General features: G+C 38.6%; 1 protein-coding gene across 2 annotated transcripts; it reads left to right on the top strand.

The window, feature by feature from the left end:
* Nucleotides 1–27642: 27642 nt before the first annotated feature.
* Nucleotides 27643–141292, top strand: LOC136876167 (regulator of microtubule dynamics protein 1). Of its 2 annotated transcripts, none has more exons than XM_067149899.2 (7): nt 27643–27782; nt 81027–81134; nt 98085–98336; nt 105036–105091; nt 129420–129557; nt 138010–138124; nt 138214–141292. In XM_067149899.2, exons 1-7 carry the CDS (start codon nt 27687–27689, stop codon nt 138256–138258), a joined length of 810 nt encoding a protein of 269 aa, XP_067006000.2. In that variant the 5' UTR covers nt 27643–27686; the 3' UTR covers nt 138259–141292. The 2 variants fall into 2 exon arrangements, with proteins under 2 accessions (XP_067006000.2, XP_067005992.2); XM_067149891.2 differs by having other exon boundaries at nt 81027–81221.
* Nucleotides 141293–144179: the final 2887 nt, after the last annotated feature.

Genomic DNA, 144179 nt, shown 5'->3' with positions numbered 1-144179 from the left:
CATGACGCTCATGATTAAAACCTGGTAAAGAAAATTCGATTTGTGCTGTGAACCACGTTTCCTGTAATACAAGAATATGCACTAAAGTTGCATTAATAATTAATTGGAGTTCGTATTTTTTATTAAGAACGTTCCTGGCACTCCATTGCAATATACTTATCGTGAAAGTTTAAAATGTCAAACAGACGGTCTCGTAACTGATATACGATGTGGATTATAGATGTTTTCTCTCCTAAAACTTGTATTAGAAGTAAAATTATGTTTTTGATTTCTTTTTGAAGGTGATGTACACTATGAATAATCTTGTTATACACTCTCGCTATTGACTGTACAGTATAAAAAGGAGAAAACTCCCTGCTGTACATTCGTAGATCACGTACTAAATGGGATTACACACGGTGCAAATGGAAGCAGGAGTGTATGATCTGTTGTTAAACAAATGAATTACAAAGGTTTACAAAATCAATATAGCGTCATCAATGAACCGATTTATAATATTTATTTTAGCGGGTGTGGACTCCAGTTAAAAGCAGAAAACGCTGGTTTGGAAGGGAATTTTCAAACGCATTGGAAGACTTAAAATTATGCAGCTTGGGAAGGAATATGCAGTGCATTGGAAAAATAAATGATTAAGATCTCCAACTTGATCGCCACATATGCAGTAGGGGAGATGTGCAATTCGGAAACGGTATTTATATTGAGATGTAAGGGCATGATTGAATCTTAATCGTATGATGTTAGTGATATGTCCTCGCGAATATGAACCCTTCAGATACCATGTTTTAAGTGGGATATGTGGTTGTAGTTGATAATAGTTTATAATAGTAGTTTACTTTAATACGTGCAGATTGGCACCACGCTTGTGTTTGTATCGCTCCGTGTCTTTTGTCTATTGATAATGATCAAATGTAGTATCACGTCCGTTCGAGTTTGGCTCCGGGATGAAATGTGCTAGATTCGACGTGATATATGCAAAACCGTTGGGATAACGCTTTTGTGAATTGTTCGGAGCTTCGTATGTCGGCCCACGTGCTGGCTTTAAATGGAACTATGTATCTGGTGACGTCACAACAGAAAATAACAGACGAACTCTTGCCCAAAAATATCGTGTTCAGCAATTTGTGTGCTTCTATTGACTTTGTCCGGTGACATACATCTGAACCCAAGACACCAGCATATCAGCGGTATGAATTTCTTCTACCAAAATGTAGGACTTAAAAGTTGGTTAAATGATTCTGTTGGTGATAATGAACTGTTGTCTACTTATTACTGTGTGTTTCGTCAAGATAGGCATCAGGTCCATAGTAGCAAAGTGAAAGTGGGAGGGATTATGATTGCTGTGAAATCTGCTCTAAGGCCTGTTCCCCGGCCAGAGCTGGCGGGAGACTGGGAGTGTCTCGTGGACAAGGCCACCCCAACAACAGGAAGGTCCGCGTTTGTAGTGTGGTGCTACCTGCCACCGGACGAAGTGACTGCTAGGATAAGTAATCTTCGAGCAACACTGTCCAACGTCACAGCTGTTTTAAACCCGCATGATATCCTTGTAGTTTGCGGAGACTTTAACATCAGTCATTTGGCTTGGAATCCCAGTCCCGTTAGAAAACAAAGATGTGCGGAAGTCTTCTTACCTCTTGAAATAGTCAGTGAATTCGGACTCAAGCAAATATGAGACTTCCTAACAAGAAACGAGAACTTCATGGACCAGGTTCTAATCTCGGACCAATACTGTGGACACTTGGACTGCTTTAAGACGGAGAAAGTCCCATCCGACCATCGAGCTATAGAATTCACTCTATATTTACCGCGAGTCATGCACCCCGTACCGCAGAGGAAGTTTATGTTCACATGTACTAAGGCCGATTTTCCTCAAATGAGAGATCTCCTTTCGTTGTTTTCCTGGAATTTAATCGACGACTCCCCTTCCGTCGATCAGGCGTTAACCCTCTTCTACGACATCCTTCGCGCTGAAATAAAAGACACTGTACCGTCCCGGATAGTTAGCACGCGCAAGTACCCATGCCGGTACGACTCTGAGGTAATAGATAAATTAAAAGGAAAGGAGAGGGCAAGAAGGAAGTTTAAAAACGAGCCATAGTATTGATTAAGTCAATTCTCGACCATACGCAGTGAATTTAAGCGTCTTCAGCTCAAAAAATACAGAAAATATATTTCGATGGAATCGAAATTAGCTGCCAAACCGAAGTGTTTCTGGAATTTTTTAAACAACAAACGAAGGCCATCTCGCCTGCCATCTACTATGCTTCAGGACGGGAACGAATTACAGGACAAGAGGAGCATCTTGGACAGTTTTGCAGATGCCTTTGAAAAGTATCACTCACCTGCCGCACACTGAAATCTATCCACTTCATCCGTGTGTGATATAGGCCTAACTTCAATAGTGACATCTCCAGCAGCGATATCCTCAATTCTTGCATCTTTGTATACTTCCAAATCATGTGGTCCAGATGACATACCCGCAATAGTATTGAAATAATGTGCATCTGAGCTAGGTAGGCCACTTAGCATCATAATAAATATGTCATTCTCGTCAGGGAATTTTCCGTGAGAGTGGAGGAAAGGTTACGTCATACCAGTGTTCAAGAAAGGAGACAAAATTTTGTTTGATAACTATAGACCTGTTGTGTTATTGTCCCTGGCCTCAAATGTGGCAGAGAAGATCGTGTATAAGAGATGATACACTTCAGTTTCACAGTATATTGGTTGAATAGGGACAGTTTTTCACTTTTTGCTTAGTAAATTTTGAAGGAATTGGTTAACTTTAATGGGCTATTTTTTTTAAAAAAAGGAACTCGCGTGTTTATATTTTATACTTAGAGAAAATTCGCCTGTAGTTGTAGAATCGTATATATTATTTTAAAGGGCTGTCCCTATTCACCCCAGTGATGGGGTCAATAGGGACACTCGATATTTTAAATGGATTTCCCTATTCTAACCGTTGTTTTGATTGATTTGGACGCAGTATATGTTTATAAATAACCTTTAATGTACAATGTATTTATTAAGGGTGCAGAATTTACATGTTTGGCACAACAAACAAACAGAAATCTTTACAATTCACTGAAAATATATCTTCCCTTTCTTACAACCAGTGGCTTCAGAATTTTGTCACATGTGTCTGCTCAAACTTAAACTCATCAGTTACATTTGGGAACAGATAAATACCAGACACTTTTGTAGACTGTCTGAGAAATGTTCCTAGGAAATTTCGTCCTTGGTTTATCACTTTCAGTACCTTTCCTACAAAGACCATTTCCACTCCTCCATCATATAAAAACTTCACTTTCACCCAGCTTCCTTCCCCTATTCCTTGTTCTGCAACATGTCAGAATACATTTTCCCAATTCCTCCTTGAAATCATGTGATATAATTGTCTGCTCACCTTTCTTCTTCATAGACACTACGGCTCCATCTGTGTTAGCAACATATCTTTGTCAAGCAGATTTTGAAATGTTGAATTTCTCCACTGCTGAAAGTATTAGCATGCCACTTTTCACCTTCAAATTGCCTTCTCCACTATTTCAGCATCCACAGGTAAATGAATTTTTGAATGAGGGTCTCTCTTATACTTTCTTCCCATTGTCCCTATTCACCCTTACAAGTCTCAAAAAAGATTAAATAATACACAGTTTAGTCATAGTAATCTTCTAGAAACCTCATAAATAGTTCAAAGAATATCGCCGAATGTAATAATAATCCTAACACACCGTTTCAGCCTCTGAAATTAGCTCACCAACTAAAGTTTTCCTGAACCAAAAAATTGGCGCCAAAACATTAGCTGCCTTCCAGGCTGGCCACTCTGACAAAAATTGGTTTTTGTATAATTCCTTAGAATTTCTGAAAAGGTAAAAGAATGAAGAACACTTCAATTTCCCTTAAATGAAAAAATATCTTTAGTTGACATTTTGAAGTATAAATTATTATTGTTTCTTTTTTGTCCCTATTCACCCTATTTTACGTGTTGTGTTATTGATCCTGGCCTCAAATGTGGCAGAGAGGATCGTGTATAAGAGATGGTACACTTTAGTTTCACAGTATATTAATATAGCGCACCACGGTTTTGTACAGAAACGCTCTACCATGTCCAATATGTCAGTGTATTTCAATTTGATTTTGGAAACTCTGGATAGGAGGCAGCAAGTAGATGTTGTTTACACGGACTTCTCCAAAGCCTTTCATTCAGTTCAACATGATGCCCTACTCATCAAATTGTCAGCATATGGGATTTTGGAGTCGATTAGAATCTATCTCAGTAATAGGGTTTGCGTAGTAAAAGCTGATAGTACTATGTCAAAGCCGTATTAATTACATCAGGTGTCCCCGAGGCTCTTTACTGGGCCCTCTTTTCTTTGTCATATTTATAAATGATATAACATCAGTTATACAACACTGTAATTGCCTTCTCTGTGCTGGCGATCTAAAGATCTTTAAGGAGGTTCAATAGTGAGTTGGACTGTAAATTGCTACAGTCTGACTTAAACCTCCTCAGTAACTGGTGTAAAAAGTGGCTGCTTGGTTTGAATACTTCAAAATGCAACGCAATTACATTTTCACGTAAGTTGGAACCTGTAAGTTACCCTTACAATTTATGCAATTTCCAAATAGCTCGCGTGAACGAAATAAATTATCTTGGTGTGACACTTTCAAACTGCTACGGTCTTTCCTTCGAGAAACATTTAGACAAGATTTCTAGGGAAGTGTTTAAATTACTTGGCTTTCTGAAGAGAAACTGTGCCGAATTTGTTTCTCCTAGAACTTCAATAACTTTGTTATGCACTCTAATCAGGCCATCGTTAGAATACCGTTGCGAGGTGTGGCTACCTTTTCAGCAGTATTTAATACAAAACTCGGAAAGAGTCAAATAAGGTTCATGAAATGGATCTGGTACAAGGGTTTGGGTATTTCTTTCTCTCTCTCTCTCTCTCTCTCTCTCTCTCTCTCTCTTCATCCGATTACGAGTATTTTTATGAGACTATGAGCATGAGAACATTGCAATCACGCCGCAGATGTTCCAATGCCCACTTTCTTTATAAGTGTCTGGCGAATAGAGTGGATTGCTCAACATTACTGGAACTGATTTCATTATATTTTCCTCGTCGCAATACTAGGCAAAGGCATATTTTTCATCTGCCTAAATTGAGAACTGTGGCCCGGACTAACTCATGGCTTGTGAGGGCACTAACATCACTGAATGAGATGGGTGAATCAGTGGACCTTTTTCACTCACCCCCGTCTGAAATCAGACGTGCCCTAATGACCTCATGAATGCAAGGTCCTATCTGTAAGATATGTAAATATGTAAATGTTACCGGTACTAGATGTAATTTAATAATGTAAATGATTTAAGGAGATTTATTTTAAGGTGTTGTAAATATGCATATAAAGGTCTCTAGATTTAGTTAGAACTTGGTTATTATTTTAGGAAATGTGTGTTATTTATTTAAGGTGTATTTGTAGTATATTATGGTTTATTGAATAATCTCTAATTGGGAAACAACATGTTGATGATAAATAAATCTATTCTATTCTATTCTATTCTATTCTATTCTATTCTATTCTATTCTATTCTATTCTATTCTTCTTGCCAAGTAAGGTATATGGTCTCTTTGATACGAGAATAGAAATCGAGAGGGGTGACCTGTAGACGGCTTGCCTCTTTGGCAGCAAAATCTGCTTGTTCGTTTCCTATTATATCTGAATGTTCGAGAATCCATATCAACGTTAGATATTCTCCGGATGTTCGAGTTGATACAGAAGATATTTGACATTATATAAGTACCAGTCTGAGGAGGGTGCGAATGATGACAAGGATTGTAGAACGCTTTGAGCATCGGTGTAAATGGTTACTTTTAAAATAATGTTGTTTAGTATAAATTAAGGCTTGAAGTATTGCGAACAATTCAACAGAATAAATTTAAAATTAGTCGGTAGATGACAGCGTTCAATTGCACAGGTGTTTGAAACGTAGAAAGTGGCTGCAACACACTGGGAAGTTTTCGAGCCGTCAGTATAGATATCTACACCACGGGAAGAAAGGGGTATTCGCAATTTTTATTGTGCTGTGTGAAGAACTGAACTAGATGTGGGTGCTGAAAAATAAGATTTTGAGAATATTATAATATAAGAAATAAAATGTAAACTTGCAAAAAACAATAATACATGGGAAGTGTAGGGGTCTTCATTAACGATCCTCGGTACCTATGCAGGGTTTTATAAGCATAGTGTATTGCAGGGGCTCGTCCGTAGCGAGCACATTATAATACTCCTGTAGAAGTTGTAGAAGTTGTAAATTTGAATTCGAAAGGGCGAATCGTTTAAGAATATATTCCTTGGTGAGCATTTGTCGTCGAATCGAAAGTGGAAATTCGCCTTATTCTATCAGGCCCCTGGTCTGACAGCTCTGCACTCTGACCGTCCAAGCAAGTAGAGGAGGATAGGCCGCGGCTCTGCCGTGACAGTACGCCTCTTCGTTCGGGTGATGGAGAGGGGCCGGGGGTAGTCTTAAGGGCCTGGGCGAGTTGACCGTGCGATTAGGGGCGCGCGGCTGTGAGCTTGCATCCGGCAGATAGTGGGTTAGATCCTACTGTCGTCAGCCCTGAAGATGGTTTCCCGTGGTTTCCCATTCTCCTGAATTAAGGCGAGTACTTGGACATTTCCTAGTACAGGCCACGGCAGCCAACCCTCTCACCTTCTCCGAACATATCCTTCCCCTCATCACATCTCCCTGGCCCGAGAGACGGCGTTCCCGTCTAGGAGGCCCGCCGTCCCCTTCAGGGTCGGAATGAAAACGTTTTAGTAGTAGTAGTAGTAGAAAATGAGGAAGGTTGGCGGATGCAGAGTGATCCTCAGCTCACAAGGGGCCACGACTGGCCCCTGGTCTGACAGCTCTGCACTCTGACCGTCCAAGCAAGTAGAGGAGGGTAGGCCGCGGCTCTGCCGTGAGAGTACGCCTCTTCGTTCGGGTGATGGAGAGGGGCTGGTCTACACCGACGGCTGTCCTGATAATGGTTTTCTGTGGTTTTCTATTCTACTGAACTAACGCGAATGCCGGGACAATTCATAGTATAAGCCACGGCCGCCAAACCCCTCACATTCTCCGAACAATTCCTTCACCGTAACATATCTCCCTGCCAGAGAGAGACTGTTAACGCCTAGGAGGCTCGCCATCCCCTTCAGGGACGGAATGAAAATATTGTAGTAGTGTTAAATAAGGAAGGGACTCTTCATCGACTACAGAGACTCTAGCGACAGTCTTTACCTCAACATGAGTCTTTACGTCCATGAACAGCCGCACGCCAAACTCCAACACGACTATTTATATTCGTTTAAAATTGCCTAGACAGGTGGCTGAGTGGCGCTCGAGGTGAGGTTTCACATCAGGAGGCGTACTATTAATTCAGCTAAAAGTATCTGCTGCTCAAAGCTCACCTAGAGGACAGTCGAGGTTCCTGCATTCACTGCCAGAAGTCTGTCCTCATAGTCAAGAGCGGTGAAGAGGAGCATCATGTACCATTAAGCAGTTAAAGCCACCAGCGACACCTGCACCACCAATACATCGACGACTTCTGTTGCATCAGCCGCTCTCAACACTGCCATGAAAGCCTACCACGCGGCCATTTTATCCTCCTTCGCAGATCCCAACCACCAGGCGAGATTTCCACCACGAGTTCCATCGCCAACGTGGGGCACCAACAGACTTCAGTATAAAAGGTCCGCCCAACTCCCCCTCCCCCTCCACAGAAGATGCACAACCATTCCGTCGCTTGGCCGTCAGACAGACAGATACTTAGCAGGTCAATCTGGTCGATCTCTAAACCTCCCTTTGGAAACTGCATCTAACCCACTCTTCCTCATACCAGCGATTCATCATTCATTTTCATTCATTCATTCATTCATTCATTCATTCATTCATTCATTCATTCATTCATTCATTCATTCATTCATTCATTCATTGAATCAATCAATCAATCAATCAATCAATCAAACAATCAATCAGTATTTAGGGCAGTCGCCCAGGTGGCAGAATCCCTATCTGTTATTTTCCTAGCCTTTTCTTAAATCATTCAAAGAAATTGGAAATATTCGAAAATCTCCCTTGGTAAGTTATCCCAATACCTAACTCCCCTTCCCATAAAGGAATATTTGGCCCAATTTGACCTCTTGAATTCCAATCTTATCTTCATGTTTTGATCGTTCCTACTTTTAAATGGGGCCGTTGACCTTCGATGTTAGGCCCCTTAAAACAAAAGCATCAATATCACCTACTTTTAAAGACACCACCGACGCTTATTCGTTTACTAATGTCATTCCACGCATCCCTCCACTGACAGCTCGGAACATACCACTTAATCGAACAGCTCGTTTCCTTTCTCTCGAGTCTTCCCAGCCCAAACTTTGCAACATTTTCGTAACGCTACTCTTATGTCGTAAATCAACCAGAACAAATCGATCTGCATTTCATTGGATTTTTCCAGTTCTTCAATCAAGTAATTCTGGTGAGGGTTCCATACACTGGAACCGTACTCTATTTGGGGTCTTACCAGAGACTAATGTGCCCTCTCCTTTACATATTTACTACAACCCCTAAACACCCTTATAACCATGTGCAGAGCTATGCACCCTTTATAAACAATCCCATTTATGTGATTACCCCAAAATAGATCTTTCCTTATATTAACATCTAGGTACTTACAACGATCCCCACAAGGAACCTTCACCCCATCAACGCAGTCATTAAAACTGAGTGGAATTTTCCTATTTGTGAAACTCACAACATGACTTTTAACCCCATTTATCATCATAACCATTGCCTGCTGCCCATCTCACAACATTATCGAGGTCATTTTGTAGTTGCTCATAAACTTGTAATTTATTTATTACTCAATACAGAATAGCATCATCTGCAGAAACCCTTATCTCTGATTCCACTCTTTTCCTCATATCATGTATATATACAGTATAAGAAAACATAAAATTCCAATAATACTGCCTTGCGGAATTCCCCTCTTAGTTATTAGAGGGTCAGATAAAACTTCACCTACTCTAATACTTTGATATCTATTTTCTAGAAATATAGCAACCCATTCAGTCCCTCTTTTGTCCAGTTGCACTCATTTTTACCAGTAGTCTCTTATGACTCACTCTATCAAATACTTTAGACCGGTCAATCGCGATACAGTCAGTTTGACCTCCTGAATCCAATATATCTGCTACATCTTGCTGGAATTCAACAAGTGAGCTCCAATGGAATAACATATCCTAAATCCGAACTGCCTTCTATCGAACCAGTTATTAAATTCTCAAACATGTCTAATTAGGTGCACACAGTCCTCTCAACAATTCACGCTGTCTACAGACCCCAACAACTTGTACCAAATTATATCTCCTTGAATACTCAATTCAGCAATTCCGTTCCCAACGCAACAAGGTTTCCTCTCACCATGAGTTTAAGAAATTGCAGACATACGGTCAAGTATCAACGGCGTTAACATCACGTTGAATGGAGACCTCGCCGACCAAATGCTCACTCTGCTCAAGTTGGTCCTGCACCTCCCTAAAAGGCTTCTATCTCAAATAGCCCTCAAGATGCTACCCCCTGTCAAACAGGCATAGCATCCTCAGCTGTGTGGTGTGGTATAGATCCAGTTATTGCCGAGGAAGAAATCATCACCGAATAGAACTCCATAGGTATAGCAGGTAGTAAATCCTTCCGAATACGGAACGCATCAGGCCCAACTTAGTGATAATTCTACTGCCCACCACCGCAGATCTCGACAGGGTGTTGGCTACGGTTGTGCCCATCTTCCGACGCCACTAAAAAGTTGAACCACCACGTGGTGTGAAAATGGGAAACCACGGAAACCATCTTCAGTGCTGTCGACAGTAGGGTTCGAACCCACTATATACCCATTGCAAGCTTACAGCTGCGCGCTCCTATCTCACTCAGTTTACGTAATATTATTATATATTTCAGTCACTGAAAACCTACAACCTATTTTCCGGTCAGTGACCGGGTTAGGGATGGAATGAATGAGGCCCCATCTTGCAGCGAGGATAGGAATTGTGCCTGCTACCGAAGACTGTCGCATTACTCTGAGGCAATGATTAATGACTGACAGATGAAATTATAGTGGAGAGTGTTGCTGGAATGAAAGATGGCAGGGAAAACCAGAGTACCCGGAGAAAAACCTGTACCGCCTCCGCTTTGTTCCGCACAAATCTCACATGGAGTGACCGGGATTTGAACCACGGAACGCAGCGGTGAGAGCCCGGCGCGTTGCCGCCTGAGCTACGGAGGCTACACATATTTATGTCACTATGTGTTCCAAATTAAAATGTAAACAATGTAAAACTGTTTATTTAAATGAAAATTCTTCATTATTGTCAGCGTAATTGCGCGAGTTACATCGAAGTTCAGCTTATCACGTAGTGTCGTGCGCGATCGGTGTCTGGATTAGCGTGAAATCGCATGCGAGCACTCGATTCCGCGGGACGTAACAAACCCTTCTGGCTCTCCACAGCAACTGAGTGATTATGAGCGAGCAGGGGAACACTAGAAGTTCAAACTACTCTGCTACCTCTTCTTCGTGATAACACTACAATAGTTCATTTTTGCAGTTAATGTTTAACAGTCTAATATTATTGTTAAAGACCTGAGGGTAATAAGTTGTAATTTTATCATATTTAGTTTTTACATAGTATTCCCGGCGACTCATTGCTGTTGTTTGTGGGACCCTTATAGCAACACACTTGCTACAATTTCCAAGCCAGTTTTCTGCAAAACACGAATGACAACCTTTATCAAAGCTTTCAAGTTTCTCAGTGGGTACAATGGCTCTGCAGATAAAGTAAGCAACAGGTTGCTTCCATAATATTATGGTTGCTTCCATTTTTTCTGAGGAGACCTCTAACCATGAACACCAAGGTATGATCAGCAAATCTGTTAGTACCTTCTGGGTGTCCATAGTCTTTGTACCCATCAATTTAATCCAAAGTCGCATTCTAATGAAGTCCAGCAAACAAAGAATCTTCATCAAAATGATGGACCAAATTTTTTATCACTAGCCTACTCACAGTTCTGATTCGAAATTCTAACTCTTTGAAGAAAGCCTTGCCAATGTCTGTAGGAAATGGAAAGGAATTGAGCATTTCTGTAATGGTTCAACAGTATCACTATTGGCAATAGTAGTAGAAACAGCAATACTACAAGTGGTATTAACAGTGGTAGAAGTAGCAGTAATAAAAGGAGGAGTGAAGGCGGTGGGAGCAGCAGCAGCAGCAGCAGCAGCAGCAACAGCAGAACTCATAGCAGCTGAAGGTCTTGACCGAGGTCCAGACTCATCATCGAAGCACATCTATATGGGCGGGGAATCACTATGTAAGTTATGGATTTTTCCCCTACTACAGTGAATGCAGGGTATTGATTTTCTAATCTCATTACATCATCATTCATTCATAAACATATATGGTTATTATGGTCCTCCTACTGTTCTTACGGTAGAAAAAACGGGAGTTAGATTACATTGAGCACATTGTCCACCTAAATTCCTTAAGCACTTGACTATATTGAGGAATATTAAAGAACTGATTTTGCTCTGTTCATGTTTAAAAGTAAAAATTTCATAATGTTCCGTAGGGTATTGAAATGTATCACAATGAAATTATAAACAAGGTAGTTCAATCTATTCAATAAAAATAAATACGAAATATAGTGTTACATTCTTATTTAATTATAAGCGGGAGTGGTACCGGTTTCGACCCCAATCCGGGTCATCATCAGCCGAATAAAACGCAAAAAACAAAGCATAGGTAAGAAAGAAATTAAAGATCAAGTCCCCACAAAAACAGCTGAAGAGGCAAAATAAAACAACGGGGATAGGTACTGTAAAATTCAGAAGAAGTAGAAGGTAAGTCACTTAAAAGAAGCAAGACGCAATCTTCTGAACAGCAGCATAGCACAGGCAAAATTCGGCATTGTCTCATAATGTTTACGAGAAGCGGAGAAGAGTTAAATGAGCCAGCTTGCATACACTATCAGGCGCGAAGTCACAACACAATCCAACAAATGTGAAGATCTAAAATCGTGCAGAAGCCGAAGACGAGTAGCTCAATTGAATTAAATTGCCAGCTCCCGAAGATCAGCGTGACATATTCAACGTCAGGCACTGTGCTTTCAAACGCCGACTGAACTGATGAATAGCTTAATGATCCAGTATTTGCCTCGGTCGCGAAAATGTACATATAATTATATATATATATATATATATATAAAATACAATTCAATATAATTGAAATATGTGACTAGGTTCTTGTAGATTTTTAGAACAGTTGACGTAAAAACAATTGTGAAGAGAAAAATGGTAAAAAGCGCAATACTGGAAACAAATGAAAAACGTGTATGCACAGTGCGCTATTTCTTGAAGATAAAAATTCAGGACGAAAGTCAGCGCAAGGCATGAGTTTAAATTTGAATGTGAAGACCCAAAATGCAGGTGGCAATATAGTATATTAGTATACCGTTCAATTCGGAGTTTTTTTTAGGGGAGAGGTGAAAAGAAAAGATAGGATAAGTTAGTAAAGGAAGAGGATTTGTAGATAAGAGATTAAAAGGATTTGAATTTAAATGATGAAGGGAAAGGATAAGATAGGGAAATAAAGGAGGCGTAGTTTAGGGTTGGTTAGGAGGGTGCGTTATTGGAGGTAGAAAATGTGGGTAGGAACTTTGTAAGGCATGGAATTTTTATTTGGGGTTTAGAAATTTAGAATTTTGAGAAGAAGAATTAGGAAGTCAAATAGGATATTGGGCTTTGCAGAAATATCGTGCTATGCGGCTGTTCAAAAGATTGCGCCTTGCTTTTTTAAGTGACTTACCTTCTACTTCTTCTGAATTTTACAATGCCTATTCCCGTTGTTTTATTTTTCCTCTTCAACTTCTTTTGTAGGGACTTGATCCTTAATTTCTTTCTTACCTATGCATTGTTTTTTGTGTTTTATTCGGCAGATGATGAGCCGGATTGGGGTCGAAACCGGTACCGCTTCCGCTTATAATTACACTGACTGACAGAGCAAATGCAACACCAAGAAGGAGTGGTCAGAACTTTATGCCAATTGCAGGGTAGACTGACGTCACTGAGGTATGCTCATGATGTGAAATGCGCCGCTGTGCTGCGCACGTAGCGAACGATAAATGGGACACGGCGATGGCGAATGGCCCACTTCGTACCGTGATTTCTCAGCCGACAGTCATTGTAAAACGTGTTGTCGTGTGCCACAGGACACGTGTATAGCTAAGAATGCCAGACCGCCGTCAACGGAGGCATTTCCAGCAGACAGACGACTTTACGGGGGGTATGGTGATCGGGCTGAGAAGGGCAGGTTGGTCGCTTCGTCAAATCGCAGCCGATACCCATAGGGATGTGTCCACGGTGCAGCGCCTGTGGCAAAGATGGTTGGCGCAGGGACATGTGGCACGTGCGAGGGGTCCAGGCGCAGCCCGAGTGACGTCAGCACGCGAGGATCGGCGCATCCGCCGCCAAGCGGTGGCAGCCCCGCACGCCACGTCAACCGCCATTCTTCAGCATGTGCAAGACACCCTGGCTGTTCCAATATCGACCAGAACAATTTTCCGTCGATTGGCTGAAGGAGGCCTGCACTCCCGGCGTCCGCTCAGAAGACTACCATTGACTCCACAGCATAGACGTGCACGCCTGACATGGTGCCGGGCTAGAACGACTTGGATGAGGGAATGGCGGAACGTCGTGTTCTCCGATGAGTCACGCTTCTGTTCTGTCAGTGATAGTCACCGCAGACGAGTGTGGCGTCGGCGTGGAGAAAGGTCAAATCCGGCAGTAACTGTGGAGCGCCCTACCGCTAGACAACGCGGCATCATGGTTTGGGGCGCTATTGCGTATGATTCCACGTCACCTCTAGTGCGTATTCAAGGCACGTTAAATGCCCTCCGCTACGTGCAGCATGTGCTGCGGCCGGTGGCACTCCCGTACCTTCAGGGGCTGCCCAATGCTCTGTTTCAGCAGGATAATGCCCGCCCACACACTGCTCGCTTCTCCCAACAGGCTCTACGAGTTGTACAAATGCTTCCGTGGCCAGCGTACTCTCCGGATCTCTCACCAATCGAACACCTGTGGGATCTCATTGGACGCCGTTTGCAAACTCTGCCCCAGCCTCGTACGGACGACCAACTGTGGCAAATGGTTGACAGAGAATGGAGAACCATCCCTCAGGACACCATCCGCACTCTTATTGACTCTGTACCTCGACGTATTTCTGCGTGCATCGCCGCTCGCGGTGGTCCTACATCCTACTGAGTCGATGCCGTGCGCATTGTGTAACCTGCATATCGGTTTGAAATAAACATCAATTATTCGTCCGTGCCGTCTCTGTTTTTTCCCCAACTTTCATCAATTTCGAACCACTCCTTCTTGGTGTTGCATTTGCTCTGTCAGTCAGTGTAAATAGGAGTGTAACACTACATTTCGTATTTATTTGTATTGAATATGTTGAACTACCTTATTTATTATTTCAATTTCATTCTGTTCTTGTTTGGTTGAAATTAATGAAGAAAATCTTACTGTTATTGCAAATTTTATATTCACTGACTCCAAAAGTAGATCCCTACAAGCTGAAAGGAACATGGACACAAATTTAAAAAGGTACATTCAAATGTTCGGATTGTCAGCTACACTCTGCCTCTAAAAGATGTACAAATTTCAACTTACTAGGTAAAGCAAGACTAGGTATGACGGGCATTACAGCAACTTTCATTACGAGAAGCGAGGTTCAACCTCGTCTGCCACTGATGAATTTACCACAATTACCTCTGGAGAGTAATTTGAAATGAACCACAGAAAAATTTGATAGGTCACAGTACTGTGAACATTAATAATGTTAATAATGATAAAAATTTCTTCTGTCTGGGACAGTATCTTTGATAGAGGCCCTGGATAGCTGGAGCGGCGAAAATGTCTCGAACACATAGTGCGCTTCCTCAGCTGCTTTGAAGTACCTACGGCGACCTTCAGATTCCCACAATGTCCAGTTACTTTTTCAAATATCATGTCTAGGAACAGGGAAATGGTGAAATAAGATAAGATTCCCTGCTGCTGGATCTCTTCCCTATCGGTGTATATCCCACAAATTTGGTACATTCCATGCATGGTCTGAGGTATGAAAAGAAATAGAAGAAAATAATACAGGGCACTGTCGTCAATTTATATCTTTACTGCTAATTTCAATACCATCAAAACGATAGTGGCTTATCAGAAATAATATAACATTTCATCAACTGAATTTAATAAAATTAATTAAGAGCTTATTTCAGCCGAAAGGCCATAACGTGACATAAATATGTATGATACACATGTTATTGTTATTAATAACTACCACCACGCAAAAAACTTTTAACAAATATATGTTTGGGAACAGAAGCAGCTTTCAATCATCAACTTAATAACGTAAACTCCTGTGGCCTAGTGTCCCTTTAAGAGGACTCTGTTTAAAAATAGAATCAAATATCCCGCAAAAATGTATTTTAAACAATAAACTAAATAGAACATTCAGCAGGCCGAAAAATTGGTGTTATAATTTATTGTAATTTAATTTACATTGGTGTTATATGCTTATCATTTTCTGGCCTCAGGAGGTTAATAAAATAAGAATAATAAGGAATGTTTACCTCAAATATCTTCTACTCCCTAAAACAAGAAATTCCTTTCAGAATTTCACTGAAAAACACCCGAAGGGCAAGAAAACGAAAATAAAGAAGAACATAAACAAAGATGACAAAGTAGACTGGTCTCACACGTGGTCATCAAAACATTAATTACGAATATATTTCAGCCGAAAGGTCATAACGTGACATAAATATGTATGACACACATGCCATTATTATTACTAACATACTCGCATATAGTGAAATTGAAATTAAAAACGGTTTGGCAAGTTCAAAACACATAATGCCAAGGCGTTGAGTTGCAATTCTTCTTCTTCTTGGTTAGTTTTTGGACATCGTCATAAAACGTTACGTCCAGTCACTGGTTTGAGGGTTAAGTATTGTCTAGGAGAGGTGCCAACTTAAAAAAAATTAGATACACTACAGAAGGGAAGGTGTCACTGTTTAAGGGAGCTAATTCACCGCGGGTAATGATAAAACTTAGGAAAGTACACATTTATTTAGGATATCTTATCAGGACAGAACACAAAAACACTGGGACACAAGGTTCTAAATCGCCACGTCGGTGTGATCCGCCACGATAACTTACTACAAACGAACTAGACCGGACCACAAATAAGGAATGGGATGTTAATGTAGATATCTGAATTGACACGAGAGGGTTACAAGTGAATATTACATGCAAGTAAAAACTTGGTGATTAATTCTACAATGCGAACTGTCTCATGGTACACCAAACACGAAACATTTAATGGCAGTTTGTAGCCCGCGGTAATAAGGTTAGAGAGGAACTCACGTCTTTGATATTCATATGTCTAGCATTGGAAGAATATGTGGTTATACTGCCAAGTGCCTGTCCACATGGACATATATATTTCTGTCAATAATATTGAGGCGATATAGATGTTCAGGCGTACATACACGATTTAAACGGATCCGTATAATTGCAGTAATATGACGGTGGGTGTATTTTCCAAAAGCGAACCACGGTTTATTAGGAATGTCAGGCATAAGAGTGAATAAGTGCTTACCTTTCGTCTGTGATGTTCGGCGCCATTCTGCATTCCACTGCTCTTTGATGAAGTGACGACAGTGTTCCCATAAGTCTGTGTGAGGAACTGCGATGTAGTATTCTAATCCTGTACCCATTGCTGCCTCGTTTGCTGGTGTATCTACTTTGATGTTTTCCTGGATTCCAGAATGGCCCGGGATCCACCCGAAGAGTGCTTTAACATTACGGAGGGACAAGTCATAACTTAATTTGCGTAAATTCTGAATATACCAATTATTTGTATGTTCGGGATTGTGTAAGGCCAGCAAAGTGCTTAAGGAATCAGTATAGATTAGAGCTTTAATATTCAGGAATATTTTATATACAATAAAACCTGGGGGACTGTGAATATTTCGGCCGTGAAAGAAGAAGCTATGTGTGGTAGAGTGTAATTTTTTCCACAGCCAGTTGTGGCGAGTAAAAAGCAACGCCTACACCAGTTGGAGATAGATGCTTTGAACCATCCGTGTAGAAAGTAATGTGCTGCTCGTGATTAATTAAAACAACGTGAAATAGGCTGTTCGTGACGTAACTAGTTTTTCGTAGTATTTATTGAAGGACGATCTTCGAATATAGTATGAAGAATGTCGGGTTTAATTGTACTAGCTCAAAAACACTCTCAATCGAGTAAGCAGTGAGGACGGATATGCTGAGTGCGTGCTGAAGTATGGGGATAGCGCTAGAGCTCTATCGAGCGAGGATTGAGAGTTGGCTATGCAGGAGGAAGAAGAAAACGGACTTGTGCAACAGGATGAAGGGTCAGGAAGTAGGGGTACTTGCAGGCTGCTGGTGGCGGTGGTGCTATCAGCGCTGCTCATAATAGGTGGAGTGGAGTTAAACCCAGGGCCATGCCCAATTGGTGCCCTAGGGTGGGAAGAGATAGAAGAAGCGGTGAAGGAAGCGTGTCAGATAGACCAACTGAAGGAGATGATACGTAACCATTCCAAGGAGCTAAAGGAATTGATTGCGACAGTGCGTAAAAAAGAGGTGGACGAGCTGAAGGAGAAGGTGGGGGAGAAATGAGGCAGAGATGGAGTAAATGCGATTGAAAGTCCAGGTGCTGGAGGGGAAGGTGGCGAAACTGAAGAGAGAAATGGCTGATGGGATCCAAGTACGAATGAGGAAAAACATTTTTATATACGGAGTGGAAGAAACAGCGAAAGAAGATAAGGTGGCTTTAGTTTATAAGACAGTGAACTTGATAAGGGACAGAATGAAGATAAATTTTAGTGAAGTAGATATTGATGAGGCACAGATAGTGGGAAGAGTGAAAGGTGGAGTTGGGAGACCAATTAAGCTTAAGCTACCCAGATGGCGGACATTATCCTAAAGAACGCGGGGAATTTAAAGGAAGAGAAGGTATGGTTGAGACAGGACATAGGTAGTGAAGCGAGCAGAGGGTTGAAAGTGCTAAGAAGACACATGTGGCGTGCGAGGAAAGAAGGTTTGAGAGCGTTCATTAGGGGAGACAAGTTGATGGTGGGAAACGGCCGCTGGGTAAGAGAATGGTCAATAGAAAGGCTGTAACATATGGACCAAAATTATTTACAAACGATTACAGAAAAGAGAGCGATAGGAGCGACAAGAGAAGAGGAGAGCTCGGTGGTGGATCAGGGTGAAACGGCGGTCGGCGAGAGGGGGAGCGAGGACCAGCGTTAAGAAAGAAGAGGAGGCAAGAGTGAAGATGGACGGGGAGAAGGAGAAGACGATCAGGGAGTGGAGCATGACGTCATCAGTCATGCACCACCTGGAAGTGCTGGAGTGGAACAGGCGGCAAGTACCCGGAGAGAGGTAACGACCAGGACTAGAAGTGTAAGTCTGAAAGATCTATGGGCTAAGATAAATAAAGGGCAGGAGGAGAGGGGGGACAAAGAGTCTGTAAGGGCGGTTAAGAAGGGAGAGAACAGAGAGGATACAGAAGGTCTTCGTAGAACTAGAAGTAAGTTATACATCGCTGCCGAGATAAATAAAAATAAGGGAGATAAGGATGGGCAGGGGAGGGTAGTAGGAAGCTAGGGTGGAAGATATGCGTGATAAATATTGAAGGGGTGGGAATTAAGTTGGGGAGCGAAGAGGTTTGCAAGATGGTGGAATGTTTTGATATAGTGGCCCTCCTAGAGACATGGTTAAAAGAAGGGACAAATTTAACCTGGAAGGGGTTCGTTATAAGGAATAAAACGAAGATAAAGCGGAGAAAGAAGGGGAGAACTTCGGGCGTAATTTCATTATTAGTTAAAGAAGACCTAAGTGATCAAGTCATAGACATAGAAAATGAGTTTGAAGAGGTATTATGAGTTAGGTTTAAAATGGGGGTGGGTGGAAAGAAGGAATGCGTGTTTGAGTTTTATATACAACCCTCCAAGGGGATCAATATATGCGAATGATTACTTCTTCGATGGCCTGATAGAGGGAATTAATATTATTAGTGGAAAGTACGAAGAGCATGGACTGATTTGGTTAGGGGGGTTAAATGCAAGAATAGGGAGCTCTTGTCCAGAGTATGGATAAGTAAGGAGAGTAAAGTTGGGAGTTAGGAAGAGTGAAGATAAAGTGAGAAACTTTTACGGTCAGAAGTTGTTAGAAGTATGCGGGGCGTGTGAATTGTATATTCTAAATGGGTGGTGGCAGGGTGATAAGGAAGGGAAAATGACTTACATTACATACGAAGGAGGTGGGGTTATTGATCTGATTATCAGTTCGGATGATATGGCGGACAGAACTAACAGGATGGGAGTGGTGGATTGACTGGAATCCCACCACTCCCCGGTATATATAATCGTAAATAGGGATGGGGTGCAGAAGAGAAGAGTTCAGGAAGAGAAAGGAGTGTGGGAGGTCGCAGAGTTCCTAAGTATATCTGGTCAAAGGAGGGGAGAGCGAAGTTATGCAAATATCTGGAGGAGGATGAGTTCCAGATCATCAGGGTGGGGATTGAGGCAGCAGTGAAAGGTAATAATATTGACAGAGCTGTAGAGCTTTTGGAGTATCCGGGGAAGAAAATAGCTGAGGAGAAATCATACAGGAATAAGAATAGAGAAGTGGGAGGGATTTGGTTCGATAAGGAATGTAAGGAAAAAGGAAGGCAGTGCTGAGAGCGTTGGCTGAGTTCAGGAAGCATGGTGAGAGGGGATTAAAGGAAAAATTTTGCAGGATGAAGAAAGACTTCAAGAATATGATAGGAGAGAAGAAAAAAGTTTGGCAGGAGGCTCAAACGGAAGCTTTAAATAGAGAGTGCAAGAACAGGGAAGGAGAAAAGGTGTGGCCGAGGGTAAAAAAATAAACAGGGGGATGAGTAGAGTGACGAAACCGAAAATCGGCTATGGAACATGGGTAGAGTACTTCCAGGAATTATTAGGAAAACAGGAAGGGTGGGGTAAGGTCGACGGAGGTGATAAAATAGATGGAGGGCTAGAGAGGGGCTGCCAAGAGCTGGAAAAGAGAATAACAGGTGAGGAGGTGAGGGTTGTGATAAAAAATTTGAAGACCAGGACTGCGGGTGGGGAAAGTGGGATAACTAATGTGTATTTTAAGGAAGTAGAAAAAAATAAGCAGATGATAGAGTGTCTGGTAACATTCTTCAACAAGTTATTTGAGGGAGCGAAATTCCCTAAAGAATGGCAGAAGGGGTTTATATGTCCACTTTATAAAACTAAAGGGGACGGGACTAATCCGAGTAATTATAGAGGTATAACCCTGCTGGACTCCCTGAGTAAGGTGTACACAGGTATTCTAGCAAATAGACTGAGGAAGTGGACTGAGGATTACTCAATTATAGCGTATTTTCAAAATGGATTTAGGAAGGGGAGGATGATGGCGGATAATTTAATGATCGTGAGAACCATAATTGATAAATATGTAAAAAAAAAAGCAGGAGCCAAAGTACTGTATTTATTGCCACAATCGACTTCCAGCAGGTGTTTGATACAGTGAGCAGGGAGGCCCTGTTTGAAAGTTTGGAGAGGGTTGGGGTGGGAGAGAAGATGAGAAGAGCGATCAGACGTATATACGAGAAAGTCTATTGTAGCATCAGGGTCGAAGTGGAGTGGAGTGATTGAGTCGAAAGTTGGGTTGAAACAGGGATGTAAATTGTCACCAATCCTTTTCCTATTGTTTATAAACGACCTACTAGATGACCATTTAGAGAGAAAATGGGCTTACCCAGTACTAGGCAAACAAGAAATTCCAGGATTAATCTTTGCCGATAATGTGTTGTTGCTATCGTCAACAGCTGCGGGTTTGCAAAAAAGTTTGAATAATGTAGGGAGTTTTGCGGAGAAATGATCATTGAATATCAACAGTAAGAAGTGTGAGGTGATGGCATGCAGGAAAGGAAATAAAAAGAAACCAGGAGTAAAGTGGGCAATAAACGGGGAAGAGAATGGGGTGGTGGAAAAATTGGAATACCTGGGGGTAATGCTGAGTAGAAATGGTAGTTGGTTAGACCAGATTAGGCGTATTAAATGGAACGCCCAAGCAACACTCACAGTAAATAGGATACTGGAAAATAAATTTAGGGGAGCAAGCTATACTATACAAAGTATGGTATTCAGCACGGTAGTTAAGGGTAAAATGCTATATGCTTCGGAAGTTTGGGGAGTAGAAAAAGAGTGTGATTTTAGAGCAGGTAGAAAGTAGGTTCTGCAAGATTGTTACATGCCTACCCTTGTGCACAGTGAGCGCAGGTGTGAAGATGCTGTATAAGGAGTATATTAAGATCGATATTTTAATAAGAGTTCTTGGTTACCGGTGTAAATTAAGAGAAGGGGTAGGGGGCCGGATCCTGCAGTCGGCCTACCAAAGCCAAATAGAGGATAATTATGGTGACCACTGGGTGGACAAGGTGGAGAACACTTTAGATAGACTGGGGTTGGGCGAGTTTTATAACGTTAAATGGGACGGGGGAAAGGGCACGCATTGGAAACACGTGATTAAGAGGGCGAAAGATATTGCTGAACAAGAATTGGTGGCCGAATGCCGGGAGAAGGCTACCCTAAAAATGTTTCTGAGAGTAAATCAAATGTTAAATCTGAGAGTGGCAAATGTAAATAGGCGGGTGAGAAGGGGGTTAATCTGGTGGTTGTTAGGAGTATATGTTAACAAAGGTTGGACTAAGTTAAAATTAAACACGTTGTGCGTATTATGTGGTGAAGAAAGTAAAGACTTTCATTTGCTGACAGAGTGTGAAGGTATGCTGGAAGAGAGACGGATGTTTAACAAACATCAGTTGGAGTGGATTTCTCATCCATGCAATGAAGATAAGCTTTTGAAGTGGATAGTGGCGGAATGGAAAAGTGCTGGGAATTTGTGTAGGTTTTTGTCTAAAATCATAAACAGATGTTCAGTAGCCTTAAAGGCGAAGTCTCAGTTGTAACAAGAGAAGGAAGATAGCGTAGTGGTATGTCATGACACAAGCAATGTACTGAATCAGCAGAGTGGAGTGGTCGACCTTCCTAGCTGCTGACTAGTAGCGGGGAAGGGGGGAGGAGATGTTCTGGCATGTGCCGTCACAGAGAGACTTACTAGCATATGCAATAGTTGCTAGTTCAGGCGGGTGACGCATGGCATCACGTATCCAGAAAGTGAGGTGGATTTTTTTAACAAGAGGTTGCCGTATTTTGCCCTTTTAAATTTATTTTAATTGCCCTTTTAATTTTATTTTTAATTGCCCCTTTAATTTTAATTTTATTTTTAAATTCAGCTGGCAGAGAGGCCAGTGGACTAACTTTTCCTTGTGTTCTTATTTCATGCTGCTAGGCCCACCAATGGGGGATATCATTGTACTCTTAACAATGTATTGTACGTGACATCTAAGTTTCCTGAGGGTGTTTTTGTCCTTGCTGTAATAGTCGTAGTTTTGCATTTTTTTTGTTTTTTCTTCTTTCTCCAATTGAGGATTCTTACTTTTCTCCGTTAAGATCGATTAGGTTGTGTAAACTGTAAGATCGGGAGAATAATAAAGGTGTACTACTACTACTAGCTCGAAAAGGTATGAAGTATTTCGTGTGGTTTAATGTTTGTACCACTGTAGTATGAAAATGACCGAATTGGTTAAATGCCCATAATAGAGCCAATTGATGTTCTTCGTTGACATTCCGGTTTCGATAATTTTCGTGTAACAGCTGTAGTTTCTGGAAAATTGGTTTACAATATTTATTTAATTTCTTTAGATTTGCTTGCTAGTAGTCGTCGTCGAAACTTTAATGGCGGTTCCGATGCTTCATCTAAAAGTGCATTCGTTGGGGAGGGAGACATAGCCCCCGTGATTAATTGGAGTAATTTAAACTGAAAGGAGTCAAGTTTGCGTAGGTGGCTAGTAGATGCTATATCAAGAAAGTGGCAACCATATTCGAATACTGATCGGATTATATTTTTATATACCGTAAGAAGGACATATGGATCCGATCTCCAAGTGCGTTTAGTGAGAGATTTATTAATACTATATTTAGTTTCTAATTTTAAAAGAATATATTCGATATGTCCTTTCCAAAGTAATTTGTTATCAATTTTAATTCCTAGATATTTAATCGAATTTTGTATAGTAATTTCATGGGTGCAAGAGGTTAATGGCGTATGGTCATAGTTTCGTTTCCTCGTAAAAATCATTGCACAGGATTTTTATATTCTATTCCTAAACTATGATATAGAAGACATCTATGGAGGATCGTTAATGTATTTTCAGTGCTAGTACGGGATTCTATTACCGATTCTTTAATAGAATAAATAACTATACCTTCAGCGTATTGTAGGATTCTAGCGTGTTGAGTAGGCTAATCACCTGCTCTAATTCAAAGGTATATAACAGATACAAAATCGGGCTCAAAATGTCACCTTGTGGAAGATCTTTGGAAGTGTACCTAGAATCGAGAATCTGTCAGTTGTTCTTTACAAAAAAATGGGACGATTAGTTTATAATTGTATTATGATATTAATAAAAGGGATAGGAAATTGCCACTTATGTAATTTGGCGAGAAGTATTCCAATGTGCACATTATCATATGCTCCATTTATATCGAGAAACAGAGCTGTCAAAACGTCACCTCAACTTTGAGCGAGTAATACGTCTGTAAAAACTATGTTAAGGGAGTCTGTCGTACTTCTGTCTTTCAAAAAACCAAACTGATAGACTGGAAGTATATTATAATATTCTAAACACCATAGATGACGGGCAAGATAATTCGTTGGAATGTTTTACGTAGGCAGGATCCCAACGCGATCCCTCTATGCCCATTTGCGTCTTGAGGATGTTTACTTTTTTAACTTGGTATGATTTGAAAATCATTGCAATCGACATGCAATCGAGTATGGCGTTAAATTTATGTACCAGCGTTTGCTTAGCGTGGGACGGTAGATACTTAAACATTTTATAAGTTATAGAATCTCTTCCCGGGCTAGAATCTTTTCGATGTTCGAGTGCCATATTTAGTTCATTGAGGGAGACATTTTTTAGTAGATTAGAAAATTTCTTGGAGGAATATACGAAACTATATTCGTAAGAAGGTTCCACGTAGTCCGAGGTCAGTTGATGATAAAATTGGGTAATTTCGATAGGGTCCGATTGAGAAACAAGATTTGTGTGAGCATTACCTACTTAGATGTTTGATGGCTGCCCATATATCTTTGATAGGAGTTTGTCTATTGAGAAATGTGACAAAAAACCTTCCACACTGTTCGTCTTTTTTTCATTAAAACAGACTGTTATAGAAGCGACTACTTTATACTGAATATATGATCGTAGGTGCCATATTTTCTAAATGCTTTTAAGGCAGCTTGTCTTCGACGGATTAGGGAAGCGCTTTCGGTATCTTACCAGCGAATAGAAGTTGTTGCTTTTTAAAAATCTACTTGTATTCGATGGGATGATAGGTGTCTAAATAGGAATGAATAAATTGTAATAGTTGATCATAGTCAAGAATACATGAATTTAGAAGTGTAGAGCGTATTTTATCAGCGATAAAGGTTGTGAATAAGTCAGGATCAAACGAACGGAGATTACGGGTTGTAGTAAAGTGAGAGACTTTCCTGTAAAGTTGTGGGCCTATATCTATTATTATTGGGAAATGGTCATTCTGACATGTATCATAAATTACACTCCAATTTGTTTTGTGTGCTAAATCAACTGTGCAGATAGTGAGTTCTACTACACTTTTTTTAATGTTAGGGGCTGTTAGTCGAGAAGGAGAGCCGTCGTTGAGGATAACCAGTTCCTGTTTTACGGTGATTTTTTTCGATATTTCTCCCTTTTGGGCAGCTAGATATGCTTCCCAAAGAGGGTTGTGGGCATTAAAGTTCCAGCTATGAGCGTGCTTTTGTGTGAAAATGACGAAAAAAGATGTCCCATTGAGCATAATTACCTTTTATCCACGGCGGGCAGTGTATTGTGACCATACACCAATCTTTAATTTGAACTGCAATGGCTTGATTTCCCGGTATAATATAGTATAATGGAATTTCCTGAAAATAGATGGGTTTGATTAAAATGCATGTACCTCCAGAGATGGGTACATCATGTCGTATCGCCGAAAAACCTTTCATATGAAAATGAAAACGGAATTTCAACCAAGTTTCGCTCAATAAAATTAACTCAGGGTCAAAATAATTTAACTAACTCACTAATTCGTGTTTCTTATTTAGAATACTCCGACAGTTCCGTTGCAATAATCGCATGCTTTACTTGGAAGTATTGCAATGTCCCAATAACAGAAGAACCTCGCCATAGATGTTTCCATTGAACGTTTCATCCCATGTGGTCCATTAAGACTTCAAATTTCTTAGAAACGATTCGACATTTGTTATTAGAATTAACATTTGGATTACAATTTAGGGCCGCTATAGAGGAGGTGGATGCTGAAATATGTGCACCGAGATCCGAAGGTTCCCCTGTTGACTGGGCTTCCATGAGGTAGATGAAGCCTCGTTAGGATTAGCAGGTATCACTCTCACTACTGCAGTCCCAGAATTTTCTGTAACTACCTTCGGATTACTTAACAAATTAAGATACGCTGTCCTGTCATAACCTGGCTTAATGGGTGGGCGGGGAGGATTACTAACCACCATAGTATATTTACGCTTTCGAGAGAAGGTTTCTTCAGATTGTTGTGGATTTCTATTAGGTAAAAAGGGAAATGTTGTGGCATCATAAGTGGATGAGATATGGACTCTAATGAGGCAAAATAATTTTTTACTTCTAAATATGATTTGTTTTCAACACTCATAATTTTTTATTTATTTTTGTTATTTGTGAATTTCACATCGTTCAGCCCACGCAGGTTGATTTTCTGCACAATTAGCGCATTTAAATAGTTGTTGAGTGCGGTCTTCGGTAGTGTGATTAAAGCAACATTTACCACACCTCGGCTCCCTTGAGCGACAATTTGTAGGGGTATGGCCATACCGCTGACAGCGTTTGCATAATAAGGGAGAAAATATAAATGCCTGAACCTCTAATATGACCCTAAAAATGGAAACCCTTTTCGGAAGATGTTGACTTTCAAATATGACCTTCATAGTACCTGTAGGGATATATTCAGTTTTGTCATCTTTCGTGGATCGTCTATTGAGACGTTGTATTCTCACAACGGTATATGGAGATTCTAAATAGGTTAGAATGTCGGATTCGGAAAGAGTAGTGTCTACCTCCAGTACTACACCTGCTCGATGAATATTCGAGGACGGAATAAACGCGTTCATTTTTTTTCTTTAAGAATAGGATGAGAAAGAAGGGCGTTTGCAGCCTTACTAGTCATAATCTGCATACTATTTCTACCCTTTCTATGGATGCCCTTTACTTCAACAATTTGCCGCTCACAGAAAATCCTACCCAGAGTCATATGGTGAGTATGTCCCATTTTATTGTGAGATTCGATCGATTCTACTTATACGATGTAGGGAGCAAGATGAGTTTTAGAATATGTAGATATAGGAAATTGCTGACTTTGATCCATGTCACTTGAGAAGACTCTCTTTGAGAATCGGTATTAAGATCGTCCATTCGTATGTCCTTACTCATGGAATCATTGCTAATATCGGGAGGTCCCCCTAAAGGGCCGCCTCCACTGTCTACAGACATAGTACATGAAAAGGTGATTACACTATACTATTACCGAAACATCTACAAGGGAAGAATTACTAAGATACAAACACAAATTCAAAACACTCTACTTAGCCACAGACGAGAGATGCCAAAAGCCGCTGCACCTGTGACCGGGTAGAGACGTGTGCACTGCGCAACAGCCGAACACCGGATGGAGTTGCAATTCAAGCAGGACGGGAGTTTCTCAAACTCAAATCGACCAATGGTAATCGGGAGATGTTTCTACCAATAGGAGCTTCCATATTTGTCACGTGGGTTTCGGTGAGGTCACTGATGTACAATAGCGCGCACGGTGGTCGTAGGGTAAAGTACTCAGTCTGAGCGGGGCCCTCAGAAGCTTAGGATCTATGCGTGTTACCAACCCCTGGACTGTCCTACTTAGTAGCAAAGGTGTATATTTTTAAATGAGTGGTACTTTTAAAATCATTGTATGAATTTACACAGTACTAATTTTATCCATGACTTGGGCTTGAGGTAAATTATTGAATCCCAAATAAATATACTCAAGACAAGACAAATTCAGTTTGAAATCGTGGATGCTTGATCTACAGAGCGCGGGAATCGACAGATATCATTGGCACTTAATTGCTCTTTGTCTTACTTCTGATGGAGCTTATATTTGACAGATTTATGGACTATGTATTTTATAATAATCTTGGAAGCTTTCCGTGTATTTCTCCCATTATATCCCTTTCTTTGTTATAATAATTCTTATAAATGTCATTTGAGTGCCTTCATTTACAGTTACGCGACTATTATTACAATCACTTTAATTTTCTCGAACGGAACTTAAGATTGAAAGGGTTTTGATACAGGCGTTTTCTACAGGACCGTTCGTAATGTTGCAATACAAGTCTTTTCATTATAGGTTAGCTTATAACTTATTTAGATATGCTGTCATCATTTCAAGACGTAAAATATTGGCCCAACAATTTGTAAGTAGTTAGCACGAATGATACTATTGCTGTTATCACGTTAATAGCAATTCGTTTAAATGGGGAGAGTTATCTGCATACTTAAGGAATGATATGAAAAAACAAGAAAATATTTTGATGAATAATGCCGACTACTATTATGTTTGGTTAGAAATTAAAATTGGATGAGACTATAGGAGTAGGAAAACGATGGTGTTGCGTGGATTGCCTAGTACTTTATTAAATCCATGACAGTGATTTTGGTTCAATGTAAGGATGCAAAGGTTGCGAACGAATTACAGTTTGCGATTTATATTACTTCAAACAGTCAATTTCTTCAGATAGGATAAATGTCTTTATTTTGTGGTCTTTAGAATGCTTACATAACTGGGGTGCAGCAACAAGTTGGAACGCCAGCCTTATGGAGTGCCTTGAACATACTGCCTTTCTTTAATTTAGAATAAGAATAATTACTCCCGTCCTACCGGTCACCAAAGAAGTACCACACAGTAGGAAACATCCACAGTTTTGCTATGCATGTAATAAATAACTTTTTTATCACAGGGACTTCACACAGTAGGAAACATCCACAGTTTTGCTATGCATGTAATAAATAACTTTCTTTATCACGGGGACTTAAGTACAGTAGAGATACAAACTTTGCAAATTTAAAAAAAAAAAATCTTTATAAACCATGCATCCAGTTGGGTTATGAGCTGTCTACAATAGCTTTCTTGTAGATTGATTCATTCTCACCCACCATATTACTGTACGGGGACAGTACACATTCTAAATATGTACTTAAAATTAACAACCTATTATAGCTTTGTATTCCCAACCAGATGTTCAGATCTTTTAGGTTTCTTACCTGCGGACATCACTCTAGTCTTGGAAAGGCTAATTTCCATATTATACTAATTGTACCTATTTTCAAGTTCCAAGACCAAGTTTTCAGATCGAATCGTTGGCATAGGCCTAGGCCAAACTGCTTACATTTCCACCTAACTGAATCCCTCCCTGTCATCTTATACCTTTCAGTAGATGATCCTTATGAACTATGAACAACAAGGGTGAAAGTTTACACCCTTTGATTACCTTTAATAATCTGTCCATAATCCCATATGTAATATGCCTTCTGTAGATCTATGCAACATAAACGTAACTGTCTATTAGGTAAAGGTACCTATAATGACACCGTTAAAAGAAAACAATGGCAAGATGGGAACTGTGCTTACACATAATGCTATTTCATTGAACAAGAAAATAGCTTAAGTGCCCTGGAGTATCCCCTGCTGGAATATGGGTTTAGTTTTCTATTTACTTCATTCGACTATTGATAATTAAATTTATCCTCACGTTTAGCGTTAGTCCCTAGGTGACACCCCTCAAGTAAAGATTCCCAATAGATGACATATTTTAAAATACACAAATACATTTAATCTAGATCAATGTTACAATGAAGAACATTTCTAACAGTGCTAGTCAAGGAAAACAGTTGCTAGTACTTTAAAAAAATATAAAAAGTCAGTCTCAAAAATGAAAATACATGAATGAAATCAGACTTTAAAGTTATAAAAGGTAATGGAATCCGTCTTCAAATTAAAAAAAAAAAGCTATGAGATCAGTCTTTGGAGAAAAAATGCAATGCAATAATTCTTAAAAATTTTAAAAATTCAAGCCACATAAGCAAAGAAATCAAATTACTTTCACCGAGCTTGATAACTGCAGTCGCTTAAGTGCGGCCAATATCCAGTATTCGGGGAGATAGCGGGTTCAAATCCCACCATCGCCAGCCCTGAAGATGGTTTTCCGTGGTTTTCCATTTTCACACCGGGCAAATGCTGGGGCTGTACCTTAATTAAGGCCACGGCCGCTTTCTTCCCACTTCTAGCCCTTTCCTGTCCTATCGTCGCCATAAGACCTATCTGTGTTGGTGTGACATAAAGCAACTTGTGATAACAAATGACTTTATACATTCTAGTCACTGTAGGAACTCCCTTTTCTCACTTCTATTACATCAGCCATGGTCTCTTGTAAATTACTTAAAATCATTTTTTTACATTTTGAATCTAGTGATTAAAAGAAGAGAAAAGAAATTGTAAAACGAATCAGCGCACCAATGTCTGACACCTTGGACATCAATGGCTGACACCCCCTTCTAACTACTGATTCTGGGAGTTAAATTATAATGAAATTAATATTGTTTACCATGTATATTAAAAAATAACTCTTTTAACATAGCCAACTCCCTTGCAGAACAAAATCGAAATGCCTGACAACGCTGGCAACCAATGGACCAATGGGGTTCAGTAAGAGCAATAGACGATACCCATAATGACATGTGCAATTTAAGGTTAATCTTTTCAGTTAAAGCAAATAAATAGAGCCTAGAACCCTGCAACCCATTATACGGTAAGAAATTTCACCTTCCTACATAAAACAAGTTGTATAAGATAATAAACTTCCAACTTGCCTCTTAAGCACTGTGTCTAGAAGAAGGGAAATATTGAGTCATACATTCACAAGTCTTTCAAGGGTCTGTTTCACATGAAAACAAACATACCACTGATACTAGATCCTAGGGTGTGGTGGTGGTGGTGATTATTGTTTAAAGAGAAAGTACAACTGGGCAACCATCCTCTATATAACACTAATCAGACAGAAAAATGGAAGGGGTCCGACACTTAGAAAAATGAACGTATCGGCCAAAGGAAGACAAGGGCCACAAAGGGCCTGAAAATGAAAGACTCCCTAGGCCTCCATACATAATACCGTCGGGGTCGGAAAAGAACAAGAGTTGACCAAGGGAGGTCGATATGAATAGATGAAAGTGAGGAGCTAGGCACAAGCAAGTGGAAGCAATGCCAGGACTCAGCTAAGGGCCCCCGTGGTCGCCAACTCACGCTCCAAGTTCAAAGCCCCTGGGGCCCCTTTTAGTCACCTCTTACTACAGGCAGGGGATACCGTGGGTGTTATTCTACCGCCTCCGTCCACAAGGGGGCTAGATCCTAGGGATCAGTTCAGGTAGTCAAATAAGGATTACCAATGTTGCCAGTACTTGTACTACCCCCGGGAATGTGGAAATTCGTTAGTGTTATGACATTTAGACTGAGTGTCACGTATTGGTATTGCCAGGCAAGGGTGTCATCTATTGGCACATTTACCTTTCCTCTCACACTGATTTTCATCCAACTTGTTCTCAACCACTGGTCGCACCCTTCCCTCCAAAATATCAGTGCCTGGTCCGCTGATCAGTGAAATAACTTGATAGTAGTTGCAGTCTTTCATGTTCCGTTGCTTATAAGTAGGTGAAATTACTGCTTTCATCCAGTCAGAAGGTATGGTACCTTACTAACATTCCATGCTAATCTTATTATTCTCTGAAGCCATTTCATCCCTACCTTCCCAGCATATTTCACCATTTCAGGTCTAATTTGATCTATTCTTGCTGCTTTATGACAGTGGAGTTTATTTACCATCCATTCCACTTCCTCCTGAAGTGTAGTTTTGCCAACAATTGTCCTCCACCCCATGAGCTCAGTCAAGACATCACCAGAAAGGGAGCGCTTATGGCTAGTTCTTTTTTGGATGCTTGCTTTCATTCCCAATATCTCTTGAATCATGCTAGTAGTTTTCCTTTCTTTCCTGTGAAAGGGATTTGCAGAATTTAACAGCCTTTGGTAGAGGAGACCACGAATTTACCAATTTACAAAATTTAGGGCTGTCTGAGACATCAGTATCAGAAATCCCAGCAGAAGCTAAGTCTTGTAGCTTTTGATGAGTGAGAAGATCTTTTTCGTAAACCTGCCGTTGTCCATTCTCAGAAGGTGCCCGTAAAACTTCAGTCGCGTACGTCGCATGCTAGGTTAGCCGTTTCCAACTGTTGGTACAGTTCAGAGTTCGCTTTCAGTCGGTAGGTTCCATTTTGGAGCACTCTTGGCCCATGAATTTTCCAGAGGATACGTCTTTCCACTTTTTCCAGTTCGTCCATGGTGTTTTTCCTGTTCAGTAAGGTCTCCACAGCATATAAGAACTGGGGTCCGACAACAGTTTTGTAATGGGATATTTTGGCATTCTTTGAAATGCACTTCTTGTTGTAATGGTTTTGCGACAGTTGGTATGCTGTGTTGAGTTTGGCACATCTGTCTAAGACGGAGGTTCCGCCCTCTACCATTGGGGTGAACCCATTCGCCAAGATATCAGAATCAATTGACTTTTCCAAGCTTTCCATGGATGGTTGTCAAAGGGTTCCATTTAGATTGAGATTTTCAAAATATTATTTCCACCTGTCCAGTGATCTCCTGGGAACTATTATGAGTTGACCTGATTTACCCAAAACACTATCGTTTCCTTTTTCCCTTTTTTCTAATATTCTTTATTACTGTCCAGAAAGATTTCCCTGCCGCTTGACCCACCCTTTACAGGTTATTATTGAAATCTTCCCACAACTTCTTTTTGGATTCAACAATTATTTGTTTCACTCTTTCTTTAATTTACGTACAATTCTTTGCATCAGTCCTTGTTTGGAGCCATTTCAAATACACCTTCCTTACGTTTAAAAGTTCAGTTCATCATTCCTGAACTTGCTTACTATCTGTTGTTTGGATCTTTTCACTAACCATATCCATGTTCTTCTGTCTAATTTTTTTTGTCCTGGAGAGTTTCTACCCTTATTCCTGTGCAGACAGATTTCACTTCCTCTATCCTAGGCCTAGAGATACTTGGTTCACTACAGATCAGATGATGTGTATCATTGAAAAAATCTCTGGAATACCTGCACATTCCTAACAGATTCTCTGAATTCAAAGCCAGTTATGATATAGTCTTATGGATCTGGCGATGCCCCTACCATCCCACTTGTAGTGGTGAATAACCCTATACTTGAAGAAAGTATTTGTATCTGTTAATCCCATACTAGCACAGGTCCAGTAAACACTTTTAACAGTTAACTTTTATATCTTCCCCACATTTATCCATCATCTGTCAAACAGTTCTCACTCATCTTAATTCCTCCAAATGCCAAATCTACCCACATCATTCACTCATTTACATGTCTAACAGTAGTATTCCTGATTAATGGTTGTATCCCCACTTTCTGCCCATTCCTTTTTAACACCTGTTAAGAATAATTTATAATCTTGTATCTCTTCCTTGTTACCTGCACTTACCCAAATATCATTAACTCCAAAGACATCCAGGCTCATCCTGTTTCCTGATTCAGCCAGTTCTACATTCTTTCTTCCATAAGCCCTATTAATATTGATAGCTTCCCATTGAATTCCATTTCATTTGTTAAGTTGTTTCCAAGGGGTCCCTTGCCTGCCAAATGTAAGTGGAACTCTATTATTCCCGTAAGTCCGAGGCTTGCTTAAAATGTTCTGAGCTCAGTAGGACTGTATAGTCCTAGCCGTCTGTGCACAAGCAGGGCCATGACTCAGAAAAGTTCGATATGCCCACTCCTATTCCATAGCAACTGTTATCCCGACTTTCAAGACCACTTACATGACCACTCATCCGTTGCCCATGGTTCACGAACTGGGATTTGACTATGGTAACCTACACCATTAGCTATCAAATAAAATCAAAGGCCCACCTGTATTTTCTTTAAAATTCTTGTTATCTGTGATTTTGTTTGTGAAAATAATTTTAGGTGCTCTGAAATGCATTTAGACATTCATTTGTTTTGTGATATGTAACAGTATAATGAAATGAAATGTCATATGGCTCTTTAGTGCCGGGATATCCCAGGACGGGTTCGGCTCACCAGGTGCAGGTCTTTCTATTTGACGCCCGTAGGCGACCTGTACGTCGTGATGAGGATGAAATGATGATGAAGACGGCACATACACCCAGCCCCCGTGCCATTGGAATTAACCAATTAAGGTTAAAATCCCCGACCCGGCCGGGAATCGAACCCGGGACCCTCTGAACCGAAGGCCAGTACGCTGACCGTTCAGCCAATAAAGCAGTCGTCATGAGCCGAAGATGTTTATTTCCTTCCTGAACTCAGTCTCCTGGAAAAACTTCTGTCTCTCTGAAGCACTCGTACAGTTTTTGTACAGTTGAACGTGAATGAGCCACATAATTGACTTTTCCTATCTTTCATTAATGCGACCACACTTTCCGAGTAGGAATATATTAAGAGATCATCATTTCCTATCCTTTTGTCACATAAAGTAGAATTGTAAAAAATTGAACCTTACAGGAAATAAGACGTAAGAAGACGTCTGGGGGAATCTGAACTGAACTGTTGAGGCACTGGCCTTCTGACCCCAACTTGGCAGGTTCGATCCTGGCTCAGTCCGGTGGTATTTGAAGGTGCTGAAATTTCCGGCACCTTGGCGTCTCAGAAAACCATCAAAACTAGTTAGTAGGATGTAAACACAATAACATTATTATTAATTGCAATATGGAGGAATGGTGATGAGTACTGTTCACAAATTAATTGAGGCTTTTACTTTTTATATGGTTAGAACTACTACTCAGCCCAGCAGATTACAATTAGCATGATCATCAGCAAAATGTAAACAGTCAACACAAGGCTGTTGAAGCAGTTCTGCACCTTCAGCTGATCTTCTGGTTTTCAGCCAACGTATCGGACCAAACAGTGTAATATAAATACATAACTTAGTAGGCAGCAATGATCTGAAAAGAAGATTCATCTTGCCACATTTTCTCTAAAATTCTCAGGCTTATTTCTGGCGAAACAGGGGAACCTGGATCTCAGCAGTCATATATTACAGCAACAATTTGGACAAGATACATGAGGTACTTCATGCCGTATCAGCAGACGAAGTTGCTTCAGTTCGCGAGGTAAAAATGTTGTTGGACCATGAAGAGCTCAGCAGTGATCTGGCATTTATAACAGCACATTATAGTGTGATACCGGAAGCAATCTTGAAGTTGGAGAAAAGAGATGATTCGCTGGGATCATCCATGGCGATCTTCGAAGATGCAGTAAATGAACTGCTGCAAGCACCAGGAGAAAAATTAAGCATCCGGGAGATAGTAGGTTCGAATCCCACTATCGGCAGCCCTGAAAATGGTTTTCCGTGGTTTCCCATTTTCACACCAGGCAAATGCTGGGGCTGTACCTTAATTAAGGCCACGGCCGCTTCCTTCCAACTCCTAGGCCTTTCCTATCCCATCGTCGCCATAAGACCTATCTGTGTCGGCGCGACGTAAAGCCCCTAGCAAAAAAAAAAAAAAAAAAAAATTAAGCAGTGTTAGTGAAAAGTGTAAACGTGTTCTGAGTGCTAATGTGGACATTGAAGAATGTTCTGAAAGGTGAAAATTCTGTTTTAACTGGCATGTGTCCTTCCAAAATAGCTTGTTTCAAATTTGAGCCAATCACTTTAGTGGAAGTAGAACGTTCCTTTTCCAGGATGACAAACATTCTTTCTGACAAGCGTCTGTCTATGACAGATGATACTTTGAAAAAGCACCTTGTTGTTGCATGTAACCAAGGAAAGTAAGAGTAAGTACGCTAATTATGTGATAAATAAATAATAAAGAAATGAATGAGTATTTAAAATACATATTTTCATTAATAATGAGTGAGATTCCTCTTTGCTTTCACTCCTTATAAATGCCTATTTTAATTAGAGTACTGCCTATTTTCAGTATTTCAAGTGCCTTTTTGCCTGCCTATTTTAACCAATAATAAATGCCTTAATTCCGGGCTCTAGTGATAACATATTCCCCATTTATTGGCGAAGAATGCCTGTTAATATATGATAGTACCCATCCACATGCTGCAAGGATCATGGATGAGTTCCTCACAATGTTGGATTGAGTAGGATGGCATGGCCAGCACATAGTCCTGATATCAACCCTATTGAGTATATATAGGGAAGCATGTTAAAAGTCGTCTGCCTCCCGTATGCAACTTGCATCAGCTCCAAAATGTTCAGAAGTGAAGAATGGAGCAACATCAGCCAGACTGTCATGCAGAATATGATCGAAAGATTGAATTGGTAGGCTGCATTGTACCACTGGTCCAAATATCCCAGTCCTTTATGTGAGGTTGCAACAAGAAAAACAACAGCAACAGCAGCAACTTGTTTACACAGGGATTTTCAAGGCAAACATCACTATTCTCTTCTTAACAGCTGACTTCTCACCCTTCTCGCCCCTGCCAACAAGCAGAGTCATGCTTGGATTATGCAACAACTTCCTCTCATTGACCGTGCCTTGCGCCAACCTCCACTAGCTACAGCAGACTTAATTTTACACTGATGCCTGAAGAGTTATCGAAAACCTCAAAACATTGACTTTTCAATATTTCATTTTAGATTTAAGGATAGCTCACAATTTCTTGCATAGGTTCTATCATGTATTAGATGGAGATACCTTATTTCATTTACATCCCACATACATATAGGAATTTCTTTAGTTCTTATTGGTATGGTATTTGAAGTAACTGAAAAGAAGCTTTATAAGAAGTGAATGACAGTCTTTTAATCGTACATTTTTCTGAACAGTACAAAATAATTCATTTTTAAACAAGGACATTGCTAATTCTTTGTGTGACCGGGCAAGTTGGCCGTGCGATTAGGGGCGCGCAGCTGTGAGCTTGCATCCGGGAGATAGTGGGTTCGAATCCCACTGTCGGCAGCCCTGAAGATGGTTTTCCGTGGTTTCCCATTTTCACACCAGGCAAATGCTGGGGCTGTACCTTAATTAAGGACATGGTTGCTTCCTTCCCACTCCTAGCCCTATCCTATCCCATCGTTGCCATAAGACCTGTCTGTGTCAGTGCGACGTAAAGCCGCTAGAAAAAAAAATCTTTTTTTGATAGTGATTTTTTTAAAAACATTGCTTATGACATGCCCATGCCAATGTTTGATTAGTATTAATGAACATTGGAGGCTGCGAATGCATAATACTGGAAATGTCCAGCTCCATGGCTGAGAAGTAAGTGTCTTGGCCTTCGGTCCTCGGGTTCCTGGTTTCAATTCCTGATTGTTTATTCCCTTGACTTGCTGACTGGCTTTTCATGCTGTCCCCAACATTCCTGCAACACTCTCTCTCTCTCTTTCACTCACTCGCACGCGCGCCCATGCACGCGGGCACACACACACACACAGAGAGAGAGCACTACCCTCCACCTTGTTAACACACATTTTCCCTGTTTGCTCTTTTGGAAAGGTCTGCCTTGCAAGGGCTGCATATGGTTAGCAGTAGCTATACAAAGTTACTATAATTAACACCTGAAAATAGTATTGAAAATCAGAAAATGTTAACAAGGTGGTTTGAAGTGACAGTGCTGAAGTAGTTCTGTCAAATTTTATACATTATCACCATCTCAATACCAGTATTTGATTATGATTTGCTATAACTCTTATATGAAATTTCTGTTAGTGTGTGTACTGAGTCCTATGGGGCTACTTTTGTTGGAAGGCAGTTTTGAAAATAAATTAAAAATAATATTGTTTTCTTGAAATTCAGAATTCTCTAGCTTAAAAATTGAGCACATGCCATAAGTTTAATGTTTAGACAGAATTTACAGAATTATTTGTTATTTTTCCAGTGCACTGACGATACTAATGCCATCATGAAATTTAAGGATCAGACTAACAAATGGCGCTGAAATATAATTTCAGTACAATATTTCTCACTACATCACATTTTTTCCTCATCTGTAAAATCTTGAAATACGAAGGCGGATCAAATATAAACAGGAATTTTAATGTACTGCTGCTGTTGGTAATAATTTTGAGGCAGGATGTTGGTGGGGATGTCTGGAGAAGGCGTTTGCACGCGCCAACGACGGTGGATAGCTGGGCTGCTTCAGTATGCCATGAGTGAGCAAGAGATTCACACATCTGTTGCACAACACATCATTTTCAAATTTCTCACAAAAGAGGGCATCAAACCTTCCAAAATTTTGAAACTGCTCTGCGCACAGTTTGGGGAAGAAGCACTTTTGCAAACTCGAGTGTATGAGTGGGTTAAAAAATTTGTGGCAGGAAGAGAAGCTGTGGAAAATGAACCTCATGAAAGGGGACTGCGGACAAGCATCACTGCAGACAATATTATTGCCATTCATGACATTATTGGTGAAGATACGCGAATAAAATTTTCACTAATTGTTTCAACCGTAGGAATAAGTTACTCCATTTCAGAAAATTGTCTGCCAGGTGGGTTCCTTGTCTCCTCAACCAGGAACAAAAACTTAACGCCAGGGAATTTGTCAGACTCTCCTACGTCGTCACTACGAGGAGGAAGGAGAGGTTTTCTTGCACCGTATTGTGACTTGTGATGAAACTTGGGTGCATCATTACACCCCAGAGTCAAAGCAAGCAAGCATGGAAAGGCGATGAAGAAACAAAGGAGGTACGGTCAAGGCTAAAACACCCTCCTTACAGTCCAGATTTATCGCCTTGTGACTACCATTTGTTTGGACCACTCATACAAGACCTAGGAAGATAGCGGTTCGATGATGATGCAAGTGTAGAAGAGTTTCTGCACAACTGGCTCCGCACGTCACTCTTCTTTATACAGGACGGCACCAAAAACTTACCAATCCGATGGAGAAAATGTGTATCAAGGCAGGACACTATGTAGAAAAATGTTCTCTATATGTGTATTTTTTTGGTTGATGCAATAAATTTTAAAACATAATTCCCATTTATAATTGATCTGCTCTTGAAAGATCTTATTTCTTTAATAAGACATTTTAGTGGTCAAATTCACCTAATCAGTACTTTATGCAAACATTTTTACCGTGCGCGTAGGGGCGCGCGGCTGTGAGCTTGCATCCGGGATATAGTAGGTTCGAATCCCACTATCGGCAGCCCTGAAGATGGTTTTCCGTGGTTTCCCATTTTCACACCAGGCAAATGCTGGGGCTGTACCTTAATTAAGGCCACGGCCGCTTCCTTCCAACTCCTAGACCTTTCCTATCCCATCGTCGCCATAAGACCTATCTGTGCCGGTGCAACGTAAAGCCCCTAGCAAAAAAAAACAAAAACATTTTTAGGACATGTTTTGATCTGTATTGGACCTTCTTCATATATCAATATTGAATAAAATTAACGGAGCCAAATGACAAGACATTAAAATGTGGAGGAAGAAGAAGAAGAATGATAGTTTGTAGTAACATACAGAAAATACTGGTTCTTCCAGTCTGCCAGAAACAATTCTGTATCTTATCATTTAGACATGTAATTATTTTGTTTATTTTCCGGGTTGAACGGTGTTGTTGTTTTCTGTACATTACATACAGTTTACCGACGTTTTGAATACATTGCAGTATTCTTGGTGAAGGCGACTGAAATACCCCTACTCAATCCGAGGTAATCAGTCTCCCAGACAGCAATCACACTACAAGAGTGGTTCCTGACCTTGGTCCATATATCCTAGCCTTTCTGGCTGACGTAAGCCCCCTGGCTGTCTCATGAGAATTTTGGAAGGTATGTGTCACAGCCAGGTAGTGGGGCTTGCCCACGCCGTGATGTAATTGGAGGTTCGACCTGCGTGTTTATGTTGTGGTCTGTATGTCTTAATCTATGTATGATAGACATCCAAGAATTACTGATTTTGTATCCTCCTTCTAAATTCATATTGTTTGGATGTTTCTTGATTTCGATAGCCTCGCGGATTTTCCTTTCCAGATTCCAAGGGATAGCTGCTAGAATCTTGGTCTTGTCAAATAATATTGCATGTCTTGTTTTGTAGGAATGCTTGGCTACCGTTGAAATATCTGTGTTTTGATTCTAGGTGTGACGGATATGTTCTTTTAGGTGGGTGGAGATCAGGCGTTTTGCTTTACCAACATAGCACGTTCCGCAGCTACATTCAGTGTGGTATACTCCAGGAGCCTGTAGTTCTATTGTATCTTTTACTAGTAGTAGATAACGGGCTAGCTTCTGGTGTGGTTTATAGATGGTTTTTATGTCGTATTTGGAAGTATCGCTGTTTTCGGGCGGGTCAGTTTTTGTTTCCCATTGATTTTCCTACGGCAGCCTTTTCTTTGTTTTCTTCTGATTTTCTAAAGACTCGTATGTTATTGAGCGAGTAGCCATTTCTTCTGAGGGTTCTGGTGAGGTGTTCTTTCTCTTCCTCGAGGTGTTCTGCATCTGATATTGCTATGGCCCTGTTAACCAGTGATGTTAGAACAGCTTGCTTTTTGATGAGAAGAGGCATGCAGGTACCTATCTGTGTGTGTGTGTGTGTGTGGGTTTCCTGTATACTGCATGACTCAGAGTCCCAAAGCAAAGTTGAAATTGCAATCCGACACCTCGCAACCGAATCTGCAGAAGAGATCAGACAGGATATATCATGTCTACTGAGAACCGCAATGCCGCCGCCATCCAGTTTGACCAAAGAAGAAATTCATGCCCTCAAAACACTATGTCAAGATATGAAAACAATAATCTTACCCACAGATAAAGGCAACGCTACGGTGATAATGACACGCACTGACTACACATGGAAAATAGAACAATTACTCACTGATTCTACATACAGGAAAATAAGAAACCCTACTAACCGCATTAAGAACAAACTCCACAGACTAGTAAAAAATTCCAGTATCCCAGCCGAAATACAGAAGAAGCTGATCTCCTTGGACTGCATACCTCCTAAATTGTATGGCCTCCCTACAATCCATAAAGAAAACATACCTCTGCGACCTATCGTGAGTGCTATAGGATCTCCAACGCACGATATCGCCCATTACCTAGTCAGACTACTTCAGCCACATACAGGACACACTGAAACCTAAGTGAAGGACTCCCGACATTTCATCCAGCTCCTTAGGAACAATCAATCAAAATTACGGACTTATTAATAAGTTTTGACGTCACGTCACTTTTTACCAAGGTGCCGCTAACAGAAGTATTTTTGCTATTAGACCAGAAACTTCCAGAAGACCTATCAACACTAGCTAAAGAATGCTTTAATGTCACTTATTTCTACTTCAGCGGGGAGTTCTACAAACAGGCAGATGGGGCTGTCGCTCTCTCCAATATTAGCAAACATGTATATGGAACACTTCGAACAAAAAACCTTAGCCACATCTACCCTGAAACCGAAATGTTTTCTCCGTTATGTGGATGACACGTTCGTGATCTGGCCTCACAGGAGCAACAAGCTGCAGCTATTTCTTGACCATCTCAACTCTATTTACGAAATTGAAGTAAACGGAAAATGTTATCACTAGTTTATCTGACCATCAAGTTTTAACTTGTACATTTCGTAAAAATGATTCTTGAGCATCATGTTGTATATTTCTCCCATTTTATATTATCTCATTATTAATGGTTTATATTCTGTAATGTAAGATATATATCTTTTTTCATTTAACCTGTTATGGCTGAGGATGATGTCCAAAGACATTGCCGGTCCCTAATAAAAATGTTGTGATTTGGTATTAACAACACAATTTGTATTGATATAAGGTGGATCATTTATACTCTCTTTTGTTATGTGTTAATCTCCTTTCAATACGGACCAAATATGAAGTTTTTAACATTAGACCATTAGGGGCTGATGACCTCAATGTTAGGCCCCTTTAAACAACAAGCATCATCATCATCATCAGAAAACATAGCATCTGAACTCAAAATATTGTGACAGAATGGGGTATAAGTGAAAAAATTGCAGCATATGTGACATAATGCAAGCAATATGGTCAAGGCCATTCACATGTCTTAGTGGTGGCCTGTACCATGGTTCGCACCTTCTCATAATTTAATTGTACAATCAAGCCTTGAAAATATTGTAGAAACATGGAACAAAGTGAAAGCAATTGCTAAATTTTTCATCAAAGCCCACATGCTATGGATAGACTTAACGTCAAGCAAAGGCAAATGGAGAAGCCCATTTTAAAACTGAAACAAGGTTGTCCCACAAGGCATTATTCCACATTTGATATGTTTCGCAGATTTATAAAAATAAAAGAACCCTTTCAAAGCATACTAGCCATAGTTAAATCTGATTTCCTTGAGAAAATCACAGAGGAGGACTGGTATGTAATAGAAAAATTCTGTGATATATTACAACGCTTTGAAGAAGTCACCAAGGAGATAAGCAGGAGGAAAGAATGTCGCCTTATTGAAAATAGGCTTGTTAATATTTGGTTTGTTGTGCCACTGTAAAGAATTTCAAAACAAGCAGTTTCGAAGTGAAAAGTTGACAGCCATGATTAAAATGCTTACCTCTGAAGTAAAATTGACATTGTGTGTTGAATACGCTACTTTGAAACGTTTGTGTAAATTAACATTTATTGATCCACAATTCAAGCAGTATGGATTTCAGAAAGGGCAATCTACAAAGAAACCAAAGATGCTGTAATTTATAAATGCTCCACAATAGGTGGTGGTCATTTTAAGAGGAAGAACAAGTTGGCAACCATTTGCTATTAACACTAATCAGAGGAGAAAATTGGAAGGGGTCCCACACTTTGAAAAATGAAGGTATTGGACAAAGAAAAGGCAAGGGCCATGAAGGGCATGAAAATGAAAGACTCCCTAGACTTTGAATGCTCTAATACCACCAGGGTCGGAAAAGAATCAAGAGGTGACTAAGGAAGGTTGAATAGGATAGATAGATAGATAGATAGATGAAAGAGAGAAAGAGAGGAGCCTGGCACAAGTAAGTGGAAGCAATTCCAGGATTCAGCTAAGGGCACCAAGGTCACCAACCCATGTTCCAAAGTTAACAGCACCTGGAGTCTCCAGAATAGAACTTTCAGGAAATATGGAGCACCAGATTCAAGTTCAGATGATCTTCCAATGTACTATCCTCGTTAAGGAGTGTGCATATATATATATGTGTGTGTGTGTGTGTGTGTGTGTGTGTGTGCGCGCGTGTGTGTGAATTTCATTAAGGTCCGTATTGACAGTTCAATACTAGCAACAGAATGGTTTGGCCATGGGATCACTAGCCTCAGAGAAATGAAAATGAAAACCTACAACCTGTAATTCAGTCAGTGACCGGGTCGGGAATGGAATGAATGAAGCTCTCAACTTGCGGCGAGGATAGGAATTGTTCCGGTTGCCGAGGCCTGTCGCTCTCCTCTGGGCAATGATTAATGATTGACAGATGAAATGAAATGATATTGGAGAGTGTTGCTGGAATGAAAGATGATAGGGAAAATCAGAGTGCCCAGAGAAAAACCTGTCCCGCCTCCACTTTGTAGCCTCAGGGATATTGGCAGAAATTTATTTAGATAATTTAGAATACACAGAGATAATAAACAAACCCGTATTCAATAATATCTGCTACTGGGCTCACTATGTAGATGATGTTCTGGCTATATTAAACCAAGACCTTGAAAATGGGGCCTATACCCTATCTAGTTTAAACGCCCTAGATCCGCATATCAATTTTACACTGGAATCTGAATCCCAGCAGAATCTAAATTATTTAGATTTAAAACCAACTCAAACAGTTAGTACAATCCAAAATGATTCTCTCCATCCCCAATCCAATTAAGAAAGCGGCATACTACATAGTATAGTAAATAGAGTATTCATCATCCCCTTATCCAATAGAGACCTTTGAAATGAACTACATGTTATATGATCAACAGCTAAATGAAACGGGTATAATGCACAATCTATATATATAAAATAAGAGTTTTGTCTGTACATTGCTCAGAATTTTAAAAAAATGATATTTCTATATCGGTCATGTCGCAGTAACAAGGAAATACACTTTTTACTCTTCTGTAATTTCTGTCTGTCTGTCTGTCTGTCTGTATGTATGTATGTATACGCATCACGAGAAAACGGCTGAAGAGAATTTAATGAAAATCGGTACCGTATGTAAAGTCGGGGGATGAGCCACTACAATCTAGGCTATAAATCATTTTATTCATGCTGAGTGAAATGGTAGTTTAGGGGAAGGCCTAAAATTCAGTTCTCAAATATTTATATTATTAGTGGTCCTATCGATAAATACTACATAAGTAAAATTACATAGAATTAAATTTCCCATCATGTATGTCTTATACATTTTTACCGTACTGGCTATGATAACATAGATATTCATGAATTTTTATTTTTGTTGCTAAATCCACATCAACGCCAAGCCACGAGAAAATGGGTGTACAGAATTTAATGAAAATCGGTATATAGAGTCGGGGAAGAAGAAACTATAGTCTAAACTATAAATAATTCTACTGACCGGGATGAAATTGTAGTTTAGGGGTAGGCGCCTAAAATTTAATTTTTAAATACCTATGTTATTGATCGTAGAGAAAAGTACTACATAACAAAAGTTACAGAGAATACAATTTCCGTTCATTTATGTTTTATACAGTTCGACTGTACCGACTATGATAAGAGTAGTACGGTATTTCAGAGTCGGAAGAATACTAAATGTGAAGGCCTACAATATTGAAAGCGCATAACATTGATCAACAATAACACTACCATTGTTTGTTGTGATGTTCTTTGCCCCTTATGGTGCCCTGAACTTCGATAGATGGGATTAATGTTGCGTACCGAGTATAACAGCCTGATTGAATATTGGTGGGAAATAGCTGGGGAGTTAGAAAACTTTTTTCTTTAGCATACCATTCTTCTGTTTCATACATTGTCTGATACTGCTGGTACGTAACACACTGGTTCATCATAGTATTCCAGCTACGTATTAACATTAGGGCAATTCTTGGCGATGTGAGTAAACGAGCCGCATTAATTTTTTCTTTTTTTTTTCTAGTTGTTTTACGTCGCACCGACACAGATAGGTCTTACGGCGACGATGGGACAGGAAAGGGCTAGGAGTGGGAAGGAAGCGGCTGTGGCCTTAATTAAGGTACAGCCCCAGCATTTGCCTGGTGTGAAAATGGGAAACCACGGAAAACCATTTTCAGGGCTGCCGACAGTGGGGTTCGAACCTACTATCTCCCGAATACTGGATACTGTCCGCACTTAAGCGACTGCAGCTATCGAGCTCGGTCGAGCCGCATTTGAAACATCCTTGTGATGACCCTGCTCCATTTTATCACTGGGCACTTGTTACGCAGATGTTCCGTAGACCCACAAGCATAGCATTTGCGGGTGGTGAAAGTTCGGCGAGGTGGAGGCCGTAAACTATTAGAAGACGGAGGGGGCTCTTGCAACACTTAAGATGTCGGCATATCTTACTCCTTCTGCTGACACCGCCATAGCCTCTAACTCGGCAAACGTTTGGGGACGAGACTCAAAACATAAGTAAGATCTATAAGGTGGAGAGATACCTTCAACAATAGTTTGCACTATTTGATCAGGTATAAAATTTGATATCTTGGATGAAGTCCGCAAGATTTTCGTCCAGATGTTGTACCCTAAAATAGAACTTCTGTATTCGATCCCTACTCTGATACACTGTTTTGAATGAGCAGTATGCACATTTGATAGAGGATCACTTAGTAATAATACTATGACCTGTTCTAGAATTACAATTTAGGCCTATTCCAAATTATAGCACTACAGTTCACTAACTAATTCAAAATTCAACCCTGAAAAGAGCCATTTCTTAAGAAAAGCATTTTCCTCTTCACTTTTATTAAATTCTACATTCATTTTATTTCAAATTAGCAGTGAAGAGGGGTGCTCTCCTCTGGCTTGGAGGAAGAATTTCTCCAAGTCAGATAGATTTTTCCGCCGCCAGTGTAGTGTAGTGTAGGTACTGCTAGGAAACAGATTAGTAAAACGGCATAGATTTGCCCTGGGACTCTCCACTATTCGACCCCCCTCCCCGCCAAAAAAGACGAAGAGTGTTCACGGACCACGGCTGTCTGCGGCTTGGTCATTCCAGCTCTAGAACTTTGGACTGTTAGATTGGCAGCGTAGTACTGTTCGTTAAAAGTGAGAAAATGCGTTATTTTTCATTTGATTGAGTATTCATATTGCTTTTAATCGCGTCATTTCTACTGACATCATTGTAATGACCTATGTTCATTTCACTTGGGAAAATCACTAAGTCAGTTTTTCTGAGGATGTAAAAAAGCAGGTGGAGAGTGAGTGTCTGCCATTATAATGAAAACTCCCTAACCTAATTGTGACTGATGGTAACCAAGCAGGCCAACCATTACAATGACAATTCCCTAACCCAGTCTTCATATGAGAAAAGACGTCTGGTGACTTCCCCATCGCGTTTCTAGGGTAACGTTAAGAGCTATGCAATATAATACAATCTTGCTCACAAGGTGTACACTACCTAACCTAGAATTCTGTATACAATGGTAGAATTCCATAGCGAAGCATGGGTTCATCAGCTTAGTTTATCAATAAAATCATCAACACAACTAAAAGACGTCAAATTTCTACTTTAACCAGAGAATCAATAGGCAAAAAACTGTATTCCTGTACTGTCAATCAAACTAATACATTTTCTCAATCAGGTGTGTACAAGCTACACTGCAATAGCTGTGAAAGTACATATATAGGGATCATTTTCAATGAGATACATGGAACATGTCAATGCTTCAAGATACAATCGTTTCTCTGCAATGGCACAACACATGACAGACTTAAAACATAATTTTTCATCAATTGACCAAGATTTAAGTATATTGAAAGTGGATAAGACCATTCTCAGCATATTGGAGAACTGTTACATTAATTTAGAACAGTACTTTAACCCTAACCATAATAGTAATGAAATCAACGAGAAACCTAATATTCCATTTGATATAATTATTCCTATATATGAAAAGTATAAACGGGGAAAAAAAATGTTAAGTCCACCAATCAGTTCATCCCTACCTACCCAGCACCTGCCCGCCCCTCCTCACACATCCCTCCCCCAAACCCTGCCATCATAAGCTATACTCCTGCTCCCTCTTAACAGTCAATCTGGTGTTGGTGTCTGTGCCAAGTGCACACTATTTTATGAAGAATATAAGGGTAAGTCTCAAATAACTGTAACTTACATTAATCTCCATCTTGTAGCTTCCCTTCTTTTTCTCAATAATTCACTTCAAATATTTTCTTTTCAGACATTCACTTCAATCCAAATTAAACAATAGATCAATACATCTGATGAAAAGGAATACTTATTCAAGTTATGAATGTTCCCCTTCAAGCTGCATATAAACCATTACTCATGTTACTATTTACAATATATCATTTATAAATCAAATGGCTATTTATACAGATAAGGAACACAAACTCCCAGATCGACTCAAGAACATTTGGTTACTATAAGAACGACAACATGGTTCAACACCAACTGCAGCATTTTTGATGTGTCATTTTGGTTTCAATTTTAAATGTGTAGTCAGTGTTCATTGACTTAGATTTTAAATTAAGATATACTAAAATATATTCTTTATTATTGGTTGTATGTAAATATATTTCCAATTAGATCATGGCCGAAGATGACCCAATGCATGTAGGGTCGAAACTAGTACCATTGATATATGACACTATATTAAACTAATGGTATTGAATAGGTGGACCTTTCTCTACCCTTTGATAGTGTGTGTGTTTCAACTTTTTTTTTTTTTTTTTTTGTTTAATACACTGCCAGAAAAAAGACATGCAACATCCTCAAGGACAAGTTCATTTTATTCATAAGCAATTTGACAGGTAGTTCATCATTGCAGGAGTATATGATTACAAATTCAGACCAAATGAAACACACATGTCACTATAAAGGATGCCCAAACAGTCACATCAATATATAGTGTACCTATCTCTGGCAGCAATGCAGGTGAGTATCCGTGCATGCAAACGATCATAAAGGTGCTGAATGGCATTGTGCAATAAATTGTCCCAAGCATCTTGCACCTTTTGATGCAATTAAGCAATGGTTCTTGCAGGCTCTGGAGAATGCATAAGTTCCCTCTTCATCATATTCCATACGTGTTCAATTGGCAAGAGATCTGGTGATCTTGCTGGCCAGGGGAGTTGTTGAACACTAAGTGGAGCACGTTGCATCACAGCAGCTGTATGTGGACATGCATAGTCCTTCTGAAAAAGCATATCACCTTCCTGTTGAAGAAATGGTAGTAGAACAGGGACAACAACCTGTGCAATGTAGTGGACACTGGTTACGTTTCCCTGCAGAAATATGAACTGTGACCACGAGTTATAACTGATGGCTTCTCACACCTGAAGTCTAGGGTGGGACCTGAGTGTCGTGGGCGAATGCACTCTGGAATTGGCCGCTCACCAGGTCTACGCTGTACATGTGTATGTCCATCACTAGTATACAGACAGAACATACTCTTGTCACTGAAGACAACAGAGCACCATTTCCCTCACCACTCGCCTCTTTCAAGACACCATAGGAGCCATCTTGGCAATGTTGTGGTGCCGGTGGTAAGCTGACTAGAGGCATACATGATCGTAATTCTGCTGCAAGCAGATGGTTCCCAATGGTCCCTGGTGATACAGCATATGTAACATGTAACCAGATTTAATTCCTGGATGATGTTTGGTCAGCCACCACTGCTCATACAATGAGTCTATCTTGACATGCGTCTGTACTATGCAGCAGAGTCCTGCATAGCAGCCCAGCCCATGAGCTGCTTCAGCAGTAGGTGGCAATAGGCTTTAGAAGGCTCGAACATAAGCCCGTGATTTCATCGCACGGACCAGTCTGGGCAGTGCTATGTCATTCATACACGGTGAGCGAAGGACAGCGCTGTGGTAGTTTTATGGGCTGACTGCTTCAATGTTTACAGTGTACTGCATGTCACCAGAGTGGGTTGCATTTCGGTCGGGTGAAGACTATCACGTTTGCTGTGGTTTTCTATTTGACTTCCCCATCTATCCTGTTTTCGGAAATGAATGCAGACTGTAGCCTCAAAAGAGAAGAAACTGTGGCAAGAAAACATAAAGTAAAGGAAAAACTAGAAACCGACAATACAAGACTTCTGAACCAGATCCGAACATCAAAAGTCGTATTTGGTCGGTATTCAAGCCTGCAGTTGACAGTGATGGGAAAGACGTTAATTTTGTGTGGACAAGGCGTGTATGAATGACGAACGTTCCAATCTTCCACTCCACAACTATGCCATAATCTGCCAAAGTAATGAATGAAGATTGCTTCGTGGGCTGGCGTTGAAGTTGGTCCTATTCCAACAGATGAACTGGCAAGATATTTAAACAAAAGTTGTGCAATGGAAGGAGCATCCTATTAGAGGACAAATGAACAAAATGATCCAAAACTTCACCAGATCACCAAGACAGTACTATGTATACAAGCGTCAAGTTCAGCTTCAGAGAGAAATTTCAGTTCAATGGGCTTCATTCTCAAAGCATCGTATTCTCTTCTGCACCCAGACAGTGTTGATGCTCTTCTTTTTTATTCACAACAATTCTATCACCATTAATCAATGACTAATAAATTATGCAGATCCACTAAGTAAAAGTCATGTTCAAGTTCTTTGCATGTTGTTTTAGTTTGTATTTTAGTTCATTTTGAGTTAAATGCGAGAGAGGCCCCTTGAATTTGCACCCCATGGGGGTGGGGGTGGTAGAATGGCACCCTCGGTATCCCCTGCCTGTCATAAGAGGCGACTAAAAGGGGCCCCATTGACTCTTAACTTGGGAGTGTGAATTGGCGACCATGGGGCCCGTAGCTGAGTCCTGGGCAATGGTTCCACTTAACAGTGCCAGGCTCCTCACTTTCATCTATCCTATCTGATCTCCCTTGGTCAACTCTTGTTTTTTTTTTTTTTGTTTATGTTTTCCGTTCCCGGCGGTATTAGGGCAACTAAGGCATACAGAGTATTTTGTTTTCACGCCCTTCACGGCCCTTGCCTTTCTTTGCCCGATACCTTCACTTTTCGAAGTGTCAGATCCCATCCATTTTTCTCTCCGATTAACATTAAAAGAGATGGTTGCCCAGTTGTACTCCTCTTAAAACAATAATCACCACCGTCACCTTGAATATGCTTTGTGTTATTTAGATTCATTTTCAGTTAACTTGATGCCAACTGTACGTTCAGTCTTCAGTCGTAAGGCTGGTTGGATCCTCAACAGTTCCACCTTCAGCTGTCATAGATGGCCTAGGCATCACTGAAGAGGCGTACTAGGGAAATGAGGAGTGAGGTAGTTTCCTGTTGCTTTCCTCACGGAGCCAGAAGTTGCTATTATGTATCAGTCTGCCAAGCCCACTGAAATGCATGCACCAACCGACCCTATGAGCAACATTTTCACACCATTCATAGCAGGGACTGGCTGCAGAAGGAATGGCATTACTAGCATCGCGCATACCTAAGTAACTTTCATGTTGTCAAAGCCAAGTATAAGACAGAGACAGATCAGTGAAAGTACCAAAATTACTCTAGCCCATACCAGAAGACACAGTGCACACTGTAAACACTAGGTCCTGCCAGCAAAGTCAATGATGCCAATTTCTATTATTATTATTATTATTATTATTATTATTATTATTATTATTATTATTATTATTATTATTATTATTATTATTATTATTATTATTATTATTATTATTATTATTATTATTATTATTATTATTATTATTATTATTATTATTATTATTATTATTATTATTATTATTATTATTATTATTATTATTATTATTATTATTATTATTATTATTATTATTATTATTATTATTATTATTATTATTATTATTATTATTATTATTATTATTATTATTATTATTATTATTATTATTATTATTATTATTATTATTATTATTATTATTATTATTATTATTATTATTATTATTATTATTATTATTATTATTATTATTATTATTATTATTATTATTATTATTATTATTATTATTATTATTATTATTCCTCCCTACTCAGGAGCACGGTTAAACTTGCTTACCTGATGTGTTGGCCTTCTTTTCCTCCCAAAATCTTTTCATCCTCTCGCTGAGCTTCTTCCTTCGTTCTTCTGTCCAAGTTATAGTAGCTCTGGTGTTAGGTTTGTCTTCAAAGTGGTGATTGTCGATTTTGGTTCTGAATTTACATCTGTCCTGTACAATGTCTTCTGAGATGTTGATTTCCTGGAGGTCTGTTTCAGTTTCACGAAGCCAGCTGTTCTTGGTTTTTAATGGAAGGGCCAGGTTGAGAATTCTTTTAGTTAGCCTGTTAGTGTTCTTCTGATAATGTGTCCATAAAATTTCAATCGTCTTTTCCAAAAAGTGTGAGAAATTTTTTCAGAATGACAATATAGCTCCTGGGATGATTTTTTTCTCCATATTCCATCTATACAAACTGGGCCAAAAAATTTTCGTAAAATTTTCCTTTCTTGTTTCTCAATGATTTTGGTTAAAGATCCGCCACCAAAGATTAAGGTTTCTGAGGCATATAACGCTTCAGGTTTGATCACTGGATTATAGTGTCTAAGTTTTGCATTCCAAGATATTGATTTTTTGTTATACCTGTTCCAAGTGATCCTGTATGCTTTCTGTAATTTGGAAATTCTTTCTTTATTTGCTTCGCGGTTTAAACCAGAGGGCTGGATAATTTCTCCCAAATATTTAAATTGGTTCACTTGAATAATTTTGCCGAATTTAGTTATCATAGGTTGTCCATCTAGTATCATGAGGCTTCTTCCATGTACTGAGTTTTCTCATACGAAATTTGAAGTCCCGTTTTAATGGCAATTTCATGTAGATTTTCAATGGAATGAATTGCTTCATGCCTATTATTGGAAAGGATTGCTATGTCATCAGCAAAGGCCAGACATTGCACATGAATTCTGTCTTTACGTGGTCTTCCAAGGGTTATTCCTTTAGTTTCCTTTTCCCAGGTCCTGATTACTTACTCAAGTACCAAGTTAAATAGTAACGGCGATAAACCATCCCCTTGACGGACCCCGGTGTTAACAGGAAAAGGCTCAGATATTTCGCCTAGAAATTTAACTTTTGAAGTAGTGCCGGTTAATGTTTGTTTGATTAATTCTCTTGTTTTTTTATCCACTTGAAATTCTTCTAGAGTATTGAAAAGTGTTTGATGGTCTATAGAGTCATATGCTTTTCTGAAATCTACAAAAGTAATGACTGTTTGTCCGGTTTTGCACATTTGGAGGATAGTTTTGAGATTAAGGATTTGTTCTGTACAAGATCCAAGATCTTTTTTTTTGGAAACCTGCCTGGTATTCACCAATTAGATGGTCTGTTTTTTTCTCAAGTCTAGTGAGCAGGGCTTTGGAAAAAATTTTGTAAGCAACTGGTATCAAGCTAATTCCTCTATAATTATTGATGTTCGTTTTATCCCCTTTCTTATGTAGTGGATGGATTAGCACACATTTCCACCTGTCACCTCATATCTTCAGCATTTCGGCAATTATACCATCTTCTCCTGGGGCTTTGTTATTTTTTAGTCCATGGATTATTTCTTTGACTTCTTCCAGTGTTGGGAGTTCTGAATCTTGATTAGATAAGGGTTTTTCAAAGGTGAGTTGTTCTTTAGGGGATTCACAGTTTGAAAGATCCTGGAAATAAACTGCTAGAAGTTTGCAGTTGTCTTAATTATTCGTTTCCAATGTCCCATCTGGGCGTTTGAAGCAAAGACCAGGTGCCTGATAATTTGATAATTCTTCTCTAAAAGTTTTGTAGAAGTTTCGTGTATTGTTTTTTGTAAAATCTTGTTCAATTTCTGCCAATCTGTAGTGTTTGTATTTGCGTTTTTCAGACCTGATAATTTTTTATGTTTGTTTCTGTATTTTGGTGAATTCCTTGTCGCAGGTTTCATTCCACCACCTATGTTTGCGTTCCCTGGGTGGTGTGCCAACATTTCGAGAAGCCTTCAAAAGTATGTCTTTGAGTTCTAACCAGTTCGAAGGATTGTGAGTAAGAATACTTTCAAGGAAAGTACTAGTGTTCTGTTTAAGAAATTCCGGATCGACACGCAGGTTTTTTGTTATTCTGGGTTTGGACCTGTTTGGTTGAAATTTGACCTTGATTAAGGATAGATGGTGGTCAGAGTCAATGATCCCTTTTTTAACATTCATAATTTATTTTTTATTTTTCTTAGAAATATCCACATGATCTAGTTGAAATTCTCCCAAGTGAAAATTTGGGGATCTCCAGGTTGTTTCCTTGTGTGGAAGCACCCGGAAATGTGTTGACATATAATTTGAGATCAAAAGTTTTGCAAAAATCAATTAATCTTTCTCCATTTTTATTAGTTCTATTGTGCAGTGGGTGTAGTCCTACAATGGTCCTGAATTTCTTTTCTCTACCAATTTGGGCATTGAAATCTTCTAATAGAATTTTTATGTGATGATTTTGGAATTGTGGCTGTAGTTTCTTCTAGCAGTTCCCAGAAGTCTTCCACCATTTGTGGATCTTTTTGATTGTAGTTATTGGTGGGTGTATGCGCGTAAGGTAATGTATAAGCTTTGTTTTCTGATTTAGTGCAGGAGAGATCTTTATTGTTTTATTTCAAACTGCAATTAGCATACTTTAAAATTTGTCATTAGTGTACAGGAATTCGTATAGCGAGCGATCCAAATAGAAATGTGAAATGAACCTTTCGTTGTACACAGCGCACACGTTATTGTGAGCAAGTAGTCAAGGTAGACTATTCAGCCTGCCCAGTGTGGTGGACTGCGGTGGGCTGAGTGGGACCAGTGCTGTGGGCCTGTAAGCTGCCACGTCGGAAGGGGACGACACTGCACGGGCTGGGCTGCTGTAGTCCGTGGGTTTTCGAGTACTGCATGGTGGGCCTCACTGCAGGACTCTGCTATGCACATGTCCGGAGCCTGGTCTACGGGTGTGGGAACGTTCCACAGACCACTGCTGAAAGCAACAACACACCACCAATACATTGTGCCCAACATGTGCTGCAATCCGTCGATACGTCATCCAGCTTCCTGTAGGCCCACAATATGACCCCGTACAGGAGCATGTACTTGCTGGTTGGGCATGATTGTACCCTAGAATGAATGTTGCAAACACTGTTCACTTCTAATCTCAGCACAGTTACTGCCTGCAGAGTCAAAACAGAGTACGAACGGACAGGCTTCCTGAGCACCATCTGATTGTCGATGTCCATGACAAATGAATCACTAACACAACAACCGCTCAGTATGCACATTTTATACTCTGGTGCCACTGAACACAGTCCTTGAAGATGTAGCCTGTTTTTTATTCCCGGGAGTGTAGTAGAACTCATTGACTATAAGTTCGTAAAGTTTCATTGATGGAATCGCATCCGAAGTGCGATAAAATAATTAAATATTGGGCGCGATCATCCTGCCACACCTATTTTTTGAAGGAGCTCTTCAGTACTATCACGGTAAACAGAGATTCCGTCTATTTCCTTCCTGGAAACTTACACAGGATAGGCTACATCTATAACGATGTGATGTATACTCCTAGGTTGTAGAACAACCTTCGTTGTGTAGACCATCAGTGACTTGGTTTTTGTATCTTAGAAGCAATAACAAACCAGCTGTTCTGTTTATAAAGTAAGAATTCTGGTTTTGCCTTGTGCTACTGGTGGGTATTTATGCAAGTGCTTGATTATGCCAATATCTAATAATGCCACGCTCACAAAGAGTGTATAGAAAACTGAATAAGCTGCATGTGTAGAAGTTGGTGAATGTAAGACGTGAGAAACAAAAGTGGCAGTGATCTTAGGTTTGAAGTAAGATCACCTTCCAAAAATCTAAACTCGACTCCTAGCAACTCTGGATGAAAAATTGTTCAAGTGAATAGTAATTTTATAGTGACAAATGACAACAATACTGTGGATTTAGATTAATTCACATTGAACTGTTAATTACAATAGTGAAATTTGCTTGTGTTTGCAGTGATATACAATTTATAGATGATAAACCAAGTTCGATAGCTGCAGTCGCTGTCAGTATCCAGTATTCGTCGGGGGATAGTAGTTTCGAACCCTACTGTCAGCAGCCCTGAAGATGGTTTTCCGTGGTTTCCCATTTTCACACTAGGCAAATGCTGGGGCTGTGCCTTACTCCTAGCCCTTTCCTGTCCCATCGTCACCATGACATATCTGCATCAGTGCAATGTAAAGCAACTTGCAAAAAAAAAAAACTTTTTAAAAAATAAGAGAGGGGGCGTAGTGGCCAATCTGCACATTGAATAGAATGTTCAAAAACCCCATTTTTAACAGCTACAGTTGTTAAAATTGCAACTTATGATACAGTTCTTGTTTTTAATGATTGGAATATAGGGAGGGTGAAGGTGTTGGTGAGATTGGGGTTCATGATAGGAGGATTCATTCATAACATCTTGAGGAAAATTGATTCACAGCACCTTTCTGTGGCTGAAAAATCAGTTGAAGAACTGGTAAAAGATAGAAGGCCGAATGGAAGGAACCAAGAGAGAAGCCTTGGAGGGAAATAGGATACTAAATATAGTTCTGGGGCCTTCTGAAGAGGCCCCATGAGAAAAAAAAATCATTGTATAATTTTAAATTCTATTTCCTGAAAATTTAATTTTAAAATCTTTATGTATTCTCTCAGAATCTGTAAAGGCTAAAGCTATAAAATTTTGCACATACTTAATTTTATATTAGAGAGAATTTAAAAATACTTTTTGGGTGGGGGACGCAGACTAAGAATGCACCCATGTTATCCCCTGCCTGTCGTAAGTGGGGACCAAAAGGGGCCCCAGGGCTCCCAACTTGGGAGCATGGGTTGGTGACCATGGGGCCCTTAGCTGAGTCCTGAAGTTGCTTCCACTTACTTATGCCAGGCTCCTCACTTTCATCTATCATGTCTGACCTCCCTTGATCAACTCTTGTTCTTTTCTGACCCCAATGATACTAGAGCATTTGAGGCCTACGGAGTATTTGTTTTCATGCCCCTCGTGGCCCTTGTCTTTCTTTGTCCAGTACCTCATTTTTTGAAGTGTCAGATCCCTTCCTTTTTATCTCTCTGACCCCCTGTGGGTGGGGGATGCAGAGGACAAATACAGCCATGGTATCCCCTGCCTGTCATTAGGGGCGACCAAGGGATGATGGAATTAAAACCATGAGACTACTTGTGATTAGTACCATTACGTGAGGATCACCATGGGTCTACATTACTTGCAAGTACCACCATGTGAGGAACAACAGGGTTCTATGTTACCTCGGAGTAGTATCATTCTATGAGGAACACCACGGGTCTGAGCCTCTGATTAGTATCATCCTGTGAATTCCACTGAGGTGGCGGAGCAAGCACTCAGCTGCACAGACTAGTGTCTAGTGAGAGAATGTTCCGAGCACTGCGCTCGAAGGTGTTTGTTCCACTGTGTCCAGAATGGGTCTGCGCTACCTATGAGTAATACCACTATATGAGGAACACCATGGGTCTACGTTGCCTGTGATTAGTACCACTATGTGAGGAGCACCTCGGTTTGTACATTGCCCATGATTAGTACCACTATGCGAGGAACACCATGTGTCTGTGTTGCTTTAGAGTAGTACCATTATGTGAGGAACACCATGGGTCTGTGTTGCCTGTGGGTGGTACCATAATGTGTGATACACTGTGTGTCTAGGTTGCCTATGATTAGTACCCCTGTATGAGCAACACCGTGAGTATACATAGCCTGTGGGTACCACTATGTGAGGAACATCACAGGATGTGCATTGCCCGTGATTAGTACCACTGTGCGAGGAACGCTATGGGTCTGCGTTGCCTTAGAGTAGTACCATTATATGAAGAACACCATGAGTCTGTGTTGCCTGTGGGTGGTACTGTAATGTGTGATATACCATGGGTCTACATTGCCTATGATTAGTACCACTATGTGAACAAGACCATGAGTATATGTAGCCTGTGATTAGTACCATTATGTGAGGAACACCACGGATCTACCTGGCGCCTGTGATTAGTCCCACTATGTGAGGAACATCATGGGTCTGCATTGCTTGTGAGTAGTATTCTTCTGTGGGGAACACCATGGGTCTGTGTTATCTGTGAGGGGTGACATTATGTGTGACAGGTGGTGGTGGTATTATTGTTTTAAGAGGAAGTTCAACTATGGAACCATCCTCTAATATGTGTGACATACCATGGGTCTACATTACCTGTGATTAATACCACCATGCGAGGAACACCATGATTCTTTGTTACGTACCACTATAGGTGGAACACTATGATTCTGCTTTACCAGTGATTAGTACTATTATGAGGGGCCTATGGGTAATATTTCCAAACAAGTTATATTTTCCCTAATAAAAAAACTATTTTATTTAGCCTAAGCATACAAGCATTGCATTCATATTTGTAATGGTTCCAAAAGACAATAAAAGGTATGAAAATCATAAAGCCTAATTGTATGGAGAGAAAAGTAGGTAGAAAAAGAACCATTCTTGTAGACTGTCATCATAATACACTGTAGGCCTATTCTAAATTAGAAAATATCTGGCCTCTCTAGCAAGTTCTTAAATGTGTATCATCCATGTCAACTGATATCCTGGATTTTGGACCCCTTTGGACAATAAGCATCATCTCCCAAAAAAAAAAAAAAGGCATTCTGAATTGGATCCACTGATTGGTTTGGATTCATGGCTTTTTCATCATTCATTTTATATTCTAGTCAGTGGATACATTTTGAAGTTTTAATTATCGTTTCATTTTGTTGCACCTTGCATCATTAGGGGCTGATGACCTAGCTGTTAGGCCCCTTTAAACAACAAACATCATCATCAGCATTTTCAAATTTGATATGAAAGGTGAGATATGGGGCTGAAAACCATAAAGTGGGGTAACTTCAGCACTCCAGGGTAATTTCGGCCACTGACAAATAGCAACACTTATTTTCTCCTGCCTCCTATACTGAAAAAGATAAACCACTTGCAACAACTAAAATTCACACACAATAGAATGCTCTGTCAACACTCGGTAGTCCAAAGACATTGGCGGGCTCGTTGTTGAGTCAATCGATTACTTTCGCAGCCCCGACTATTGTCTTATGTGGTAACAGCAGAAAACAAACTGTTCCCCAGCCCCAGCATTCGATTCTCCATTCCAATGGTTTATGGGGTCAAAATGTAAGCACATCTGGTAACTGATCAACACAGTTTGATGCATTTTATACAAATAGGTTTCTCAGGGATTCGTTTTGCGATAAAAGTTGTCCTCTTCCGGGATAACTTCGGTTATGTCAAGAACATACAGGAAAATATTACGCAGTCACAGGTATTGTAATTACAGTCCTGTTTACTTCAAGAACGCTTTAGAAGATATTAATAAAGGTACAATAACAATAAACAGGGAAGTTTATCTATCCAAACAGGGAGGGGAAAGACTGTTCCCATTTTCAATTATAAATGTGCCTATAGAGAGACTATGTTGGTGCATAGACGGATATCAGTTCATTCAGGACTGGTCACGCCTCCCAGCCACACATGGATATGCAGTCCATCAGAACAACGTTCATTGTGTTCATATTCCTGTGCTAATGTGTGAAGGAAAATGAACCTTACATGCGTTATACTGTAGAAGTGCGTAAATACTTCATGAAAATAGACATTCCTATAGTACGGTACAATAATGTTCATTTTTCTTTACATATTGGCATAGGAAAGTGAACGCAATGAACATTGTTCTGATGGACTGCTGTGTGGCTGGGAGACGTGACCAGTCTTAAGGAAAATAATGGATAGGAAGAGCATTGTGAGATATGAGGTATTGCTCGTGTACCGTCAGAATATTGATGTACAGAACAGATAACTTTTTTATGCATTTTAATTTTTAACTTATTTGGTTTATATTTACTACTTACAGTAAACACAGAAATTTTTACATCTAATTCTATATATATATATATATATATATATCGGGTGACTTTCAGAGAACTGTGGAAATCCATAGCTTAGTGTATAAAATTTGAGTTGTTGTTATTATTATTATTATTATTATTATTATTATTATTATTATTATTATTATTATTATTATTATTATTATTATTAATCTGTACATAATTTTTGTAATTTAACTTAATTAGGAAGTATTGATGTACCAGAGAGGTAATTTTACATGCATTTCATTTTTAACATGTGTTTTTATGTTTAATATATAGGCTACTTATTGTGAACACAGATATTTTTGCATCTAATTCTGTATATTTAGTGGAGTTGTTACTTTCTGAGAACTATGAAAAATTAAAGGTCTGTGTAGAAAATTTGAATTGTATCTATTATTCATCATCATCATCACTTTACAGTTCCGGTTTCCCAGGTACTGTTGGCGAGCCTCTTCCACTCTGTCTTATTGAGATACGTTCTGTTGTTAATAATGTCTTCCCGTGTCCATCCCCGATCTGCAATGTCCATCTTTACGATGTCCATTCAGTGGATTCTTGATCTTACGGCCATCTGTTTTCCTGCCACATGTCTCACCAAGTTAACATAAGCTGTCCTTGTTGGCTCCATCCTCATTACTTGCCCAAACCACCTCAGTCTGGACATGCTGACCCAATCTAACAATGATGTCTCAATCCCAGCTTTCTTTCTAACCGTGTAATTCCTTAACTTTTCCAGTTTTGTTTTTTGAATTGTGGACCTAAGGAACTTCATTCAATGCCTGCAATCTTGATGAGTCCTTCTTAGTGAGTGTGCAGATTTTGCGATACTAGAGGTTAAGATTGATAGGAAGACCTGATTGAACATCCCAGAGGAGTGTTCGTACTTGCTGGTAAAAGTTAGAGCTCTTCTGCACTCTGTTTGCCACTTCCTTTCTGGCTGGTATATCCTGAGATATTACACTGCAGAGGTATGTAAGGTTTTCAACACTTTCTAGTGGGTGGTTTTCTAGCATGATGTTCGCTGGACGTCTCTCTCTCTTTATTGTCATCACTACTGTTTTGGGTTCACTTATCTTGAAATTGAATTCCTGGAATTTAACCTTCCATTCATTGAGTCTCAACTAGACTTGTTCCTCAGTTTCTCCCCAGATCATAACGTCATCAGCAAAAGCCATTGCATTTAGTTCATCAGAGGTTTTCTTGATGTTCTTTCATTATGTCATCCATGATGGTGATAAACACTAATGGGGATAGTAGACTGCCTTACTGGACTCCACTTTTGGTCTGGAACCAGAATGAATGTCCGTCACCCAATCGCACACAGCTGGTACACTGCTCATACTGCATTTGAACTTTCCTCACCAGTCCCTCCGGCACATTCCTTTTTCTCTGGCATTCCCATATCTTCTGCCTTGCAGTGGTGTCATATGCCTTCTCAATATTAAGGAAAACCATAAACAGATCTGTGCCTTTTCCCCAATATTTCTCCATTAACATACGGACACTAAAGATTAGGTCTGTTATGGACCTGTTAGGCTTGAAGCCATACTGTTCATCTTCTAACTGTGGCTCTAAGATGACTCTGGCCCTCAGGAATACCATACAAAAAATTATGGCAACATTTTACTGACCAGGCACCATACACGGTCTCAGCATTTGGACAGTTGAGCCCTCTATATCCCAATATCCATCATGTAACCTGTTTTGCTCACATTTTACGTAGGATATGCAAAGCAGTCGGAGCTGAATACATGACTTCAAAATCCTTTATATCCAAACTCAAGAAGACAGTGATTACAGCTCCCAATAAAATACACCATTACAGAGAGATTCCGGGCTTGCCATTGCCCAAGTTTCTCATTATAACCAGATGGGAAACATTGATTTTGTGTACTGTTTTTCTAAATGAGAATTTTAACAAGATTAAAGAGTTTCTGTTGTGCTTAGTCAATGAAGAATCAGCAGTGAAAAGCAGCCAAAGGTTTTATTGAGAAATCCAAATTTGGAAACTCAGCTGTATGGAGTGCCATCGTGGGTCTTAAAGAGGAGACATTGTCCAAAGAGACCCAGTGGAGTGTGATAGTAGAAGTGAACAAGATGTTGAATGGATTTGCTAAAGACAAACTGATGCAAAGTTTATCTACGAATCCAGACATTAAAAAGCTAATAAAGTATACTGATTTATATTCAGGATTTAAAAAAAAAGGGAATTCTTACTGTTGGTTTTAATTGATATTGAGTGGTCATTTCTGTTTATAAAGAGACTAGTGGCCTGTCACAGCAATAGCTGTGAACTTATTTCTTGTCTGACTGCTTTGCCAGCATTATGATATGATGTAGTGTATGGGCTATTTAGCAAACTGTTGGAGAGTCTTTCAGTTGTCTCTGGATTAATAGAGGAATTTATAGAATTTTCACAACAAATTCTGTTTGCAAGACTTGAATCTATCACATAAAGCTAGCCGTATAATGCTCGGCAATTTTCAGTACGCAGTAAATTGGAAATGTATCTATGAATCATCCCCTGACTCTTAAAACAGTAAGGACCTTAAAGTACGCCCTTTTCTTGAGCTTGTAGAAATAAACCAAACCATTGTGGCAAGATGAATTAAAATATCCATTTACCATTTCTGCAGCAAAATGTCGCGCTTGGCTCTGCATACAGATTTCATTCAATAACCCTTCCCTGCATAATTCAATGGAGGTTTCATTGTGAATTGTGTTCCGAGACAACAGACTTTTTTCCCTGTTGCGGAAATGATTAACTCGATCCTTAGTTTGAGCTCTGACATCTGCAGTGCTTCATAAAACTGCCCACCTTCTTGGGCATCCTCTCCTAGGAACAGAACTCATTTCACATTTCACAAAAGAAAATCAAAGACACTTTCTGTGTGTGTGTGTGCGTGCATGTGTGCGCGCTCTTCAGTATCAGTATAGAATAATAATTGGCTTTCTGCTATGTATATAACTAATAATAATAATAATAATAATTTCGTGTGGTTATTGATAGCCGGGTGCAGCCCTTGTAAGGCAGACCCTCCGACGAGAGTGGGCAGCATCTGCCATGTATAGTAACTGTGTGTTATTGTGGTGGAGGATAATGTTATGTGTGGTGTGTGAGCTGCAGGGATGTTGAGGATAGCACAAACCAATGAAGATTAAAATCCCCGACTCAGCTGGGAATCGAACACGGGACCCTCTGAACCGAAGACCAGTACGCTGACCATTCAGCCAATGAGTTGGGCGCTAGGTATACTTAGTCAAGGAATAAGTAACCATGAAAAGAAAATGGAGATCATATAGAACAGAAACACAGAATATCCAGTTATTGATAATGCCATTCCATCGCTGGATTCCAAATTTAATGCAATGGAGCTTTTGCTACAAAGAAATAATAAAATGTGCCATAAGGGCGCTATGGATAAAACATGCCACAGTGGTGCTCTGGAATAAAACGGCTAACACTCTACGTGCTCTGCAATCTTGTTTACCCAATAACAGCACCTCATATAGTAATAGTATAGTATAGTATAGTATAGTATAGTATAGTATAGTATAGTATAGTATAGTATAGTATAGTATAGTATTTATATGATTAGCCCCGATACATGTTTACACAGCCCCTTTCCATGCACAGACAACAAACAACAAAAAGAAAAGAAACACGAGACTCCTTGGGCATGCCATGCGGCCCGTCAGATACTCTGGAAATGTGACACTCCCTGGGAGTGTCACCACAGCAGTCATCCTCAGTCCTGCATGCCACGTCCATTGTCTCCATATAAAGAAACAAAATAAATAATAAATAAATAAAATATAATAATATCAATAATACAAGCTAACTACCTACTACTACTGTCCGGCCGCGCCATCGCCCCTGGTGAGATAAAGACGACTTTCCCTGCAATGGCACAACCGGCACTACCCGTGGGGCCCAAAGGAGGACCCCCCTCTACCTTTACCAGATGACAGCGCAGTTCTCTCACCATTCCATTTACGGCCGGCCACTTGGGGCTGAAACCGCTTTCGTCCTGTTCCTCTCCTCTCTCACTCCTCATCCCACATTTATCTTCTTCATTTTTTTTGGTGGGGGGGGGGGTAGGCCCGTGCCACCCCATCCTCTTACGAGCATACCTTCTTCTCCCTTACACATCTACTATACATAAATAGTGAGAAAACCGCACATGCCTTCTTAGCTACAACTAAGTGTCCTCCTGCTACAGTTAATAATAAGGGGGGGAAAAAAAAAATGAACAATTAATAGTCACAATTAACTACCATTCAAATGAAATACTAATTGAATACCTACAATTCCATTCCTAAATAAATCCAGTCTGGTCCTACTCTATCCTTATATTCTACACGTATCATGTATATCAAGTCATTGTTACAAAATCAGCCGACATCAGGTTTCATCAACTGTTAGCACATGACCTTGCCTGCCTATCTACTGCGTTCGCAATTCTTGTCCACTGTCCTACTATGGCTGAATTCCAATAAACTGTTAGTCAACAGTTTCACAATCACCTGTCGTATCACGATCCATAGGGCCTCCTACAGTTACAAAATCAAACAAGCTCCCTACTTAACACATTACACTCACTTTTTTTTTTTTCAATGACATAAACACAGTTCCATCTTTTCAGCCTTTATACATCCATTTATTCTTCCTATGTCTCCTTCTCTCTCACCTTTCTCTCACACTCCTTTTTAATGGCACATAAGTACCTGTTCAACAGCCCCCCCCCCCCCATCTTCCCATTGCCTGATAATCCACCTTATAATATTCCTCTCATCCCCCTTTTCTAATAATTCACGATGTTTGGCACTCAGTAGACAATTCCTTAACTTACTTGTTTCTTTACAATTACTAATTAAATGAAAATCGTCGTTTACTTCCCCCCATAATACACTTACCGTCTTATCTCTACCCTTTAGCCATCCCTTGTTCTTGTGGAATCCCATCAACTACCATGCCATCCCACCTCTAATAAGCCTATCAACATACCTAATATTTATCTCCGTTACTTCTAACACTTTATTCAAAACACTAAGGGAACTTCTTAGCCTAATTTCTTCTAATAATCTCTGCTTTTTCATATCTCTAATCCTCCTGGAGAGTACCTTCCACTCTTGCTTCTGTCTTTGACCAAACTGCATGCCACATGTACTCCAAACTGATCTTCTCCAAATATCCTTTAATTTTTTCTAGCCAGCATCCCTTATACATACTCTTCAGTTGTTGATTGTACGCGGCTTGCAACAATTTCCCGCCCTCTCCTCTTTTCAAAATCATCCAGTATTTAACTATTCTTTTCACACACTCAACTTCTGTATCTTCCCCACATAGTAATTCCACCCCTGCATTAGCTGTGCACTGTGGGAGCTGCATCAACGACTTACCGAAATTACAAATGATTCGTCTTAATTCCATTCTTTTCTCATTCAACCCCCATGCTCCAGCCCCATACATTACCCTACCAAAACCACCCATCTTAAAACTAACCTCAAGGTTTTATAATTGATACCCGGAAATTTAGCCAACAAGTTTTTGATATGCTAGGGCGGCAAAACCTTTGCTTCTCGCTCGACTTATTTGATGGTCCCAAGTCCCTTTTCTGTTAATAATAACTCCTAAATATTCCATCTTACTTACTTGTTCCAGCCTTTCACCCTGCACGACCCATTTCCCATCTTCCTTTCTTCCTTTGTGTACCTGGGCTACTAGCACTTTTGATTTATTTAATTTTCAAGGCCCATTTCTTTGCAAAATCCGACACCGCATTTAAGCCCCTCTGCATCCCTCTTGACGTTAGCATCATCAATATCACATCATCAGCAAAAATCAATCCCGGTATCTCCAACCCATTAATCACCGGAACGGCCCAATTGCTTCCCCCATGTCTATCCAGAATGTCGTTAATAAATAAAATAAACAATATTGGCGATAATTTACACCCTTGCTTTAAACCCACCTTAGACTCTAGTGGTCTGCACAACCTATCGTCACTCAATTTTACACAGCACCTAACCACTTTATATATCACTTCCACTGCCCTTAACATCTTTTCTGACACCCCCAACTTACCCAATTTCTCTAATAGAGCCCCTCTATTCACCCTACCAAACGCCTTTTCAAAGTCAATTGTCGCTACATACACCTTACCTCTTGGCAAACTCATATACTATATCTAACTATATCCAAAAACCACAGACGCGAATTTTAATTAAGTTATTATTTTCTCACAAATGCCTGAAGATTATTACAAACACAAACTTTTTATTCACGCCACCTAATGTTATCAAAAAGAATTTTACCATAGACGCTTTTAAATATTTTAAATATGTTTTTCATCATTTAAGTTTTTAAACACAATTGTAAACGATACTGCAATTTAAGTATCATGCACATAAATCTCCTTACCCCCAACCCCCCCCCCCCCAATCTTCCATTTCATTTAAAGCATTTAGAACAATAGTTTTTAGATTCCCATGGGATATAGTTTTAAGATCCAATGTGCTTGCTTTTAAATGTTATCATCTAAGATTTTTTATATACAGCTGAAGATGACCACTAAGTGGTCGAAACATGTACTGTGTTAATGTATTTTTAAGTTTGCCAAAGGCAAAAGAAATAAAGTATCGATTAGGTGGCCTTTTAGATTAATTTGTTGATTATACTCATCGATACGGCCATGAAGTGGACAGCTTGCAATACCACTCATGATGTCAATCTGATCTTGAGGAATGGATGGCCGACGTGTGCAGTGCAAATCTGCAGCCTCATTCCTACCCGCACAAAACGCCTTGACCCATTGTGCAACCGTCCTATATAGTAATGCATTCTCGCTACAGGCTTCATGTAATCCTCAATAACATTCTAATGCACTTTTGCCACGGGTAAATTCAATTTTAATCCACGAACACTGATCACCTTTTGAAAACATGCTTTAGAGTGGTGAAATCAACACTCTTCACTTCAGAGCCACACAGCAACAACACTCCCAAATGATTGCCTGTGAAATGTACACTACACATCGACAACAGCGCCACCTGACCATTCCCATATCCTATTTGCGCATGCCCAATCTCCTGCAAGTGTCTGGATTATGTTGCCACTACTTAATTTACAGCCTTTGTATTATGACCCTTCCTACTTTAAAAGCTCTGCTCAGGCTTATTCATCTAGTAATATAATTCCACACCATCTCTCAACTGACAGCTCAATACATACCACTTACTCAAGCATTTTGTCTTCTTACTTCCAAGTCTTCCCAGCCCAAAGTTTGTAACGTTTTCATAACATTACTCCTTTGTCGGATATCACCCAGAACAAATTGTGCTACTTTCTTTGGGATCTTTTCCAGTTCTCGTATCAAGTAGTGCTGGTGTAGGCCCCATACATTGGAACCATACCCTAATTAGGGTCTTAATTAGGGACTTACATGCCCTCTCCTGTACATCCTTACTCAACCCCAAAATACACTCATAACCATATGAAGAGATCTGTAACCTTTGTTTACAATCTTGTTAATATGATTGCTTCAATGATCATCATTCCTTATATTAACACCAATGTACTTACAGTGTTTCCCATGAGGTACTGTCACCCCATCAACACAATAATTAAAACTGAAGAGACATATCATCCCAATTAGCATCATTCCATTGCCTGCTTTCATCTCACGACATTGTCTAGGACTTTTTGTAGTCTCTCTCAATCCTGTAAATTGCTTACTACTCTATACATTATAACATCATCCACAAATAACAATATCTGTGATTCCAGTTTTTTACTCATATCATTTATATATATAATAAAACAAAGGTCCAATAATACTGCCCTGTGCGACCCCCCTCTTAATCATTACAGGATCAGATAACACTTCACTTACTCTTATTCTCCGAGTTCCTTTTTCTAGAAATTTAGCCACCAATTCAACCACCCTTTTGTCTTTTTCATTAGTCCTCATCAGTCAGTAATCTCCCATGATCTGCCTTAGCAACAGCCTTGGGTAGGTAAATAGCAACATAGTCCATTTGACTTCCTGAATCTAAAATATCTCCTATATCTTGCTGGAATCCTACAAGTTGAGCTTCACTGGAATAACCTTTCCTAAACTCAAATTGCATTTTGCAAATGTCTGTAATATAATCAGAAAGAATGCTTACAAACAACACACGTCAAGCTGACTGTAATTATTTGCGTTATGTTTATCATATTGCCCTTTCCCTTGTATACTGGGGCCACACTATTGCAACTCTCCATACATTTGGTATTGCTCCTTCATGCAAACAGTAATAAGTATTTCAGATATGGCACTATATCCAACCCCTTGCCTTTAATTTATTATTGAAAACGCACACATGCCGTGCAAAAAAAAATTCATTACATTACATTTCTTTGCTATAAGCTACGATGGATTTCTGTCTATTCCTGCATTTTATAATATGGTATCTCTCACAGAATTCCAAGCATAACTCACATGCACATTCGTCATTTGGTTCGTGAAATAATTTGTTGCAGCACACCTTGTGGTGAAAACCATGTATCCCCAGTCTCGTCGTCACATGTCGCATATCATGATTAGCTTCCATCCAGGTCCTGTTTTGCATAGCAGATGTTGCATAGAAGTCCTCCAGTATGTTGTTTTTCTTCTCATGCAGATCTTGTATAAGCTGTTTGAAGCTGGTACTAGCTGGAAGTATGAGCTCGCATCTCAGATTCTCTATTAAGAAGGTCTCCCTGGTAAGCTCATAAACTAGCCTCGATCTTGCATTCTGCGGGACTCCTAAAATTCTCTTCAGGTATCTAGCCTTTACTCGCTCCAATTCTTCCAGCTGTTTGTATGTGAGGTATTCTCCCACTAATTCTAGGCCATACATCAGAGCAGGTAGTATCAACCTAAACAGGTCCATAGCTGTGCTGATCGATAGTTGTGTGATGTTTCTGATTTCATTCATAGCTCTAGTGGCCCCCACTGCTCTAGATCTTATATGTAATCTGAAACTCCCATTGTTTGGATTGTGATACCTAGATATTTAAAATTGTTAGCCCTCTTGAGTAGTTTGCCATTGCATTTGACGTTTTCTGCTTCAGTGAGTCTTCCTCCTTTCCTAAACACTACCAATTCCGTCTTCTCTTCATTTATCTGGATGTCGTTTCTCTCCGCCCATTCACATAATGTGTTTATCGATACTTGCAGTTTATCTATATCTATTGCTGCGATGGTCATATCACCAGTGTATATGTATGTGCTTGTTCCTGCCATTACTTTGGTGACATCGTTCGGGAGAACATTAAACAGGATAGGGCTGAGTGGATCGCCTTGGAGGACACCGTTCGTCTGTGACAGCCAATCAGATATGCCTATTCCATCATCTATCAGTATGTGATTTTCTGCCAGTATATTCGATATCAGGGTTGTCATGCTCATTCTTCCTTTAATCCTCAGAAATCACATCAGTCCCAGCTGCTTTTGTAGCTTTCAACTTTTGTACCTTTTTGTAAATGTCTTTATTATCGTAGGTAATTTTTTGCCAGTATTATTTGCCTCCTTTGTCTGGGCATTATCTTTATATCCTACTACCTTTACATACTGCTGACTGAATACTTCTGCCTTCTGTAAGTCCATTTTATTCACTACTGATCCCTGGAATATCCTTCGTAGAACCTGCTTCTGCCTTGAAGTATCTGCACATATCCTTCCAATACTCCCTAAAATTCATGTGGCTGCCAATTATGTTTGCCATCCTGTATCCTTAGCTGACGTTTTAGCTAAATTCAATTTCTTAGCAAGTTCCTTCAGTCTCGCCTTACTCCCGCAACCATACCTCTCTCTATTTCCTTCTAATGTGCGCCTGCTTAGTCTCTTTATTTCCGTGTTATGACATAACGGGCCCTTACCAATTCTTACCAATTTTAAATGGTCAAACCTGTTTCACACTCCTCAACAATTGTTTTGAACCCATCCCATAGACTATTTACATTTTTATTTACCATTTTCCACTGATTATAACTTTCTAAATAATGCTCCCTTGCTTTTCTTATCAGCCATATGGTATTGCCTAATAGTCCTACTTTTACCACATTCCTTTCTTTCACATTTATTTTTAACTACAACAAAAACAGCTTCATGATCACTTATAACATCTATCACTAAAGTTTCCCTTTAGAGCTCATCTGGTTTTATCAGCACCATGTCTAGAATATTTTTCCCTCTAGTTGGTTCCATCATTTTCTGATTCAGCTGTCCTCCTCTTAAGAACTTATTCACCATTTGTTGGTCATGATTTCTGTCCTTTGCATTTCCTTCCCAGTTAACATTTGGTAAATTGAGGTCACCCGCTACAATAACGCTCCTTTCTGTGTCATTTCCCACATAGCTTAACTTATCAAATAATTAATTCCACTTCGGTGTCAGTGCCAGCTTTGTTAGGTCTGTACATACCAAAAACATCAAGTTACCTATTATCTCTTACACCTAGAACTTCACGTTGCTCATCCTTAACTGTTTCCTAGCTTACAATTTCTTCTTTCACCAATATAAATACTCCCCATCCTAACATTCCTAACCTGTCTCTACGATAAGCACTTCATTACTTGTAAAGCACTCCAGTTCCGTGAGAAAATCTCCGCATCCATAACATAATTTCTCAGCCATGATTCAATGCTTGTTATAATATCTGGTAAATATACAGTATAATATCTATTTATTTAATTCTATTCCTTTGTTTACAATACCTCTATAGTTTAACACTAACAATATTATGTCATCCTTACTTGACTTCATGCTTCCTATACTGTCATCACTCCTCCCTAGTCTACTCCATTTCCCTGAATGTAACTCCCTATAACTCTTCTACTTATACGTACTAGTGTGGTTCAAGTGAAGGTCATCCAAGCGCAGATTCCTATTTCCTACCTGTCTGTTAGGATCTATAAATCTCACTCCCAGTTTCCCACATACTCATTCCATTGACTCGTTTAAATCCCCAATCACTCTCCAGTCAGAATCCCTCCTACAAAGTATTCTACTCTTAACAATCTCTGCTTTCGTAAACTTGTTTTTGTGCTGCTGTAACCAGGTCTCACACATCCCAAATGATGTTACTACCTATTCACACTTACGTTACGTTATTGGTACGAGTGTGCAAAAAATTACCACCTTCTCCTTCCCTACTACGTATTTTCTTCAACATCTGCCTTAACTTAATTCCTGGATAACACTCTGATGATGATGTTGTATCCTAATTTCCTTTCCTCCACACACTTTCCCCACGTGCCTAACACTTGAGCAACCAGTGACCAGAGCACAACCTCACTCTTCTCAATAGATCCCCTCCTCTCTCAGTAGATCCCCTCACCAAGCTCGATAGCTGCAGTCGCTTAAGTGCGGCCAGTATCCAGTATTTGGGAGATAGTAGGTTCGAACCCCACTGTCGGCAGCCCTGAAAATGGTTTCCCATGGTTTCCCATTTTCACACCAGGCAAATGGCTGTACCTTAATTAAGGCCACGGCCGCTTCTTTCCCACTCCTAGCCCTTTCCTGTCTCATCGTCGCCATAAGACCTATAAGTCATAAATGAAAGAAAAGTTCCACCTAATGAATACTATTTTATTGTCACATGTAGGACCGGTTTCGACCTCTCAAAAGGTCATTCTCAACTACACTAGAATTGCATTTACATATTATGCCTCATATTGAGAGCTAATGACATACTCTAGAATTCAACGATTTTAAAGTGGTTATATCCATGCTGAGAATTCAGTATTATACAATTACAAAAATTAATTGCTCTTATTACACTCAATGTACATATGTAAGAATCTAATATGAGTTCGTCTTTTCTTTAGCGTGATGAGTATGTCGGAGTGTTTTTAAACATAGGCATTTGCCTAGTCAGTTTAATTGATCTCTAATCTTATGAATATTTAGTCCTGTATGAAATGAACTTAGTTGAACAATTGGAAATAATCAGTGTTATAGCCATTTTAACAATAATTTACACTAAATGTAGAAATATACATGTTGATAGTTCAATAAAACACATGACTAGCCAAAATAAAACAGTAGTAAATATAATTTAACGTGCTTGATTGCACTGTTGAATGTCTAATGCGGAAGGTAATAGTGGTTCTTGCGTTGTACAGTTCGTGTTATATTAGATTAATAAAAAGTTAACACATAAACAAACACTTAGACACATTAAAACAATAAAAGTCACAATAAAAATTAGTGGACATGGCTTAACTTAATTGCACTGTTGACTGTCTAAAGCTGCGGATAATAGTAGTTCTTGCATTGTTGCAGTGCGTATTATGTTAGAATTATGTGAAATAGCTCATAAGCAAAACTCTTAAACACATTAAAACATTAAAATCACTGTAATGTGCGTTGGATGTAAACTTCAGTTGACAGTCCAAATTAATAAGAGACAGACACTTTCTATGTTTTTTGCAAGTTTTAAGCTTAAAATATTGTAATCATTGCCAATATGTATGAATATTACTCAACCACTTTCCAATTTAGTATTTTGTAACCTTTAATAATTTGTTTGTTTGACGTTGATTAATGTTCTAGAAATTTGTTCACTTTTTGAATCCAAGGTCGTTAATGGTGGCTCTTTCCTTTCTTATGATGGTGAGTATTGCTGTGGGGTGGTTGAGATGTTTGCTGTTTGGCTGTCTTATAGCTTATGAGCTATTTCACATAATTCTAACATAATACGCACTGCATTAACGCAAGAACTACTATTATCTGCAGCTTTAGACAGTCAACAGTGCAATTAAGTTAAGCCATGTCCACTAATTTTTATTGTGACTTTTATTGTTTTAATGTGTCTAAGTGTTTGTTTATGTGTTAACTTTTTATTAATCTAATATAACACGAACTGTACAACGCAAGAACCACTATTACCTGCCACATTAGAAATTCAACAGTGCAATCAAGCACGTTAAATTATATTTACTACTGTTTTATTTTGGCTAGTCATTTGTTTTATTGAACTATCAACATGTATATTTCTACATTTAGTGTAAATTATTGTTAAAACGGCTATAACACTGATTATTTCCAATTGTTCAACTAAGTTCATTTCATACAGGACTAAATATTCATAAGATTAGAGATCAATTAAACTGACTAGGCAAATGCCTATGTTTAAAAATACTCCGACATACTCATCACACTAAAGAAAAGACAAACTCATATTAGATTCTTACATATGTACATTGAGTGTAATAAGAGCAATTAATTTTTGTAATTGTATAATATTGAATTCTCAGCATGGATACAACCACTTTAAAATCGTTGAATTCTAGAGTATGTCATTAGCTCTCAATATGAGGCATAGTATGTAAATGCAATTCTAGTGTAGCTGAGGATGACCTTTTGAGAGGTCGAAACCGGTCCTACATGTGACAATAAAATAGTATTGATTAGGTGGAACTTTTCTTTCATTTATGACTTATGGTGACTATCAATACGGAATAAAAATGAAATATATCAATCAAGAAGCCATAAGACCTATCTGTGTTGATGCGACGTAAAGCAACTAACAAAAAAAAAACAAAAAAAAAAAAAAAAAAAACAAAAAAAAAGTAGTTCCCCTCCTCTCTTCAAACTTCAGACAACTTCAAGTAGCTGTTGCAATCATTCTTGTCCTCTTTCATAGTCCATTTTCCTAATACATAGTAAAATATAGACTAGAGTAAATACTGCATTAATTTGTAAACCTTGAATTGGAAAGTGTCATAAGATATAAACTTCATGGTTTTGATCCGTATTGAATCGTAATCACAATAATAATTATTAACGTTGTAATGGTCCACCTTTCAGTACTTTTTTTTATTTTCACCTCCGTACAGGCCATGAAGGCCCTTGGAGGAGTGGAAGGTAAAGGCTTCCACCATTGTTAACCTCGGCACGTGATGGGGTAGAGTGGTTAACTCTACGCCCGACCGCCTTTGCCCCCAGGAATTAACCTGGTACTCATTTTTGGTGTAGGCTGAGTGAACCTCAGGGCCATATGCACCTCCGGAAGTGAAAATCTCATTTCTTAAATTTTACGACTTCCTGGCGGGGATTCGAACCCACGTCCTTCCGGGCGAACCAAGCAGGCCTTTACCGCCTCGGCCAGGCAGCCCCTCTTTCAGTACTATAATATGCAATATTTTGAATTACCTTAACTAGGGACTAGTTTTGTCCTGGGCTGGCCATCTTCAGCCTTAATGTAAAACATCTAATAACTAAACAAATGTACATACACACAAATGACATAAAACAAATGAACAAATATACAATTGACATTAAAAACTGGGATGAAATTAAAAGTGCATTTGAAAATAAATTAGGCTCTAAATTCTTAGCATCTTGAGTATGTTCATCATCGAGACTCTTTCATGTATTAATATTCATAGAACTGTTAGTTCCATCACTGCTAATCATTACGGTTTCAATTATAAAACGGGAACTGGTAAATGTTGATCCTGTAGTCAATCACCAAATCTACTTGAGTGGTGTTAGCTATATGCAAGTCACTGGACGCCGCTGTAAATAACCACTAGCTGATGCAGAACTGCTAGATGGTGTTTCAACATCATTCAACGTAATAAAATGAAATGCTCTTGTACTGCTTGTTAAAATCATGCTGAAATATTGTTGGACACTGTCAGGATGGCACATGAAGATGTGGTTAAAATGGATACTATAGATTGTGTCTGGTATAAATTTGCAATTCATTGCGGTGTCCATGAAGTTAACCTGAATCAAATAAAATAAAATAAAATTAATGAATTGAAGGAGAGAGCATGTTAGTTAGATGGCATAGGTTATATGAGACTTGCTTCTCATTGCGGCATGTGGTTTGTAGCCTATTGTTGTATGTGCCTCATATTAATGGTTGTGAGATTCAGAGGAAAAGGAATAGGTGGGCAAGGAGGGAGAGGCAGGGCAAGGCGAGAGGTCATGAAGAAGATGGGTGTCTGGTGGGGAAGGGGGAAGGGGGGATTAAGGTGGGGCTGAAGGATGTGGGGAAAAAGGATGGCTGCTGAGGAAAGGTGCTGTGAATATTATGAAAAACTGAATTATGACTTGTTGGTTTGATGTTTCTAAAAATGGGAATTAGAAAGTCAAAAAGGATATTTGGCTTTTCTGAAATTTCATTAAGATTTTGATTTGGGTTGAAATATTGATCTATATGTATGAAGCAGCTTTCGGTAATGTTAAGGTGGGGTCCTATGTTGATGATTTTGAGAATTTCCATGTTGTTTTATGTCTGTGAATTTGTGATTATAGTCATGCCTGTGCTGTCCTACAGCTGAAAATTTATTGTACTTCAGGGCATTGACGTGTTTCGAGTACCTTATATTAAAATTCCTCCCGGTCTGTCCGACGTAAGAAGAATTACAAATGTTGCAAATAATCATGTATACTCCTTATTTTGAATAACTATTGAACTTGTTTATGGATGTGGCATTATGTAAGACTTGTGCATTCCTATTGTTGGTTTTGAAAACTACTTTTACATCGTGCTGTTTAAAGATGTTGGTGACGTTGTAGATTTGTTCGTTGAAGGTAAAGATAGAAAGGGAGGAGTTGTTTTGTTTATCTTTTTCTTTAAAGTGGTAGAGGGGCAATATTTATATTTATTGATTATTTTTTTCAATAAAGAAGTTGTTGTATCCATTGGATTTAGCTATATTACGAATGGTGTTCAACTCATTTTTGAGGTCTCTTTTAGACATTGGAACACTGAAGGCTCAGTATATCATGCTGTTGTACGCTGTTCGTTTGTGAATTTGGGGTGTAAAGAATCTTGATGGATTGTAGTGACTGTTTGGATGGGTTTTCTGAAAATCTTATATCTTAAGTAGCTTGGGTACCTGATAATAGTTAGGTCTAAAATATTTATTTTCCGTTCAATTTCGGATTCATGTGTGAATTTTATGTGTGGGTCGATGTTATTTAGATTAATGAGCGTGGTAGCTGTGTTTGTGATGCTTTCATCCATAACTACTATGGTGTCATCTACAAATCTTGCCCAGAAAATGATGTTGTTAAAAGTTGTTGTTATTATTATTATTATTATTATTATTATTATTATTATTATTATTATTATTATTATTATTATTATTATCAATTTAGGTGTGTTCCAAAAAATCCAAGTAAATCTCGGCTAAGATACCCGAGGCCGGCGGTCCCATAGCCAATCCTTCTTGTTGATAAATAACATTATCGAAAGTGAAATAATTGTTGCTTATAACTAATTTAAGCATAGGCATGAAATCCTATATTTCTAATATACTTAGGCTGCTGTATTTGCTTAAATTGTTTTGAATGATGGCGTATACTTTGGAAATTTGTATGCTAGGATATATTGAATGAGTGGAGAGAATGAATGGATTGAAAGTTAAAGTTTTTGAATTTATTGATCAGTTCTTTAGTGTTTGTAGACGGATTTGTTCGACAAGAAATGATAGTTCCTTCTTAAAAATCTTTTAATGAATTATGATGCTTTGTATAACAGGCTCGGTCTATAGTTAATGATCGGGTGAATGGGGATGCCGGTTTTGTGTATTTTGGGGAGGGCTTTGGTGGTGGGTAAACCTGGGTTCATATTAATTAATTTAGTTTTTTCTGGATCTGTCAAAAGATATGAAGTATTCTTGAGGGTCTGCTTAAGTTGATGTTGGATTCTTGGGGTAGGGTCTTACTTTATTGTAGAGAATGGGCTATCTTTAAAAAATTGATTTGTTTTGCTTATATATTTGTTCTTATCCATTATGACGGTAGTGTTACCTGTATCTGCTTTCGTAATTATAAGATTATTATCATTGATTTTCTTTTTTAGAACATGTATTTGCTTTTGTATGAGAATTGAATCTTTGTAGCTATTGTCGTCGTGAGTAAGGGGTGAATTACAGGAGTTAATATTGTTTTTTGGGTTGAGAATGGAGTTTAATTTTCTTCTTACTTCAAATCTTACTTCATCTTGTTTATCTGCTGGCAATTTGCTAATGGCTAATTCTGCTTCTACTGTTGTAGTGATGGCTGTGTTCAGAGTGTTAAAATTAGGCCAATTGTGTTTAGGGCCCCTGCCTAAACTGGAACCTTTGTCTTCATTCAGTGGTACGTAGACAAATTTATGATAGGAGGGTGAAATTGGTTGGGCATGTTAGGCCTAGGGTTTTTGTTGGTTTCTCTAGCATAGTTGTTGTTGAGTTTAGAGTTCATTAACATATGCAGCTTTTTCTCTAGGGTTTGTTGTTTCTTTGATAATTCAATAGATAATCTATTGTCAACTTGGGCTTGAAGTAGGTTCCAGTGAGCATTCAAAAGTAAACTTGTAGTTTCGAGGTGAGTCTTTTATAATCTATGGTTAAGAAAGGATTTTTTCTTGTACAAAAATTTGATCTCCTCTCTCAGCCAATCTTCTTTGTTCTAGTTTGGGTTTTAGTAATTTGAAAAGAAGATGGATGATTTTTAGATTTGCTTTTAAGAAAGTTGGGTGTCAAATTGTGAGCGATACACTGTTTGAGAAATTCTATGTCTTTGCCTAATTTGGCTGTTTTGACTTTAAGAACTAAATATAAATAGGCTTTCTGTTTTGTCTGGTTGGCTGCGTAATCTTAAGATATAAAAATGGTTCTGATCCATATTGAATTGTAATCACAATAATAATTATTAAATTAATGCCGTAGTATCAACCTTTCAATACTATAATATGCAATATTTTGAATTACATTAACTAGGGACTAGTTTTGGTCTGAGCTGGCCATCTTCAGCCTTAATGTAAAACATCTAATAACTAAACAAAATGTACATACACACAATTGACATAAAACAAATGAACAAATATACAATTGACATTAAAAACTGGGATGAAATTAAGAGTGCATTTGAAAGTAAATTAGGCTGTAAATTCTTAGCATCTTGAGTATGTTCACCATCGAGACTCTTTCATGTACTAATATTCATAGAACTGTTAGTTCCATCACTGCTAATCATTACAATTTCAATTGTAAAACAGGAACTGGTAAATGTTGATCCTGTAGTCAATCACCAAATTTACTTGAGTGATGTTTGCCGTATGCAAGTCACTGGACGCCGCTGTAAATAACCACCAGCTGACGCAGAACTGCTAGATGGCGTTTCAACATCATTCAATGTAATAAAATGAAATGCTCTTGTATTGCTTGTTAAAATCATGCTGAAATGTTGTTGGACACTGTCCAGACGGCACGTGAAGATGTAGTTAAAACAGATACATTGTGTCTGGTATAAATTTGCAATTCATTGCGGTGTCCATGAAGTTAACCTGAATAAAATTAGATAAAATTAAATTAATGAATTGAAGGAGAGAGCATGTCAGTTAGATGGCATAGGTTATATGAGACTCACCTCTCATTGCGGCATGTGGTGTGTGGCCTATTGTTATGTGTGCCTCATACTAACGGTTATGAGATTCAAAGGAAAAGGAAGGGGCGGGCAAGGAGGGAGAGGCGGGGCAAGGGGAGAGGGGTGGGGCAAGGTGAGAGGTCGTGAAGGAGAGGGGGGGCAGTGGAAGGGAAGGGGGGGATTAAGGTGGGGCTGAAGGTTGTGGGGAAAAAGGATGGCTGCTGAGGAAAGGTGCTGTGAATATTATGAAAAAACTGAATTATGACTTGTTGGTTTGACGTTTCTAAAAATGGGAATTAGAAGGTCGAAAAAGATATTTGGCTTTTCTGAAATTTCATTAAGATTATGATTTGGGTTGAAATATTGATCACCGGGCGAGTTGGCGCGCGGCTGTGAGCTTGCATCCGGGAGATAGTAGGTTCGAATCCCACTATCGGCAGCTCTGAAGATGGTTTTCCGTGGTTTCCCATTTTCACACCAGGCAAATGCTGGGGCTGTACCTTAATTAAGGCCACGGCCGCTTCCTTCCAACTCCTAGGACTTTCCTATCCCATCGTCGCCATAAGACCTATCTGTGTCGGTGCGACGTAAAGCCCCTAGCAAAAAAAATATTGATCTATATGTATGAAGCAGCTTTTGGTAATGTTAAGGAGGGGTCCTTTGTTGATGATTTTGAGAATTTCCATATGTTGTTTTATGTCTGTGAATTTGTGATTATAGTCATGCATATGCTGTCCTACCGCCGAAAATTTATTGCACTTCAGGGCATTGACGTGTTTCGAGTACCTTATATTAAAATTCCTCCCGGTCTGTCCGATGTAAGAAGAATTACCACTGTTGCAAATAATGTTGTATACTCCTGATTCTAAATAACTATTGAACTGAAGATGGCCAGCCCAGGCCGAAACTAGTCCCTAGTTAATGTAATTCAAAATATTGCATATTATAGTATTGAAAGGTGGACCATTACGACATTAATTTCTTAATTATTATTGGAAAATATCACCAAAAATAACATACATACATCATCATTATAGAATGTTGTGTCTTTCAGCATTCAGTCTGCAAGCCTCTGTGAATTTACTAAACGTCGCCACAATGCTCTATTTGCAACTAGTGCTGTGCCTCAATTAGTTCTATACCTCTTAATCTTTAAGTCGTTACAAACTGAGTCTAACCATCGTCGTCTTGGTCTCCCTCTACTTCTCTTACCCTTCATAACAAAGTCCATTATTCTCCTAGGTAACCTATCCTCCTCCATTCGACCCACATGACCCCACCACTGAAGCCGGTTTATGCGTACAGCTTCATCCATCAAGTTCATTCCTAACTTAGCCTTTATCTCTCATTCCGAGTACCCTCCTGTCGTTGTTCCCACCTGTTTGTATCAGCAATCATTCTCGCTACTTTAATGTCTGTTAATTCTAACTTATGAATAAGATATCCTGAGTCCACCCAGCCTTCGCTCCCATAAAGCAAAGTTGATCTGAAAACAGACCGAAATAAAGATAGTTTCGACTGGGGCCTGACTTTCTTCTTACAGAATACTGTTGACCGCAACTGCGAGCTTACTGCATTAGCTTTACTGCACCTTGATTTAATCTCACTTGCTATATTACCATCCTGGGAGAACACATATTCTAAATACTTGAAATTATCTACCTGTTACAGCTTTGTATCACCAATCTGACATTCAGTTCTCTCAGATTTCTTACCTACTGACATCAATTTAGTCTTTGAAAGGCTAATTTTCATACCATACTCATTGCACCTATTTTCAAGTTCCAAGATATTAGACTGCAGGTTTTCAGCACAATCTGGCATTAAGACCAAGTCGTCAGCATAGGCCAGACTGCTTACTACATTTCCACCTAACTGAATCCCTCCCTGCCACTTTATACCTTTCAGCATATGATCCATGTGAAGTACAAACAACAAAGGTGAAAGATTATAGCCTTGTCTAACCCCAGTAAGTACCCTGAAGCAAGAACTCATTTAACCATCAATTCTCACTGACGCCCAGTTGTCACTATAAATGCCTTTGATTTTCTAATAATCTACCCTTAATCCCATTGTCCCCTAGTATGGCGAACAAAAGTGTTGGACATATGTGCAATGTATTTTTATATTAAGACTATAATCTTTTATGTTGTACATCTGGCTCCATGGCTAAATGGTTAGCTTGCTGGCCTTTGGTTACAGGGGTCCCAGGTTCAATTCCTGGCAGGGTCAGGAATTTTAACCATAATTGGTTAAATACCCTGGCACGGGGATTGGGTTTATATATCGTCTTCATCATCATTTCATCCTCATCACGACGCGCAAGTCGCCTATGGGCAACAAATCAAAAGACCTGCACCTGACAAGCCAAAGTCCTCGAACACATCCCGGCACTAAAAAGCTATACGCCATTTCATTTCATTTCATTTATGTTGTGCTTTTATTTGGTTTTCTTTTGATATAAATAGGAAGAATTGTGTCAAAAAGAATGTTAGGTTATCATTAATTTCATTGATATTGTAATTTGGATTGATGTACTGTTCAAGATGTATGTAAAAGTTTTCCAAAATGTTAAGCATTGGACCTTTCTTTTCTGTTTATAGAATGGAATGTAAAATTATGATTGGAGTCTATCACATGTTGTCGTATTGCTGAAAACCAATTATATCTGACAGCATTAACACGTTCCACATATCTTATTGAGAAACTGCAACCTGTTTGTTCCTACATATGGAGTTTGGCAGTCAAGACATCATAATTTATAGACTCCAGATTGGGAAAATTTATTGCTTTGATTGACCGTGTGTGTGCATTGTAAAAAATAGATAAACTATTATTATTAGTTTTAAAGGTTGTTTTAGATCATACTTCTTGAAAATATTGGCAACTTGATATATGTTTGAATTATTAGAGGTGAAGCTTCCACGGTGTGAAGAATTACTTAGTTTATTACATGTAATTACATAACAGTGCGGGCAAGCCTCACCACTTGGCTGTAACACATACCTTCCAGAATTCTCACGAGACAGCCAGGGGGCTTACATAAGCCAGAAAGGCTAGAATATAAAAGACCAAGGTCAGGACCACTCTTATAGTGTGACTGCTGCCTGGGAGACTGACTACCTCGGATCGAGTAGGGGTATTTCAGTCGCCTTGACAAAGAATACTGCAGTGTATTCGAAACGTCAGCAAACTGTACATGATGTACAGACAACAACAACACGGTTCAACCTGGAAAATAAACTAAATAATATTTTTGAATTGTTGAATGTGAACTAGGAGTACTTTTTTTGTCTGTTGATTCTCTAGTTAGGGTAGAAATTTGGCGTCTTTTAGTTGTAATAATTTTTGTTGATGAACTGTTTATTACAACCATTATATTTGGCTATTGATCTTATGATGTCTAAATACTTTTCTTAGATCTTTCTGGATAAGGGAATGATAAGAGTTCTGTTTACCATTCTGTAATATGCTGCCTTCTTATGTGAATGGAGATGGAGAGAATCCCTTTGAATTGTGATAGTTGATTGAGTGGATTTTATGAAAATTGATAAGATAACTGGTTTGGGTGTCTGGTGATGTTTAAATCCAAATAATTTAGACTGTTGATTTTTAGATTTACACAACTTTTCTTGAAGAAATATTTACACTTTCAAGCTAAAAATTTTATCAAAAATACAATAGAATTAGTACACAGTCTTAAAGATTTTAAAATTCAGTCTTGCCACGCAATTTACTCATGTGATATCAAGAATATGTATCCAAGTATCCCCATTAAAGAAACTGTAAGCATAATATGCAGTAACTTGAAGAAATTTAGTAAGTTGCCCATACAAGAAATTGAGAAATTTATTTCTCTCTTAAAATTAGTCCTAAACAACAGCTACTTTTGTTTTAATAATACTATTTATCAACAGAATGGTTTGGCCATGGGATCACCAGCCTTGGGGATCTTAGCAGAAATTTATAATCTGGAACATACTAAAATTCTAACAAACACAAATTTAACAATATCTGTTTTTGGGCACGTTAGGTAGATGATGTGATAGCAATATTGAATGAAGATCTAGGAAACGCAATCTCAAGTTTATCTCATTTAAATAATATAGACTCACATATTGTTTTTACAATGGAATCTGAAATAATAGAACTTAGTAGTTTAATGATGTTTTGAAATTCTTTATGGTATGGATTATAAATATTCTTCTATCTTTTTCAGCCTGTAAAACATTTTGCTGTTCACCAGTACCGACTCCATGTTGGCTGGATTCCTTTGTTTACTGTTCTCTATGCTGCAGTGCCAGAAAAGAAGCAACAGGGACAAAAAGTGAGCAGACTTCTGCTGGACAGAGCAGATGAATTATATAATGCAAACAGATATGAAGAAACATACAATTCTCTTAAAGAATATCAGGTAATGTTATCACTTTTGTCAACAGTGTTTACAGAATACTTGTCCAAAATCTGTTAAGCCTGATGGCAAATAGGCATCTTCTGAGCTATTGGGCAATGTTAGTGCTTTAATCCTCTGATTCTACAAGAAGATCGTCCTACTGTTTTAAGGAGGGCTACCTACCACATTGTGTATGAAATCAACACACTTACCATCTATTGAACTTTGATTTAACTCTTGTATTGGTAACATTGATGAATGGTTAATTATACACAGAAAGGTGTTGCAGAACGGTCCTGAGTGACAAGAATGCAAGTCATGGAGAAGGAACAAATGATATAATAATATTTATGTTTTAAGACTAGTTTACACAACACCTCTAGGTTTTGCAACTCATTTTTGTAACTGGCTTTTATATGAACATGCATTCATGAATTACAGTTCGGCACTAGGCCTAAGTTACAACACTAGCTACGGTACTTCCAACTTTTCATGAAACTCAATTATTAGTATTGTTGTTACATACAGTATAAAAGTCTACACATCTGTTTGACTGGATTCACTGTCATTGTGGAATATCTGGAAACGAGAAAGCTGATCTTCTGACGAAAGCAGCAGCTACATCTAATTTGGAAATTTCTTATGACAAAAGTCACCTAGCTATGTTAAAAAAAAATCATAAAGAAGCACGTAATCCATCAATGGAGCAACATTTGGACTTCTTCCACTAGAGGCCAAGTCACCAGAGAAATATTCTTCCTTGAGGTTTTCAACTGCCTGCAAAGTAACGTGTTGGTGCCAAACTTTGAAATTACTCAATTTTTGACTGGTCATGGCAAATTTGGTTATTATTTTCATCGATTCAGAATCAATCGTCCTAATGGCTCGTGTGTGTTTGCGATTCCTCACAAACAGTGAACCAACTACTGTTTGAATGTGCTGCATTTGAAAGAAGAAGGCATGACTTGAACTCTCATTTGAATTATTGCAACATTGGATTATCAAAACCCCTTTATCATTTGTTTAAGAAGCCGTGCTGTTACAAATATTTTATTAACTTCATCCACTTCATTTTCCGTCAATTAGATACATTAATTCATTTTCATTGTAAAAGTGAATATGTATTTTAACTACAACCCATTATACTATGTAAAATAGGGTTCCAAACTGCTTTGGATATTCAATAATAATAATAATAATAATAATAATAATAATAATAATAATAATAATAATAATAATAATAATAATAATAAATACATACATACATACATACATACATACATACACACAGTATAGTTTGATCTGTTATGTGGTTTGCAAAATAAAGTGAGGGTGTGAAGAAATAATGAAATGTCTGAACTTGTACGCAGTTCAAATGTATTTATGGGATTTTATTAATGTTACTTTTAAGAATAATGTCAAACGCACTACTGTGAGCATGTTGGTTGCATAGTTCAGGTCACTTAGTTGAGAGATATGCAAAATAAAGTGTGTGTGTGAAGAAATAGTGAAATATCTGGACTTGTACACAGTTCAGATCTGTTTATAGAATTTTGTTTGCTTGATGATGCTTGTTGTTTTAAGGGGCCTAATATCGAAGGTCATCGGCCCTGTTTATAGAATTTTAACAAGGTAAATTTTTAAAATAATGTCAAACACACTACTGCAACTGATCGAGTTGGCTGCGTGGTTTGGGTCACATAGCTGTGAGTTTGCATTTGGTAGATTATTCTATCACAAAGCTCTCTTTGATGCTCAGCCATCATAATCAGAAAATTTCCTAGGTTTTTAACCTCAACATCTTTATTGGAAGAGCAACGAGTTCAGTTCCAAAAAGGAAAGATGTGGATTTGTCTCAGTTGTAGATTCTAGAAGACCAGCAGACAATGTATTTCTACTTATATTATTATGCGATAGTAGAGAATTCCAAGATGAAGTAAAGACCATTTAATAATTTGGGTCAAACTACATAAATCTTCTTATTCTTTTTCTACCGCTTTTTCCACACCTGTGGTTGCAGGTGCGAACTGTGTCGCACGTGTGGATTTGGCCCTGTTGTACGGCCGGATGCCCTTCCTGACACCAACCCTATATGGAGGGATGTAATCACTATTGCCTGTTTCTGTGGAGGTTGGTAGCGTAGTGTGTTGTATGAATATGAAGGGGAAAGTGTTGGGTCAAACACAAACACCCAGTCCCCAGGCCAGAAGAATTAATTAGAGGGGATTAAAATCCCCGACCCAGCCGGGAATCGAACCCGGGACCCTCTGAACCAAAGGCCTCAATGCTGACCATTCAGCCAATGAGTCAGACTCAAACTACACACATCTGAAATGATATTCATAAAGATGGTTGAGTCCCCTGTACATTGTGCAATAAAATGTTAAAATCAAGGCATTCACTTGAACATGCAGGTGATATATTCAGTTAAAGACGGTGTCTTTAGTTCATGTCTATATTATAGGTACCAGGGACTGAATTAGCATATAGCCAAGGCATGCCTTGCCAAGTATAGGATGAACATCAGCTCAAATTATAAATATAATTAAGCATATAATCAAATTAATGTTCCAGATACCAACGCATCTCTGAATTATGATCCAAAGCCAGGTAAGAATTCAGACAAAACCAAGTTTCAACAGTAGTTAGAAGAATGAATTAAAATTTTTGAAGAGAAAATGTTAGAAGACTGATTCCAGCAAAAATGTCTAATGTAGCGGATGTTATTACTGACCTTCCTAAAATGAAACATCCATCAATTCTGTAATGACAAGGAAAAGACTAAACTTTAAAAAAATACCGTAATCATCGTGGATATTGAGAGTCGTTCCAATCCATAAAGGGCAAAGAAGCATGATAGAGGTAGATGGGAAGAAAGGTGCAGTTACCAGAAAAATATATTTATTTCACAGTCAGAGAAGAGAGGCCATGTGATGTGTAATATCAGGCTATAAAGAAATCTCAGTGTCGAAGAACCGTTTAAAAAGAAACTTTTCTCTTTGCAAAAAGCTAATGATCATGAATATGTCTTCCAATAAATGAAACTCAAATATTGATAGCGAACGATTTATTTGCATCATTTCACAGAGCATCTTTGGTGACATAGTCCTACGGTAATGACTAATATGACATTACTGATGGTACAATTTCTATTTCGACACACTATTTATACAAATCCGCAGCCCTTGGTGACCAAGGCCTACAGTAATGACTAATGTGATGTCACTTCCATCACACATTTTGTCGCATTACCGGTACATAAATTTTTAGATAAAACATATTTATGTCAAAAGTGCTTCTAAAATATCAACACCTCCAAGTGTGAAGATTATCCCATGAAGTGTTCTGGTAATTAAGCACAGTTCAACAATTCATCTTTTAATCCTTCCATTACAAGTCAAGATTTATATTATTAGCTATGCGAGGTATAGCCGTATATGTGTCATCAGGCCCTAACAAGATCTTGATGCAAGTCATTAATTGCGAGGAGGATGCTAAGATACTGGCTCTTATTGCAAGCAAAATGCTACTAAAGAATTGAGTACCACTATGTTTCCATTTGGCACCTACAATGTTCATTCTCAAGAATGGTAACCAAAATAATAATAATAATAATAATAATAATAATAATAATAATAATAATAATAATAATAATTTATTCTTCTTCTGCTTCTTCAACTTAGCATTTTCCCACAGGTGCAGGGTCCACTCTTTGAATCAACAAACGCCATTTTAGGGGATCAAATGCAACAGTCGGTGTCAGCTGAACAATCTTCATGTCTGCAACTAGGGTGTCTTGTCATTGTTTTCTTGGCCTTTCACATGGCTGCTTTCCATCGACAGTGAAGTTGTATGCATCGTGAGTGGTAGTACCATTTGTTGCTCTTAGGATATGGCCGTACGATCTCAGACCACCTTCTCGCGCTTTTTCTTCAATGGGAACAATTCCCATCCTCTGCCGGATTGTGTCTCTGGTTATGTGATCAAGAAGTGGAACTCCAAGAGACCAATGTAACGTGCATCTCCATGGTGTGTAGAGGGCACATGGATTTCTGGTGACTGGCCAGCTCTCAGTTCCATACAACGCCACTGGACGAACTACAGTGCGGTACACCTTTGATTTGAGGTGGACTGGCACATGCCTATCCTACAGCACTCCTGTGACTCCTCTCCATCTAAACCCTGCTTCATTCCCTCTAACCCACACTTCCTTATCGCAGCTCTCCTGTGACTCCATTTAAAGCGTGCTTCATTCACTCTAACCCGCACTTCCTGATTACTGCAATAGTAACTGTAACCGGAATAATGTTCATAATTATAGACCAATTACTGTTTGTTCTGTTCTTAGGGGGATTATTGAAAGGTGTTTGGACTGAATGTTTGAGACAGTATCTAGATTTTAATCCAAATCAGAGGGGATTTACATTCACAGCTGGCACCAGTATTATTGAAAGCTAAATGCAAAAGGATGCTATAGTGATATTTTTAGACATTGGCTACGATCACATTAAATCAGCAATTCAGACAACTGCTCTTCCTTCAGAATTGAAAGATTTAATCATAAATCTCATGAGAAGGAAGTACAGAGAACTCCTTTAGAAAACTAAAAAAAGTTACGTTGAAATGGAAGCAAGCAGGTGGGTGATAAAGGCCAAAAAAAAAAGATCCTTTCTAGTTTTAAGACCTCGTAAAGCACAAAGGGCTGGGAACATAAATATGACCACCTGGGAGGAATACTTCACTGACAAATTGAACAAGCAAAGATCCAGAACAGCATATTCCACGAACCTACTACGCTGGCGTAGCAGGGGGAGAGGTGTTACTCCCACGTGGCGCGTCCCAGGTGGCGGATAGTGGGGTCCTAACCGGCTTGCCGGCGGACTTGAGGGAAATAAAATACCTCTCGCGGACCAAACATACTACCCCCTGCGGGTGGGTGGCGCACATGTAGAATACACCTGCAGTATCCCCTGCCTGTCGTAAGAGGCGACTAAAAGGGGCGACCAAGGGATGATTGAATTAGGACCATGAAACTACTTTTGATTCATACCATCATGCGGGGAACACCATGGGTTGCATATACTTGCGAGTAGTATCACGAAATTGGTACGAAATAGGTTTGTGATTAGTTGCAGTAAAAAGCCTGGCCTGGTGGATTCCAGTACCCGTGCGTTGTACCCATGTGAGCAACACCGCGGGTCTGGGCGTAGCCCGTGAGTTGTACCGCTGTATGAGCGGCACCGTGGGTCAGCTTTGCCTGTGATTGGTACCCACTATGTGAGGAACACCACGGGAATACCAGCGCCCGTGACTAGTACACCTAGGTGAGGAACCTTACCGGTTTGCGTTGGCTATGAGTGGCGCCATTGTGTGAGCAACACCATAGGTCTGTGTTCCCTGTACGAATTGCAATACTTGTGAGTAGTACCATCTTGTGTGGACCACCGTGAGTCTTCGCTACTTTTGATCAGTACCCCAAAAAGACAAATACCATGGTTCTACTTTACTCGTGACATGTACCATTCTGTGGGGCCTTAGACGTGAATTTAGCACCCCTTCAGACATCAAGCATCATTGTGCTTAATAAATGGTCCCTTGGTCAGTAATACTCTAATTAACTACCTTCTTTTTGAGTCTGATCCACTGTGTTTGTTTGTTCGTTTGTTTGTTTTTGTTTTTTGTAGGGTTCATGTCCATCCATTCATTCATGACATTTTTTTATTTTATTTTGGTCATTGGATGAATTTGAATTTTTTGTTATTTCATTTCGTACCATTAGGGGCTGATGATCTCGATGTTAGGCCCCTTTAAACAACAAGCATCATCATCATCAGAACAGCATATTCCATAAAAGCTATTCAAGAAGATTGTAACAGTATCAGCCTGTTCTCATCTACAGAAATTCCCGACATTCTGTTGAGTCTGAAAAACAAGAAAGCATCAGGACCTGAAGGCATTTCTAGTGAGGGTCTCAAGGCATAAGCTGATACACTACTTCCAGTCTTCACAAACCTCATGAATTCATGTCTGCAATTAGGAGACATTCCAACTTCACAAAAAACATCCACAATAAAGATGATCTATAAAGGGAAAGGTGACTCACATGACCCTAACTCCTATGGAGTTATTAAGTTATTAATGAGGAGGCTCTCTGCAGAAATTAACAGTAAACTACAAGAAGAGCAGTTCGTCTTCAGAAGAGGTAGGAACACGACACAAGCAATTAGAAATCTTCTGGATAGTGTAGAAAATATCATTGAATTCCCTCAGCGCAAATTCCATGCAGTGTTCATTGACTTTCTGAAAGCCTCTGACAGCCTTAACAGGAACATAATCTCTATAAAACTTGAGTCACTAGTAGAGGAAAACAAGGACCTCATTGTATTGATCCACAACGCGTTGAGGATTAACACTGTCTTAATCTCAGACAATGTAACAACTTCTAAAGAGATCATGCAGACAGTGGTATGTTACCGGGTGACCACCTGAGCCCTCTGTTATTTAATGTCACGACTGATGATGTTGTTCGGACAAAATGAGAAGAATAGAAAGAAATGAGGATATATTTGTATGCAGATGATATCGTTATAGGGTCACACAACACCAAAGAACTACAAGTGGCAATAGCGCGCTGGAGAAATGGGCAGACACAAATGAGTTAGAGGTGAATGCAGGGAAGATCTTTAGGAAGGGTGGATGGATATCCCCACATGACAGAGCGATCTTCAAGCAGGAGACAATACGCACTGTAAAAAGCTTTAAATACCCTGGCTTAACCGTTCAGACAATGGCTACCTCTTTCAAATTTCACACAAGGTTAAGAGCAGCAGCGGGTACAACAGCCATTTACGACGTCAGTTCATAAACAGATTATCTCTCAAGAGTGCTATGGCACTATTTGATGCCAAAATAATACCTATTCTCTCTAGTGGGATAGAGATTACATGGAAAAATTTAACTAAGAATGACCTAGCCACTGGAAAGGATTGAGGCGTGACTTTTAAAGGCAACAAATGTGTGTCTAAATATACATGCTCCAGTCTCATCGAATAGCTTTCTGGGGAGTCCTTCCTGATCAAAGATTTGAGATTCAAATTACCCCTACCGTATACAGTGAGCTGGAAAAACCTCATGGAAGAGAGGAAAATGAAAAAGGAGGAGGTAATAGCCAGGCTTCTACATGGCAGAGGCCACAATGAACAAACCATGGACCTCCACCACTTTGTAAATTCTTTGGTGGTGCATGGCTACCACCATAAGGTCTGCAGGTCTTAAGTTCTATCATGAGCCTGATTCCAGCTGTGTTTATGAACTAAGTGGACTGTATTAGGACTGTTATCATGTTGTGGAGTGCACAAAATGAGCAAGGTCTATAATTGACTATTGTACAAACCAAGTGACCCTCTCATTCTAAGCACAGTTTGTGCACTCTATTGCTTAAATAAAAATAAATCTCATGATATGGGATTCTACACAAATTGATGTTGATGTAAACAAGACAAAATGAATACCAGGTGTATGCATAAGTCTTTTCCGGTTTCACTACGAGATGGCGCTAGTGAACAGTACGCAGCGTATGAATTTGACACATACATCAATTTGTTCGTCTGACATTAACCTTACAGTATTTGAAATTAACCTACCAACAGACACAAGTTGAGTCCACCAAACACGAGCGTCTGTATTGTATCGTTCCGTGATCATGTCGACGTTTGTGCCTGAAAATAAACATTTGCAAAAATATGTTCTCCTCTTTCATTTCTAATTTTCTTTACAGAACAGCAATTTACGGGCATACTAATCGTCTCCGAGATCACCTTCGAATGTCAAAGAGAGAGTTCGCAAGTTAACATAGCCAGAATACGATACCGATGGTCGCATTTTAAAGCAAACGTTTCAGTTTTCTTTGATGTTACCACAAAGACGCACACACGCAATGCTGTCGGTTGTGTACACTATTTTATTTACAAACTATATACATATATTATACACACATCAATAAACCACCATTTTGAGCAGCTGCCTATTATAAAGAATAAGGAGAAGACTGTAACACTGCATGTCTACCAACTGCCAACCCAACAAAATTCACATACTTGACTTCAAACACTCGGCTAACACAACTTCCACAAAAGTCTTGTTAAAACACCTCAACTCTACCGTCAAGACTGCCTCTTTATATATGTTGTCTGGCCGGGCTTCTAGAAGAATAGGACACAGCATGTTTTCTCATAATTTTGAGAGTCTCCAATAACCTATTTACATACATACATACATACATACATACATACATACATACATACATACATACATACATACATACATACATACATACTTACATACATACATACATACATTATAGACTGTTATGCCTTTCAGCATTCAGTCTGCAAGCTTCCGTGAATTTAATAAACATCGCCACAATCCTCTATTTGCAACTAGTGCTGTGGCCTCATTTAGTTCTATACCTCTTATCTTTAAATTGTTATAAACTGAGTCTAACCATCGTTGTCTTGGTCTCCCTCTACTTCTCTTACCCTCCATAGCAGAGTCCATTAATCTCCTAGGTAACCTATCCTCCTCCATTCGCCTCGCATGACCCCACCACCAAAGCCGGTTTATGCGTACAGCTTCATCCATCAAATTCATTCCTAACTTAGCCCCTATCTCCTCATTCCGAGTACCCTCCTGCAATTGTTGTACCAGCAATCATTCTTGGTACTTTCATGTCTGTTACTTCTAACTTATGAATAAGATATCCTGAGTCCACCCAGCTTTCGCTCCCGTAAAGCAAAGTTGGCTTGAAAACAGACTGATGTAAAGATAGTTTCGTCCAGGGGCTGACTTCCTTCTTACAGAATACTGTTGATTGCAACTGTGAGCTCACTGCATTAGCTTTACTGCACCTTGATTTAATCTCACTTACTATATTACCATCCTGGGAGAACACATATTCTAAAAACTTGAAATTATCTACCTTTTCCAGCTTTGTATCACCAATCTGACATTCAATTCTCTCAGATTTCTTACCTACTGACATGAATTTTGTCTTCAAAAGGCTAATTTTCATACCATACTCATTGCACCTGTTTTCAAGTTCCAAGATATTAGACTGCAGGTTTTCAGCACAATCTGGCATTAAGACCAAGCTGTCAGCATAGGCCAGACTGCTTACTACATTTCCACCTAACTGAATCCTTCCCTGCCACTTTATACCTTTCAGCAGATGATCCATGTAAACTACGAACAGCAAAGGTGAAAGCCTTGTCTAACCCCTGTAAGTACCCTGAACCAAGAACTCATTCTACCATCAATTCTCACTGAAGCCCAATTGTCAACATAAATGCCTTTGATTGATTTTAATAATCTACCTTTAATTCCATAGTCCTCCAGTATGGCAAACATCTTTTTCCTCAGTACCCTATCATATGCTTTCTCTAGATCTATGAAACATAAATGCAACTGCCTGTTCCTTTCATATCATTTTTCAGTTACCTGGCACGTACTGAAAATCTAATCCTGACAACCCCTCTGTGGTCTGAAACCACACTGGTTTTCATCCAACTTCCTCTCAACTACTGATTGCACCCTCCCTTCCAAGATGCCAGTGAATACTTTGCCTGGTATACTAATCAATGAGATACCTCGATAGTTGTTGCAATCCTTCCTGTTCCCTTGCTTATAGATAGGTGGAATTACTGCTTTTGTCCAATCCAAAGGTACCTTACCAATGCTCCATGCCAATCTTACTACTCTATGAAGCCATTTCATCCCTGCCTTCCCACTATACTTCACTATTTTAGGTGTCTTTTCATTTATTCCTGCTGCTTTATGACAATGGAGTTTATTTACCATCCTTTCCACTTTCTCAAGCGTAATTTCACCAACATCATTTTCCTCCTCCCCATGAGCTTGGCTGTTCGCAACACCACCAGGAAGATTTCCTTTTACATTCAAAATATTCCCTCCACCTGTCCATTGATTCTCTGGGATCTATTATGAGTTCACCTGAATTTCTCATAACACCGTTCATTTCCTTTTTCCCTCCCTTTCTAAGATTTTTTATTGCTGTCCAGAAAGGTTTCCCTGCTGCTTGACCTAGCCTTTCCAGGTTATTACCAAAATCTTCCCACGACTTCTTTTTGGATTCAACAACTATTTGTTTCGCTCTGTTTCTTTCAACTATGTACAAATCCCTGTCTGCCTCGGCCCTTGTTTGGAGCCATTTCTGATAAGCCTTCTTTTTACGTTTACAAGCTGCTCTCACTTCATCATTCCACCAAGATGTTCGCCTTTTCCCATCTTTACAAACAGTTGTTCCTAGGCATTCCCTTGCTGTTTCTATTACAGCATCCCTGTATGCCACCCATTCTCTTTTTATAACCTGAACTTGCTTACTGTCTACTGTTCAAAACTTCTCACTGATCATATCCATGTACTTCCGTCTAATTTCCTCGTCCAGGAGATTTTCTACCCTTATTCATTTGCAAACAGATTTCACGTTTTCTACCCTAGGCCTAGGGATACTTAGTTCACTACAGATCAGATAGTGGTCTGTATCATTGAAAAATCCGTGGAAAACTCGTACATTCCTAACAGGTTTCCGGAATTCGAAGTTGGTTAAGATATAGACCATTGCGGATCTGGAACCCCTAGCCTCCCATGTGTAGTGGTGTATAGCCTTATGCTTGAAGAATGTATTCGTAACTGCTAAACCCACACTAGCACATAAGTCCAGCAAACGCTTCCCATTTCCATTAGCTTCCATATCTTCCTCACATTAACAATCACCCTTTCGTATCCTTCAGTTCTATTTCCAACTCTTGCATTGAAATCGCCTATTAGCACTATTCTATCCTTGCTGTTGACCCTGACCACGATGTCACTCAATGCTTCGTAAAACTTGTCAACTTCATCCTCATCTGCACCCTCACATGGTGAATACACTGAGACGACTCTCGTCCTAATTCCTCCAATTGCCAAATCTACCCACATCATTTGCTCATTTATGTGCCTAACAGAAACTATGTTGTGTGCAATGGTATTCCTGATAAACAGTCCTACCCCATACTCTGCCCTTCCCTTTCTAACACCCGTTTAGTACACTTTATAATCTCCTATCTCTTCTTCGTTATCTCCCCTTACTCGAATATCACTTACTCGTAGCACATCCAGGTGCATCCTCTGTGCTGACTCAGCCAGTTCTACTTTCTTTCTTCCATAAGCCCCATTAATATTGATAGCTCCCCATCGACTTCCATTTCGTTCGCCAAGTTGTTTGCAAGGAGTCCCTCGCCTGTCAAATGGAAGTGGGACTCCGTTACTCCTATAGGTCTGAGGCTTACTTAAAATGTTCCGAGCTTGGTAAATTCATGAAGCAGGATGCTACCCTACTTACACATAGTCCAAGTGAGGATCTCTCCTCTAACGGGTTATGGACCACTGGTGGATTGTATAGTCCTAGCCGCCTGAGCACAAGGAGGGCCATGACTCAGAATATGTCTGAGATGCCCACTCCCATTCCATAGCAACTGGTATCCCGACTCTCAGGACCACTTACTAAGCCACTCAGCGGTTGCCCACGGTTTCACGAACTAGGATGTGACTACAGTAACCCACACCATGAGAACCTATTTACAATGAAAATAATTTTCTCTACAGTTCTAGTGCCAAAGGTACGTTGTTCTGGATATTACAGTGTGTTGCACAATCTTGCATTGTATTTATACATCATATACGCAGGTAAAAATAAGTTATATACTATTAATTATGTGTTCTTACCTTAAATAAACTCATAATAAAATACACACAGCAGATGTTTCATCACATAACCTCACAAATAATACGATCGTCCGTACATAAATACATAAATAATAACAGTACTAATAGATGTAAAAAATTTCATAACCACACCACACAAGTAATAATAATAATTTGTCGAGCTCAATATTTTCATTATTTACCCATCGGCTAGAGAATTATATAATCATAGAGAAAGAACACCAGAAGAACCTTTTAGATGTAACAGCCATGCCTGAAGAAGCCTGTGGTGGAGATCATAAAGTTGTGATAGCAAAACTGAAAGTAGGAAAGATTGAAAAACCGTCATTAAGAAGAAAGAAAAGAATTAAAGCAACAAAGTTGGAGCAGAAAGCATACAAGAAGAATTTCAAAGGGAAATAATACCCTTGGTATGGTGGTAGATCATCAGGAAATGTGAAAGACAAAGAGAGACACTGTTGGAAAGATAGGGTAAAGATTAAAGTGAAGGAAAAGAAAATGGCACGGAAAACATGGAAAATATCCAAGACTGAAGAAAGTAGAAGAAAATATGTGGAGGAAAAGAATTTGGCCAAGAAAGTAGTGGAGGAAGAAAAGAGGAAAAACTGGGCCTTATTCACACAGAAATTGAGAGATGATGTGCAGGGCAGCAAGAAATTACTGTATGGTATCTTAAGAAATAAAAAGAGAGATCAAGTAAACACCAGATTTGTGAAGGATGAAGGCGGCATAATATTAACAAAGCCAGAAGATATAAGAAATAGATGAAGAGAGTATTTTCAGAAGTTGCTGAACATAAGTACTGATGACAGTCATTCAGTGGATGACCAGGAAAGGCAATTAGTTGATAAAGAAATGGATAAAGAAATTACAATGAATGAAATTGAAACGGCAGTAAGAAAGATGAAGAATGGAAAAACTGCTGTAATAGATCAAATTTGATTTTCCATGTAAGTAGTGTGGTGAACAGGTATAACTTGAAAATATTATTTTCTCACCCATGGGTAACTAACACAAATATTGAGCTCAAATTATTATTATTATTATTATTATTATTATTATTATTATTATTATTATTATTATTATTATTATTATTATTATTATTATTATTATTATTATTATTATTATTATTATTATTATTATTATTATTATTATTATTATTATTATTATTATTATTGATATTTTCTGATTATTATTATTATTATTATTATTATTATTATTATTATTATTATTATTATTATTATTATTATTAATTGTATGTATGGCTATTAAGTGATGTACATCCATTTAGTATTAGTGTTATTATTTACATAGTTGAATGATCGTATTGTATGTGAGGTTATGTCATGAAAGTATTAGTATTATTATTTACATAGACAAATGATCGTATTGTGTGTGAGGTTATGTTATGAAACGTGTGTTGTAGATAGACATTGATATCAGTTCTGTTAATGTAAATACCTGTGAATTAATATTATAATTTATTCTTACCTGTATAATTCTATACTATAATTGTGAAACACACTGTAACTTCCACAATGGTAATAGGCACGAGAACGATTGAGAATATTCTGTACATTTTAATCTGTGTACTAGACACTCTAGAATTTTCACGAAGATATTTTTTGTAATGTAACTTTCTAGAAGCCTGGCCAGGCATCTGTATAAAGAGACGATCTTGATGGTGAAGTTAGTTATTGAGAGTTACTGTTAAGAGAGTTATTGTTTAGTAGAACACCTGTTGTGGTTAGGCTGACATGCTGATGTAGGCAGTCGGTAGTCATCTGTTCCAACTGTGTTCCAAGGTTGTAACCTCTATGTGCTGTATTATTCAGTTGTTTTAAAATGGTGGCTTGGTGATGGGAGTATTTTGTCTGTGCCAGCAGCGATTAAGGTTATGTGTGTGGTTAATTTGTAAATACGTGTAAATAAAATAATTGTACAAACTGACCGCATCTCGTGTGCGTATTTGTTTATTCAGACTTTATTTTTAACTTGTTAACAACTGCTATTGGACATGTTATTTGCGCATTTATTACAAAAATATGTTCTCTTTCATTTCTAATTTCCTTTACGGAACAGCAGTCGACTGATATTACTAATCAACTCCGACATTGCCTTGAAACGTCAACGATAGAGCTTGCTTGTGGACATAGCGATGAAGCGATACCGCAGATGATCGATCGCATGCAACATAATCACTGGGGTGCATAAATATCGGTAATGGAAAAAATCACGCACACTTAATCACTCGTAATAATGGATGTGTCAGTAATAGGACTCTTGTTGTATCTGAAGGATAATACACAGTGTAATATAGGAATTTTGAAGGGTCAGATAAAACTGCCGTTATAACGGGTTCTCGTTATATGCCATACTTGCTATAGCGGACTTCTCTTGTACTGTATCTTTAACATGCCAATATCATATGACGTGTTGTGTCAAGTGGGATTTTTTCCACCCTTCAAATTTCCAACTACCTTTGCTGCATTTAAACACGTGATCTTGGGAGCTCGATGCTGACATTCTACTACTATTCCACAGAGGAGCTCTCCTGAGTGATGCTAATTGAGTAACAATGCTAGCAAATCTGATATTATAGTCTATTTTTAAGATGTATTGTGATGCCAGAAGATTAATGGGATAAAATCCCAAATCTGCCATTAGAAAACAACATATCATCCAAGCAATACATACCAGGTGTATGCATAAGTTTTTGTGGTCAAGAAAACATGTAATTTTCAAGGGAAATTCATTTTTTATTTGTTCAAATTATTGGCCATCGGCTTCTACACTCTCCGCCCATCTTTCAAGTATGTTATGGATACCATGCCAGAAAAACTGCTTGTCTTTTGCAGCAAACCGTTCGTCGAGCCATTTTCCAACTTCCTCAGAATTGCTGAAGTGCTGCTCTGTGAACGCGTGCCTCTCTGATGTGAAGAGTTGATAATCAGATGGCACCAGGTCAGGGAAGTACGGCGGGTGCAGGAGGATTTTCCATCCAAGCGATTTCAAGGTGTCTTTTACTGGTTGTGCTGTGTGAGACGGCGTATTTTCATGTGACAAAATCTCTTTGCCATGTCTTCTGGCCCATTCCGGTCGTCTTTCGATCAATGCGTGATTTAAATTAATCATTTGTTGGCGATAGTGTTGTGCATTAATGGTTTCGCCGGGCTTCAAGAGTTCATAATACACAATGCAGCTCTGGTCCCATCAGTCATAAAGAATAGTCTTCTTGCTGAAGTGATTTGGCCTTGTGACAGCCATGATTTTCTCTGCTTCAGGTTTTCAAATTAAATTCATTTTTCATTACCGTTCACAATTCGGTACAGAAATGATTTTCCTTCATGGCGTTGAAGCAGCATTTTACAAGTGACTTTGAGATTTTCCATTTAGTTCATTCAAATCGTGTGGGACCCATTTACCGGATTTACGGATCTTCACCATTGCTCATAAACATCTGCTGATTGTTTCTTGTGACACATTTAATGCTTGTGCCAATTGCTGTTGAGTTTGAGTCCAGAGCGCGCACTGTCTTTCATATTGAAATCACCACGTTTAAATTTTGAAACCATGTCTTGCATGTTTAATCAATGGAGCATGTTCACCATATGTTTTTACCAGCAAACGATGACTTTCCACAGCCTTTTTCTTTTGATTAAATAAGAAAAGCAATGCGTGCTGCAAATATTATTTTTCACGTACAAGTGTCTACATGACCACTGAACGAGACAATACAGATTCTAGTGTTTGGCAGACTCAACTTGTGTGTGTTGGTAGGTTAAATATCAGGCAAACAAACTGATGTATGTGTCAAATTAATATATTGCGTACTGTTCGCTGATGCCATCTGTAATGAAACTGGAAAAGACTTATGCATACGCCTGGTATATTTGCAAATCTGAACAAAATATTTACACATCTCCATAATTCAAATGTTTGATAAGTTAGATTTATTTGAACATTGTATAACAATTCAAGATTCGACTGAATGAGAGTTTGTCTTCAGAAGTCTGTAGTTTATTGCTACTAAGAAATGGACTTATAAAAGGAGAAATTTAAATCATTTTTATTTACGTGTTACATGAAAATACATATAATTAATATAACTTATACATAATAGTTTAGGTCTCTCTGTGGGACAAACGAACATATGTCAGCCTCTGCATTCCAGATTCGAATCTTGATGATTACGATTAAAATTTATGTTGAGCAAAGTTGAGGCTTGGACAGGTTTTACCTAGGACCTCCAGTTTCTCTTTGTCACCACCAAGTGAGTTGGCCGTGTGTGTAGGGCGCAGCTGTGAGCATGCATTCTGGAGATAGTGGGTTTGAACCCCACTGTTGGCAGCCCTGAAGATGGTTTTCTGTGGTTTCCCATTTTCACATCAGGCAAATCCTGTAACTGTACCTTAATCAAGGCCATGGCTGCTTCCTTCACACGACTATCCCATCGTCGCCATAAGACCTATCTGTGTCGGTGCGACATAAAGCCAGTTGTAAAAAATTCTTTGTCATTACTCTGAAATGAAGGATGGACATTGTGGACGCTGTCAGTCAGCACATTGGGCACTAGTTTGGGTTTTATCAGCTGAATGGCACTTGACTGAAATCAGTTTTAGCCATCAACATACAAATATATCTAATTACTGATCTAATGTAAGTCATGGGTATATTTTAGACACATTCTAAATAGAATCTATAAGTTATGAATCTGTAGATTTCTAGAGAGTATGCTGTTGCAGTTAATACATCTATTCACTCACCATTTAAGGATCATGAAGCTTTCTTACTGAATGGACTTCATGGGTAAGATACAAGAATGAACTGGGCATAGATTAAATTTGTGTTAATCCACTCTCATGATCCACCAGAATGCTCTGCCAGCCATATCAGAAAATAACTAAATTTTTAGAGAAACACTTCGAGATTTTGTACCATTACCCTGTATCACCACCTTTAATTTCTTTAATTTATGCAGATAAATGTGCAATATTTTAGACTTAATTTTGTAAGCATAATTCATAGCCTTCCCTTTTATAGCTTTACTTTTACTTCAGACTTCCATAATAACTTTTCCTTTTTGTTTGAAATTCCTCTTAGGACACTGATGACGTGGAGGTTTTATGGCGACTCAGTCGAGCATTATACAGTCACTCCAAACAGGAACGAGATAGCAAGAAAAAGAAAGAGTTGGTTGCTGAAAGCTTTCGTTTGATAAAACATGCTTTATCTTTGGAAAAGGATAATTGGGCTGTCCACAAGTGGTATGCAGTGCTTCTGGATGCTAATGCTTCTCACGAGGGAATTAAAGCTCGCATAAGTGAACTCACTAATGTAAAACATCACTTACAGGTATGAAAAGTGAACATAATAGAAAATTATGATTCATTCATTATCATGGCTAATAAAATTATATTTTATGAGCTAGTAGTTATCTTAAATTTTACAACTTTCCCCTTAATATTGAAGATTTTCAATTCAGTCTGATTGAGATGTTCTGTGTGGAAACTAACTGTAATAGTTTCCCTGCATAAAGCTTTGTCCAATTATTAATTGATTTTTCCTTCCCATAATCCTTTCTTCAGCAGCTTGTATTTATACTTTGATGAGTGATATGTAACTGAAAGTCCTCAACATACATTTTTACCTGAATATCAAGGCTGTAATTGAATATCCCTCTTTTCTGAACTACAGATTATTGATCTCATAATGTTTTATAATTTTCATTGGCATATGTTATTTAAATCATTAATCACAATGAAGATTAAACACAAGCACACAGAAGTTTGCAATCTGGTTTTCTGATGGGACCTATCACAATGATTTATATAAACAATAACATTACTATTAGATGATAACTTGAAACTTTGCAAACTTCAAACTTTCATGTTTGTGTAAACTAGATCCACAAACATTGTTCAATCGGAAAGCATATATTGATTGTTTGTTTAACATGTCTGCAAGCAACATTTCAATTTCAGTAGCCCTGACTGTACACCAATATGGAATCTTTTGAATAGAAGTTGATTATTTTATATCAAGGACACCCTTGTCTATACAACCACCGTTTGTACATCTACTTTTCTTTGATTTTATGTATTGAAAACTGTATGATGCTGCTATTATAGTTAGCAGAAACATAAATTGAACAGCTACATAATTGTGCATTTCTCCATTTTGTTACATATGGTGGAATTTAGGAATCAATTTTAACTACAGAAGATCATCTGCCATTATATTTTCAAACTTGCAAGTCGAAAACCAATGACTGTGCCATGCTCTGTCATTCGGAGACTCGAGTGTGAACGAGTACCAAAAAAAAAAAAAAACGAAAATCATAAATCCCGTATTCAACAGCAGAGTATCAGGAAGTTGCTAGAAACTGAGAGGGGTTCGTGGTAGGTACAGGAAAATGCAAATATGAGGAAATGAGAAAATGTACACTGATGTCAACACCAAGAGATAACATGTATTTTAAAAGAAAACAGGAATTAACAAGATTAATAGAATTGGAATCGAGAGAACATTTATCAAAAGAGAGAGTTGAATCCTCATATAAGAAAATGTTACACAGTTGGTTAAATCAGCCACAGAAAATTACAATTCAATAAAAGCCAAGTGGGCGGTGGTTATTTAAAGTATTTCCTGCTAGCAGAAATGAATACAAAGCTGAACTACCTAGAAACAACATATAGGGAACAAGGAATTGGTAAGCGAGGAGAGGGAGGATGAATCCTGCATCGGTATTTATTTGAATTTAAGCTAGAGGGAAGCATTGGAACACTGTTCTTTGTTTAGGATTTAGTATAATAATTTTGAAAGCAAATCTTTGTCCATATATCGTCGCACTATATCTTCCACAGAATTAGATTTAAATGATTGAAAATTAAATTCTCGCTATAGAGGAATGAATGAGATATTACATTTTTTAAAAAAGAAGAAAGTTCAAGTTAGAGCCTGCAGGGTGAAACGGGAGGCAAGCTCCCAATGTTCAATGTTTCAATAAAACATAACAGTTCGCTCACCCAGCATCACACGATGCACAAATCCAGTTGGTCAGGATTAAAATGAATGTGCACAAGACATGCATATCTGCCGAAGGCCCTCCACACAAGACCGCTATCAAAGCCGGACTGACTTGAGAGGGAAATAATTGGCATATTTATAGCAGCGAACAGTGGAGGCATGGAGCAGCTTCAAGAAAGTTTGATGACGTCAGTAGTCACATGTCAGAGAAGCCGATGGAAGCTCAGCATGGTTAGTAGGTTGGTGGGAGGCGAAGATTGTGGTTGTACGAGAGTGTTGAGCAGGTAAAGAATTATTTTTCTTGCTATTTTAGGGAGCGCATTACATACTCCCACTGCCAGATGAAATCCGAAGGATTGATGAAACATAGAATGTGATGACGTAGTTGATGTCCCGTCTTCTCAAAGGAGAAACGATCGTTGAAGATGGAAGTTGAAGCAGTTGGGAAGAAGAAAATAAACTAAAAAAGAAACAAAACTGCCAGCAGAAAAAGTCCAAAAGATGCAGGAGAAAGGGAAAGGGGATATGCAAAAAGGGACTGGACAAAAAAAAAGAAGGGAAATAGGAAAAAAAGGAAGAACAGAGTGGAAAAAACCACGGTAAACGGAGTAGAAATAAGAGAGACGTCCAGACCGTTTAGATTATCTCAACTAATTGTACACCGGGCGAGTTGGTCGTGTGGTTTGAGGCGCGTGGTTCTGAGCTTGCATCCGGGAGATAGAGAGTTCGAATCCCACTGTCGGCAGCCCAGAAGATGGTTTTCCGTTGTTACCCATTTTCACACCAGGCAAATGTTGGGGCTGTGCCTTAATTAAGGCCACGGCCGCTTCCTTCCAACTCCTAGGCCTTTCCTATCCCATCGTCGCCATAAGACCTATCTGTGTCGGTGTGACGTAAAGCCACTAGCAAAAAAAAACTAATTGTACAACAAAAATTTTTCTATCTAATAATTACAAAAATTTTCTTGTGGTTGAGAAAAGATACAAATATATTTTTAATATCCCAGGATTTTAATTTAAATTTATAATATAGCAAAAGAGAAAAGAAAAGAGAATATCAAAGTGTTTCATGGGACATCTGAATAAGCAAAATATCATGATTTAAGAAGCAAAAGGAGGAAAGAACATTGAGGGCAAAGTAACAAGAGTGATAACATGTGGCAAGAGGGAAAAAAAAGGAAAAAAAAAAATTGTTAACATGGAAAAATTTACAGGCACAATCACACATCCTTTGTGAGTGAACACATGGCGCGTCAGTGCTGTAGCTGCAGGAGTGTGGTAGTGACGACTCTTTGTTCTTGTTCCTGCATAGTGATTTGTGACAATGGAAAAAACTGAGATTCGAGCAGTGATTAAATACTTTGTGAAGAAAGGTATGAAAGCAAAGGAAATTCATGCCGACTTTCAGAACACACTGGAGGACTCTGCTCCTTCATTTTCAACTGTTGCCAAGTGGACCAGCGAGTTTAAATTTGGTCGGGAGAGCTTGGATGATGATCCGCGTAGGGACGGCCAAAAAGTGTTACGACCCCAGAATTTATCGCTAAAGTGCATAAAATGGTCATGGAAGATCGTCAACTGAAAGTGCGGGAGATTGCTGAAGCTGTAGGGATGTCTTCTGAACAGGTATATTATATTTTAACCGAAGAATTGGGTATGAAAAAATTATCCGCAAGATGGGTGCCGCGGCTCTTGACATTGGACAATAAACGCACCAGATTGGAAATGTACGAACAAAGTCTGGCCCGTTTTCAGTGCAACCAACAAGATTTTTTGCGCAGGTTTGTGACTACAGATGAATCATGGATCCACTACTATACCCCAGAGACAAAACAGCAGTCAAAGCAGTGGAAACATGCTGATTCACCACCACCAAAGAAAGCAAAGGCAGTGCGTTCAGCCGGAAAGGTCATGGCCTCAGTTTTCTGGGATGCAAAAGGCATTCTGCTGATAGATTATCTTCCTACTGGCCAAACAATTACGGGGCAATACTATGCAAACCTCCTAGACCAACTACAGGAAAAGATACGTGAAACAAGGCCTGGTTTGGCAAGGAAAAAGTCATCTTTCGTCAGGACAACGCTCTGCCGTATACAAGTGTTATTGCCATGGCAAAACCATGAACTGGGGTACGAATTGTTGCTACATCCACCTTATTCACCTGATTTGGCACCATCATACTTTCATCTATTCCCCAAGCTGAAAATTTTCCTCGGTGGATGGAGATTTTCTACAAGGGAAGATCTGACAGCCGAATTGGAGAGGTATTTTGCAGGCCTGGAGGAATCTCATTTTTGAGATGGGATCAAGGCAATGGAACATCGCTGGACCAAATGCATTAGTCTACAGGGAGACTATGTTGAAAAATAAAAGCAGTTCCATCGAGGTAAGATACTTAATTCTAGTACATTCCGAGAACTTTTCAAACCACCTACGTATATCAGTACCTCTAAGATCAGACATAAAGTGAGGATTGCTTCACGTGTTCCTACATTTCTTCTGAAGCCAAATTGATCTTCTCCCAACTCAGTTTCAACTTATCTTTCCATTCTTCTGTAAATAATACATGTTAATATTTTGCAGGTGTGAGATTCTAAATTAATGGTGCGGTAATTTTCACACTTTTCAGCACCGCCTTTCGTGAGAACAGGTATAATAACATTCTGCTGAAAATCGGATGGCGCTTCTCCTGTCTCATACATCTTACACACGAAATTAAATAACCTCGCCTTGCTTGTTTCTACTAAGGCAGTCAGTAATTCAGAGGGAATGTCATCAATTCCAGGTGCCTTGTTCCTATTCAGATCTCTCAAAGCTCTGTCAAATTCTGACCTCAAAATTGGATCTTCTATTTCATCACCATCAACAGACTCTTCCTGTTCCAGAACCATATCATCTACGACTTTGCCTTGATACTACTGTTTAATATGTTCCTGCCATCTTTCTGCCTTGTCTTCTTTCCCTAGAAGTGGTTTTCCATCCGAGTTCTTAATATTCATACGCCTAGTTTTCCTTTCTCCAAAGATTTTCTTGATTTTGCTGTATGTTGCATCTACCCTTCCTAGGACCATACAACCTTCAACATCCTTGCACTTCTCTTTCAGCCATTCTTCCTTAGCCGTCCTACACTTTCTGTCCACTTCATTCTTTAATCGCCTGTATTCCTTTCTGTCCTCTTCATTTTTTGCACACCGGGTGAGTTGGCCGTTCAGTTAAAACCGCGCAGCTGTGAGCTTGCATCCGAGAGATAGTGGGTTCGAACCCCGCTGTTGGCAGCCCTGAAGATGGTTTTCTGTGGTTTCCCATTTTCACACCAGGCAAATGCTGGGGCTGTACCTTAATTATGGCCATGGCTGCTTCCTTCCCACTCCTAGGCATTTCCTATCCCATCATCACCAAAAGACCTATCTGTGTCAGTGTGACATAAAGCAAAAAAATTTTTTTTTTCATTCTTATACTTTCGTTGTTCCTCAATCAGATCTAGTATCTCCCGAGTTATCCATTGATTCTTAGTTAATCTTTCCTTTCTTCCTAAGATTTCTTCAGCACCCCTAGACACCTCATTCTTCGCGACTGTCCATTCTTCCTCTATTGTGTTTCGTTCAGCCTTTCCATTCAGGCCTTGTGCAAATGTTCTTTGAAACAATCCCTCACATTATTTTCTTTCAACTTGTCTAGATCCCATCTCCTTACCTTCCTTCCTTTCTTCAACTTCAGGTGGCATTTCATGACCAACAAGTTTTGGTCAGAGTCCACGTCTGCTCCTGGGAAAGTTTTGCAATCCAACACCTGGTTTCTGAATCTCTGCCTAATCATAATGAAGTCAGTTTGATACCTTCCAGTGTCTCCAGGTCTTGTCCACATATACAACCATCATTTGTGGTATTTGAACCAAGTATTAGCAAGGACAAAATTGTGATTGGTGCAGAATTCAACCAGCCGACTTCCTCTGTCATTCCTTTGTCCCAATCTAAATTCTCCTACTGTATTACCTTCTCTTCTTCGGCCTACCAGTGCATTCCAGTCTTTCATCACAATTAGATTCTTTTCACCTTTTATATATTGTATTAAATCCTCTATCTCTTCATATTTTCTTTTGATTTCTTCATCATCTGCTGAACTAGTAGGCATATAGGCGTGCACTATTGTGGTGGGTATTGATTTGGTGTCTATCTTGACAACAATAATCCTTTCAGTATGCTAGTCGTAGTAGCTTACCCACTGCCCTATTTTTTTATTCATTATTAAACCAACTCCTGCATTTCCCCTGTTTGATTTTGTGTTGATAATTCTGTAGTCGCCTGACCAAAAATCCTGGTCTTCCTGCCAACGTACTTCACTTATACCAACTACATCTAACTTTAGTCTATTCATCTCCCTTTTTAGATTCTCTAATCTACCACAAAGATTAAAATTTCTAACATTCCATGATCCGACTCGCAGAATGTCAGTATCCATCTTTCTGATAATTGCCCCCTCTGATGTATTCTCCATCCGGAGATCCAAATGGGGGACTATTTTGTCTCTGGAATATTTTACCTGGGAGGAAGCCATCATCAGTACATCATTCATACAGAGAGAACTGCATGTCCTCGGGAGTTAGTTACGGCTGTATAGCAGTATCAACACAGCTAAGCCATGTTGAGTATTATTACAAGGCCATATCCGTCATTCATCCAGATTGTCGCCCATGCAAATTCCGAAAGGCTGCTACCCCCTTTCGATGAACCATTTGTTAGTCTGGTCTCTCGATAGATACTCATCCGATATGGTTGCACCTGCAACTTGGCTATCTACTTCATTGGGACATGCAAGCCTCCCCATCGTGGCAAGGTCACATTGTTTTATGTGGTATTGATTAGGTGGATTACCTCATTCATCTATAATAATTATATTATCGTCAATACGGGACATGAAAATGATAAACTTTGATGTTTAAGTAGTTACGCCCAATAAAAACAGAAACACATTTTTGGAGTTATGTTCCTCTGTTTCTAACCTGACAATCTGTTCTCTTGTGTTCCAGAAAGCAGCTGAGTTGAACCCTACAGATGCCACCACGCTCTACATGTTGGGAAGTTGGTACGTTTGTTTCTGTGAACTTTATCCAGATATACCTGTAGGTTTTACCCATTAGATTTTTTTTCAGTTATCACATATATATTGTTCTTAGCATAATATATTTCATGTTACATCAGCTGATTGATTGTAGAGTTGCACACGAATAATTAGCTGTTCTGTATATGGGATATGCGGAAAATCCATATGCATAATACTGATTTAGCACAATATTATTATAAGTAACACAAACGAAGATTGAACTTATTTGTAGGTTATAAATGATTGACTTACTGTGCCTTAAGAGAGGTAACTTAAAGGGTCCACCTTTTCAATACAGATCAATGTTATAATGGTTAAATTACAACTTATTTACTTGGGACTAGTTTCAAATCTGTTTAGTGTCATCTTCAGCCAAAATGTGGGTACAAGCATAGGTACATATTTATATACAAACATGCACAATACACAAAATATTATAACATTTTGCTTAAATGTGAGTAAAATGGGGAATAAAATAGTGAATAGTTCAGAACTTGACAGTCATTATCGGAACAACACATGGAAGGTGAATTATAGCAATCTGATTGTACAAACATGAGTTAAGAACTCAACAAACATAGTTTTTAAGAATACAGTGGAACCTTGGATTGCGAGCATAATTCGTTCCGGCAACATGCTTGTAATCCAAAGCGCTCGTATATCAAAGCAAGTTTTCTCATAAGAAACAATTGAAACGCGGATTGATCGTCCACAACACAACAATATGTATTCGTATACCATTTCTAAAACAAAATATAATGTAAAACAAATTAAAGTGCACTTTACCTTACCATCGAATCATTGTTGGTGTGAGGGAGACGAGAGATGACATGAGAAGTGTTACTTTATAGCACGAATTTCACTAATGGAATCATTGCTACCTGTTGGCTCACTGGAATTGTTTTCTTTTCATGCAACATTAACAAGGAACCTGTCCAATTACTGTTGCTTTTGCATCCTTTTGAGGATTTCACGAAAATATGACATTGCATTGTCATTGAACTGATTCATCGCTCGCACTGCTACAGCCTAATTCGGGTGGTGTTTCTCTACAAAATTTTGCACCGTTTCCCACATTTTGCACTTCTCCTGATTCTCAGTTGAAGTGAGAGATTCCATTGACTTTTCCTCCTCCTTTTCCCTGGACGAGATCTCCATAACCTCCTCCTGTTGTTCGTGATGCAGGTCCATCAGTTCGTTGGTGGTCATTTCCTGGCTATGTTCTTCCACCAGCTCTTGAATGTCCACGTCTTTCACCTCCAGCCCCATAGTCTTCCCTAGAACACAATTTCATCGACAATCGGCAGCTCATTGTCACCATCAATCCCGTCAAAGTCACGTCCAAGAACACAGTCAGGCCACAGCTTTCCCCAAGCGGAAGTGAGTGTTCTCTTGGAGATTCTATCCCCGGCTTTATCGATGATCTTCAGGCAGTTCACGATGGCGAAATGATTTCTCCAAAACTCACGGAGGGTAAGGTTTCTTCCTTTGGTCACTTCGAAGCATTGCTGAAATAGTGCTTTGGTGTATAGCTTCTTGAAGTTCGAAATAACTTGCTGATCCATAGGCTGGAGTAGTTTTGACAGGAAGGAACTTATCCTTAACGAACTTATCAAGTTAAAGTTTACTTAAAATATTTGCTCGTCTTGCAAAACACTTGTAGATCAAGTTACTCGTATTCCGAGATTTCACTGTACATATAACACTTTAAAACTTTGTTTAAGTCCGAGTTGAACTTGGTAGTCAATGGTTCGACTTTTAAGTAACTTTTTTTCATTATTTCACGTTATATCAGCTGATTCATTATAAAGTTGCACACGAATAATTAGCTGTTCTGTATATGGGATATACATAATGCTGATTTAGCACAACATTATTATAAGTAGCACAGCATAATACTGATTTAGCACAACTCACAGTTTCGCCGTCTGAGGTGAGTCTCATTCAAGCCCAAGCTCTTTTTCCTCATAGTTTTCAACTTTTATAAATATCCCCTTTTTTATACTGCAGGTCCCGTATTGAACTGCGAAAATCTTAAGGAGCTTGGTTCAAAACTTGGTCTCCACCTCACACGTTATGTTACAACATTAAAATATTAGACCACAGGCAACAGCACAGTCGTGATGTAACACTGACTTCAAAGCTCTCAGAGGAACATCTTATGCAAATTTAATATTGTACTTCTGGTCAAAAAGCGACAAAATCTTTACTCAAAGAAAATATTCATTATACTTCTAGTCACCGAGCTCAATAGTTGCAGTCGCTTAAGTGCGGCCAGTATCCAGTATTCGGGAGATAGTAGGTTCGAACCCCACTGTCAGCAGCCCTGAAGATGGTTTTCCGTGGTTTCCCATTTTCACACCAGGAAAATGCTGGGGCTGTACTTTAATTAAGGCCACGGCCGCTTCCTTCCCAGTCCTAGCCCTTTCCTGTCCCATCGTCGCCATAAGACATATCTGTGTAAAGCCAATAGCCAAAAAAAAAATACTTCTAGTCAGCAAGTGATTCTTACAACTTTTTCATAAAATATCTATAAATGAAGAGCTGATACACTGTTTTGGATGCCATTCCACTAAGATGTGATTCGGATTCATACTGTGATGTATTACCTCAGCAACAGAATATGTGTATCAGTTTGAGCCTTATGAAGGAGCTTTGCAGAAAATTTGTGATGAAAATTTGACTTCAGGTGAAAGAGTAGTTACAGACTTGCTGAAAGTAGTCCAGGATTCTGAAAATCACACCATATTTTTTATAACTTCTTCACAAGCCATTCTCTTCTTACAGAAAAGATATTCTTTGCAACTGGAGAATCAACTGGCACCCTGTCCATTTCAGACAACAAAAGAATTAGCAAAAGAGCCAAAAGGGAGGTTTGATTTCAGATTTGATGTCAGCAACAAATTATTTGCAGTTACATGGCATAATAATTCTGTTGTCTCATTTGTGACCAACTTTGGTACCTTAGACCCACTAATGCATGTAAAAATGGTACATCAGAAAGGAAGAAGCACACCATGGTTCCTCAACAGAAATTGTTTTATGAATACAACCAAAGAATTGGAGGAGTGGATTTACAGAATAACGGCATTGCCAACGACAGGATAAGAAGTTCACATACCAGGCGAGTTGGCCATGTGGTAGGGACGCGCAGTTGTGAGCTGGGAGATGCAAAAATGATGGTGGCCATTATTTTCTAATGCAATCTACAGTGTGATTTTGAATATTTGGAAGATGTATCACTTGGCAACAGGCTCAACCATAAGTCAAATAGTCTTCATTTTGCACATAGTTTTACATCTGCTAAGGAGTGAGGAGGAAGATTTAGAATTGGATCCAAAAGAGCACCCATGCAAGAATATCATACCAAGTATTTAATTTAATATTAAATAAGTTCACTGAAGGAAGACCTCATATTATCATTCACCATGAAGGAGGTTCAGGGTGTGTAAAAGTTGGACAATATATGCATGCAAAATATTTCAGGTTCACCTACATGCAGACTGCTTCTCAACATTTCGTGAGTAAAAGCATAAGTTTATGTTGTGAAATTTGTTTGAAAGGCTTGTCTGCATGGACAGAATTAGTCATATTATAATTTTCCATGAAGCAAATATTAGGAGAAAGTACAGGATGTGTAAGAATAAGACAAAATGTGTATTAAAGAAACCATCGTTATTATTATGATGATGATTATTATTATTATTATTATTGTTATTATTATTATTATTATTATTATTATTATTATTATTATTATTATTATTATTATTATTATTATTATTATTATTATTATTATTATTATTATTATTATTATTATTTCAAATGGCCAATGGCCCTAGATGTTAGGCCCCTTTGAACAACAAGCAAAAGAAACAACATTAATTCAAGCCATAAATTCATGTTGTGAAATTTGTTTGTGTCACTGATGAAGTTGTTAAATTGTTTGTAAACTAAATAAATAAAAATATACAAAAGGTACTGTAATCATATGTTCTACCAAGGAACTTCCAACATTATGTCAGCACAACATTATTGATCACTTTGTAATGATATATTTGAACAATTAACCTTTATTTTATTAAATTTTAAAAGAAAAGAAAATCTTTGGAAAAAGTGCAATTTTAAAATTAATTTTTATTCACAGGAAGAGATGGGTAAAGCATTTAATTCCAAACTGTTTAAAAATCCAATCGAAAACTAAAGGGGTTCTTTTTCATCTTCCATTGTGTATATTAGAAGCTGGCTTTTAAAAATAAGTTGATATGGGATGAAATTCTACATTGGTGTAATGACCTACACCAACATTGTCAGAGAAAAGTAAGTTGCAAATAATATTCCTGGTACTATAATCAAGACTTGTGTCATCTGTTCTGTACACTCTAAATTAACGATTAGAAAATATTTAGATTGATGCTTTCATGGCTAGTAATTGGAGACATGATAATAAGCTTTGGGGCTTTTGCCATATCAAGTAAAAAAGGTGAAATTCATCTGGTGATGAACGAGAGAACCATTTACTATAGACCAACGGTAAAGGATTCTTAAATTCAAACCTTCATGATTAGAGAAGTCTTCCTCGCGAATAGACAAGATTTTCTTCTGAAGATGCGGAGCAAAATTCTCTGTGTAAGCATAAAGAATTTCACCTTATTTTCTTGACATTGAAAAGGCCCAAAAGCTTATTATCATGTCTACAATCAAGAAATAAATGACAAATGTATTTGAAATGAACCTGACCACTGTACTGACTGTCTGAAGACAGAAAATGTTTATATTTGTTAGAGCCCTTAATAATATGTAATAGTAGAAATGCGCACAGTGTCCAGATTACAAACTTGTACAGAGTACAGACAAAATTGTGTTAATGATATTGATTTCTCATTGCATATCACTGATAGAGTGAACTGTTTAACAGGTATTTCTTTGCCAACTTTTACACTCTTTTACAAAACCTACCACACCCTCCAGTTGACACAGTTTCAGACAGAATCTTATCGAGTATAACTACCGCACCAAGTTCAAAACCTTCTTCAAACTCTTCATACCAATCAAGCTACTGATCCTGACACTATAGGTCGTTTCTTGAAAACTACTGCCAACAGCCTTTGTGTTCCTCTCTCAAAACTAACAGTTATTTTGCGGCCTACAAATGGAAAAATATTGTCCCACTACTTAAGTAAGGTAAATTCAATGTTTCATTGTACCGACCAGTTTTTATTCTCCCCACACTAACCTTTATCTTTGAAAAATGTATACACCAGCATTTCCTGACCTTCATTTCGTGTTATACCGTATCTCTTCCAACCAGCATAGTTTCCGACCAGGTGGCTCTTGTCTAATACACCTGGCCACTCCACATAGTTTTGCATCACATGAAATTGCAGCTAAATATCACAGCTGGATGTCTGCTATGTAGACATTTTGAAAGGTTTTGATTCTGTAGACCATACACTGATGCAAGTGTAATAGACTAATTATTATTATTATTATTATTATTATTATTATTATTATTATTATTATTATTATTATTATTGTGACTTGTGAGGTATGCCTATGAAGTGTTTACATCCATTTAGTATTAATATTATTATTATTTACGTAGTTATATCCGGACTTTTTTCGGTACAATCACGATCGTATTATTTGTGAGGTTATGTCATGAAACATCTGGTGTGTATATATATTACTATAAATTTATTTAATGTAAGAACACATAATTAATATATCATTTATTATTACTTGTATATATGGTGGATAATCCAATGTAAAATTGTGCGCACACACACACACACACTGTAATATCCAGAATAACATATCTTTGACACTAGATAGTTGTTGAAACTTCCTTATGTTATAACTAGGTTATTGGAAACTCTTGGATTTACGAGAAAATATGTTGTGTCATATTCTTCTAGAAGCCTGACCAGGCAACATATATAAAGAGACAGTCTTGATGGTGGAGTTCGAGTTGTTTTGATGAGACTTCTGTGGTAGTCGTGTTAGTGAGTGTTTCATATGAGGTATGTGAATGGTTTTGTTGGGTTGGTAGTTGACATGCATCTGTTGCAGGCAGTCTTCTTATTCTTTGTGATAGTTGGTTGTTCAAAATGGTGGTTTATTGATGTGTGTGTAATGTGTACATAAATTGTAAATTAAAAAACAGCGTACACAAGTGATAGCATTTTGTGTGCGTCTTTGTGGATACATCAGTTCTGCTGCTCAATAAACTCTCCGAACGATTCAATATACATGACAGTCTTCTGACCCTCCTTGCTGGCTGTCGGGAGAGAGTAGAATATCGGGCACATCATCCTCATGGCAGTGCTCTCTGTTTTCCTTGTATTAGGAAGATCTGACATCCAAACTCAATGAAACGACAAATATAATACTCTTTGCTGATGACTGCAAGGTATTTAGGGTGATCAGAATACAGATGATGCAGCTCTTCGACAATCCTCACTCAACTTCCTCTCGAATTGGTACCATATTTGGAAACTTATCTCCAGTCCAGAAAAATACAGCCACTTGAAAGTAACCCTACAGAAATCTCCTCTACCCACATCATATTACCTACTCAACAAGTCCATCATTTTAGTTAAGTAACAGCAGGTCTTATGCGTAATATTTGAGACCATATTACAATTCAGGTGCCATGTACAAAACATATACAGCCAAGACTATGAAAATGACTATGCATTCTCTATTGTTTCAGAGAAATCTTTGATACTACTGCTCTTTGCTTCTTCTTCCTCACAATCATTTAACCTGAACTATTGCTCTCCGATAACCAGTTAGACAGAGCAGTGTCCTTCTTTTCAGCAATTTTAAGGAACAGAAACCCCAGACTTAGAAATCAGTCTACATAGCAGGTATTTAGAGTGATAAATATGTCACTGCTGCACATTAGTTGACAGGCAGCTGACCTGATTTTCCTCCATGGAATTTTAAATTGGTATTACACTCAGAATATCTTGTCTCACTGTTCTCTCTCCTTGCTCCTTCCTGCTCCACCAGAGTCAAAGACCTTCTCTACATTTCCCACACACTATAAACTCTCAAACGATCCTTTCTAATTTGTCTCTAAACTTACTCTAATAATATTAATAAGAGCTTGGTATAGCTTCAAGAAAAAGTTTATTCCAGAGGAGTGTAAATAATCTCTTAAGAATAAGCTTGTGTGAAGTGGTTATACCACCATCTTGACCTATGGCAACTTGGCAGTGAACATGGACATTATCATGGTTTTAGATTTGGACAGTTATTATTAATAAGCTGTGTATCTGATCATGTTACTCATCTATTATGTTTGTTATATTTTATTATATATGCCGGGCTGAGTGGCTCAGGCGGTTAAGGCGCTGGCCTTCTGACCCCAACTTGGCAGGTTCGATCCTGGTTCAGTCCGGTGGTATTTGAAGGTGCTCAAATACATGAGCCTCGTGTCGGTAGAATTACTGGCACATAAAAGAACTCCTGCGAGATTAAATTCCGGCACCTCGGCATCTCCAAAAACCATAAAAGAGTAGTTAGTGGGACGTAAAGCAAATAACCTTATTTATTATATTTTATTATGAAAGTCTGTGTTTGTTAATTTGCCTGTTGACAGTACAAGTGAAATTTGCTCAGTGTGTCTGTATCTTGCACTTTATGAATGAATAAATAAATAAATAAATAAATAAATAAATAAATAAATAGAAGAGCATGGTATCTATTGCATTGTCTTGCACTCAGTTCACAAATGCATTCTGTGCAAGGTAAAGGGTACACTTTTGTCATGCAGATCTTGCAGTGAAATACATGATGGTGTGACATAGCTCGTAGCACGAGCCTTTCCATTGCATAGATGTCATAGCTGCCGTGAAGTAAAAGTCTATTAGGATTCATTCCTCTTTTGATGAAATTCTAGAAATACTAAAGGATCATCGTTTAAGTGTACGGCTCCATGGCTAAGTTGTTAACTTTCATTAGTTAATATTGCTGTTTCAGGGGCTGGTTGTTCATGCGGTCTTCAGCATTAGAATTCACCTTAGGTAGGGACCCTTCTTCATGGATGCACAGGTCGCCTATACAGTGTCCAAAAAACTTGCACCAGGCTTCTCTGGAGGCCTCACACCATTAAATTAAATCAAATAATAATTTAAGAATCATAAAAATAATAATAATAATTTGACATTGATACTTGCATTATTTACCCATGGTTTTAACCTGAAGGTTATTGCAACTGTTTTTGGTTGATTTATGTGTAGATCATTCTTCTGCGCCCAGCTAGTTATTTTGTCATCTATTTCTACCTGATTGCTGTCTAGTATGTCTTTAACCTGTGTGATAATGTAATAATTATCACCAAACATTGAAATTAATTTCTTTATTATCATGGTTCAGTTGATTCAATCAAAAGTCTTTGTGTAATCTATGAAGACTCAAGTTTTTCTTTACATACCCTTATGGCTTCCAAGATGCTGTCTTGGCAGTAGTTTATTTCCTGTAGAGTTGATCTTTGTTTTCTGAAACCAAATTGCTGATCCAGAATCTGTTTATCAACGATGTTTGCTAGTCTTTTTGTCAAAATTATTATTATTTTTTTTCCACAGAAGTCTACACACATAACATAACTTTCCCATTCATATGTAGTTTTTTTTTTAACTAATTGCAACCATATTTCATGATGATGCTTTTTGGTATTGAATAATGGATGGGAAACAGCATGCAATAAACAATTACTGTCTCCTAACTAATATATCTGAGAACAAGAGCTTAATTTCATTTTTAATCTCTTTAATCTCCTTTGTGAGATTATTTTAGCCATGGAATAGCATGCTGTTATCATCTCATATATAACACAAAAGCACACAGAAAGACTACTTATTTTAATTTAAATGTGTATAATAAACATACATTATGCTAGTTACTTAAGCTAAGAATTTAGGTCAGAGTGCGAAAACTGACAGGGAGGCTTCACTGCTCTGCCCGATCTGGTGACATAATCACCACCTGACTTTATAATCTCCTGCTTTTCCTGTAGTGGTGGAACACGACTTGCCTCTGCCACAGATGACACATGAAAATACTATTGAAGTCTTTCAATATAATTTTCAAAGGGCTCGTCTTTGCTTAACATTGGTAATGGAATTGACATACCTGATATGACCTGTGTAACAGGCTGTGTTAAAACCAATGCTTCAGCCTGTTCATTAATCGTGGTTTTTACAACTTTACTGTTAGGATTCGGCATTCCTAGTCGCCAGTTAATATATCCGAGAACAATATCAATATTTTATTTTTAATCTCTGGTTTATTATTTGACAAAAACAACAGTAAGTCCCAAAAGCACACAGAAAGGCCCAAACAGCATACATATCACTAGCATGATAACAGCATGCCATTCCATGGCTAAAATAATCTCACCGAGCTCGATAGCTGCAGTCGCTTAAGTGCGGCCAGTATCCAGTATTCGGGAGATAGTAGGTTCAAACCCCACTGTCGGCTGTCCGTGGTTTCCCATTTTCACACCAGGCAAATGCTGGGGCTGTACCTTAATTAAGGCCACGGCTGCTTCCTTCCCACTCCTAGCCCTTCCCTGTCCCATCGTCGCCATAAGACCTATCTGTATCGGTGCGACGTGAAGCAACTAGCAGAAAAAAAAAAAAAATACTAATCTCACAAAGGAGTTACAGCTCTTGGCACTTCTTAGTGATTGTTTTAATACACAACACTACGTAAATTATTACCGTACCATAACCTAAAATATTTAAATTACACCTCAGTTCTCGGAACGAACAACAACAAAGACAATCTATCTGTACAATGCAGCATCATAACCTCACAAAGGAGTTACCACTCTTGGTGCTTTTTACTGATCGTTTTGATTCATAACATGAAGCAAACTGTAAACTAATATGTAACCTAGAACATTGGGATTATACGGCAATTCTAGAAGTAGTACAAAGCAAGAACAGATTCTTCAGCCTGAATGCATTGCTACTCAGGAAGGAGTTTACTTGGTAATTCTCGGACAAGCAAAGACTGTAGAGAATTACAATGAAAGAAACACAGCTCAATCTCTCCTCTTTGAATTATACATTAGCACTTGCAGGTATGGACGGGAGGTATGGAAACACGCTGTTGGTCACTGAGCAGTGGGGTAGAGCGGAAAAAAGCGGCGGCCCAAGGGGACTGGAAAATAAGTAATATTAAATGAAGATGCCAAACTTTATTTAACAATAACAACTCGCCAAGCTTCTTTTACTACAATGCTGAAAGCTTTAACTCCTTTAAATATATCAAATCCCAACAACTCACAATTAAAGAAGATTATACCCTTATGCACTTTCAGAACTACAGCAGGATAAGAATGAGGGAACCAGCCCTCACTATCAGGTACATGTTCACACACTTTTGTGAAGGGTTTCTCGAGCTAACTCCCTGAACGTAAGCCGGGTATCGAACAGTAACGAGTATATAAGACACTTTCTGAATATAAGAGAAACACAATAAAAATTCAGAAACTTAGCAGTAATATTAAGAGTAGGTAAAACAAGGCCATTTGGTACCTTAACAGGAAACAACGCTTTTAAGGCGTATAGAAAATGCGCAGCAAATTACAGTGCCCTTGAAAAACAACACTAACCTAATCCCACTATCGGGGAATTGCCCGTCTTAACAATTTCCAATATCTGGGGCAAGTGAGGTAGATGATTAGTTACCAGGAGCCTTTCCCAGAAGGGGAAAACATTTCAGCCAAGAAAACATATTCTTTCCCAACTCAATCGAACACATCAACTTGAAACCTTAAGTAAAGATAATATCGAAAGCACTAGGCTCCTACCATTAGACATTCATAAATTTTCATAATTACCTTAGGCACCTTTCCAAGTAACAACATTTTAAATGTACAGTATCAAGGTCCCTCTCTGTCTTACCTCCGCGCTAGCGTGCCGGGTTCGAAGGGTCACAAGGCGAGCCCAGAAAAGCAGCGCACTGCACCAGTGCCAACAGGAGATTGACACCGCGGCCAGACAAGGCCACAAGGAGCAGCTCACCAGTCACGAGGACCGGAACTCCCCTCTAGAGGAGAGGGGAGGTGCAGAGGGGCACGAAGCGAGAGAGACAGGGAGGCCTCGTAAAGCAGGCAGGACACTTCAGAGCGAGATAAAATCTGCATTTCTCTGAAGACATAAAGGAAGGAAGGCAACAAATTTATTCCTTAAGAGGGGCAAAGCACAGCAAGGCAAAATACATACAAATACATCAAAGAAATACACAATTCATAACACAGCTTGCAAGCACATAGAGTAAGATGATGAAGAGAAGATAGGCCGGGGAGAATAACAGTTTTTACACGGCACAGATCCTCCCCGCCTTAAATCCGGCATCGGAGAAAGATGAAAGTTAACTTTAAAAATAAAATGTGAGTGAAATACTTCTTAAAAGAGTTCCGTGCTTTTGGAAAATCTCCTGGTTCAAGGAGCACACATTTTTATAATCACAAGTAGAATCCGAAGAAAGGTAATTCAGCCACACTGAAAGTTCATAGGCGGCACTCCAGGAAACTTGGAGAATAAGGTACAGCGACGAATTTCCCACTCGGTCCTTCACATAGCAAGGTTGCAGAAGCAGAGCAACCAGAAAGAGTACTGGCCATAAGATCAGATAGGCACGAAGATAGGGGCTCTGAAGGTGTGACATGATCCATGAGGAGCCGAAAAACAGGTCACAGCGTGCAAAACATACCAATAGCTCCACCGAGGGGCCCTCCCAGAGAGCTCGGCAACAGGATGCACCGAAAGGCTGGAAAAATAACAGAGCCAACAGAAGTCTGTCTCTTTGCGCTTTTCAAGGAAGGACCGGGGGCAGGTTAACAAAGTCAGGCAGCATAAGGACCCAGCAGCATCGTGAAGGTAAGCCAGGAAGCAAACAAAGGGAGGGAGAGAAAGGCGGAAGGGGTGTGAGGTAAAAGAAGTACAAGCACAGTTAATCAAAACATGCAGTTTAACAAGGCTAAACACCTTAAAATACAGCAAGGTATCGTCCTTAATTAAGGAAACCCTCCACAAATAATTCGAAGCAAGGCAAACCAGGTGCAAAACGGCACCAAAAATTTAGGCAGGCTTGACTTGAGAGAGGTGCACCCTAAACACCTTCTCCGCCATGGGGTCCCTAATGAGCAATGTGACTGGAGTAAAAAATTTGATAACAGTACAAGGTCCCCAAAAGCGAGGAGAGAGCTTACCCGACAGTACAAAATTCTTCACAAAAACGTTGTCACCTACGGCCAGGCTGACAGGTGCGCGCCCCTGATTGTAACATTGCTGCTTCCTTAAGTTAAAAACCTTAAGGTTATCCATAGCACGTTTCCACGTAGCGCTAACATTAGGAGGATCAATATTCTCCGGAAACAGATCATTTATATTCCATAGATTTGACAATGGTGAGTTAGGGATAAAACCGAACATGATAGAAAAGGAGGACGACTTATGCGCTTCGTGAACAGCGGTATTGAAAGCATAAGTTAACCAAGTTATCCCACCTCCAAAAATATCTTTGTGATGGAAGGCGATAAGTGCCGAGTGCAAATTACGGTTTACCCTCTCCGCATACGACGGCTGAGGATAGTAAACAGAGGTCGTAACATGAGAGATGGAGAGGCCGAAACAGAATTTTTTAAAGAAATTGGATGTAAAAGCCCTCGCATTATCGGAGACTAAAACTTGACAAGGCCCAAATGTAGAAAAAAATGCTTTTCAAACACTTTACCGTGGTGTCAGCTGTGGCAAGCTTAGAGGGAAACATGCCCGTAAAGCGAGTGAAAGCGTCAACACAGACAAGAATAAACCTATTACCATCCCCTTTCGATTTGGGGAGGGGCCCGATATAATCTATAAAAACACGCTCCATAGGGCGAGTAGCTTGAGAAGAAGATAGAAATCCGACTTTAGTATTCAGTGGTGGCTTGCTAATTTTACAAAGCTTGCAAGCTCTAACCAATTCACCCACTTCACCATCCAATCCCTTCCAGTTTGAAAATCATGGGCACCAAAACAGCAGGTACCACCACCTTCATCTTTCTATCATGGCAAGATGTTTTAAGTGTACAGTATCAAGGTCCCTCTCTGTCTTACCTCCGCACTAGCGTGCCGGGTTCGAAGGGTCACAAGGTAAGCCCAGAAAAACCAGCGCACTGCACCAGTGCCAACAAGAGATTGACACCGTGGCCAGACAAGGCCACGAGGAGCCTCTCACCAGTCACGAGGACCGGAACTCCCCTCTAGAGGAGAGGGGAGGAGCAGAGGGGCACGAAGCGAGAGAGAGAGAGAGAGAGAGAGAGAGAGAGGCCTCGCAAAGCAGGCAGGACACTTCAGAGCGAGATAAAATCTGTGTTTCTCTGAAGACATACAGGAAGGGAGGCAACAAATTTATTCCTTAAGAGGGGCAAAGCGTAGCAAGGCAAAATACATACAAATACATAGAAGAAATACACAATTCATAACGTAGCTTGCAAGCACGTAGAGTAAGATGAAGATGAAGAGAAGACAAGCCGGGGAGAATAACAGTTTTTACACGGCACAGTCACCAACACTTACAACATGTTGATATTAAAAATGGCAATTTAATATATATATAAAAAATCAATAATTGGTCACAAAAGGTGTTTAAAGAAATGGCTTTGTATTTTAAATAATTATATAGATATTCATCATCAGTAGTTTGTAATGAAATATAATTTTCATTAAAATGTATTTATTAATACTTCCTTGTAGGAATCGTAGTTTAATCCATTGATAATGATGCAAGTGTAATAGACTTATATAACTTGAAAACAATATTCTTTAAACCATGGGTAAATAATGCAAGTATCAAGGTCAAATTATTATTATTATTATTATTATTATTATTATTATTATTATTATTATTATTATTATTATTATTATTATTATTATTATTATTATTACTTGTTAGGTATGGCTATGAAGTGTTTACATCCATTTAGTATTATTATTATTTACGCATGTTCCGGGTATGACATTAAACTGCGTCTACCGAGTGACCACCGGTATAAGTGGTCCCCTTCTACCAAGTGCCAACGGCCTCTCAGAGGGTGGATGAGCAGGTAGAGATCCAGGTCACCCTCTTGTCCTTGTGATGAGAAATCATCCCTAAAGGCGGATGAACTGGCTTGATCTGGTCAGCAACCTTAGGATACAGAAGGCAGCGGGAAACCACTTCATTAAAGATCTTAGGGATATCCCTTGAATAGCAGCCGTGCCAAGTTGCAGTAATAGAATTGTAGTTACTAATCATGGAAGTCGGAAGCCAAGATTCGGCAGGAGTGGAAACAACAGCAAGGCCTCTCCGGTCGTCATCATGCAAAATCCTTGCAAAGAGAACAGTAAGTTCAACTTAGGTACATGGAATGTGAGAACATTAGGCAAGCTTGGAAAATTGGAAGAAGTAATGAACTCAATGATCAAGAAAGACGTAGATGTGCTTGGTGTATGTGAAACTAGATGGGCAGGAAACGGAGACTTTCAATCAGGGAATTTCAGGGTAATACACACCGGAAATTATAAAGGTGGAATGAATGGAGCAGCAATAATCCTAAAAGGTAAATGGTGTCAAAATGTGATGAATACCCTCCATATCAGTGACAGGATTATGATGGTTAAGATAAAAGCTGATCCTGTTGACGTAGTCATTATTCAGGCATATTTTCCAACCACAAACAGCGAAGACGATGTTGTAGAAGAAATGTATGATTGTATTCAAGAACTCTTTGAGTTAGTAGACACCAAAGCTAATATTAATGGGAGACTTCAATGCTTCAGTTGGTAGTCATGAAAATCTTAAACATACTGGTAAATTCAGACTTGGCAAAATAAACTCTAGAGGAGAAAAATTGCTTGAGTTTTGTGAACAGCATGAACTATTAATAACTAATACATGCTTTGATGTTCACAAAAGACGATGTTATTCATGGAAGGCTCCTGGAGATAGTAGAAGACATCTGTTAGATTATATAATAGTAAGACAGAGATACAGAGACCAAGTCATAGTTACCAAGGGGTTGATGTAGACAGCAATCATATATTAGTTGCAGCAAAGTGCAGTATTAGGTTCAGAAAACATAAAGCGTATGATTCGAAAAAATAGTGTTTGAATAACTTACACATTGCAGATTTGGCTTCAAAATTCAAAGAGAAAACTAATCAACTGAGCAGTGAAAGTACTGGATGGGAAAATGTCAAGAACAGCTTAATGACAGCCACTTCAGAAATATTGGGTAAAAGAAAATTGGAACCAAAGAAGCCTTGGATGACTCAAAAAATTTTAGATCTCATTGAACAGAGGAACAAAATGAGAAGCAGGGATTTTAAACAATATTGAGCATTAAAAAATTTAATAACAGACAAGTGTCGCTTAGCAAAAGACAGCTGGGTGAATGAAATTGGCGATGACATTGAAAAAGATTTAAAAGCAGGGAAATCTGATAAGGCATATTTTAAAATAAAATCATTGCAGAATAAGAAAATAACTAGAAGTAATGTGGTTAAAAACAAAGCAGGAAAGATTCTTTTTGAAAATGAGGAGGTAGGTGACCGCTGGAAGCAATATATTGAAGATCTATATGAAGGTCAGGAAATAGATAACATTCGGAATTATGGAGAGGATGAGAGCCTGATTGAGGTAGTAAGGAAAGGCCCACCAATTACAAAAAGTGAGTTTAATATGTCTCTACGCTTATTAAAGGATAAAAAAGCCGTAGGTGTTGATAACATTTCAGCAGAGCTAAAGAACTGTAGAGACATCATGAAAGAGAGATTGTTTGATATCATTACAAACTGCTATGAAGAAGGAATCATACCACCTGATTTCATAAAGAGCCAGACAATAACACTACCAAAGAAAGGAAATGCCAAGAACAGTTCGGATTACAGAATAATAGCCATTCTATCCCATGCTTCTAAAATCCTATTGACAATACTTAAAGGTCAAATCAGCAGGAAAATTGAACAGAATTTAGATGACGACCAATATGGCTTCAGAGCAGGTAAGGGTACAAGAGAAGCAATTCTAGCTCTGCGTCAAATCCTGGAGAGAAGACTGGAAGTTAACAGGAAAACTTATGTATCTTTCGTGGACTTAGAGAAAGCATTCAACAAGGTTGACTGGAAGTTATTATTTCAAACTCTGAGAACATTGGGTCTTGATTGGAAGGACAGATGTTTGCTTTTTAACCTGTATAGATCCCAAAGCACAGAAATAAACATCAGTGGAACGACAAGAGAAGTAAGCATAAGAAGAGTGTGACAAGGCTGTCCCTTATCTGTTTAATATCTTCATAGAATTTGCTATTAGAACAAGAAAATAAAAAACCAAGGGGATAAATTTTAATGGTAAACAAATTCATAGTATTCGCTTTGCAGATGATATTGCATTGATAGCTGATTCAGAGCACAAAATGACTAGGATGCTCGGTAAACTAAACAACACGTTAGAGAAGTTCAGGCTAAAAATAAACACAAAGAAAACGAAAATGTTGGTCGTTCAAAAGTAGAAGACTGAATTGAAAACAAACATTAAATTAGGCTGTGAAAAAATAGATCGGGTTAAAGAATTTTGTTATCTGGGTAGTGTTATTACCAATGATAATCAGTGCCTGACAGAAGTCAAAAGAAGAATTGCTATGGCAAAACAAGTGTTTCAAAGCAGGAAAACTCTGTTGTTAAATAAGCACATAAGAATTGAAACCAGGAAGAAATTTGTTAAAACCTTTATTTGGAGTGTGCTAACTTACGGTTGTGAGACCTGGACTTTGGGAAATCAAGCACAATCAGTACTAGAAGCTGCGGAAATGTGGTTCGGGAGAAGGCTGACAGGGACGAGTTGGGCAGAAAAAAAAGACTAATATCCAAATCTTGAATGACGCTAATGAGAAACGGACCTTAATTTATTTTATAGAGCAGAGGTAAGCTAAATTTCTTGGACACGTCCTACGACATGACACCTTTCCCCAGAATGTCTTCGAAGGAAAGGTTCTAGGGAAGAAGTCGGGAGGAAGACCACATCTCTCATCCCTTAGGAACATAATCGCTCAGCTGGGTTTTGCTTCCTATGTTACGATGAAAAGGACTGCTGAAGACCGTGGGATGTGGCTGCAGCGACAAGGCTTAGCCTTGAACGGACGGACAGATGGACAGATCCACTGTATTTCAGACAGTTATTAGCGAAAAAAAAAATATGTGCATGAAATAGCAGAATTATTCCTTATTTACATAACAAAACAAACAAAACTTTGCCACAAAATACAATATAGTTTACTTTCTATTCAGTTTAGTCATTTGTGTGGATTATTTACACAACGTCTGTATCAAATGTGGATATTCCCCTTTTCTCTTTTGGTGCCGGTAGAATTTTGGCAATCTGGTCCTTCAGAACTGTATCCTTATCCTCGACACTCGGAAACGCAAACATTTTCTCGCTTACCCTGTGTGACCGTAGGAATTTTACGACGACGTCCTGAGCTCCTATGACCGTCACACCAACATATTGCCTAGTTCGTTTCTTGCTCCCAGGCTCGTAATCGTAGTTCACTACAACAAAACTTTCTAGTCCAAGTGTGAAACTACATGGTTGGTCATCTGATAACTGTGAAACTTCTTCCTGATTTTCTACAGCAGTTTCACTGTCATGAAAATAACCACCCACGATAGATTTTCCTGGAGGAACATTCAGTTTACGATGGCAAGATGATGCGGTAGAACCAGAGCCGTAACGAGCTTGAGACAGTACTGTCTCGAAAATGGATGACCAAGACGATTCCTTTGCATTTGAATCCGGTGTTTCTGGAAACCTTTTAAGGACTCTCTGGGGTTCAAGAGGAATTAATCCAGTGCTGCGGAAGCCACTTCTGATATTATCTGCTTTTCGCGCCTCTATCTTATTTAGCGCCTCCTTCAGAAGAGATAAGAAAGCATCTCTTAGATATAGGCCCACGTGTACACTTCTTCCAGTTCGTCAGCACATCCCTCCAGGCTTTCTTAAGTGGCCCAAAAAAGCACACATCTAAAGGTTGTAGAATATGTGTGCTATTTGGTGGGAGAAGGTTAAAAGAAATGTTGTGTTTTTCACATTCTTGAAGAGAGACACATGGCTCGATAAATTGTCCCCGATCATGACTTTTGGTCCATCCAGCTGTTTCAAATATGGCAGTGCCACAGTTAAGAACCAGTCTTCAGAAATCGGTAGATTGAACCATCCACTTTTGTTCCTGTTGCATCAGGTGCCAGGAGGGCCACCTTCTTGCCAGGTATCCCACAGATGCTCAGACTTGTACAAAACATACGGAGGCAGTAGTTTTCCATCCCCCCTTGCACACATCATGACAGAAATACTTGTCTTGGAGAAGTCCATTACTCTCTCCGCATGCTTAATCCTTCTCCTAACAATCACGTGTTTCTTCCCAGGGTCGTCACTTAAGTTGGTTTCGTCATAGTTTATGACATTTTCCGGTGGAATGTTTACCAGAGTGGGTTGCACGTTAACGAAAAATTCATGCACGGACTCCGAGCTAACCTCAGCATGAGCTCTCTTTAATGTTCTCTGAGAGGCAAACGGAGAGAATGCTGGAGTGCTTCTTTAAGAAAGACCTTGCCCATTCGACGCCTGGAAGATTCTACGTAAGTCTCCTCTCCTTTCTTCCAATCCTGTCTAGGTACCTCTTTACAATACATCGAATATCACTTGAAGTGAGAGGATATCCCCAGTGTGCTGCTCGGACGATCCCGTGTACAAGCATTTCCTCCTCTTCAGTGTCCAGGACAGGTGGTGCTCCGATTACTTTGGGGTTGGTGCGGTTCACCTTATTCTCCAGGATCGATCGCGGTACCTGAAAATACTCGGCGGCTTTGCGGTACGACATTTTTCCAGCCTTAATGGCATTTACTGCCGCATCGAGTTTACTTTTCTCGTAGTTGCAATACAACTGTCCTCCTAATCTTCTCTTGTACACACGCGGCATAGTCCAAAATTACCCCAGCCTTGCACAGATTCACAGAAAAGTGTGTGTAGAACGAAGTGTTTAAAGATAAACTTCGTAGAAGCTTCACAGATACTTTCAAACACAACAGAACAAATGGTAAAAAATAGTGAACAGCAGCTGGACTCTTTTAACACCTGTGTACACTAAGAAGTTCCTGTACCAATTGTCAAGGCTATAATGAAGCCGACAACAACGACCATTATTAACGTGACAATTTCGTAAGTAACGCAGGATATACGCGCTAAAATTGGCGCAGAAATTAGTCTTGAATTTAAAAAATTCGAGCGTGGGAATTCTATCTTGGAAAATTCAGAGTGATCAACCGTGAAACGAAAAAGTACCGTTTTGTCTGAAATTACCTCCTGCGTCCGAAATAACCCCAAATGACGGTACCTGTGTATATGATGTATAATCCACAGTAACATTGTGCAATGCACTATAACATCCAGAATAACGTATCTTTGACACTAGATGACTGTAGAATGTTCTTTACATTTTAACCTTACTATTAGGTGCTCTAGAATTTACGAGAACATATGTTGTGTAATATCCTTCTAGAAGCCTGGCCAGGCAACATGTAATAAGAGGCAGTCTTGATGGTGGAGTTGAGTTATTGTTTAACAGGAGTTGTTTTGATGAGACGTGTGTAAAAGTCGTGTTTGAAGTATGTGAATTGGTTCTGTAGAGTTGGTAGTTGACATGCAGTGGTTGCAGTCTCCTTGTGCTTTGTGATAGGCAGTGGTTTATTGATGTGTATGTTTAATGTGAAAATATAGTAAATAAAATTAGTGTATGCAACTGACAGCATTTTGTGTGTGTCTTTGTGAATACATCAATTGGTCAGCTTGGATGCAGACACCTCGGAATGCCTGCATCATTGTTGAGAGTCTCAAGCTGCTTCAGGGTTTTCTTTTAAATCCACAGTAACATGACTGTTGTGAGACCTGGACTTTGGGGAAACAAGCACAATCAATACTGGAGGCTACGAAATGTGGTTCTGGAGAAGATTGACAGGGATGAGTTGGTGGAAGACAGAGTTTAGTTGAACTCAAAGATCAATACCTAGCTCTAAATGTTTAGTGTACTATAAAATTTAGTTTGCAGTTTGCACATCCTCAGATTTATTCTCACTAGTATGGCACACATTTAAGAAAAGGGACTGTTATGTATGAGCTGTTTCACACACTGAAACTACCAGATTCTAACAATGCTTGCAACGTTTTTCAAGTAAGATCGTTCAAATTTAACTTAGCTGTATGATTGTTTGCAAGAAGTTTTAACCTACCTCTTTAATTGCATGTATTATTTGTTCTCCTATGTTTTCTCAATAGTTTAAAAATGGAACTTCCATTTCAAGTACGGACAGCAACAATGGACATTGATTCCGTACGAGACATTATGGTAGGCTTGTCAATTTCAGATTAATTTCATTTTTAACATTGAAGACAGAAGTTTTTGCAAGAAGTGAGGTCAATTTGTGTAAATAATGTATATATGTTTATATTTTTTGCATTTCCCAGATAATCTTTAAAATTGAGTTCTTCCATTTTTAACATTTTTTTTTCAGTTTCTGATTTGAGTTTTGTAATCTACCACGTGATTTTATGGCTGATGAAGTCTCAAGTAGAGATGAAACATGTCCCTAAATGTTTTTAATATGTTTTTAATTAAATAATTCATTTGTAAAGTGACTTGTATTGATTGGGTGGACCAAAACCTAACATTGTTTCTTAGTTTTAACTGTATCAATAAGGATCTACACGATGAAGTTCCTAAATTGTACAAAAGATAGCATTACAAAAATTTTGTGAAGTTTGGGCTGGGAAGACTTGGGCAAAAGGAGGCAAGCTGCTTGACTAAGTGGTATGTTACCAATAAGTGGTATGTTCCGAGTTGTCAGTGGAGAGATGATGTGGAATGACATTAGTAAACAAATAAGTTTGAGTGGTATCTTTAAATCGGTCTAGAAAGCCAAGAATAACGGCCGAGAGGATGCGTCGTGCTGACCACACAACACCTCGTAATCTACAGGCCTTCGGGCTGAGCAGCAGTCACTTGGTAGGCCATGGTCTTTCAGGGCTCTTGCCCCATGGGGTTTGGTTTGTTTGGTTTGGTGTCTTTAAAAGTACGAAAGATCACAACGTGAACATAAAGTTGAAATTCAAGAGGACAAATTGAGGCAAATATTCATTTATAGGAAGGGGAGTTAGGGATTGGAATAACTTACCAAGGGAGATTTCCAATAAATTTCCAATTTCTTTGCAATCATTTAAGAAAAGGCTAGGAAAACAACAGATATGGAATCTGCCACATGGGCAACTACCCTAAATGCAGGTCAGGATTGATTGATTGATTGATTGATTGATTGATTGATTGATTGATTGATTGATTGATTGATTGATTGATTGATTGATTGATTGATTGATTGATTGATTGATTGATTGATTGATTGTGAAATGACTGCTTAGGTATTGAGGGATGTACAATCCAAGTCTGTATTCATATTATCTCTATCATGCCCTGTTTTATGTCATTTTTAGAAATAGGAAGGAAACACTTCAAAGTTTGAACAAGAATTTCAATAACGTCAAGTTAGGTATATTACTTTTTAAACAAGTTTTAACACAATATAAAATTTGAGTGTATAAAATTAATTATAAAACATTGAATTATATTCATAAAAAGCACTGTACTCACAGCCATTCAGATGTTAAGTTTGCTGATTGAAATGTTGTGCTGTTTTGATGCCTTGCTGTGACTGAGATTTTCACCTCTTTAAGTACCAGCAATAATCTGCTAACATTACTTCATTCCACTTGCCCTGGTATCTTATTTCCATTATTTTAATATCTTAATGCAGGGCCTCTCAAACGCCCAAAATCTCACGCGTGCAAATTGAGGCGCAGAGACTCCGTGCACTGTGCATCGGTCCGACTCGGCTCAACTCGGCTTGACTCGGATGGTGTAGTGTGCTGAGAGCGACAAAGCGTTCGGTGATAGACGGCTTGTTTGTCAGTGAAATAGATAAGTGCAAGACAACAACATAATAATGGAGCAACCTGTTTCAAAAGAAGCAAGGACTTCCGAAAGTCCATTTCAATCGAACTGGGAACTTTTGTACTTTTTTCAGTCGTGACAATGAAGCCAAATGCTTAATCTGTGGGACAGTAATTATGTGATAAGTTAATGAAAAAGATCTATTTTCCAGTACAAAGGCTCTGCTCAAATTTTACGAGAATTTATCGAAGGAAGATTTTCCTAAGATGCATCGAGAAGCAGCTAAGATTATTTCTATGTTCGGTTCCACATGCATATGTGAAAGGGATTTATTCCTGTTTTGACTTGTACGGAAAAAAGATTGCGTGCGAGTAGGCCTATTTCTGATTGTAATTTAAAGAAGGCTCTCAGAATAATTGCTGTCAGCCCGTCCTTTGTTCCAGGCATAACTGGTATCATTGCAAAGATAAAAGAAAAAAAAAGAGCTAGAGAAGATAAATTGTCTGCTCAAACCAAATTGAAAGAAGAGTGTTTTAACATCAGTAACATTGTCCCATACAACAGTGTCACCGCTCACCACACACAAACATTTCGCAGTGAAGGGAGAATCAGCGGGGAAGGTGGAGAAGGCAAAGACAGGCCGAACGGGTGAGACAGGTGTAGGGGAAGTGGAGTGGGGGTTTGCACTCTGGTCAACCTAGTGAAGTTGTCTCCTGCACCTTGCTCCGTGCAGTGCACAGGCGCATGCACCCTGAGAGGCCCCTGTCTTAATAAAATCTTTCAAGGAATGGCATTCATACAAATGTAGAAATGAATTGAGTCTTTTTCAAGTGTCTTTGCAATATTAAGCAAGAAAAAATAAGTGTAGTATACTTTGTTTTTTTTATTTCAGTTGTTTTATAATATTTTAGTGTTTCTATTATGTCTAAATTACTAGCTTTAACACAATAATAATAGTATGATATAATTGATGTGAAAATTTATATTCATTTCAGTATTTAGACATTTTCCTGAATTTAAAAAAAAATTGTTTTTTTAATAGGACGTGATGAAACAAAACTACATATAGGCTTTGTAATTACTCATAGAGGGGAACTCAAAAATATAAAGGGAGAACTCAGAATCCATCTGCATGGATGTCACAGCACTTAAAATTTCACTAACCACCTGTGGCTCGAAATACATGTAAATCACTTGTGAATAATTCTGTGTCTCATGGCAAGCACATTTTAGTATCAGATTAAATTATATATTAGCAAAATTGTTGCATATCAGTGTAATAGATCCCACTATTCAATTTGAAGTCTCTATTTCACAACCTGAGGAAGTCAACAGAGGAAAGAAAAATATATATGAACCAGTAATACCCTTCTTTCAAAGATTGTTTAACATTGATAGAATCACTGTAAAAGGCCTATTCTTTGCAGCCAGAGGAATGATTCCCAAAGGATTTGTAAAGAGGAGGGAAACATACAAATTGGAAGAACAACTTGGATCAGATTGTAACAACTATATTAAAATTTTTAGTAGCAATCGTCAGAATCCATCTGCATGGATGTCACAGCACTTAAAATTTCACTAACCACCTATGGCTCGAAATACATGTAAATCACTTGTGAATAATTCTCTGTCTCATGGCAAGCACATTTTAGTATCAGATTAAATTATATATTAAATAAAGTCATATTTTATTCTTTATTGGGTCATATTTGTATGCTTTTTTGATCATATTTGCTTGCATATTTTTAATATATTTTGATCATTAAAATCCATCCCCTAATCATCACCTTAAAACTATATACAAGATACATCCTTTCCATTGATTGTAAGATGTTTGCAACACCGATAATGGTAGTGTAATATTGTAACACTCTACTCCATAAATCTTGTAATGAAAAAATGTGTGGAATAGATAATACCTTGACAGAAAATCCATAAACAGTGACTTAACTGTTTGTATAATTTTCTTGAGCACATGAATAATTTTACTTAGTCAACAGTTTAAAGGTTGCAAATTTAATTTAAGATCTTATAAACCACATATTTATGCTTTTAATGGGTTTTGTTGAGTTTTCCTTTAAACAAGCACCTTCATACTACAGTACCTTAGTATTAGCACCCTTCTATCTATCTATTTATTTATTTATTTATTTACTTGTTTGTTTGTTTGTTTGTTTGTTTGTTTGTTTGTTTGTTTGTTTGTTTGTTTGTTTGTTTGTTTGTTTGTTTGTTTGTTTGTTTGACTGTGACATTTTAAATTATAATTTTCTGTTTTAGGTGTTATGGTATAGCTGATATGCCATGGTACCAACGGAAAATAGCCAGCACGCTCTTTGCAACACCTCCTTATTCAAGTTATGAAGAGGCTCTTTCCTACTTCTTGAAAGCTGAAGAAACAGATCCTAATTTTTACAGGTGTGCTGTTGTCTTCTTCATATTCATTTTCTTTTTCTTCGTTGCCCTTTTCTCCAATTCCCTGGCATTAGTACTTTGTGTGGATTTAGCTAATTTTTATGGCCATATGCCTTTCCTGATGCCGATCTTATAGAAATTGCACCTGGCTCTGAGCCAAAGGCCAGCACATTGTCCGTTCAGCCAAGGTATGTTGTCTTATTACCAGTGTTAAAGAAAAGTAACTGCTTTCTCAAAATGGTAATTTTGATCTCAGACTCATCTCACTTTCATCAAGCTCATTTCACATTATTGAGAATTAAAATACGAAAACTTTTTTTTTTTTTTTGCTAGGGGCTTTACGTCGCGCCGACACAGATAGGTCTTATGGCGACGATGGGATAGGAAAGGCCTAGGAGTTGGAAGGAAGCGGCCGTGGCCTTAATTAAGGTACAGCCCCAGCATTTGCCTGGTGTGAAAATGGGAAACCACGGAAAACCAGTTTCAGGGCTGCCGATAGTGGGATTCGAACCTACTATCTCCCGGATGCAAGCTCACAGCCGCGCGCCTCTACGTGCACGGCCAACTCGCCCGGTACAAAAACCTTTACAGTACTTTAGTGATGGTGGTGTTGCTGCTGTGTTGGGTAAGAGGTTTGGGATATCATGGTCAATAACTCTGTATACTTGATATGTGTGTGAACCTGTATGGTTGTAGCACCTGTTCTGGTCTATGAACAATCAATTGGGATTCAGACATAAAATGGTCAAAAACCATGGAAAAGCTCTTTCAGGATGACTGCCAATGGAATTTTTGACATATTCTTTCTCTGTGTGTAATGTGAATTGAACATACTGCACTCCGAGACTTAAATTTTTGACAGAACGAGATACTGAACCCGGTTAGGTGAGAAGGTGTTGTGCTAATTCCTATAGTATGACAGCAGATGTACGTTCAATGTTTGTATTTCTTATAGTTTACTCTCAGTACGGAGGTTTGTTTCTGATATATGAAACATTTCTTAACTGAAGCTCTGAACCACAATTGACAGACCAGTTTTATGCTGTGGCTCATATATACCCTTACAGCGAGTGGCCGTCATTATGAGAACAGCTAATGAAGAGTGAACCAAGATAGCAACACCAGAAAAGGATAGAACCTGCTTATAGGGTTGCTGGAAGGGGAAGAAGGTAGCCAAACTACATACTGCTTGTACTCTGACCTTTCCCTTACACGCATCATGCCAAGCTAGTGGTTGAAATGGTAAAGTGCCAGCGGTGGTTGTTGAAAGTACTCATTTGCATCATTTGGTGTCGGTATATTCTGCCGGAAAATAAAATTCATCACCAAGAAGAATTTGTGCTAGATAAATGAAATTCAGGAGGCGTGTTTTCTCATCTAAAACAATGACTCCTATTCAAATTTACGCACTCATCGATGAAGAGTGGTGCTAATAGCACCACTGTGACCTTGCAAAGCAAGTTTGCTTTAAATACATGCTGTACAATTCATGAGCATTAGTCCTCATCCAGTGTTGATGTTGTGAGGAAGGTGTAAATCAAATATGCCTTTAAAGAGATGAAGAAGGCATATCGGCAGCTTCCTGAGTTTGAACAAGGCCGTGTAATAGGGCTATGAGGAGGAGGCTCTTCTTTCCACGATATTCCAAAATGACTTGACAGGCAGGTATCCACAGTGCATGTTGACAACAATGGTCACAGGAGGGCACTGTCTCAAAAAGACCGGGGTCCAGCAGCACACCGGCCACTATAGAGAGGGAAGACCGCCATATTCACTACATGGCTGTGGTAGAATGTACTGCATCTGCAGCAGCCAGTTGTCACCAGAGTGACTAAGCGAACTGTAACAAATTGATTATTTGAGGGACAGCTCCGAGCCAGGTGTCCTGTAGCGTTTGTGCCACTAACTCCGAATCACTGCCATCTGCGACTTCATTGGTCTCAAGCTAGAGCTCATTGGAAGGTGGAGTGAAGATCTTATTTGTTCTCAGATGAGAACCATTTCTGTCTTGGTTCCAGTGATGGTCATAGGTTGGTAAAGAGGAGGCCAGATGAGTGCTGAGCCAGGCTCTCTGCGGCGTCGACACACTGGACCTATGCCAGGAGATATGGATTGGGGGGAGCAATTTCCTATGACAGCAGGAGCACTCTCGTCCATTATCCCAAAAGCCTTGACAGATGATTTGTACATCAAGACTGGTGATTGAACTGGTTGTGCTGCCTTTCATTTGCAGTATTCAAGGAGGTGTTTTCCAACAGGATGACGCTCATCCTCATACCACTGCTGTCACTCATTGTGCTCTATAGAGTGTTGACCAGTTGCCTTGGCCTCCGAGATTACCAGACAACTACAGTGGTTATTAATGTAGTACCATGTCACATGTCTTCTTGCAGATACTTGAAGCTGTGACCTGAAAACTTTAATTAAATAAATATGTTAACTAGACAATTGCTGAGACTAAATTGCATTCCTCTAAACTAGTGTCTTCTTGGTGTTGAGATTTCATTTCCCGCCAGTGTATGTAGCAGCATGTAAGAGAACTCCTACAGGACAAAACTGTAACACCTTGGCATGTCCGAAATTATAAAAATAGTTGGTAGGACATATAACTAATAACATACTTATACATCTAAATACATGACCTCACTCATCTCACTCGCCACTGTTGGTGTGCTTGGAATGGTCACCTGTTAATGGTGCTCTATACTTTTGTTGCAATAAAATAGAACTTTCTTAGTAAAATTGTGTAAGTTTGTATTTGAATGATTCAATTAGTATAATAAATATTATGTGTTTTGTGTATGTATAAGAAAATAAGATTAGTGACATACAGTTGAGACTGGTTTATACATAACTCAGTTCTGTGTAATTCTGTTTTATACATCCATTTCTGTAGGCCCCAACAAAATATAACTTAAAAATATGTTAAATAAAACTCATTTGTACATAACCCATTTATAGGTTATTTGGTGTTATACATACGTATTTTCATTAAATGCATTTTATTTGTACGTAACAAAGTTAAAGAAATGTTGCCAGCATGTGTATTGCCTTTAATCTAGAGGCAAAAATCTGTTGATAATGCTATTGATAGTTATCATAGCGAATACTACCGTTTGACATCGATAGCTGCCTATAATTAATAATCAACGATAGTTTTTTCCATTTTGGCTTATTTTTGTGCCATCAGAAACTGCACAGCTATTTCAGTGTTTTGTTAGTAATTTTAATATACCAGTTTAAATGTTCGGATTTAACGTCAGTATGCCCAAAATGAAGGTATCTGATGTTTGGAAGTAGTTTAGGCATATCATCATCATCATCATCATCATCATCATCATTTCCCCTTGTCCAGCTCCTGCCAGGTCGGGGTATTTATGGCACTTCTCCATTAAGGAGTATGAGGGGTGAGCTGGAGAGTTTGAGGAAGATAATTAGGATTCTCACAGAGGATAGGAAGAAATCTAGGTCGTTCTCAAACAATGTACAGGATACAGTAGATGTACAAGAGGGATGGGAAGGAAAGGGAAGACAAGTGGGCTATTGTTTTAAGCAAACTGAGAGCAAAGGTTTCTATTCTGGTGCAGCATTCAGGACAGATATATGTGAGCAATTTATATGAATCACTGCAGGTAGAACAGTAGATGGATAATGGGGAACAGAGAAATGTTGCAGAGGAGGGGAGATGAAAAAGGAAAGGCAAAGGTAGGAAAGGGAAATGTAGAGGATAGGAAAAGGGCGATGGAATTAGGTCATGGGAGTACCGAGCTCGATAGCTGCAGTTGCTTAAGTGCGACCAGTATCCAGTATTCGGGAGATAGTAGGTTCAAACCCCACTATCGGCAGCCCTGAAGATGGTTTTCCGTGGTTTCCCATTTTCACACCAGGCGAATGCTGGGGCTGTACCTTAATTAAGGCCACGGCCGCTTCCTTCCCACCTTTCCTGTCCCATTGTCGCAATAAGACCTATCTGTGTCGGTGCGACGTAAAGCAACTAGCAAAAAAAAAAAAAAAAAAAGTCATGGGAGTGAGAAAAGGGATGAGGGAGTAGGTTCTGCAGCCATCAGGAAAAACAGGGGAGACTGGGAGGGGAGGGGATCAAATGAATTGGGTGGGGTTAAGGCTCTGAGTCATGGGAAATTCCATTGTTAGGCATGTGAGGAAAGTGTGTGGAGGAAAGGGAACCAAAATAATGTCAAACCTGCCAGCATTTACAGATTTTTTGTGATTTGTATGGATGTTATATTAATATAACAGTAATATGGCTAAGGACAAATTTATTATGGAAAATCAATGTTTTTTTAACTTTCAGATGAAAAAATGACAAAAAATTGTTCAGTCATCAATGAAACGCAGAGTAATATTTGGAAAACATCATAGTGTGCAAAGGGTGTACATGCATTTCCATTATGCACTGCATCAAGGAATTTAATTTGAATTCACCTGGCCAACATTACATATAAAAACAAACCCCATGGCGCAAAAGCCCCGAAGGGCCTTGACCTACCAAACGACTGCTGCTCAGCCCGAAGGCCGTTATTCGTGGCTTTATAGACCAGGGCCGCCATTTCACCATCAGATAGCTCCTCAATTGTAATCATGTAGGCTGAGTGGACCTTGAGCCAGCCCTCCGATCCAGGTAAAAATCCCTGACCTGGTTGGGAATCAAACCCGGGGCTTCTGGGTAAGAGGCAAGTACGCTACCCCTACACTGCGGGGCCAGCCAATATTACATATCTATATATATAAAATAACATGTCCTGACTGACTGACTGACTGACTGACTGACTGACTGACTGACTGACTGACTGACTGACTGACTGACTGACTGACTGATTCATCATTGCCGAGCCAAAATTACTGAACATAAAGAAATGAAATTTTGAGGAGACATTTATATTACAATGTAGGTGCTCACTAAGGGAGGATTTTTTGATATTCCATCACTATGGGGATGTACTGTAAAGGATGGTTGAATTTTTTAAATGAGTGTATCTGTATCTCAAAAACTTAACCGTTTGAAGATGTGAAAATTGGTATTTGGAATCTCAATTTAAAATAAGGAAACACATATTTTGTTTTCAGAAAATACTCTTAAGGGGAGTGAAAAAAAAGGTGAAAAGGGGGTTGAATACCTTTTATGAGGATACTTATATCTCAAAAACTGAAGATGTTATAGGTTATAGTCATGAAAATTGACATTTGGAATATCTTTAAAAATAAAGAAACACTTAATTTTTTGTTTTTGGAAAATCTACTTAAGGAGGCGTGAACAAGAGTGACAAAGTGGGTGAATTTTTAAAATGAGTACGTAAAAGTTACAGACGTGAAAATTGGTATTTGGAATCTCCTGTACAAGCAAGCAAACATGCATAATTTGTTTTCTGAAAATCCACTTAAGGGGAAGTGTTAAAGAAGGGGGAGATTTTTTAAAATTAGCATATCTACAGTATATCTCAAAACTTAACATATTACAGATGTGAAAATTGGTATTCAGCATCTCCTTTAAAAAAAAAAGAAACACTCATTGGGGGGTAATCAGCTTAACATTTGGGGGTGAAAAAGGAGTTGAATTATTTTTATGAGGATACTTATATCTCAAAAACTGATGATGTTACAGACATGAAAATTTGTATTTGGAATCTTGTTTCAGAGTAAAGAAACACATACTCTTTTGTTTTTGGAAAATCCACTTAGTGGGGGAGGGTGAATGAATTGAAAAGTTTGTTGAATTCTTTGTATGAGGATACTTATAATTATCTTAAAATACTAAAGATGTTACAGACGTGAAAATTAGTATTTGGAATCTCCTTTAAAAATTTAAAAATAAAGAAACACATATTTTTTTTGTTTTTGGAAAATCGACTTAAGGGGGGAGGGGAGTAAAGAAGGAGTTGAATTCTGTTTATGAGGATAGTTATATCTCAAAAACTGAAGATGTTGCCGACATGAAATTTGGTATTTTGAATCTCCTTTGAAAAGAAAAAGAAGGAACACATAATTTTTGTTTTTGGAAAGTCCACTTAAGGGGGGAAGGGGGTGGAAAGAAGTTTAGAAGTTGAATTCCTTCTATGAGGATATTTACCTCTCAAAAACTGAAGGTGTTATGAACATGAAAACTGGTATTTGGAATCTCCTGTAAAAATAAAGAAACATGTATTTTTTTGTCCTTGGAAAATCCACTTGATGGGCTGAAAAAATTGAAAAAGCAGGTGAATTCTTATAATGATTACTGGTATATCTATAGTATATGTCAAAAACTTAACATGTAACACACATGAAACTTGGTATTTGGAAAGTCCTTTAAAAATACAGGAACGTGCATTTTTTTTGTTTTCGGATAAGGCACTTAACAGGGGTGAAAAGAAGTGAAAAAAGAGTTGAATTATTTTTTGATGAGGATACTTACATCTCAAAAACTGAAGATGTTACAGACATGAAAACTGGTCTTTTGAATCTCCTTTAAAAAAGAATGATTTTTTTCTCTTTGGAAAAGTCCGCTAAGGTGAGGGTAGGAGTGGGGGAAGGACTGATAAAGGGGGTGAATTCTTTTTATGGGGATACTTAAATCTCAAAAACTGAAGATGTTACAGACGTGGAAATAGTTATTTGAAATCTCATTTTAAAATAAAGAAACATGGGTTGTTTTTTTCTGACTTGAGAGAAGACTGTTTCTCACATGTACAATTCTGTGTCCGATGGTCTTCTTAGGTCCAAAAGGCAATACCACAGACATGGCTTACAAAGAGTTTCTGGGGTAATGAAATTCAATTTTTTGGTGATTTTCAGATAATGTCTTAGTACAGTACCAAGGGACGATTACTTTTAACAAATTAAGAGATCCACGCAAGCAAGGTAATTGCTAGTACTGTAATAAAATAAACACAACTTAATACAGACCAATACAGGCCATAAATATTGTGAAGTTTATAGATTCCCATTATGACTCACTCTTGCCTAGTTGTACTTCCTTTTAAAACAATAATCACCACCACCACCTCTGACAATTTGATTGGTCTGTGTTCTTGCCTTTCGCGGGTTTGCAATATGGTGCCATATTCATTCAGTCAGTAATCACATATGATTATTGTCCCAGCTTTCTTATTCCAATTATTTTGTGGTTAAGAAGTGTTCTTATGCTGCAGAAATGAAGTGTACCTATACTTCAAACAACAGGGCAGCAGATAAAAAGTACTATACTCCAAATTTACCATGATAAATATACGGAATAATAGCCATGTTTAATATCTTCGAAAAAGTGAAAATCACATGTTTTGTAGTGTGTATTGTGATTTTTCTGTGGCCCATGGTGGTAGAGATGTTTTTAGAAGGAACATTGAATCTTTAAAACACAAATCATTTGGGAAAGACGAGGCAAATAATAAACCAATAACAATTCTTTTTTGTCAATAGTGGGGAAAGGAGTACTACAAATGCAGAGTTGCTTTTACATCGTTCCTTGTAGAGCATAGTTTTCCAATTGCAGTTTCTGACCATGCAGGGATTTGTTCAAAGCAATGTTTCCGGAGGAAAGAAGTGTCCAAAGTGTGGTTGTAATACCAATACAGTTGGTCCGTTATTGGACATTATAAATTTTCCAGCTCATTCCTAGTTGCCAGTGTTTTGCACCAGTTTGCTAAGTTGGGCTCATCAGTTGGTAAATAGCTCATCTACCAAGACACATGGCTAGTGCACACCGTGGAGACCACTGCGTAGGCTACTTGGAGCCATTGTACTATGAGAGACTTTCGTCTCATTCCCAAAAATTGATGCCTGCTTGGCCATCAGATGATATAGATGTTGATTCCCATAGGGAACCTGAAATATTTGTCCCGAATGAGTAAAAACTTCTGCACTAGTAAATTTTATGGCTAGTTAAACAAAACAAGACATAGTTCGATGTTTGCAGTCGGTCACACCTAAGGCAGCATTTCCATTATCTAGTACATAATATGCTGGCTGCCTGTCGCTTACTCATCTTTGTCACCTTGGGCTCCCATATTGGCATAGGTACATTCAGTTTTAGAGACAGACTTAAAGAAAAAAAAAAAGAAGTTACGTAGCATCAACACAGTCAGGTCATCTGGGATAGGAGAGGGTTAAAATTAGGAAGGAAACAACTATGGCCTTAATTAAGGAACAGCCCCAGCATTTACCTGGTTTGAAACCATGGAAAACCATCTTCAGGATTGTCCTGAATGCAAGCTAACAGATACGTGACTCAAATCACGTAGCCAATTTGCTTGGTACTCAAAAATATTTATGCATAAATGTTGATGATCACATTGACTACTTGTGTAAGCAACAACTACTCCTTATATACAAAAATATATACTTTTCACAGCTTTAAATATTTTTTCAGTCCAAATATAAGAAAATGAAGTGCTTTTTACTTTTATTTTCCTGTTTGGTCAATATGTATCTCATCATGCTATTAACATATTTCTTTTCTCAGTTTGAATTTGCTGATGCTTGGAAAATCATACATGCAACTTCAGAATCCAGAAAGGGCAAAGCATTATCTCAAGCTAGCCTCTCTCTATCCTGCCAAAACTGATGAAGATTTTGAGGTAAATAAAATGTATTTTTTTCACCAGAAATATAGTGCTGAATTGAAATATAGTGACATTACTTTTAACATACTTAATTTCTCTTTAAGGCTACAAAGGAAGCTACAGAACTTCTTAAAAAAATAAAACTTTAAGGAAGTCATTATGTGAATTAAGAGGAATTCGTCTTCAGTGAGGCTGCAGTTTCTTGAAGGTTATGCAGCAGAAGTTCACAATAGCCTACATCTATTTTTATACAGATATACAGAACTAACAATAATTTCTTGATTTTGATAATCTTTTTATAGAATCATATAATTGATTTAAATATAGTTAGAACATGTGTTATTTAGAGCTATACTATTTTCCTCTTTGCTGTTCTTCAGCCATCATCCGTAAAAACCCAAACCCCATGGCACTACAGCCCTTGAAGGGCCTTGGCCTACCAAGTGACCGCTGCTCAGCCCGAAGGCCTGCAGATTACGAGGTGTCGTGTGGTCAGCATGACGAATCCTCTCGGCCGTTATTCTTGGCTTTCTAGACCGGGGCCGCTATCTCACCGTCAGACAACTCCTCAATTCTAATCATGTAGGCTGAGTGGACCTCAAACCAGCCCTCAGGTCCTGGTAAAAATCCCTGACCTGGCCAGGAATCAAACCCAGGGCCTCCAGGTAAGAGACAGGCATGCTACCCCTACACCACGAGGCCAGCTCCATCATCCTTAAACCATATATGTAATTTTTTGGTCAAGATCCTCTTTTTAGTCCCTCCTCTCTATACTTTTTTGTTGCACTCTCAAACTAATTAATATTAATCACAAATTGAAGAGGTGAAAATACTTGCAATAGAAAACTCAGGGTTAACGGGTACTCTTAACACCATTGAGCCAATTTTGGTACCGGTACTTCTTAAACAGGAATGTCCATGGCAGACAATCGAGCAAGTAGGTAATTTGTAGACTTCCTGTCACACACCCATACCTGCTGTCTTATGCTTCCATATTGGTATAGGTGATGAAGTATATGGTGTATTATTTAGCAAACAACCTAGTAGACTAAATTAAAGAAGAAAGATAGTGTATTAAATATGACACAGGCATACAATAGGAGAAAAGAATTATTTTCCTATAAACTGATTATGACATAAATATCAATCATTATGAACACATTTTGTTTCACATATTTTGAGTATATATTCTGTAGCTTAGAGTTTAGAAACTGATCTCAGTTGACAGATGATTACATAAAAGCAGTTGTGTGTATGTTGTTAGAAGTATTATTTCCTAACAATTCACCACTTATGAGAAAAATGGATGGAGCATGAGAGTATTTTTGTGAAACAAAATGAAACTTCAAAACATCTCTGTACAAAATTGTACTGTAAACTCAGACATAAAAAAGAAATGTAGGTTGAATTTATCGATATTGCATACTTGATCTAAAGCCCCAATACAGAAGGTAGTTCAGTTTATATCCAACTGATTTTCAGTGTTACTCACCTTTCAAGATACCCTGGCACCACCACTGGTTGTGTTCTGTTGTAACCCCAGCACTGTGGACTGTCGGCTGCACATTCAAATTTTGATTGAAGCAGAGCACAGGCATGGGGATTCTGTCCCATTCCTTCTTGCAAGTTTTCTATAGACCATCCAGGGTGCACGGACGGTGATGATGGAGACATCTTTTCAACACTCCAAATTTGCAGAAATCCATTGGACTGGCATCAGGGCTCTTCACAGGGATGTTTTGAAATGGAATGACACAAATTCCTGTTCCATTTCCCGATAAAAATGCTGAGATATTCTGGTGGTATAACTTAGGGCCTTGCCCATATGGATCCACACCTGATTTGAGTCCACTCCATACAATTGTGGGATGTATGTCCGATAGATAGGTGTTGTAATGGATTTGTGGAAGTATCTTACATTCACTTTCATGTTTTTTATCAACCCTATATATTATCAACTTACCCACATGCCAGGCTGAGTGGCTCAGACAGTTGAGGCGCTGGCCTTCTGACTCCAACACGGCAGGTTTGATCCTGGCTCAGTCCGGTGGTATTTCAAGGTGCTCAAATACATTAGCCTCATGTTGGTAGATTTACTGGCACATAAAAGAACTCCTCCGGGACTAAATTCTGGCACCTCGGTGTCTCCGAAAACCATAAAAGTAGTTAGTGGCACGTAAAGCCAGTAACATTATTATTATTACTTACCCGCATAACTTAGTCCTCTGACAGTCATAAACCGACGTGGGAAACTGTTCCGGCAGTATCATACAAAGCTGCTGCGCTTCTTGGTATTGATTTTGCAGTATGCAATCACCCGAATGTGACACTACCAGTGAGACGGATGTATGCTTCATCCATTGTGATGTCTGTCTTCCCTTTTGACCCCACCTGGTGCATTTCACCATGTGTGTGTATAAAAAAGTACAAACATGGAAAAGGACCGTAACCAACCCTTGTGAATAGCGTTTGCTTTTGGTGCCATTTCACAACACTCGTGAACAACATTCACATGCAACACAGTAGACACATAGTTCTAACGGTCACTCACCAGTTGTCAGTAATGTTATGTAATTGGTCAGATATAAACTGAATGACCTTCTGTAGTCCTCATCAGTCCCTTTTTTAATAACATGTAAAGTCACATAAGAAATGAAAATATACTGATATTATCAAATGAGTGACCACTATGAAACCCTGAAGAACTGCCTTGCCTTCTGCTTATACATCAGTTACTGTATGCCTATCTACCTGGCGCACTCCCAAATTCTTGACTGCCAGAACATGCTTGTTCTAAGGAGATAATAGTTTCTTCTTTCATACTTTGAGTCAGAAAAAAGCACAAAGTAAGAGATTTTAATGTAAAATTACAGAATATGCATATTGTAATAATATATAATTCTGATGTGTAACAAATAAATGTATTAGAGCATAATATGTATTCTCTTTTTTGATTCTACAATTCTTTGTACTATTGGCTAATTTGTGTTGTTAACAATGTTGTGTGTGTTTGACGTAATTGTAACAATTAATGTAAAATTACAGAATATATGTATTGTAATAAAGCAGACCCGGCCAACAACTGGAAACTGCAGATGATGATGATGATGATGATGATGATGTATTGTAATAATATATAATTCTGATGTGTAACAAATAAATGTAATAGTGTATATCTTTTAATTATCTTTTTTCGATTCTACAACTCTTTTTACTATTGGCTAATTTGTGTTGTTAACAATGTTATATGTGTTTGACTTAATTGTAACAATCTTAACAGATGCTAGTATGTTAGAATTTTTCTTCTTTGAGAATTCTTAGACATCTCGGAGGTACTAATTTTGAGACAATGTTTCATCTTCCTTACAGAGTGTCCTATTTCACGTGTGTTATGGCTTGTAGAACATTTTCTTCCAAATTTGAATGCTTCAACTTGGAAATGATGCAGATTAATTCACTGATAAATAAATGCTTAACAAAATATACTTCCATAAAGACTAAAGGTCATACATGAAAAGGACAAAGTGAAGACTATCACGGTAGCACAGTATGATAACATAAGTCCAGAAGTGGAATGAAAGTTTGTGAGCAAGGTTGTGTATGGAAGGAGAAATGATGCTTCATCTTCTTTGATGCTAGGATCCATGACGTATTGATGGTAAGAATTAATAATCCTTAATAACGACTTCACTGCACTTTTGATGATAAATTATGTTGTTGAAGTACTTTCAACTATTTATAATCATCTATCTTCAGCAACTGCCTCCTGGGACTAAGGGAACGGGTAGAAAGGCAGTTTTGCATAATGATTGGGATTTAACCACCACCACCACAATGCAGATATCAATGCAAGTTTGGAAGCTGATGGTTTTCATAGTCATATCTAGTAAATAGTTGGCAAATGCCAATTTTCTTTTTAATATTTCAGTGCTTTTATGTGTTCTGTGTACTTTGTTTTGTAATTTGTCAGTCAATTTGTCCAATGTAGAATTTGGGGCTTTCACTGCATTTGAGTTTGTAAAGACATGATAAGTTTTATAAGTCTTTGTGCTGGATGTTGTTTCTAGGTTGAATTCTGTTGTGTGTTTTGTTCCTCATTCTAAATGCTATCTTTTATTGATAATTTCTGAGTTATACCCACATAAGCTTGCCATCTTGTACAAACCAAAGTTTGCCCAAAAATAGTTGCTTTTTACACAGCTACCAGTGAATATTGTCAATTCAGCGCAGTATATGAAAATTATTGTTTCACCAGGAGGAGGATGGTTGCCCAGTTGTACTTCCTTTTAAATCAATAATTGCCACCAATCACCTCCATTTGTGATTATTTAATGGATCTGCTTTCCATCACAAGTCACAGTACAATCAAGTAAGGACTCATTCTGGTGATGAACCAACAAGTTATTGCAGATGTTCAGCTGCTGTTTTGGTTTTTAATGCTCCATCAGTTCTTACAGTGTCCAGTTATTCACTCTGTACCCTTTTCCTGTTTGCTGTCAATGGTCAGAAATAGTTGAAATGAGAACTTTAAACCATCGGGTAAGTTCCCTGATGGTATTTACCTTCCTCACATTAGAGACCCTGACGTCAAACTAGGCAGGGAGTTTGAATGCAGATAGGTAAGCATTTATAGGAGAAATAAAGCTCATCTAATTTAAATACTCCAATAGAAAGGTTCATAGAAAGGGGCCAGCAGTCTATTTCATAGCCAGTGTGACACAGGAGCAGGAATGAATTAAAAGCAGGTCTTAATGTCCAGCTAGAGATATAATAGTGTCAACTATCTTGGTGGTGGTAAATATTTCTGAGTTGCATTTGAAGCCAATTTTTTCAGGACTTTTTTTTTTAAATAGCAAAAATGTATGTTTTCTCAAAATTTAAGAAGCATAAACCTTTAATCATTTACATATACATATTTGTGAAGCTGTTACTATTAGGTATGTCCTTCCAAAGATTAAGATTTTTGCGTGAAGTAGCATGGGCAGCTTGTGACTTGTGAGGTTATGAATGATGGTGCCAGTTGATGTTCTTAACAGTAAACAGTTTCGTGCCATGCTTTGCATAAACCAGAGACATTATACTAGTATGAGAACTAGGATATGGCATTCACTATCTTCGTACATAATTGTCACCAATTTCTGTGTTAATGAACACACCAAAGTCATCTCTTTAATAATAACACAATAACTACAGGAAAAATTGGGATATTGTAAGATGCAACTGTTAGAGGAGTATCATATCATAAGCCTTGGATCTGGATCATTTCTTCTGAAGAGGCTAAAAGGACACAAGCTATTATAATAGGGCAAAAAAGACAGATAAATATAATTAATAAAAAATTATTGTCTTCACTTTTGTTTTGTGGTGTAGCTATACCATTTCAGAAGTCGGTAGAAAATCTTGGGATTATCATAAGTGACACACTAGACTGGAATGAGCACATAACATGCATCTGTAGGAAAATTCACTCGTCACTTCACCCTCTCAAAACTCGCCAATCACTTCTTCCACTAAACATGAAAATTAAATTTATCCAGACCCTCATATTTCCCATACTTAATTATTGTGATATTGTAATGATAGATGCCACCATGGAACAAACATTAAAATTACAGGGAGCAATGAACTCATGCATTAGGTTTATATTTTCAATTAAATTTTCAACTCATATCTCCCCCTATTATGAAATTCTCTCCTGGTTAAAAATCGATAAATTACGATATCTTCACATTGCAACTCTCGTATTTCGTCTATTGAATGAATCTAAACCCCAGTATTTATCCTCAAAGTTTAATTTACTCTCCTCCTCTCATGAACATAACACACGATAGACTACTACACTCTCAATTCCTGTGCATCGCTCATCATCATTTAACCGCTCCTTTGAAGTGTCTGGTGCAAGGCTATGGAATTCCCTTCCAGTCATTGTCAGCAATTGCACTTCTTTAGCTTCTTTCAAGCGGTCTTGCCGAGATTACCTATTAAATGTATAACCAGCTTGTATGAATGGCAGTATGAATGGAAGAATGAATGAGGTTAGGATTTATATTTTGTTATATTATTTCATTAT

This window comes from Anabrus simplex, chromosome 1 (assembly GCF_040414725.1).
Source record: "Anabrus simplex isolate iqAnaSimp1 chromosome 1, ASM4041472v1, whole genome shotgun sequence".
NCBI classification, from domain to species: Eukaryota; Metazoa; Arthropoda; class Insecta; order Orthoptera; family Tettigoniidae; genus Anabrus; species Anabrus simplex.
The sequence above is the reverse complement of the archived record's forward strand: the minus strand, read 5'-3'. Positions and strand labels throughout refer to the sequence as shown.

Coding starts and splice junctions, on each gene's coding strand:
- LOC136876167 (XM_067149891.2), top strand. CDS start 27,687: ATGTTGCAATACAAGTCTTTTCATTATAGGTTAGCTTATAACTTATTT. Junction 81,222..98,084: donor ATTCTCTTAAAGAATATCAG/GTAATGTTATCA, acceptor AATTCCTCTTAG/GACACTGATGACGTGGAGGT. Junction 105,092..129,419: donor CTCTACATGTTGGGAAGTTG/GTACGTTTGTTT, acceptor TTTCTGTTTTAG/GTGTTATGGTATAGCTGATA.